The sequence below is a fragment of the Lynx canadensis genome, chromosome A1 (genome assembly GCF_007474595.2).
Source record: "Lynx canadensis isolate LIC74 chromosome A1, mLynCan4.pri.v2, whole genome shotgun sequence".
NCBI classification, from domain to species: Eukaryota; Metazoa; Chordata; class Mammalia; order Carnivora; family Felidae; genus Lynx; species Lynx canadensis.
Window position 1 is genome coordinate 185,503,354 of NC_044303.2, and position 144,179 is coordinate 185,647,532.

The 144,179-nt window shown below is 38.0% G+C and overlaps 4 protein-coding genes, 1 long non-coding RNA gene and 1 pseudogene across 8 annotated transcripts; 2 read left to right on the forward strand and 4 right to left on the reverse strand.

Annotated features, from left to right (window-relative positions):
* Positions 1 to 474: 474 nt before the first annotated feature.
* On the reverse strand, positions 475 to 18,675 carry MAT2B (methionine adenosyltransferase 2B). Of its 3 annotated transcripts, none has more exons than XM_030327949.1 (7): positions 18,520 to 18,675; positions 9,640 to 9,834; positions 7,175 to 7,289; positions 6,834 to 6,986; positions 3,485 to 3,678; positions 2,030 to 2,143; positions 475 to 1,402 (listed from the first exon to the last, which is right to left on the reverse strand). In XM_030327949.1, the coding sequence occupies exons 1-7, from the start codon at positions 18,547 to 18,549 to the stop codon at positions 1,232 to 1,234; spliced, it is 972 nt and encodes a 323-aa protein (XP_030183809.1). In that variant the 5' UTR covers positions 18,550 to 18,675; the 3' UTR covers positions 475 to 1,231. The 3 variants fall into 3 exon arrangements, with proteins under 3 accessions (XP_030183809.1, XP_030183795.1, XP_030183804.1); XM_030327935.2 differs by lacking the exon at positions 18,520 to 18,675 and adding an exon at positions 16,081 to 16,234; XM_030327944.2 differs by lacking the exon at positions 18,520 to 18,675 and adding an exon at positions 11,804 to 11,884.
* On the forward strand, positions 16,319 to 68,755 carry LOC115522265. The gene is made up of 4 exons (XR_003971307.1): positions 16,319 to 17,681; positions 17,902 to 17,973; positions 63,238 to 63,303; positions 68,716 to 68,755. It is a non-coding gene; the product is annotated as an uncharacterized LOC115522265 (long non-coding RNA).
* Positions 33,818 to 75,630, reverse strand: HMMR (hyaluronan mediated motility receptor). 2 transcript variants are annotated; one of them, XM_030327917.2, is made up of 18 exons: positions 75,509 to 75,630; positions 71,115 to 71,213; positions 70,567 to 70,646; positions 66,629 to 66,676; positions 63,100 to 63,288; positions 61,327 to 61,413; positions 61,139 to 61,239; positions 59,543 to 59,617; positions 59,231 to 59,409; positions 58,423 to 58,571; positions 53,532 to 53,746; positions 50,445 to 50,561; positions 43,140 to 43,286; positions 42,718 to 42,870; positions 42,533 to 42,632; positions 41,671 to 41,847; positions 35,909 to 36,071; positions 33,818 to 35,395 (listed from the first exon to the last, which is right to left on the reverse strand). In XM_030327917.2, the coding sequence occupies exons 1-18, from the start codon at positions 75,552 to 75,554 to the stop codon at positions 35,376 to 35,378; spliced, it is 2,145 nt and encodes a 714-aa protein (XP_030183777.1). In that variant the 5' UTR covers positions 75,555 to 75,630; the 3' UTR covers positions 33,818 to 35,375. The 2 variants fall into 2 exon arrangements, with proteins under 2 accessions (XP_030183777.1, XP_030183783.1); XM_030327923.2 differs by having other exon boundaries at positions 34,027 to 35,395; positions 66,629 to 66,673.
* A 361-nt stretch (positions 75,631 to 75,991) lies between these two features.
* Positions 75,992 to 83,825, forward strand: NUDCD2 (NudC domain containing 2). Its single transcript, XM_030327963.2, has 4 exons — positions 75,992 to 76,407; positions 78,592 to 78,640; positions 78,846 to 78,997; positions 81,326 to 83,825. Exons 1-4 carry the CDS (start codon positions 76,219 to 76,221, stop codon positions 81,407 to 81,409), a joined length of 474 nt encoding a protein of 157 aa, XP_030183823.1. The 5' UTR covers positions 75,992 to 76,218; the 3' UTR covers positions 81,410 to 83,825.
* Positions 83,826 to 89,545: 5,720 nt separating this feature from the next.
* On the reverse strand, positions 89,546 to 96,578 carry CCNG1 (cyclin G1). The gene is given in 8 exon segments (XM_030327982.2): positions 89,546 to 90,978; positions 91,773 to 91,967; positions 92,195 to 92,295; positions 92,370 to 92,432; positions 92,435 to 92,445; positions 93,010 to 93,263; positions 94,989 to 95,252; positions 96,357 to 96,578. Coding segments are annotated over 6 exon segments (885 nt in total). The 5' UTR covers positions 96,357 to 96,578; the 3' UTR covers positions 89,546 to 90,978; positions 91,773 to 91,775.
* An 11,692-nt stretch (positions 96,579 to 108,270) lies between these two features.
* Positions 108,271 to 109,540, reverse strand: LOC115521168 (annotated as a pseudogene).
* Between the last annotated feature and the right edge of the window lie 34,639 nt (positions 109,541 to 144,179).

The following is a 144,179-nucleotide window of genomic DNA, read 5'->3' on the forward strand; positions in this document are numbered from 1 at the left end:
GGATATTCTAGAAGCAAAATCAGAAAATTTAAACCAGGGTTTGCACTGACTCTTGAGTTGAAGTCAAGGCATTTACAAGTCAGTCCACCATTCTGAATCCTTATTAAGGACCAAAAATATCCTTGAGGCTAAGGTCACCTGAATACTACTTAGTATAGATAATACATTCAAATACTCTGTATTCCTCAAAAGGAACACTCTATGTAAATATGTAGCAAGATTACATAGTTATGTTTAGTTAAAAAAAACAATCAGTTGGCAAAAGTAGATACAAGATCTGTAACATTCTGCATCTCAAGTGGTGAGTTCACCAGTGTTCATTATTGGTTTATAAACTTCGATAGTAACTATATTTTCTTATCTGCATCAGATTTAACACGAGAACGTAATTTTTAAAAATGCAAGCAACAAAATAACAATGAGGGTAGATGTGCGGTCCTTACATTTAAAAAGTAAATAAAAGAAAACTAAGCATTACCATGCCAGCAGTACATGTTTATTATTATTCGTGAATGGCCCCGAAGACTTACAAGGCCCATGTTTATTAGTATAACCACAGATATGAAATATCACTTAGTGACATGGAGTGAAAAGGACAGTTTTACACATATTAAAAAAATACATACACATTCACACATAGTCTCTCTGTCAAGTGCTCACCATACACTGCTACAAAAGCAGGAGGCATCAAGTTGCAGGAGTTCCAATTACACATAACTTGTTGAAACATCTCAAGCTTAAAAACTGCACTTAGGTTGCAAAAATAAAGTTTCTTTCTTCAAACATTTTGATCAGAGCTCAAGCAATGCAAATAATGAACACCAATGATTTTCATACTACTTAACACACTTTAAAACATAAAAGGGTCGACAGTTGCAAAAGTCCTGAAAATGTAGAGGTTATAGGAATGAACAATGCATTTCATCCAAGAAAAAGTCTACAGTAGATCCGTCTCATCCTGGCTCGTAAATATTTAAGAATCATAATTTACTATACTCAAAGTTAAGCCAGAATAAACAAAATGATAAACAGAAAAATCATTACTTCAAATGAGGCATTATTGCCCTTAGTTTCTTTAGACAATTTCACTAGTGCAAGAGCATCATTTACCTGAAAGATCATGAGTCACAATTAAAGAGCACTCATACAAAACTATTTCCTTTTTTCTTTAAAAAGTGCCACATACTGTAGTTCTCAATTAAAAAAAAAAAAAAAGCAAACTGCACATACACTAATGAAAGACCGTTTGTCTCCATCTCTTGTCAATGAGGAAAGGCCAGAGTGATTCTTTGATTCCAATTCGAAATGGTGTTCGCTGGCCAATGCCCAAGGTCTCTAATTTGGAGCAGTCAAGCTGAGCATTTCTTGGACGTTGTGCTCCTAAGACAGGACTGTCAGTTATCTTTAAAGAAAAATAGAAACAAAAGTATTTGAAATAAGTAAAAAGCCCATGTTGAGGTTTTATATTCTCTATTTGACTCTGTCCTTACTGCAAATCTGTCTGATTCCTGGAAAAATATACAAATAAACAATTAAGACAATACTTTTTTCTATAAACTTCACCAGTACTCATGGGCTTCCTTGTACATGATGATCTAGAGATAAGTAACAATATAAACCACCAGCAAACACGCAAAGTGAACTTTAATTAGTACTAGAAAATAAAGTCCTTCAATATTTTTAAAGCAACAAGAAAAATTGTATCAACAATACATACTATCGTGACAGATCTGGGCTTTCAACAAGTGAGGTTTTAAAATGCCACGTACTGGGTGGCTCAGTCAGTTGAGCGTCCAACTTCGGCTCAGTTCCTGATCTCACCATTAATGGGCTCGAGCCCCGCAACGGGCTCTGTGCTGAGCGCTCAGAGCCTGGAGCCTGCTTTGGATTCTGCGTCCCCCCATCTTTGTCCCTCCCTCCCTCCCATGCTCTCTCAAAAGTGAATAAGCATTAAAAAAACGATTTTTCAAATAAAATAAATAAAATAAAACAAAACAAAACAAAACAAAACAAAATGCCAGGTACTTACAGGTCTTAAGTGACTGCTGGGGAGATTGAAAGCATCTGCGATTGCACATGCCATTTCATACTTAGTCATCTGTTCATTGCCAGACCAGTGAAAGGTTCCTTTAATTGATGGATCCTAATAAAGACACAAGAATTCAAAATAGGATCAACTTTTTCAGCTGAGCGGAATGGTAGGTGTGACAGAAAAGCTAATTTAACAGGTCCAAGCATTGAAACACATCCCTCCTTTCTGGAATGCTCTCCACAAGGTATCTAAAATCAAATTCCTACAAATATACCCAGCTAAACATGAGAAGTAATTTCTTGAATTTAGGCTTAAGAATTTTTTTAAATAAAAATATAAATGACTCCAATTTTATTTAGTGGGAATCCTAAAAATGATTACAGATTTTTATGGAAACAGGCCCATTTAATGAGTATTTCTAATTATTCTAAGAAGCTAAAACCAAAACTGTTAAGAATCATTTTGAGGTAATTAGTCATAACATCATTAAATACTAGTATAGTACATATTTAAAATACAAATTTTTATGTGTTAAAAAACTATAGACAAACTTACTACTATTCTAAAATAAATCAGTCTCATCTTTCCACGAATACTCTATTTAGTTCCGACTTTTTCATGTCTAAAACTAATTCCTATTCTAATATCTAAAAATACTACAAATCATTCTTAAAAAGGCTGAAATTATAAATTCCTATGTAGATTCACTCTTCTTTGGCACTACACAGATCTTAAACAAAATATATTTTTTTTTTTAAAGATTCTATTTTTAAGTAATCTCCACACCTAACATTGGACTCAAACTCACAACCCTGAGATCAAGAGTCACACGCTCTACAGAATGAGCCAGTCAGGTGCCCCAAACAGAGTAACGTCTTAAAGACATTAGATTATTTTGTCATCCAAAGAAAAAATACAAGTTTCTAGTCATCTTGCAATAAAAGAATGACAGACAGGGTCCATAGTATATGAGAAATCAATTCAAACACAAGAGCATAATATTTTTACTATTTATAAATATAGCCTACTACTGCAAACCACTTTTGTTTGGTCTCTTTGTCGTTCTAAAAATTTTAAATAAAAACTTGCAGTTGTTTCTTTATATTATTAATTAAAAACTATTATTTAAGGGGCGCCTGGGTGGCTCAGGCAGTTAAGCATCCAACTTTGGCTCAGGTCATGATCTTGAAGTTCGTGATTTTAAGCTCCACATCCAGCTCTGCACTGGCGGTGCAAAGCCTGCTTGGGATTCTCTCTCTCTCTCTGCCCCTTCACTTGTGCGCATACGATCTCTCTTTCTCCCAAAATAAATATATAAACTTAAAAAAAAAAAAAACCTCAATGATTTTCCATCACTTTAAAAAGAAAGAAATATTAGCAAAGAAAGCAAAAGCACTGTGACTTTCACTCAATGGTGGAAATCAGAAATTTCTTCCTTCCCAAGATTCTCACCAGCATCCTCTTTTCTGCTAACTGGCGACACACAGTGGCTACATCTTTGACGTGTGTGGGGAACCTCTGCTGCCAGTGGTCCATGTTTGCAGACTTGTTACTGAACTGCACTTTATCAAACATAACAGTCACAGCACTTTCGTCAAGCTTTTCGACTTCTCCATACAAAACGGGAATTCTCAAAACAGCAGCTCCTACGAATTAATTAAAAAAAAAATAATCTTTACAAAAATCTTTTAAAGCTGACTGGTTCTTATCTTAAGTCCTGATATAAAATGAAAGTATGCGGATTTAAACTAGATTGTAGGAAACTTGCAATGTACCAAAATGACATATGGCTTCTCTGTAATAAGGCCCATTTAATAAATATGATACTTTCTTTTTAATTTTTTTAAATGTTTATTTGTTTTTGACAGAGAGACAGAGCATGAGGAGGGGAGGGGCAGAGACACAGGGAGACAGAGAAGGGGAAGCAGGCTCCAGGCTCCAGGCTCCGACCTGTCAGCACAGAGCCCGACGCGGGGCTCGAACTCACAGACCATGAGATCACGACCTGAGCCGAAGTCAGACGCTCAACGGACTGAGCCACCCAGGCGCCCCATATGTAATACTGAGTTTTTAAAGGTCTCTGTCATTTGGGGTATTTTTATATGTTATTTTCAACAATCCTAGTAATGAAGAAATTCAACCGATCATGACAACTAAACACAGTAAGTGATCTTTGACTTATTAAAGAATAAAAAAATAAGAAATAAAATGCATTGAAGGCCATTATTAGGACAAGTGGGAAAATTCCTATATAAACAATATGTATAGTATAACATTATATTAATGTTACATTTCCTGAGTGTGATAACTACATTGTAATTATGTAAGAACATTCTTGTTAAAAGATAAATGGCATAGTAAACTATTCTGGGGTAGAATTCAACCAATTCTTGAATTTCAATTCTTGAAACCACTGAGTAAGGAATTATGATATATTTAGATTTTATGTTGGTCCCTAATGAGCTGTCACAACAGACTGGATAATTAACACCTTAACTGAAAATTAACAAACTATTTTTTTTTCAAATATTTTTTATTTCTGAGACAGAGGTCACAAGTGGGGAGGGGCAGAGAGAGAGGGAGACAGAGGATCCAGAGCAGGATCCACACTGACAGCAGAGAGCCCAACACGGGGCTCAAACCCACGAACCAGGAGATCATGACTTGAGCAGAAGTTGGAAGTTTAACCAACTGAGCCATCCAGGCACCCCACAAAGTATTTTTAATTAAATCAACATATTGGATAACTGTGTATAGAAATGCATTCAAGGATGATTCCTGCATGATAATTTAGAATATTAAAAAAATATATATCCTGGAAATCTATATTAGAGGATGCTTCTCAAAGACAGTACAGTCTAGGGCAGTGCAAGGAATCATTACATCAAGTATTATACAGCCATTGATAGGAAAAAGATAACCCAGAGATGATTCACTATGTATTAAAATACAAATATGGCGGGAGAACCAGGTTATAAAACAAAACCCATACATTTTTAAAAATTCACAAAAATTGCTTCCATACCTAACCACATCTGGTGCTTCTCCGAGGCAGCGTTATAAAAGAACTTATGCTCTTGACTTCTTTTTAAAACCCGAAAGGGGCGCCTGCGTGTTGAGCGTCCAACTTCTGATTTCAGCTCAGGTCACAATCTTGGGGTCATGGGATCAACCCTCTGTGCTGAGCTTGGAGCCTGCTTATGATTCATATTCATTCTCCCCCCCCCCCTATATATACACACACACATATATGTAAATATATAAAAATATCCATAAATATATATTTGTAATTTTTAATGTAGTTTTCATTATAAAATATATACAAATATATATAAAATATATAATATTTGTAATATATAAAAATATATATGTAATTTTTAATGTAGTTTTTCTTGCTTCCCTTTTTCAAGTTTCAAACTTCCTTGCCATATATGTAGGCCCTGAAAAGGAAGAGGGTGGTTGGTTAAGCATCCAACTTCAGCTCAGATCATGATCTCATAGTTCCTGGGTTCAAGTCCCACGTCGGGTTCTGTGCTGACAGCTTGGAGCCTGAAGCCTACTTCAAATTCCGTGTCTCTCTCTCTCTCTCTGACCCTCCCCCAACTCATGCTCTGTCTCTCTCAAAAATGAATAAACGTTAAGAAAAAAAAGAGATTCTTTCTCTCTCTTTCTGCCTCTCTCCCCAACTCTAAAATAAAAAAATAAAAATAAAATAATGTCAGCTGTGCTGACAGCTCAGAGCCTGGAGCCTGCTTCGTATCCTGTCTCCCTCTCTCTCTGCCCCTTCCCGTTCATGCTCTCTCCCTCTCAAAAATAAATATTAAAAAAAAAATTTTTTAATAAATAAAATAAATAATAAAAATAAAAACCATACAAAAAAACCCAAATACCTCAATCTAGGAGAAATGATACTGAGCTGTTTTTTCAAAGTAGGTTACAAATATTTATACTATTAAGACTTCTTTTCTTTATACAATAATATATATTTTTTTTTTTTTTTGGGGTGCCTGGGTGGCGCAGTCGGTTAAGCGTCCGACTTCAGCCAGGTCACGATCTCGCGGTCCGGGAGTTCGAGCCCCGCGTCAGGCTCTGGGCTGATGGCTCAGAGCCTGGAGCCTGTTTCCGATTCTGTGTCTCCTTCTCTCTCTGCCCCTCCCCCGTTCATGCTCTGTCTCTCTCTGTCCCAAAAATAAATAAACGTTGAAAAAAAAAAATTTAAAAAAAAAAAATATATATATATATATATATTTTTTAAGTAAGTTCTACGCCTAATGTGGGGCTTGAACTCACAATCCCAAGATCAAGAGTCACATGTTCTATGGACTGAGCCACCAGGTGCCCCTATAAAATGACATTTATGTATATATTGTTACTGGAAAGTCTGGAAAAATTCATAAATTCTTCATGATTTCCAGAATTCTTATTTTTCTTTTTTATTAACTACCTTCTTTCTCCAATGATTTATGCTCAATTTTTTCAAAATTTAAAAAACATTTGTTTTTTTAAATATTTTATTTATTTACTTATTTATTGAACATTTATTCATTTTTGAGAGACAGAGACAGACTGAGTGGGGGAGAGGCAGAGAGAGGGAGACACAAAATCTGAAGCAGGCTCCAGGCTCTGAGTTGTCAGCATAGAGCCCGACGCAGGGCTTGAACCCATGGGCTATGGGATCAGAACCTGAGCTGAAGTCGGCCACCCAACCGACTGAGCCACCTAGGCGCCCTAAAAAACATGTTTGTATAGATGTCATATCATTTCCTCAAAGCAATCAGAGGCTAAAGAAATTGTGTCTTACCTAAATTGTTCTCTAGGACAGCCTTTTCTCCTTCTAATTTTGTTTTGCCATACAGATTTAGGGGACTTGGTACATCTTCCTCTCTGTAAGGTGGATTTGTTCCATCAAATACATAATCTGAGCTAATGTAGATTAGAAATGCTCCAATTAAAGCTAAAAAAGAAAGACATGAAAAAAAATCATCTATTAAATTATTACACAACATTACTCTGTACTGGTATTCATAACAGCTATTCATCATATATAAAACAAACCTCTTATAAGCAATCTACAAAACTTCAATCTTTACAAACTCAGCAATTATTTAATATTTCATGAAGACTTTATAAAGTCATCATTACCTGCTTCCTTTGCTAAATTCCCAGAAGCATCCACATTAAGTTGCGAAGCAGCATCTGGCTGATTTTCGACAACATCTGGCCTTCTCTCTGCTGCACAATGTACTATGACATGGGGCTGGAAGTTAAACATTGATGTATTTTTAAACCGTAAGGAATAAAACAGGGGAGCTACAGCCTTCCAATAGTAACTCAATTCATAAAAAAAAAAAGTTTGTTAAATCAACATTCCTTCAACTAAAGAATCGCTGTAATTTTTATTGTAGTTTTGTCATGCTTTCCTTTTTCAAGTTTCGAACTTCCTTAACATATATATAGGCCCTGAAAAGCAAAGAGCAATTTAGTAATCCCGAGGAAAACCAAAATCAGTGTCAACAACTATGATTTCTCAATCAAAATAAGCTTTGTCCTCTAATGTGGGTTGGAGAAAAGAGCTAACATTAATGTAATTAATATGACCTTAATACTTAATAAATCTACATTAAAGGGAGAATACAAATTTCAAATTAAATTCATAAACTCAAATCTCTTAGACTACTTAACAAATGTCAACTACCCACAAAAACTAAATTCCCAGTTCATCATTTAGTATGTCAGCTATATAAGTAAACACTGTGCAAGGAACAGGGATTTCATAATCTAGTAGAAAACAACAAAAAAAGACAGATATGTAAGGAGACTATTTCAGTACAATTCTATTTCAGATACAATGGGAGGTGCCTGGTTGGCTCAGTGGGTAGAGCATGCAACTTTTGATTTTGTTGGGTTTGTGAGTTCAAGCCCCACATTGGGCCTAGAGCTTACTATTTTTTTTTTTTTTAATGTTTATTTTGGGAGAGGGAGACGGAGAGGGAAAATATGAAGGTGCAAGGGAGGGACAGGGGCAGATAGACAGACGGAGACAGAGAATTCCAAGTAGGCTCCGTGCAGCACAGACACTGACTCGGAGGCTTGAACTCATGAACCCTGAAATCAGGACCTGAGATGAAATCAAGAGTCAGATGCTTAACCAACTGAACCATCTAGGCGCTCTCTAGAACTTATTTAAAAAAAAAAAAAAAAAATTATGTTTTTAATTATAGACTTAATTATAGATTATATTATGTTTTTAATTAAAGATTGAGGAATGCATGGGGCATCTACTTCCCAGAGAAGGTGAACCAAGGTTAAGATTTGGTAAAACCACTGACACACAGGGCTCATGTACAAACATACCAAACGATCTCCTTCCTCAACAACTGTTAGAGGAACCATGACCTTTGGAGTTGTGTTAAAACTTCAATGTGCATAATCCAGGGTGCTTCTTAAGATGTCCTGGTCTCCACCATAGACTTACTGAATTAAAACCTCTGGAAGTGAGACACACCTAAAGAACAAGTTCCCCAAGTGATTCTGATGCGAGTGTCTCTTGGACCATACTTCTGAAAAGAACTTTAACTCTCAATTTGATCAGACGTAGAATAGAACCTAAATTTTTTCATAACTTTTCTATGGCAATGGTTAAGAGTTATTTAACCTCCCTGAGCTTTTTTCACCTCTAAAATGGAAATGATAGTATCGGTTTTGCAGTGCTGTAAGGTTTACAGATAATATTAAAAAAGCATTTGCATAGAAAGTGGTACTTAACAAGAGTACTTCACAAACATAAGCTTTTTATAAAATGCTCATATTTCCAACTTTTGTCAACCTATGTTTCAACCTAATCTTTTCAAGGACTACATATACTTTGCATGCTTATAAAAAAAAAGTGCACTACACAATTGACCTTTGAACATGGATTTGAATTGCATGGATCCACTTATATGCTGATTTTTTTGTTGTTGTTTATAAATACAGTACTGTGTTTTAAATGTATTTTCTCTTCCTTATGATTTACTCAGTAATATTTTCTTCTCCCTAGTTTACTTTATTGTAAGAATACAGTATATAACACATATAATGTACAAAATATGTGTAATCAACTGAGTTATCGGTAAGGCTTCCAGTCAATAGTAGGCTATTAGCAGTTAAGTTTGGGGGAAGTAAAATGTTATATAGATTTTCTTTCTTTTTTTTTTTTTTTTAAACATTTATTTATTATTGAAAGACAGAGAGAGTCAGAGTATGAGCAGGGGAGGAGCAGAGGGAGAGGGAGAAACAGAATGGGAAGCAGGCTCCAGGCTCTGAGCTGTCAGCACAGAGCCCAACAATGGGGCTCGAACTCACGAGCTGTGAGATCATGACCTGAGCCAAAGTTGGACACTTAACCAACTGAGCCACCCAGGTGCCCCTGTTACACAGATTTTCAATTGTGCAGGAGTCAGCATTCCTAAACCCTGCATTGTTCAAGGGTCAACTGTATATTATTGCTGCTTAGTAGGTTACAGCTTAAGTACAGTATTTTCCTTGAGAAAAGAACAATTTCTAAATCATCCAGACAATTCTTAACATAGTTTATATATGTGCTAAAATAACAGACTCAACCATACCTGAAAATCATGAATGATGTGATGAACCGCTTCAGAATCCAAAAGATTAACCTGTTCAAATTTTGGTCTTGCTCTTCTAAAACCACAGCCAAAGGCATGCCAATTATTCTGCTTAAATTCTTTATACACAGCTCTGCCCAGAAGCCCAGTGGCACCAGTAATCAAAACCCGCCTACTGGGGAGGTTAACTTCCTCCTAAAAAAGTGAAGAAGGATAAAGATTATTCACTTTGAAAATATTCTAAGAAATCAGTCATCATCATTGTTCACTACATACTTTGAGTCTAAGAAGTTAGCTTCATGTCCTACATCTATTAGACAACTCTTAAGTTAGAATAAAAATCAAACTGCATCAATAATTATATCACTTATTAAAAGTTTTATTAATCCTATCCATGAAAAAGAACTCAAAATGATACTGTAAGGATATACCTAGTCAATTAAATTCCAACCCCCACCCTCGCCTTTTTGAAAAAAAAAATAAAGATTTTATTTTGGGGGCACCTGGATGGCTCAGTTAACCGCCTGACCCTTGATTTCAGCTCAGGTCATGGTATCTCAGTTTGTGGATTTGAGCCCCGCACTGGGCTCTGCACTTAGGGTAGAGCCTGCTTGGGATTCTTTCTTTCTGTCCCTCCCCTGCTTGCATGAGCACACTCTATCTCTGAAGACAAATAAACTTAAAAAGTATTTTATCTTTAAGTAATCTCTAGACCCAAGGTGAGGCTCGAACTTACAACAACAAGATCCAGATTCACATGTTCTACCTAATGAGCCAGCTAGGTGCCCTGATTTCTTATGTTAATAATGGGAAATCTTATTTTAATGAAGAGTGATGTCAAAATGAACAAACAGCAATTTTAATTACATCCTCCAGTTTATAAAATGCACAATTAGTTTGAAGCTTACTTATTTTTTATGGCCTGATGAACTATTTGGCTGTATTCAACAATATACTCAAAAGTTGACATTTTTTGGTCTTCAGTTTGTAACCTCAACTTTTCTTTCACATTTCATTGATTTATCATATTTTGATAGGTCTGAGTTAAGGAATTCACATGTCACAGGCATTTATGTGGAGGAAAAAAAAATGTGGCCTTAATAGTAATAATATTCTGAGTTTAACCAAACCAAATATTCAATTTTAACCAATGGTTTAAATTAAACCATTTCTAAATTTAATCAGTAAATGTTCCTGAGTTAACTCTAAATTTATCTTCACAGACCTGTTAAAACTAACATAAAAGGACAGGGACACCTGAGTGGCTCAGTTTCAGGTCATGATCTTGTGGCTCCTGAGTTCAAGTCCCACATCTGGCTCTGTGCTGTGGGTGCAGAACCTGCTTCAGATGCTCTGTCCCCCTCTCTGCACCCCTCCCCCACTTGTGTTCACACACTCTCTCCCACTCAAAAATATATAAATATAAAACAAAACAAAAAAACTAACACGGGCGCGCCTGGGTGGCTCAGTCGGTTGAGCATCTGACTTTGGCTCAGGTCATGATCTTGTGGTTTGTGAGTTCGAGCCCCAGGTCGGGCTCTGTGCTGACAGCTCAGAGCCTGGAGCCTGATTTGGATTCTGTGTCCCCCTCTCTCTCTGCCCCTCCCCTGCTCATGCTCTGTCACTGTCTGTCTGAAAAATAAATAAAACATTAAAAAAAAAAAAACTAAAAAAAAAACCTAACAGACAAAAGGACAAAAAAATTAACACAGATGAGAAAAAAAAAATAAACTAAAATATTTTAAATTGATCTGTGTTGCTATTGTGAAAGAAAAAATTCCTTACACAATGAAATTAAAAGGAACTACCTAGAAAATAAGTTGTTTCCAAAGCAGTTTAAAAAACTTCCCTTCTTCCCAAGACGTGTAACATCAAATTTCCCAGACTCTTGAATAAAATCAACATTTACTATTTAAAAAAACAAAAACAGGGGCGCCTGGGTGGCTCAGTTGGATAGGCGTCAGACTTCGGCTCGGGTCATGATCTCATGGTTCGTGGGTTCGAGCCTCACGTAGGGCTCTGTGCTGACAGCTCAGAGCCTGGAGCCAGCTTCTGATTCCGTGCATCTGTCTCTCTTTCTCTGCCCCTCTCCTGCTCGTACTCTCTCTCTCAAAAACAAATAAACATTAAAAAAAATTTTATAAATAAATAAATAAACACACACCAACAAAGTTTTATTAGGGGTACCCAGCTGGCTCGGTTGGTACAGCATGCAACTCTTGATCTCAGGGTTGTGAGTTCAAGCCCATGTTGGACGTTGAGCCTACTTAAAAAAAAATTTCTTACAGTTTTATCAATTTGAGGTCTTTTTATTTCAAGTGCTGTTATAGTCATCTATTCTGAGCTGTCAAAAACTTTAAACAAGCATATAATAACTAAAGATCTTTCTTTTTTAGCCCTTATGTCAGCAGAATAACTTGGCACTATAGTTTAAAAAAAAAAAAGGCCACCAAAATTATCTATTTATACCATAGGAAAAACCTGAAATGAAAGGGCGGACAGAAACAGTACAAAAGGTAAATTCTTGAAGATATTTTTTCCTTAGTGCAACCAACTTCAAAACATTTTAAAAGTTGAAGTGAAATTCATCTAGGCTCTCTAGTGTAAAACTTGGCTCTAAGCCAACTGATCTATGAAAACAAGGATTTCAGCCAACAAAATATTTTCTTTGAATTTTGGCACAAAAACAGCTCTACAAAGACTGAATTGTTAAGATAAAACATGCCAAGTCTAGTAGATACAATCAGAAAACCATTTACACAGAATAAATACCATAAAGATCCCTGGGAAAATATTATAAAGTGGCTATAATTTGGTTTCTTCAGAGTTTCTCACTCTTTAGTACTTCACTTTATAGAAGCAGAGGAATATAGAACAATTCTTAGGTCAGTGGTTTTTAGGCTTTACTATAGATAAGAATCATGAGTGAGGCTTTCAGATCCAGTACATCTGAGGTAAATCCTGATAATTTACATTTCTAACAAGTTCTCAGGAACGTGCTGATGATGGTGATTTGGGAACTGTACTTTGAGAAATGTAATCTTGAACTCCAGGGAAAATCCAAGGTTTTCCTAAAGATAAATTTATCTTATTCAAACAAGCCAAAAATTGTCATCTTTCTAAAAGCAACAACAAACTTCCTTCTCTCGTGAAAAAAGAAAAACAACAAAAAGTCAAAGAACAAGCATCACGCACTCCACAAAGGTTATTAAACAATGAATCCAGATCTCTGCATACTGCATTGATTCTGTGAAACACACTTTTTCCTCATTTTAACATCCCTGTTAAATGAATGAAATAGAAATGCATCTTATTACTGTCCTAGACTTGCAATGTTTTTTGCTTTTTAGTGCATCTTAAAACAAGAACCCAGATGATATTGTAATCAAGTACATCTTGGATTTGATGCAATATAGTAGTATTAAATTACAAGCACAGCAAGGCTCTTTGGGAATTCAATACACTTAACTTCAAAAAAGGGATGAGGTTACGAGGAAAAAATACCACCTTATATCCTTATCCTCTGGGGTAACTTGTATGGTCCCTAGAAGAAAATATGAAAAACAGTCCATGGTACCTAGTGGTCAGATGTCAATGCTCAAGAATTTTCTTTATTAAAATAGCAGAGATATGAAGTGCAAGCATTTCCTAAAACAAAAATGATACTGCACTATCTTGTATTTGAAAACTATTGAGTGTTATGTAAGCCTATATCATACCTTTTGATCATAAGATAACCTTGTTAAACATGTAGGGTAAGTATTTCCAAACTGAGGAATCTGAAGCCTAGAGATGTTAAAGGTTGTATGGAAAACGGGAAAGGTTGGGACCAGAACTTGCTTCTTGCTTCTATGGTCCAAGCCAACTATATACAGAGTTGCGTCTTTATCCTTTGACCTTCTATTTGACTTCATAATGATTAAATTTTAACTGTTCTGCCACAAAATATGGTATTGGGAAGTTACTGAAATCTCTATTGATCGAATTCCTCATTTGGACAAGATGACTAAGGCTCCTCATACAATTTTAACATTTTCCACATTATCCTCAACACAGAGTAGACGGAGTCTGAAAGGAGTGAAAGGAGCTTCATTTACTTAAAGTAATTTTTCCTCTTCACAGAGTTCTTTCTAGAGACTCAATGAGCACCTTCTGTCACCAGTGTAAGAGCCAAGACAAGGTTTTTCATTTGGACTGCAAATTTATTGGTTGTTAGCAAATAAAATATGCCTCACTCTGAAATTAAAAGATGCCTAACAAAAATAGCTCTTCTATTTTTGACTTTCTCTATCAGAAATCTACCTGAAGCTTTTTAAAAGCAGTTTTGATTATTTTATTTTCAAAAGAAAAGAAATATTCCTGTAAAAAGATTATTTTGGACTGTTACGCCATAAAATATTTTAGTCCTGCTAAACACAGAAATGTCCATACACTTCAAGGAACTCAGAATGAAGAATAAAAAGTTTTCTAGTTAACCCAAAACCACAATAAACAGCTCAAAAAAATCATCTGCCTGAAAAATCTACTTTCTTAATTTTTATTATCTTATGTGTAAAGTATCAAACATCACTTTGTTATTCTGAATATACTTGCCACACTCTGCAAGTTCAGAACTTCAAGTGACCAGATTTATAGACATCAAAAAATTCTTTGAAAAGTTAAATACATATAAATAAATGCAGAACTACCACTTTTATTATGCTACCTAATCAAGTGATAACAAACTATAGGTAATGAGATAAATGGATCTTTCCAAATGGCCACAGTACTCTGGGACAATTATTTCTACTTTAGCATACTTGCATTAACTTCCACTAAAAATGTCTTAGCAAAAGACTAACATCTAAATAGAGATCTTCTTAAGTTTTAGTGGTAAACATAATATTTGCTATTTGGAACCTTTTCAATTTGGCAGTTTCCCATTCCCCCCCCCCCCCCCATCCTCATACAACATTCCCCTGGAGGCAGATCTTTTGAGTAGACTGTACCGGACTCAAGACTTAACTCAAGATCCCCTGAGTACCTAGGCAACACTGGTCTAACTCCTACTGTTACCCTATTACTATCCTACAAGACAGTGTAAACAGGTACCAGTACAGTTGTCTTCTCCAACACAATATGCAAGGCAGTCCTCATTCTCACAAATGAATTTTAATTCTGTATGTTTTGAGAAAGCAGCAAATATGTGTCAAGATTTAGCGTGGGGACACCTAGCTGGCTGAGTCTGTACAGCATACAATATGAAATCTGGGGCTGTGAGTTAGAGGGCCCTGATGGATGTACAGATTACATTCAAATAAAAAAACAATTAAAAAAAAAGATTTAGGCTGTATCACTTTTAATGAAGGAAATCATGAAAACCTATTGAAAACCTATTTTCATTAGTCTACAGAACTCCCACTGTGAAAAAAAGATTAACCTTTACATACACCTATGCATATATATGTAAACAATATGTAACGTTATGTGTTCAGTACTTTTAGGAGCACATAGAAACGACACGTAAATTTAACTTAACCTCCCAAATCCCAAAGTGATTAGAAACACTAACTATGCTGCATCTTGAAAGCATAAAAATTCTGCATTATCAAAAACAGCCACCTCCCATACCGTCTCTTATTTTCATAAGACATTGGTCTAGGCATTAACATTTCTTTTTATCCCCACTGCTAGATAAATTCTAGCAGTTCTGTGGATTGAATGTGGGGAGGCCTGTAATGAAATATGAGAGAGAATGGAGGAAGCGCAATACCTGGGATAGCTCTCCCACCGTAAAAACCTTCCTTTATGCAATCTCTGTAGCGGTTCAAAGCCCGAGAAAGTGAAAGAGATTTGTCGGTTCCAAGCCTACTTAATGAACTTGGGCCAAGGACTCACCCTACAAGCCTCAATTTTCTCATCTGTAAAATGGAGCAAAAATCCTCATAGTTATGACGATTAAATAATGCATGTAAAGTGCATAATACAGTGCCTTGCACAAAACTTAAAAGTTCAGTAAGTTGTCATCTCTAAAACTGCGATTTCTGAAAAGCCACTTTCCCCTACTTTCTCAGACATAAGAACTGGTAGGATCGAGGGATACGAACAAAGAATGAAAAAGAAATTCAGAAAGATAAAACCAAAATCGAAACAGCTCAGAAAAACGCCTCTTCGTTGCTGGGAGGGGAGACAGAAGACAAGAAAGTGAAACCAGACCTACTCCTTTCCTGCCGCAGGACTGGAAGAGCAAACACAAACGGGTGTGCGCCGAGGTAAACAAACTCGGTGGTGCCGCCCTCTCCTCCGAGAGCTAGGAAGGAGGTGCTGAGACGACTCAGGGCTGGGGGCTAGGATTGATGCAGGATGCGCAAGGTAAACCACCCAAGCCCTCCCTCCCCCTCGACCTGGCTCGTCCCCCTCTGCACTCCCGGTTGCAAGAGACGCCCAGGTCGACTCCCTCACCTCCACTAGCCGGCAGCTCCCGGGAACAAAGTGGATAGAGAGCTCCTTCTCTCGCCCCACCATGCCCGCCGTATTTGCGCCGCAGCCGCAGCGACCGCCACTTCCTCCAGCCCAGGATCGCCACGGGCCGCAGCTTCCTCGCCCTCGGCCCGCCTCCCTAGGTCCGGGCCGACCCCCTGTTCACTGCTTCCGGCTTCCGCCGCCAAGGCCGCGCCCGATGATTGGCCACATTCCGTGAATGCCTCCGAAAGGGGCCGGGCAGCGTCCTGTACGCAGCCAGCCCACCCCCCAACTCTTAAAGGGATACACAAAACAAAGGCCTTGGCCTTAGGCAATGAATACAAGTTTTGTTTTGGGGAAGATTGTTTATTTTATGTACTATTTTCTCTCTTCGTCTGTCTTCTTGACTAGCGAAGGATTAAATTGGATCGCCTGAGGCTTCAAGTTTGCAGACTGCGCAGTGCCTGGGAATCAACTGAGCATAAAATACGTTTAGTAGGAGAAAACATTTTAAAGCCATGGGGTGTGTTTAGGTAAGAAAGGAAGGAGGGAGCACAGTGGACGTACAGCATTAGGAATGTTTTTTACAGAGATTTAGAAAGACGAAGAATAAAAATACAAGTCCTGGCATCTGAATCATTAACAACCTCAACAACCCATTTGTCGTTCTGGGATGCTAAAATGTAGTATGTGTCAAATTCCAAATAAATCAAACTATTTTTAACTAGTTAAAAAGAGGAGGGTAAGGGGAGGAATAACTTGGGTGCCTCTTCAAAACGCAGATTCTCGGACTTTACCTGTATTTACAGAATGAAAATCTGCGGTAATATAAAACCAGGGACTCTACATTTTAGTGGATTTAACAGGAGTCAAAACCCCACCGACCACCTTTGAGAAGCATCACATTAGGAACTGCCCCGTCAGGCTACGCCAGCCTGGCCTCCGTAACCATCGTAAATTAAGGACGAAACCAAGAGACAGAGTAATGTCTGGACCTTCCACCACCTGTATGACTTCTTAAAAGTAACAAATCAAAAACAACAGCTCTAAGTGTTGAGAACGACCTCTCAGGCAACTGGTTTCCTTCCTAGCTCAAAACAGCAAAATGCCTATCAGTTGGAATGCCTGCGAAATTTACTCAGGAAAAAAACCCGCCATAGACCCTGTAGGGTTCGCCAACATTTCACCGCTCCAATCCGAGTGTTCTTATTCAGACATACACGATACCAAAACTGAAAAGTCGCTCAGAAGTGTGACCGATGCTTGGATTTTTCTTAAAAGGGCTTCTTTTCATAATCCCTTTAGTTTACTTTAGAGCCAAAGACTAAGCAGCCTTTTGAAAAAGTTTTTCTTTGTCTGAGCCCCGTGAATTTCCTTTCTGCCCAACCCCCCAACAAGAACTCATTTCTTTATTCGTGTTAACAGTCTTTTTTTTTTTTTTTTTTTTTTGGAACGGTGGGGGAAGAGAACCTGAGGCCCCTCGTTTTCGGAGTTTTATTTTTATGCAAGCTGCTACCCTTAATCAGTTTAGCATTATTCAGACAGTCCTTGAGAGGACTGTCCCAGCATTAAACATTCATAATCTGCAGACAAAGAGAAAGGTGAGTATAGGTGGGAGGTAGGAGAGGCAAATTTAAGATCCTCCTAATCCTCCTCCTTTAAAAACTGGGAGATTTTTGTTTTTCTTTAATTTCTAGATACAACGTTGCGATGCAACCTAATTTTTCTATTAATAAAAAAAGTAAGTGTTCAATGTGAATAAGATTTCATTGCATATTAATTTTTTTTTTTTTTTTTTTTTTTTTTTTTTTTTTTTTGCAGAGCAGCCTTGTGTAGAGTTAGGAACAAGAGTTTTCTCACCTACTTTTGAGAACCTGGTCTGATAGCTCCCAGGTAAAACTTGCATATAGTTCTAAAGGTATATGTTCATGTATAGTTTTTTATCATTCTCTTTAAAGATGAAAGTTTCTTTGTGAACAAAAATGCCATTGTTGTAGACAATATCCAAGTTCGTGTGGTGGCTAAGTCTATAAATTTAAAGAGAGCAGCCTGGAGCTAAAAGTTATGTTAGCAGATTCAGTTCATGCTAAGACAAAGAAAGGCTGGAGCACACAATTACAGATAAAATCCTTAGTTACATAGAACCTTCACCTACATCATTGCATTTAATGTGGTAAATGAAGCTGCTGTTCTGTTTTGCATTTAATTTTTGTCAGTTAATGAGTCTTAGCTGAGCTCTCCATAACCTGGTTCCCAGGGTCAATAATTAAACTTGGTTTATTCTTCCATGTTCCAAAGTTACATGTTTTAAAGAAATGAATGACACCCCGTTTCTTTTTTCTTCTTTTAACACACCTTTTTGGTTTTTACCATTCACTGGGATGCTTTTAAAAGAAACTAACTCCAGAATGCTTCATTTCTTGAATATCTGGCTCTTACCTGGTCCATGTCCTCCGGCATTTCAGGCATGATTCCAAAATATCTCAGGAAAACAGACTTGGGATGAGTCTCTGCCTCTTCTGCCTGGGTCTTTGTTCTGCCTGAAGAGAGCGCAGGCACGGAAAAACGTGAGCTTCAGCTTCACTCGACCTTTTAAATTAGCATTTTGATTCCAATCCCAGAATCTCATGCAGTTTTCCACATTGCAGTAAACTGGCAGCTGATTCCCCCTGGCAGTCTTGAAAATACCCAATGAGAAGTTTCATGTTTAATTGCCTGCCAAGTTAAGGTCCATTACAAAACCATTAGGAGAACCAGTGTTGTTTTGTTGTTTTTTTTTTTTAAAGAAGAAACAAAGAAGCAAAAAAAAACTTCCTGTGAATACTTGTTGCAATTTTCTCTGGAAGAAGAAAAGCAAGAGCTCACAGATGGAAAGAAGGCAGATCATGCAATTGATTGATTCCTATTCTGAAATATTTTATTCAGTTACACATTATGGTTATTACAACAGAATCTTTGTAAAGTTTTTCAGTGTTTTTCCTCCCGGTGTCTCCTCATTAACTATTTCAAAGGACATTAAAAGGCACTGGTGGTAACAGCTCCCGACAATTAAAATGCAGCAGGTCATTTCTATTAACACTGATCTGCCTTCTGACTGAGAAAATGGTAGATTGAGTAGCTTTAAGTTTGGCCAGGCATTAAGGACTTCTAGATCAGCAATTCCCAAACCTGTCTGTACCCCAGAACCTATGAAACTAAGTCATTCTGTAGGAGTTAAGTCCAATAATCTTATTTTTAACTATTTCAAGGGCAATTAATATGCTCGGTTAAATTTGAACCATTGTTCTGGACTATGGTTCTGTAACAATTTAGAACAATAAAAAAAATTGCCATTTAGATAGAGCTAACTCTATATTAACTCGTTATATTCTACACACTTAGGGCACACAGCACGTAGTAAACTCTATGAGACATGCAGAAGGTCTATAAGTAATGGAGGACTATACAATTTCTTAAAATTGATAAATTAAAATTTATCAAAATAAAAGAACTTGTACCCATCAAAAGACAATATTAACAAATAGGCAAATCACAAACTGAGGGAAAAAAATCTTGGTTCATATATCTGAACAGGATTTCTAGTCAGAATATTTAAAGTACACCTGTTGAAACTGCTTGAAAGCATGGAGTTGAGGGGTACCTGGCTGGCTGAGTTAGAGGGGCATGACTCTAGATCTGGGGTTGTGAGTTCAAGCCCCACATTGGGTGTAGAGATTACTTAAGTAACTTATTTTAAAAACGCATAAAGCTGAACAAAAATCAAAATGGCTGCACGAATGCTTCAGCAAAGCTTGATTTTAAACTGAGTAACCCCTTCCCTCTCTTCCTCCAACCTTCCTTCCCTCCTCCATTCAGTAAACCTTCCCTTCTTAGCCTTTTGTTTCAGGAACCCAGTTCCACCCTGAAAACACATAACACAATTCGTGTCTAAACTGGCTAGATCCTCTATTTCTCTATAAAATCCCCCAGCCTCTTTGTCTGCAGAGGGGGTGGGCAGGAAGGGGGCTTGCGGTTTTTGAAAGCCATGGCCTGCTGCAGCTGCTTTTACCCTGCAAAGCAATAAAGCTATTGTTCCTCTTTATTCCAAACTCTGTCTTCATGTTAGATTTTGGATCCGAAACACAGAGGTTGGTTATTGACAACACTACAACTCAATTGTTTTTTTTTTTTAAATCATTTAAAAAGTGAACACAATTTTGGGACATCTTGGGTGGCTCAGTCGGTTGAGTGTCCAACTCTTGGTTTCGGCTCAGGTCACGATCTCACTCACGGTTCGTGGATTCAGGCCCCACGTGGGGCTCTGCGCTGACAGTGTGGAGCCTGCTTAGAATTCTCCCCCCCCCCCCCCCCCCCAAAATAAATAAACTTAAAAAAAGGACATGCTTTGAACACATACTTAACAAAGACAGAAAATTGGTCAATAATTACATAAAAAGATGCTCAGCATATGGGAAATGCAAACTAAAATCATACTGAAATACTGTCACCGGCTAGACCCCAAGACCTGACCTTTACTACTTACCTGCTTATACCCACCGACCTTTGTCCCACATTTTTCCTTAAGCTCTTCTTTCCAGCTTATCTCTTAACTCAGGCAAAAGACCTGAAGAACAGAGTATCCCGAAACTGCAACTACCCCTCAGGCAGTATCAAATGGTAGGGCAAAGAATCTGCTGGCCCAGACCTCCAGACAAGTTTGAGCTCAACCCCCGACTCATGCCTGTGGAAATGGACCACTGAGTGATTTGTGGGGTGACTGACAGTTACCTTTACCTCATTATAATACTAAAATCTCCACCCGGCGGGGGGGGGGGGGGGGGCGGGGCGGTAGCGGGGAACAAGCCTCATTCACAGAACACATGTATAGGCATGTTTCCTTAAGGCGCATGCACAATCTTATGCCTGCTTCTACATATGCTGATGAGGTTCCCCTTTCTACTTGCATCCTAACCCTGGATAAAAGGAATCCATTCACCCTTGCTCAGGGACTCATGGCTTTGGAAGCTATTCCCTGTGATCTCCTTATTTGCTGCAGATAAAGTTTACTGTGTGTGACAACTCCACCTGGGGTGTAGCTCTTACCTGTGACTTACCAAGGATTGAATTTATGTTAGTTTGGTTACAATACTGTTACATACCTAATGGAATGGTTAAAATTTAAAAGACTGATAATATCGTATGCTAACAAGCATTTTCAGCAACTAGATTGCTCATTTATTGCTAGTGGGAGTATCAAATGATACAACCACTTTAGAAAACTCGTAATTTATTATAAAGTTGAACCCCTAACTCAGTAATTCTGTTTCTAGATGATCACCCAGGAGAAATTAAAGCATATGTACATAAAGACTTGTGCAAGCATATTCATGGCAGCTGAATTCAAAACAACCTAAAATTGGAAACAGCTCAAATATCCATTAATAGATGAATGGATAAGTAGATTATGGTATATTCATAGTACTGGTATCTTACTTAGCTATACAAAGAAACGAACTATATGAATGAAACTCAAAATCATTATGCTGAGTTAAGGCAGCTAGACACAAGAGAGTATGATTCCATATATGTGAAATTCTAAAACCGGTTGAAACTAATCTATGGTAAAAGAAACTAGCTTGGGGGGAAAGGTAGGGATTGATCGTAAAGGCCATAAATGAACTTTCCCAAATAATGGAAATATTTTATATCTTTTTTTTTTTACATTTTATATCTTGATAGCTTAAATTTTTTCTTCATTTATTTATTTTTGAGAGACAGAGATTGAGCACAAGTGGGGGAGGGGCAGAGAGACAGAAGGAGGCACAGAATCTGAAGCAGGCTCCAGGCTCTGAGCTGACAGCACAGAGCCTGATGTGGGGCTCGAACTCACAAACTGTGAGATCATGACCTGAGCCGAAGTCAGATGTTCAACCAACTGAGCCACCCAGGCGCCTCTATCTTGATAGTTTTATATCTTCAATATGCTTATCAAACTATAAGAATTATGATATGGGGGAGGCTGGCTGGCTGGCACAGTTGGTAGAGCATGTGACTCTGATCTTAGGGTCCTGAGTTCAAGCTCTATATTGGCTGTATAGAATATTTTAAAAATTAATAATAAAAATGTTTAAAAATAAGTTGCAATAGAATTTAAAAAAAGAATTAAGAGCTGTTCATTTCACTGTATTACTATATGTAATTTATACCTCAATTTCAAAACAATATCACAGTCATATTTTGGGCATTTGGGTCACAACCTTAGATTCAGTCAACAATATCCAGGATACTAGTTTGAGGTAGTGTTAACCATTGCATTGGTAGTGTTCTCTAGGATGCAAGCTATCAGCAGAAGGGGGGTGGGGGGAGGCACAAAATGTGTTTTGTTTTGCAGGACCAGTAGTTCCTGCCAAGCAGACACCTGGGTAGGTGTTTTGCCTGGTACCCCTTGTATGAGCCATTTTGAACGAATTTGGAACACACAATTCCCCCTGAGCTGTCCTGAAGTTACCTTTAGCTCATTATAATACTAAGATCTTCTCCAATGGGTGGGGTTTTCCACCAGTTTTTGAACATACAATGTATGTTCTAACATGTTGATGTGCTAGGCACGTGCAATTGAACCAGAGTACCTAAGTAATAGAATATGCATATATGTTCCTTAATGCACATGCAAGCTCCCTGCCACTGCCCCCTAATACACTGAATAAAAGCTTCCTGTACTAACCCCATAGGGAGATAATGCTTTGAGAGCTATCCACCCCCAACCCCCTCCTAACTTGTAACAAGTAACAAAAAGTTCTTTGCTTTCAAGGCTTCTTTGGATTGTGTCCCATTTCCACCCCTTGAGTTCTGTTACAGTACAAATGATGAACTAAATGAACAGTATTTAAATTTCTAAACTCATTAGGACCTAAGAAATGTAAGACTTTTTCCTTGATAGGATATGCACACTTTTTTCAAGTTTAAGAAATAGATCTCTAAATTATAATGAATGATACCCCAAGGGCAAGAGCAAGGGTTTTTGTTGCTTCTGTTTTATAACCTCCTCTTACCTCCCCACTCCTCCATTTTAATTTTTATTTATTTTTATTTTTATTTATTTAGAGAGAGAGAGAGAGAGAGAGAGAGAGCAGGGGAGGGGCAGAAAGAGTGGGTGAGAGAGAATCCCAAGCAGGCTCATGCTGTCAGCACAGAGTCCAACCCAGGGATCTATCTCATGACTGTGAGATATGACCTGAGCCAAAATCAAGAGAAGCTTAACTGGCTGAGCCACCCAGGCGCCCCTCCTCTCTACTTTTAAAATACCCTTTGATTCCACTATCTCAGATGTTCCCATCTCTGTGACTCTAATACCTACATGAATGACTCTGTCCTAAGCTATGTTTTCCCATTTCCAGATGCCTAAAAGGTATCTTACCTGTATGTTCCTCTGGTATATCAAACTCACAGGTCCAAGAAACTAAATGTAAATTTAATATTAATTCATCATCTTGTCCTCCAGATCCGATCTTCCTCTTAACCCTGAGGTTTGTGAGAAAGATACTTTTTATACTAATTAACTCATAGACTCAAATATGCATATGGGGATTTATTAGGGAATAAAGATAAATTAGAATTTAATCATTAAAACAACATAGTTGTTTCCTGGTTTCCTACCTCACTTGTACTAAAATAAGTTATTTTTAAGGGTTTCATAAATGTTTATTTATTTATTTTGAGAGAGAATGAGAGTGGGGGAGGGCCAGAGAGAGAGGGAGAGAATCCCAAGCAGGCTCCGTGCCATCAATGCACAGCGTGACAGGGGCTCAATCTCATGAACCGAAATCAAGAGTTGGGTGCTGAGTCTCAACTGACTGAGCCACCTAGGTGCCCCATTAAAATAAATTAAACATATTAAACATATTAACATATTAAAAAAGTTTAAAATGTGGGGAAAAATTACTAGAGGAAAATGTATATAATAATCTTGGTGGGAGGAAGTCTTTTATGAGCATATCATAAAATTCAGAAACCAACAGTGAAAATATCAACAAAGTAGACTATATAGATTTTTGTAAATATCTGCATAACAACAATAGCAACAATAATAGTGATAATTATCCAAGTCAAAAGACAAACTGGGAGAAAATATATATGATGCATGAGAAATCAAGAGCTAATTGCTATGCTATATAAGGAAGCTTGAAAGTCAGGGGGAAAAGAAAAAACCTTAAAAGTCAACCTTTTAAAGTGTAGAATTCAGGGTGCCTGAGTGGCTCAGTGGGTTAAGTGTCTCACTCTTGATTTTGGCTCAGGTCATGACCTCAGGGTTGGTGAGTTTAAGCTCGGAATTGTGTTCTGTGCCTACAGTGAGGAGACTGCTTGGGATTCTTTCTCACTCCCTCTCTCTCTGCCCCTCCCCCGCTCACATTCTCTGTCTCTCTCAAAATAAAATAAACTTAAAAAAAAAAATAAAGTGTAGAATTCAATGGTTTTCAGTATATCCAGAGCTGTGAAACCACCACCACTCTCCAGGGAACATTGCCAAATTCTTGGAAGTGGCCACTGAATTTCACAGGTTAGTGGAGGAGGGGTACAAAAGTTCATCCAAAGGATGAGAGAAAGGAATGGAAAATAAAGATGAGCTCAATATTGTAGAAAACTCTTCCAAACACTGGGAAGGGGTAAAGGCATGGGAGTGGGGGCGGATTTAACATCCAAGAAAGACTGTGAGTTTTGTTTTGCCCTGTTTTTTGCTTAGTTTTAAAAGGTCTACTATTAGAGTATGTTTGTATAACAAGGAGTGTGATCGATTAATTGATAGGAGGTATTATGGGTTAAGTTGTGCCTCCCAGAATGACATGTTGAAGTCCTAATCCACAGCACCTCAGAATGTGACCTTGTTTGAAAATAAGGTTGTTGTCCAATTCATATTTATGGAGACAGGGATGTAGAATTCTCCTGAAGGGAGACACTGCAAGTCTCATGGTTTAGTCTGCCATCAATGGCGTGGAGAAGTATAATCCTGCCCCTGGAATTACCGTATTTTGAACAATAATACAAGGTACTGCAAGGAATAAAGGCAAGAGAATCTGAGGACACATATATTCAGTTGGAAAATTTAAAAGAGGAAAGATGAGGAAGTCCTGCCCATCTGTTTCAGTTTTCAGTTAAGTGTGTGGTAATATCGTCAGCTGGGGGTAATGAGGAAGGAGGGATACATGAGTCAGAACTTTGAGGAGAAGCCTCAAAATGAACGAAAATTGTACATAAGTAAGTTTTTAGCTAATGCAGATTTTTTTGGGGGGGGCGGGTCTTTGTGTCATCTAATGTAGGAGGATTTTAGAAACTTTTTAATTATAAAAATTTTCAAACTTACAGAAAAATTTAGAGAAGAGTTTAATGAACAAACAGCCTTATACTTTCTACCTAAGCTCTACAATTGTTTATTTTGCTATACTTGCTTTCTCTATGTATATTTGAAATTAAATTTGTTTTTCTGAAACACTTCAAAATAAGTTGTAGACATCATGACATTTTACTCTTTCTATGTCATGACATTTTAGTCTTATTAAGAACATCAGCATTCATTTTCTAAAAATAAGGTCAGTCTATCATATGACTACAATACCATTGTCACACTTAGGAAGATTCACAATTCCATATTATCATCCACATTGTAATTTCTCTAATTGTTCCAAGAATGTATTTTATACCTTAAAAAAAAAACAAAAACCAACATACCACCAAGGTCTGCACATTTTCACATTTTGTTTGCTTTATTCATCTCCTTTTTTTTTTTTTTTTTCCTTAAGACTGTTTTTAGAGTGGTTTTAGGTTCATAGGAAAAATGAGCGGAAGATACAGAAATTCCCCTTATGCCCCCTGCCAGCCCCTTGTACCTCATAGTTGCAGTGTCCCTCATTATCCACATCCCCCCCAAGAGTGGTACATTTGTTACAGTGAATGAACCTACACTGACACTTTGCAATCACCCAAAGTCACAGTTTATATTAGTTGACTCTTGGTGTGGTACATTCTGTGGATTTAAACATATCTATCTTTGTGGTACCATACAGGGCATTTTCAATGCCCTAAAAATCCTCCGGGTTCCACCTATTCATCCCTTTCCTCCCCCAGTCGGCTCCTGGCAACCATTGATCTTTTTGTCTCCATAGTTTTGTCTTTTCCAGAATGTCACATAGTTAGAATTGTACAGTAGATAGTCTTTCCAGGTTGGCTTCTGTTACTAATATGGATTTGTTTTCTCCATGGCTTTTTATGGCTATGTGGCTCATTCTTTTTAGCCCTGATTAATATTCCATTGTCTGGATGTACCACAATGTATTTATACCTTCATCTAGGTAGTTTCCAAGTTTTGGCAAATATGAATAAAGCTGCTGCAAACATTTGTGTGCAGGTTTTTGCGTGAACAGTCATACTCCCCACTGTTTCCTTCCCCTTCCCCGCCCCTCTCCCTGCCCATCACATTGGCTTTTTGAAGAGACGATACCCAGTTACCTGATGATTTTCTTCAAGCATTCATATAATACTTCGCTAACCTTGTATTTTCTGTAGAGTGATTTTTTTTCTTTGGAGACTTGATTATAGTGCTGCGTACGCATATTGTATCATATTAGGAGGCACCTGACAAAAAGTCATCCCAATATTAGTGGTGTCTTACCATTTGGTAGAGTGTATATACATTTGGGGTATATATATATATATATATATATATATATATATATATATATATATTTTAGTTTGCTTATTTATTGTTAGTAATCTCCACACCCGATGTGGGGCTCAAACTCATGACCCCAAGATCAAGAGTCACACACTCCACCGACTAAGCCAGCCAGGTGCCCCTAGTGGCACATTCTTTCACCATTTACAATTAATAACTAATCTTTGGGGGTCCCACTTTCAAACCTGTAAGTATCCTGTAACCTAACAACTTTCACCTAATTGCCTCCATTGATGTTACTCAGCTAAGTCAATGAGTATATGGAGGTGGCAAAGTCCATAAGACTTAATGAGATTGTCTAGGGACAGAATGTTGATAAAGAAGAGAAAAGAGTCCAGGTTCAACTCCTTACTCCCTCCAATAATTACAAGTCAGGTACAAGATGGTGCAGTAAAGGAGTGAGAAAAGCAACAGTTAGGTGAAAGGAAAACCAAATACATGGCATTGGCTCTCTGGAAAACAGAGCATTTCAAGAATTCACTGGAGAAATTGCCAGTAGTTTTGCAGAGGACTGGGGACAGAAACGAAACTACAGTGGGTTAGAATGAGAAAGACAAGGCAGAAAGAACTTACTACGTACCTTTTTCACAGGTGGCTTTAAATATCTCTAGCCTGGGGCGCCTGGGTGGCTCAGTCAGTTAAGTGTTCAACTTCCACCCAGGTCAAGATTTCAGGGTTCCTGACTTTGAGCCCTGCATTGGGCTCTGTGCTGACAGCTCAGAGCCTGGAGCCTGCTTCAGAGTCTGCGTCTCCTTCTCTCTCTGCCCCTCCCCTGCTTGCACTCTGTCTCTCTCTCTCAAAAATAAATTTAAAAAATACTCAAAAAAAAAAAAAATCTCTAGCTTGTGCTCGTCAATAAGCACAACTTACTGTTTTTCAAAGATTTTACATTTATTTCTCTTCCTTTGGTCATCTCTCTGAATATGAGCTTTATTTTTTTTTTTTTAATTTTTTTTTTTTCTTCAACGTTTTTATTTATTTTTGGGACAGAGACAGAGCATGAACGGGGGAGGGGCAGAGAGAGAGGGAGACACAGAATCGGAAACAGGCTCCAGGCTCTGAGCCATCAGCCCAGAGCCTGACACGGGGCTGGAACTCACGGACCGCGAGATCGTGACCTGGCTGAAGTCGGACGCTTAACCGACTGCGCCACCCAGGCGCCCCTGAATATGAGCTTTAAAGTATTGTGTAGTAAGATAAGATTTTGAAATCTTAATCTTTGAAATTTTTTTAAAAATTTTATTTCTCGTAGCACTCTCTTAATTTTCTCCTACCCACCTTGCAGCATCCATAGAGCCAGAATTAGGATGGTTTAAGTGAAAATACACAAAATAGCAAATATTTGCCCTGCTGTTGTTATTCTCTTGAATGTACAGCTAATGAGGATTATGAAGTGGATGGGGGTAAGAGAGGCTCAGTCCTTTTTCCTGACTCAGGGAGAAGAGCTAAACATTGTGACTGAGATGGGAAGGGAGGGTATTGGAGCCTCTCTGTCATGATAGTCTCCAGAAAATCTAGTTGACAAAAATTTGGAGATTAAGGCTCAGGTGACTCCTAATTTAAAGGAATATTGGGGACACCTGGGGGGCTAAGACGTTGAGCGTCTGACTTCTGGCTCAGGACCCTGATCTCAGGGTTTGTGAGTTTGAGCTCAGCATTAACTCTGCTGTAAGAACAGAGCCTGCTTTGGATCCGTGTTTCCTTCTCTCTCTGCCCCTCTCCCAAACTCTCTCTCTCAAAAATAAATACATAAATAAAACATTGAAAAAGATAGATGAATATTGAAGGAGTTAGACCCGGAGTCTCAACAAAAACTTTTGTAAAGAGAGTGGATGTCTTCATGTCTCTAGGTTCTGGGGCCTTCTGTTTTACATTGCCATCACTTTTTGGACCCCCACCCTATTTTCAGGGGATATTTCCATAGAAATCACGAATAACAGCAAAAAGAGAGGATCTGGAGGGACGGTTCCAGGGATGTTGAGAAAGGAGGCAGGGCATCCCAAACTGTGGACGATGCTTTCTTGTCAGTAGTATGAGCATGAACTGGTATTTAAGGTTAAGGGCTAATGTGGATATACAGGGCCTGAGCTGAAGTACACATGGTGCTCAATTCCCAAGCCCAGGCTTCTGATCACTCAAATTTTCACCTGTCAGCCTCAGCAGACACAGACCAGATCCTGCATGTTCCTGGGAGGCAGCATGCCAAAACCCTTGAAGCAAAAGCCTAAAGGATTAAAACAGTCCAAAGTTCAGCCCTTTCCTTCTACAGATACCACATCCACACTTTCAGTACATCCTAGCCTGGCACTCCCTCAGAAATGTAATCCCTTCATTTCACAGCTGATTTCGGAAAGGTCTGAACACTCTTTCCTAGATATACTTCTCTTTGGGGAGATCTGGGGCTGGGATGATGATGATGACGATTTTTGGCAACAGTACGGAAAGGTAATGTCACTGGCCTCTCACTCATGTAGTCCTTGATAGAATCCACTGTTAGAGTCATTTATTACCTTCTGTACCTCTATCTTATTATTAAAGCTGTGCTACTTTTTCTTTAGCATAATGAAATCAGTTTGTAACTATATGCGCATAAGTGTGATTCTTTCTCGCTAGACTGAAAGCTCTGTGAAGATAGGAACTGTCTTCATACATTTCTGTAGTCTCTGGCATAGTGATTATTAAAAAAAACCTTGGTGGGTTTTTGTTTTTTGTTATTTTTGAGAGAGAGAGAGAGAGAGAGAGTGAGCACAAGTTGGGGAGGGGCAGAGAGAGAAGGAGACAGAGAATCCAAAGCAGGCTCCAAAGCTGAGCTGTCAGCAGAGCCCAACACAGGGCTTGAACTCACAAACCATGAGATCATGACCTGAGCTGAAGGTGGATGCTTAACCAACTGAGCCACCCAGGCGCCCCAACCTTGGTAGTTGTTACATGACTGGTCAATAAGGATCAGTTACCATCTGCACACTCACCATTCCCAGGTGTGTATGTGTTGTCCAGAGCCTTCTCCTGAGGACCCGTATATACAAGATTCTACCTGATATCTCCACCTCAAACTCAGTATGTTCCAAACCAAATGTGTTTACTTCACTTGGCAAATGGGCTCTTTCACCCAAGTTCTTTATCTCAGGGAATACCAAGGTCACTCATCCATTGTCCAAACCAGGCTATGGGCCATCTTCTGCTTTTATTTAGATTATTATCTTTTTTTCTTCTTTAAAAAAAAAATTTTTTTTTAATGTTTATTTGTTTCTGAGAGAGACAGAGAGAGAGAGACACACACAGAGAGAGAGACAGAGCATGAGCTGAGGAGGGGCAGAGACAGAGGGAGACACAGAATCCAAAGCAGGCTCCAGGCTCCTAGCTGTCAGCTCAGAGCCTGATGTGGGGATTGAACCCATGAACCATGAGATCATGACCGGAGCCGAAGTGGGACACTTAACTGATGAGTCACCCAGGCACCCCTTTTTCTTCTTTTCTTAAAGCAAATAGACAGTATCTAACACATACTAGGTACCAGTAAATATTACTGGATAAATGATCTGACTTCTGGTCTATTCCCATAGAATTAATTTTCCACGCAGCAGAGTGACGTTCAAAAACATATCTGATGCCCTTTAATAGCTCACCATTGTCCATAGGTTAAAGTTCAATGTGGGGCTTGAACTCATGACCCTGAGATCAAGAGTCGGATGCTTTACTGACTGAGCTAACTAGGCACCCCAAAAATCAAATTTCTTATGTGTTTTCTCCTTGTGATTTGCGCAGTCAGATCTACTTATCCTTGCAGTTTAACTTCTTGCCATTTTTCTACTGGTGATATTGAATGTTGTTTCTCAAATGTGCCAAACTCTTGTACTTTCCCATTTGATGTTACATTTCCCGTGAATCCTCATATCTATGATCCTTCTTTATCTGACTCACCCCTACCCATTTCTTCAGGTCCTGGGTCATGCTTACCTCCTGACCTGACTTGGATGGGCTTACAGACTCCACTAGGTCACTAAGTACTTTGCAAAGTAAAATCTTAGTTAACCCCTTAGCTCATCAGGGACTGTATTGCCTTTTGCTACCAAACAATTTTACAGGGAATATTCTTATACTGAAGGCTTTGTATAGATATCTGAAAGACAAAGTCCTGGGAGAAAATTTCTGGGCCAAAGAGCACATGTTTTTTTTTTTTACTTTAACAGATACTGTCCAGTTGATTTTTAGTAATGTATTTATAGTGTATCATCATAGTTTTTTTTAATCAGTTTTTTAAAAAGTTTATTTATTTTTGAGAGAAAGAGAGAGTGCATGAGTGGAGTGGGACAGAGAGGGGGAGAGAATCTCAAGCAGGCTCTCCACTGTCAGCCAGACCCCACCGTGGGGCTTGAACCATAAACCATGAGATCACGACCTGAACTGAAATCAAGAGTCAGATGCTTAACTGACTGAGCCACCCAGGTACCGCTATCATCATATTTTTTGATCATTGTTAATCTGATATGGAAGTATCGGCATTTCATTTTACTTTACATTTCTTGGATAATAAGTAAGATTATCTTTTCAAAATTAAAGAACATTCACATTTCTTCTAGGTTCTGTCTGCATAGATCTTGCCTACTTTTGGACTTTTAGTGTTATCCTTATTCATTTATAGAACTCTCTAATCAAAAGAAATTCTGCTTTGCCTATCATATGTGTTTGTCATTTGATTATGGAGCTTTTCTTCATCCAGATTCTTTTACTTTTTATGAAATCACAGCTGTATTTTGGGGCTTCATAGTCTTTACAAAATTTCCCCATTTTGAAATTATAAAGACACTCACATTGTCTTGTACTATGATTAGATTTTTAAATTTAATCTATATTTTATTTTTGGTTTGAAAGTGAGGTGAAATATACAACTTCTTTCCTCTATATGGAAAGCCAGTCATCCTGAAACTATTTATTGAATAACCTACATTTTGAGGAAATTCCACCATCGATTATTTCTATTTTCTTTAAGTAGAAATAGCTATCAGTGGCTAAGAGGGAGATGCTGAAGTCTGAGGTTTGAGGAAAATTAAAAATGGGAAAGAGGGGTGCCTGGTTGGCTCAGTATGCAGAGCATGTGAATCTTAGTCTCAGGGTCATTAGTTTGAGCCTCATGTTTGGTGTGGAGCCTACCTAAAAAAAAAAAAAAAAAAAGGAAAGAAAAACACAGAATTGTTTGGTGACATCAAGAGCCTACTTAAGGTTGGAAAGCGGGACATGGTCACTATCTTTAATATTAGAGGATTTTATTTAGTACTGTTCAACAGTCTGGGTACAAAAGCATAAGATGCAGATGCATAAGATGAATTTGTGCAGTGTTGAATTTTAACAGGAATGTGGGAGGAAATACACAAAAAGATAGAGTAATGGACCGTTACACCTAACATAAATAGTAAAGTGAATTAAACAGAAGGTGGTCTGGTAAGAATTTTAGGATAAATTATCATCCTAATTGCTGTTATTTATTTTGCCCACAAATCTATAATTTGGGTATTTATTTTGCCCATGAATCTGTAATTTGGGTAGGGATCAGCCCAGGCCATTCATTGCTGTTCCACATCACCTGGGGCAGTTGGCTTGAAGGAAGGGAATCAACAAAAGATGGCTGGATTCCAAGATCAAGTGTCCAAGAACACCTTGGAAATACTGTATCATCTTTGATGACTGTGGTAAACAAAACAATGGTTCTTTCAATGATGTCCACATAGTAATCTCTGGAACCTATGAATATTACTTTATATGACAAAAGGAACTTTCCAGATATTATTAGAGACTTTGAGATGGGAAGATTATACTTGATCAACTCTGTGGGTCCAATATAATCAAAAGGTCCTTAGATGGAAGCAGGAAGGTCAGAGTAAGAAAGATGTGACAACTGAAGCAGGGGTTGGAGTGATGCTTTGAAGATGGAAGAAGGAGATATGGGCCAAGGAATGCAGGCAGCCACTAGAAGTTAGAAAACACACGAAAACAGATTTGTCCCTAGAGCCTTCAGAAGGGACACAGCCCCACCAACATCTATTTTTTGGCTTCATAACACTCATTGTAGATGTCTGACCTCCAGAATTGTTATATAATAAATTTGTGTTCTTTAAAGCCACTAATTTTGTGTTAATTTGTTATAGCAGTAAGGCAGGGTTTCTTTCTTTTTTAAAGGCCAAATAATATCCCATTGTATGTATTTCCTTTATCCATTCGTCAGTGGATGTTTAGGTTGTTTCCATAGCTTGGCTAATGTGAATAATACTGCAATGGACACAGAAGTGCAAATACCTTCTTGTGATTCTCATTTCAATTCTTTTGGATAAATATTCAGAAGTGGGGTTGCTGAATCACATGGTAGTTCTATTTTAAATTTTTTGAGGAACCTCTATACTATTTTCCATAGTGGCTACACTATTTTACCTTCTCACCAACAACTGTACAATTGTTCTAATCACTGGGTTCTACTCCTGAAACCAATACTACACTGTATGTTAACTAACTTGAATTTAAATAAATAAATAAACCACAAAAAACAAGGGTCCTAATGCTTCCATATCCTAATATTTACTTTTTTTTTTGATAATAACCATCCTAACAGGTATGAAATATTGTCTCTTTGTGATGACTAGTGATTCTGAGCATCTCTTCCTATGGCTGTTGAACACTTGTATGTCTTCTTTGGAGAAAAACTATTCAAATTCTTTAGCAATTTTTATATTATTATTTTGCGTTTATTATTGCATATATTATTATATCACGTTGTAATTTCTTACACATCTTGAAAATTAACCCCTTTGATGTACAGTTTGCAAATATTTTCTTGAATTCTATAGGTTCTTTTCACTTTGTTATTTCATTTGTCATGCAGAAAATTTAGTTGGATGTAGTCCCACTTATCCACTTTGCTTTTGTTGCCTGTGACTTTTGGTATGAGAAATCAGCACTAAGACCAATGTCATGAAGATTTCCTATTACATTTCTTCTAGTTGTTTTATTTATTTATTTATTTTTTTAATTTTTTTTTTTTTTCAACGTTTATTTATTTTTGGGACAGAGAGAGACAGAGCATGAACGGGGGAGGGGCAGAGAGAGAGGGAGACACAGAATCGGAAACAGGCTCCAGGCTCTGAGCCATCAGCCCAGAGCCTGACGCGGGGCTCGAACTCACAGACTGCGAGATCGTGACCTGGCTGAAGTCGGACGCTTAACCGACTGCGCCACCCAGGCGCCCCTCTTCTAGTTGTTTTATACTTTAAGGTTTTTGAGATGATTTTTATATATGGTTCGTTCTTTTGCACTTAGATATATTTGTTGAAGATATTATCCTTCCTCTACTTATATTCTTGGCACCCTCAACTAGTTTCTGGATTTCTCACAAGGGGAATTTGTCTATGTATTATTGCTGAATCAGTATGTCTGTGGGGAGAAGGCAGGTCCAAGGGTTCTATTCTGCCATCTTGCTAATGTCATGTCTCAGTATGGTATGTTTTAACATTGCTTTAATTTTCACTTATTTTTGTCTTTATATTTGAAGTGCATTTTTTTTTATAATTTCTATATTTCTTCAGAACTGTGGCTTATAATATCATACCAACTTTGTATATCAGTTATTTTAGATGAAGATTCACCATTTCTACATAATATACTACCAAGTATGATTCTGGGGACAAGATAGAGAGGGGAGAGCAGAGACAATAAATATACCTTAAATAGAAGCATTAATGTAACTTCATATAATACAAGTTGAATAATTGGGTAAATGACTTAATGTGTGATTTTATTTCATATTACAAAAATATTAACCAAGCAGCCAGTAGTCAGATGGCAAGCACTCTATAACAAATTCTGTTGAGGTTATGAGCATAGGTTTTCAGAGTGTTACTGAATCTAAGAATTGACTGCAGAGTTTGTTAAAAATGCATATTTTCAAGCTAAACACCAGATTCTAATTTAGTAGGACTGAGATAGAGTCTAGGAATCCACAAATTGTTGACCAACTTAGTGACCCTGGTAGGAGACAAAGAGATTACTATGGAGTTAGGCATACACGTATTTCTTATTTGAACTGGAAAAATGGATGATGGGTATGACAGAATGAACCTTGTTAGACAATCAACGGAGAGGCAGGAACGGGCCAACGTGTTTTAGCCTAGCTTAAGAGGCTCAGATTAGAAAAGGCCTCCAGTATCACACCAAAAAACCTATGGATTTGAATCTTGAAACCAAATAAGGTTTCAGAGTAGGGGAATAATAATCTGAGTGATTTTTAAAGGAACGTTGATTTGCTGGGATGAGTTGTAAAGATGGAAGGCCAGTGAGGCTTAGAATGAGGTGATAAAGGTAAGCATCAAGGGGAGGTACAGACAATAGAAAAAAAAAGTCGGAAGTCATATTGGTAAAAATGTTGAACTTCCATTTACATACGTAAGGATAGGAAGTTAATATTAAATACATTAAAAATAGTCATCACAAACATAATAGTAACAGCAACAATAGCAATAACAATAATAAAAATACTAAGAATGAAATAATCTTTAACAGGTCTTTCAGATGTTTACTTGCATCATTCTTGAAACTCCACAGGAGCTCAACAGCAGTTTGTATTGCCTGGAAGAATTATTAAAAAGAGGTGTTAGTAATCTACATTAAAACTAATCTATCAGCCATTATAAACTAAAAACAGGCATTTCCACCTTCTGTAAGGCAGGTGAAGCAATATTTTGTACCATAATTATATTTTTTCATTCACCATTAAAAAAAAAAGTTTATTTATTTTTGAGAGAGAGAGAGAGAGAACACAAGCAGGGTGGGGCAGAGAGAGAGAGAGAGAGAGAGAGAGAGAGAGAGAGAGAGACAGAGAGACACAGAATCCGAAGCAGGTTCCACAGCCTCTGAGCTGTCAGGGCCCAATGCAGGGCTCGAACCCATGAACGGTGAGATCATGACCTGAGCTGAAGTCTTAACGCTTAACCGACTGAGCCACCCAGATGCCCCAATATGAATTTTTTATATCAGAAACTGTCAACAAATTTTCACAGTTCATAAAAATGGACAATTTGTGATATGCTGTGAAAGCAAATTCAAAGGAAGATGACACTTATCCATTTATTCATTTCTTACCTTCTTTCAATGGGGTTTTGAGAGCAAAATTTTCTTTACTTTCATGAAGAAAAGCCTTTGAAGGATCAAAGTGTTTGATACCCAGAACTTTATTCAATTCCTCCTGAAGTTTTGTTTCACTTTGTTTTTTCTTAGCAAGCTGAGAGCGGAGTTTTGACACCTCCTATGTAAGAGAAATATAGACAATAAACAATTACTAAACCTCATGTTGGTGAAATGTGTTATCAGTGTTACTGACAAATTTCCCAAGGTGCTCATGTATCAAACCAAAAGGCAAAAAATCACTACTAGATACAGGCTTTAATACTACAAATTATAAAATGACACTGAACAGGTGTGACAAAGGGGATAATGAGACATTTCAGTCTTTTTGCCACTCTACAGATACAAAGCTATGTTTCCGATAAAAGTTCATCTCCAAATTAAATGCTGAGATGAACTTGTGGCATGATAGCAAGAGAAGCTCCAGTAACCTGCTTCCTAATGAAACTAAAAATTGTTAAAAAAAAAAAAAAAAAAAAAAAAAAAGGCAACCATTTAAAGCCTGTAAAAATGGTTTCTAAGGCAAAACAGGCAATGAAGAAACATCTATTCAACCAAATCTACAAAAATATGGTAAAAAAAAAAAAGGTAAGGGTCTGTGGTATTTGACCCAAGTCTGCTCCCTCTCTCGCAACTCCCAGTTTAGCAAGGTGGGATAGACAGCTGCAGGCAAGAACAGGGCCCTCTGTTTCTCCAGCTCCCACTCAGAGGCTTTTCCTGTTGCTGAGGCCACATCCCAAGCAAATGTGGTTGAGAGGTGAAGGATCCTTTCTTCTGTGCAACAGGGGCTCTACCTTAGGTGCTGTGTGCAGAAAATGCTGGGAAAATGCTGTGTGCAGAAAATGCTGATGACCTTTGCTGCCTTGGCTCATAAGGTGATGATTCCATGCCAAGAAAGGCAAGCTGAGAGAACCTGAGAGTGCTCTCCTTGACCCTCTCCCCCACGTCTGTCAAGCACTCAGTTCCCAGGCCAGATGTCTCATTCAGAGAAAAAGCTTGTCATTTTCTCCTACTTCAGCTCCAGAACCCTGTCTCAGAGATTTTACCTGGGGGAGCAGGGGTAGAGAAGTAGACTATAAAACACATAGTTCCTAATTTCTCCCCAAAGGAACTGACTTCACTTGGAACAGCATTTGGAGAAGTTCAAGCTGGAGGGTGCTGTGAATAACAGTCAAGGTGGTGGCGCAAGGGAGCTGGGAGGTGATTCAAAATACAGGCAAAGCTGTAGGTTTACAACTGGTGAATAAGACAGCTGGGAGAAGTCCTTCTGGGGTCAGCACACAATCAATCAATGACCTAAGACATAATTCCAACAAAGGAGCCAGAATTCAACTGGATTAGTTTGAAGAGCAATTTATACTCCAGGGCACTGTTAAGAGCAATAAGTGACTAGTTATCCAGTTTAACGTGTGATGAGGGAAATAGAGGAGACAGCTCTACCAAAATCAGTGTCATCCCAGGGTGACCGTGGGCACACTTCAGACTGAACCTCCCTGAGCAGCAGTATCAGAGGCACTACACTACTGGGGGGGTGGGGGAGGAGGAACAGACTTCACTAGCACAACCCAGCCAATTACTAAACAAATCAACAAGAAAATAACAACACACCTTGAAGGAAAGGGCTGTAACCAAAGGTGCTATAACATATAATCTAAAATATCCACTTTCCAACAAAAAAGGCAGGAAAGCATGACCTATACATTGGAAAAAAGCAGGGAACAAAAACTGCCTGTGAGAGTAACCAGACACTGGATTTATTCAAAAACGGTTTCAAAGTAGCCATTATAAATATGTTCACAGAACTAAGAGAACTAAAAAAAAAAAAAAAAAAGAAAAGTGTGAATAGTCAAATTACTAGACTCAGAAATGAAAGAAGGGACATGGTGACTGACCTTACCAAAATAAAAAGGATTACAAAAAAAATACTATGAAGAGTTGTATATCCATAAGTCAGATAACTTAAATGAAACAGAGAACTTCATAGAAAGACACAAACTACTGAAACTCTCTCAAAAAGAAAGTCAGTATGAATAGACTCATAAGAAGAGACTGGATAATAAAAACTACCCACACACACAAAAAGCTCAGATCCAGATGGCTTCACTACTGAATTCTATTGCACAATGAATAATTAATACCAATTCACAAACTATTTCAAAAAATTGAAAAGACAAAATCTTTCCCAACTAATTTTATGAGGTCAGCATTGATACCAGAACCAAATAATACCAAAAATATTGTATGAAACCTGTAGACCAATATCTGTCGGGAATATGGATGAAAAAAACCTCAGCATATATTAGCAAGAGGAATCCAGCAATACAAAGGGAATTATGCACCATGGCCAAGCAAAATTGATCAGAATGCAAGGTTAATTTAATATCCAAAAATCAATTAATTTAAGAAATAAACAGAATGAAAGTCACATGATCATCTCAACAGACACAGAAAAGGTGCTGGACAAAATTTAATACCCTTTCATGGTAAAAACACTAAAAAAACCAGGAATAGAAGGAAATTTTCTCACCCTAATAAAGAGTATCTGTGACAAGCCTGCAACAAATAGTATACTTAACAGAGAAAGTGTGAATGCTTTCCCCCACCCAAATCAGGACCAAAACAAGGATCTCCACTCACACCACCAGCCAGGGAACTTATTAGGCAAGAAAAAGTAATCAAAGGCATTCAGGTTAAAAGAGAAGTAAAACTATCTCTATTTACAAATGATCATCTATACAGAAAATCCTAAGGAAACCACTAAAAATCTATTACAACAAATAAATGAGTTCAGCAAGATTGAAAGATACAATTTCAGTATACAAAAATCAATTTTATTTCTACACACTTGCCAGGAACCATCTGAAAATGAAATTAAGAAAACAACTTCATTTACAATAACCTCAAAAAGGATAAAATACTTAGGAACAAGTTTAACAAAAGTGTAAAACTTATAATTTCAAAACTCCAAACCATTGTTGAAAGAGATTAAAGATGTAAATAATTGGAAAAACATCCCATGTTCATGGATCAGAAGATGTAACATAGTTAAGATGGCAATTGACCCAAACCTTTCTACAGATTCAACATAATTCCCATGTGAATCTCAGATGACTTCTTTGTAAAAATTGAATAGCTGATTCTGCAATTCATATGGAATTGCAAGGGACCCAGAATAGCCAAAACAATCTTGAAAAAGAAGAAAAGGGGATTCATGCCTCCTGGTTTTAAGCATTCCTTTCCTTTCCCCTTTGCCCTCTCTCCCTCATTTCCTTCCTTCATAGAATCCCAAGTAGGCTCTGTGACATCAGTGCAGAGCCTGACACAGGGCTTGAATCCATAGAACCTGAGTCAAAATCAAGAGTCGGATGTTTGACTGAGTCATCCAGGTGTCCCTACCCTTTTTTAAGGTTATTTATTTATTTATTATTTATGCATGCCTTCTGGTTTTAAAACTTACTACAATCCAACTGTAATTAAGACAGTGTGGAAGCACAAGGATAGCTATATAGATCAGTGGAAAACATTTGAGACTCTAGAAATAAACCATAAGTATGTGGTCAGCTGATTTTCAACAAGGGTGTGCAGATCATTCATTGGAGGAATGAATAGTCTCTTCAACAAATGGCATGAGAACAACTAGATATCCACATGCTAAAGTATAAAGTTGGACACTTACCTCTCACTGTATACAAAATCCTCAAATGTATCAATGAACTCAATGTAAAAGTTAAAACTATAAAAACCCTTAGAAGAAAACATAGGGATAAATCTTCAAGATCTGGGATTTGCAAAAGATTGTTAGAGAATAAAGAACAAGAAACAGAGGAAAAAATAGATACATCGGACTTTGTCAAAATTTTGTGCTTCAACAAACATCAAGAAAGTGAATGTACAGAATGAGAGAAAATATTTTCAAAGACTACATGTGATAAGGAACATATACATAATATATAAAGGACTCTCATAATTTGTTAAAAAAAACAATAATCCAAATAAAAATAGGCAAAGGATATACACAGATATTTCTTCCAGGGAAGATATACAAATGGCCAATAAGGACATGAATAGATGGTCAGCATCAGTCACCAGGGAAATGCAAATTAAAACCACAATTAGGTATCTCTTCATATCCACTAGTATAGTCAGAATGAAAAAGTCACATAACAAATGTTGGTAAAGATATGGAAAAACCGGAACCCTCATACTTTATAGGTGGAATGTAGAAAGATATAACTGCTGTGGAAAACAGTTCCTCAAAAGATTAAACATTAAGTTACCCAATTACCTAGAAATTTCACTTTTAAGTACAACCCAAGAGAAACCAAAACATGTCCACACAAAAACTTGTACATGAATGTTTATGGTAGCATTATTCATAACATTCTGAAGATGGAAACAGGTCATATGTCTATCAACTGACAAATGGATAAAAATGTGACATATCTAAGCAATTAAATATTATTAGGTCATAAAGAAGAATGAAGTACGGACACATGCTATACTACATGGATGAACTTTGAAAACACTGTTAATTAAAACAAGCCAGCCACAAAAGACCACATGTTATTTGAGCGCACAAATAGGAAATATTCAGAATAGGGAAATTTATGGACAAAAAGTAGTTTAGTAGTGGGAGGGGTGAATGAGGAGATAAAGAGATGACAGCTAAAGGGTAAGGAGTTTCAGTCTAAGGTGATGCAAATACCCTAAAATTGTGCAGATGGTTGCATATTTGTGAATGTACTAAGACCTACTGAGTTGTATAAAACTCAACTTTAAATGGGTGAATTGTATGGTATGTGAATTATATCTTAATAAAGCTGTTAAAAACAACTTAAACGATTAACTGCTTTTTTAAAGTAATCTCATGACCCCAACATTAAGAGTCATGTGCTCTACCCACTAAGCCAGCCAGGTATCCCAAATGCTTAACTATTTTTGAATACTGCTTATCTTTATATTTATTTATACCAAGGATTTTGCTATTTTGCAAATAGAAACGGATGTGTAAAGCTCTGTGAATTCTTCCAATTACACTGGTGATAGTTTTTGAAAAAAAATTTTAAAGTTTATTTTTTTGAGAGACACAATGTGAAGTGGGGGGAGGGGGGGAGAGGGGTGGGGAAGGGCAGAGAGAAAGGGAGACACAGAATCTAGAGCAGGCTCCAGGCTCTGAGCTGTCAGCACAGGCCCAACGCGGGGCTCAAACCCACAAACTGTGAGATCATGACCTGAGCCGAAGTCAGATGCTTAACCAACTGAGCCACCCAGATGCCCCTAGTGATTTTAAAAAATGTTTAAAAAATGTTTATTTTTGAAAGAGTGAGAATGTGTGAGAGTGGGGGAGGGCTGGAGAGAGAGAGAGAGAGACAGAGGATCTGAAGGGGGCTCTGTGATGACAGCAGAGGCCCCAGTGTGGGGCTTGAACCCACGAACTATGAAATCATGACTCGAGCTGAAGTTAGGTGCTTAACCGAATCAGCCACCCAGGTGTCCCACTAGTGATTTCTAATATACTAATGAAGTATTTGGAAAACCTGAGAACATAATACCCATCTGGTCAATGGTCTAAAATAAATCCATAATTCTCAGATGGATTTTTCCCTATAAACTTAAGTTTTCCTGATATCAAAGTTCTTTGTTGAACTTAAATGTTACAGTTAGAATAAAAAATACCCCACCCTGATATCTTCAGTAGGACTAAGTGTTATTTTACAAACCGATTTGAGTTGGCTATTTTCATCTTTCAGTTTCACAACATGCTTGATTTTTTGCTTTAGATTTTGATGACCCAGTAATTTAGCATAAGAATCTCTTAGTTTATTAAGCTGTTCCTGAGCTGCTCCATGTTCATTCAACAAAGCCTGTTTCTCTGCTTCAAAAGCATCCAGTTGTAGCTGAAAAAGAGGTTTTTTATAATTAGAAATGTTAAATTTACTTGTCTCATAGAAACTACAGAGGAAAAAAGAAAAAAGAAACTACAAGGAAATTCAAGTACAAGAACATAAAAAACAATGGACGAAAACAGATCATGCTGACATATTCTCAGGTTCTCCATAAGTTCTGGCTCTTTCAAAAAAAACTTTTGTGTATTTCATTTCAAAGGTCATTAAAGTAGGGAGAAACCCATGGAAAGAAGGCCAGGAGCCAGCCTACTCTGTATATCATCTGCATCATCACGTTATAACCAATACTGCCCTCCCACTCTTTTTAAGGGTCAAGATTAGCCTTTATCCCTTTTGAAGATCAGTTTATTAATTTGAGAAACACTGAGCAAGATTGTAACAAAATAAGCATCAAAAATTTACATAGATTCATTACCAAAAATTTCTATCAGGAGAGCCTTCTAAACTATTAACGATAAGTCTCTTATGACAAGGTAGTTCTTAGCCTATAGAAAGCGGCATAAAAAATGTCTGCAGAATAATTTAAAAAAAATGTAAAGTCCCCTTTAATAGGGAGTTAAATCGGCACTGGAAATGCATAGCAAACTGATCTTTCAGTAAAATCATGTCACTGTTGTGACTGTGACAGGGAACAAAGTGCCTAAACCAAACACAAGTGAGTGTGGTCCTGACAAACCTGGAAAGGTTTTGTTTTATTATACAGTTCTTTATAAAGGAGATGCCACTTATTCATTTCCTCAGTTAATTCTGCCACTGTGTTTTCTTTTCCAGCTTTTCTGTAAGGGAAAAAAATGAAATTAAAAAACATAGTGTGCTAGAAGAAATAGGTTATGTGGCAGTCCAGTTCTAAACCTAGATTACCTTGCTTCTTCCTCTTCCAGTTGTTTCCTAAACTCTTCACCTTGTTGCTTGAGTTGGTTCTGCAAATCAGTTATTGTTTTAAGAGAAGAGACTGTGATTTCTTTAATTTCTGCTTCTTTAAGTGCTGATTTGGTCTGCAGATCTAGAAGCATCCTTGGGTTTGAGAGAGGAGAGTCCACTAAACATTTTATAGCCATTTAGTAACTTTCCCCCCCTTTTTTTACTGAAAAAACAAATGAAAAACACAACTCAAGGAACTCTTCAAGAATTTTACCTTCTTAACTGTGCAAATTCTTACTTTGCAATTGAAGATCACCCAAAGCTGTAATTCCCTGGATCACTTCGTAGCTGGCTTTCAACATTAAACTGTCTTAACAGTTCTAAGGCTACAAGTATGGGCAGGTTTTATTTTTCCCACATACCTTGCATATTCTTCATTTGCGCTCTCAGTTGCCAATATCTGATGTTGAACGTCTTCTGCATTTTTCTCCGCACTGGCCACTTTTTCCTGAAGTGCTGAATTCTTCAGCTTAAGATCTTCTATTTCATTAGCTGTTAATGCTTTATAACTAAGTAAAAAGAAAATTAAAACAATATATTATACAATATAAACTTTGCAGTTACACAGATTCAGTGTTCTGAGGTACTAAGGAGCTTATATGGCATAGGCTGTTCATTCAGAAAAAAAAAAAAAGTGCCTACTATGTATATGAAGTATACTTAACATGAAAATTACTCCAAAATGAACAAATATATGATCCCTGCAAATATGGTCACAGAGTTATGGTCTTATGGTAATATACGGAAATTCCTCTCCAGGCCTTGGCAAAAAAATGGGAAATAATATGTATAATTAAATTTGTGGTATATGTTATGAAGAAAACTTTAGAAAACCTTAAACTGCAAAACAGGGGAACGTACTTTCTTTGGTGATTCAGAAAAGGCCTTTCTAGGGAATTTATAGTTAAACTGATGTGATGGACAAAGAAAAGTTATCTAAGGATTTAAGGAAAAGTATTTCAGAAGGAAAAGATGTATATGTGTTCTGAGGCAGGTAGAACACTGCATTAAGACACAAGATTGGAGTCTACCGAATAAGAGCGGCTGGCGCAGATGCTAAAGCCATGGGCCAGTAATCACCGTGGTGCACATCAGCCCTGGTGAGTGAAAAAGAGGGTTAGACTAAGGACTTGGCAGTCGAAAGATGTGAAATCTCTTTTGAAGGCAAAATCTGAATTTCACTAAATACGTTGGATATTGGGAGAAAGGGAGAGAAAGTGATTAAAGATGACTCTAAGATTTACAGAAAGAGAAGATGGGAAGATTAAGATGTCACTGACTGAAATAAAAAAGAAAGAGAGAGAGGTAGAGAGAGATAGAAGAGAAATCACAAGTTGTTTTAGACAGGTTAATATTACACGGTAGTGAGATATCTGCTTGGAGGTGTCAAGTAGGCAGCTGGATATACGAGTATAAAGCTCAAAGGAAAGATCTGGTTTGAAGAAATGAATTTTAATACTATTGGCATACTGATGGTGAGTGAAGTCACAGAGTGGCTAGAAAACTCCTAAGGTACTATTTCTCAAAGTAGCAGGAAGGGAAATCCCTTCACAAGGTTGAAAACAGCACTAAAGCATAATATATGATATATATGTCATAATACATTATATCACTGGCTGTGATATTTGGAATCTTGAGGTTCAGGGAATTCAGAGAATTTGGTAGCACAGTGTTTTGGGAGAAAGGGAAAATTTCTGGGTAATGGACTGGTCACTCTGGCTGACATGTTTCTAGAAGTGAGTGTGTGCATTTGTTTGAACAAGTCCTGGGCTTTCGCAGTGATGGTGGGAGAGGAAGAGTCTCCTTGTGGCTGCACTTCTGTGAATAGTTTTCTCCCCTGAAAGGACAGACTGTGGTAAAGAAATGAAAATAGGGGCGCCTGGGTGGCGCAGTCGGTTAAGCGTCCGACTTCAGCCAGGTCACGGTCTCGCGGTCCGTGAGTTCGAGCCCCGCGTCAGGCTCTGGGCTGATGGCTCGGAGCCTGGAGCCTGTTTCCGATTCTGTGTCTCCCTCTCTCTGCCCCTCCCCCGTTCATGCTCTGTCTCTCTCTCTCTGTCCCAAAAATAAATAAATGTTGAAAAAAAAAATTTTTTTAAAAAAGAAATGAAAATAAATTGAAGCAATAAGTCCAAAGATAGAATTAGAAAATGTTAAATTTCCTTTTTTTAAAAAAAAAAATTTTTTTTTAACGTTTATTTATTTTTGAGACAGAGAGAGACAGAGCATGAATGGGGGAGGGGCAGAGAGAGAGGAGACACAGAATCGGAAGCAGGCTCCAGGCTCTGAGCCATCAGCCCAGAGCCCGATGCGGGGCTCGAACTCACGGACCGCGAGATCGTGACCTGAGCTGAAGTCGACGCTTAACCGACTGAGCCACCCAGGCGCCCGAGAAAATGTTAAATTTCCAAATGCCCATCTATTCAGATGGGTGGCTTTCTCAGTGTCCTTTTCTCCTGTGATCATTTGCTCCCACCTCCTGCTTGCAATAGCAGTTTAATGAACAGTTTGAGAACAAATCATTAAGTACATATGCACGCATATACAACTGTGCTTTGAAGATAAAGCAAGTTTGAATTCATCAAAAAAGGATTAAAAATTTCTGTTTTCTGATAAGAGTTACTTCGTATTTTGCTTTCTATTAAAATGTATTTAGTTTAAAAAAAAAAAGATCATTGGGGAAAGAAAGTACTATTCAATGAATGGGCATTAAGCAATATGTTCTCCATATGGAAAAACAAAAATAAATTTGATCCCAGTTTTAATGCACACACAGAAATTCATTCTAGATGGAAAAATGAAACTTAAAAAAATAAGTTAAGGGGCGCCTGTCCCAAAAATAAATAAACGTTGACAAAAAAATTAAAAAAAAAAAAAGTTAGTACCTTTTGGGATAGAAAGTTTTTTTATAACTTTTTATATATAAGCTTTTTACAGAAAAGGGAAGGCGGATTATCTCCAGGAAAAAAGCCATTTTATACTAAGTACACTGGCAAAATTGAAGAAATCTAACAAGCTGTGGAGAGGAAGTAGATCAACGGTTACTCGTACAATGCTAGTGAGAGTGTAGAGTGTACAAATTGTTTTGTAAAGCAATTTGGCATTAAATTTTAAAGTTGGGCAGTCACAAATGTATGGTTTTAGAGTAATTCTTATTCAAGTATACTAGGAGACTACAAGAATATTAGTAAAAATACTATTAATAGTAACAAAAGAATCTACCAAACATTTAAAGAAGAGTTAATACCTACTCTTTTCAGTAATTAAACTTATAAGAGGACGAAAAACTTCCAAATTCATTCTGTGAGGCCAGTATCACCCTGATACCAAAACCAGATAAAGACACCAAAAAAAAAAAACCCCAAACAGAACAAAAACAAAAACAAAGAGAGAGAAAGAAGGAGAGGGAGAGAGAAGAAGGGAGGGAACTACAGGCCAGTATCTCTTATAAATATGGATGCAAAAATCCTCCAAAAATATTAGCAAACTGAATCCAACAATACATTAAAAAAGTCTTACACTACAATCAAATAAGATTTATTCTCAGGATGCAAGGGTGGTTCAATAGTCACAAAACAATCAATGTGAACATCACATCAGTAAGAAAAAGGATGACAATCATATGATCATTTCAGTGGATGCAGAAAAAATATCTGACAAAGTACAACATCCATTCATGATAAAAACCCTCTGCAAAGTATGTCTAGAGGGAGCATACCTCAACATAATAAAGGCCATCTATGAAAAACCCACAGCTAAGATCACATCATACTCAATAGTGAAAAACTGAGAGTTTTTCCCTTAAGGTCAGGAACAAGACAAGGATATTCACTCTCACCATTTTCATTCAACACAGGACTGGAAAAAGTCCTAGCTACAGCAATTGGACAACAAAAAAGAAGTGAAACGCATCCAAATTGCTAAGGGAGAAGTAAAACTCTATTTGCAGATGACATGACACCATATATAGAAAACCCTAAAGACTCCACCAACAAAACTAGTAGAATTGATAAATGAATAAATAAATTTTTAGTAAAGTTACAGGATACAAGGTCAACGTATAGAAATCTGTTGCATTCCTATATACTAATAATGAAGCAGCAAAAATTAAGAAAACTACCATTTACAACTGCACGAAAAACAATAAAATATCTAGGAATGAACTTAACCAAAGAGGTGAAAGACCTGTACTCTGAAAACTATAAAACACTGATGAAATTCAAGACAATGCGAAGAAATGGAAAGACATTTCATGCTCATAGTTTGGAAGAACAAATATTGTTAAAATGTCTATACTACCTGAAGCAATCTACAGATTTAAAGCAATCCCTATCAAAATACGAACAGCATTTTTCACAGAACTAGCGCAAACAATCCTAAAATTTGTATGTAACCACAAAAGACCTCGAATAGCCAAAGCAATCTTGAAAAAGAAAAAAAAAAAAACTTGAGGTATCACAATTCCAGATTTCAACTTATATCACAAAGTGCCAGTAATTAAAACAGTATATGGTATTGGCATAAAAATATAGACACATAGATTAATGGAACAGAATAGAAAACCCAGAAATAAGCCCACAATTATATGGTCAATTAACCTTTGACAAGGGAAGAATGAATACACAATAGGAGAAAGATAATCTCTTCAACAAATGGTGTTGAGAAAACTGGATAGCTATATGAAAAAGAATGAAAATGGGCCACTTTCTTTCACCATACACAAAAATAAATTCAAAATGGATTAAAGACCTAAATGTGAGACCTGAAACAATAAAAATCCTTGAAGAGAGTACAGCATTAATCTCTGACATTGATTATAGCAACATTTTTCTAGGTATGTCTCCTGAGGCAAGGGAAATAAAAGCAAAAATAATTGATTGGGACTATGTAAGAATGAAAAGTTTTGGCACTTCGAGTGAAGGCAACAGTTAACAAAACTAAAAGGCAGCTTACTGAATGGTAGATGCTATTTGCAAATTACGTATCTGATGAAGGGTTAGTATCCGAAATATATAAAGGACTGATACAACTCAATATCCAAAAACCAAATAGTCTAGTTAAAATGAGCAGAAGACATGAACAGACATTTCCCCAAAGATATCCAGATGGCCAACAGATACATGCTCAACATCACTCATTATCAGAGAAACGCCAAGTCAAAACTACAGTGAGATATCACCTCACACTTGTCAGAATGGCTAATATAAAAATAACACAAGAAACAACAAGTATTGTGAGGATGTGAGAAAAAGGAATCCTTTTGCACTGTTGGTGGAGTTTGCAAACTGGTGTAGCCACTGTGGAAAAAAGTATGGGGGTTCCTCAAAAAATTATAAATAGAACTACCCCATGACCCAGTAATCACACTACTGGGAATTTACCCCCAATATATAAAAATACTCATTCAAAGGGATACAAGCACCCTTATGTTTATTGTAGCTTTATTTACAACAGCCAAATTATGGAAGCGGGCTAACTGTCCACAGATGAATGAATACAGAAGATGTGGTGTGTATATATCTACACACACACACACACACACACACACACACACACACACACACACACAGGAATATTATTCAGCCAGAAAAAAGAATGATATCTTGCTATTTGCAGCAACATGGATAGAACTAGAGAGTGTAACGCTAAGTGTAGTAAGTCAAAACACACGAATACTATACGATCTCACACGTGCAATATAAGAAACAAACAAGCAAAAGTAAATAAATAAATGAATAAATAAACAAGACAAAGCAAGAAACAGATTCTTAACTATAGAGAACAAACTGATGAGTTACTAGAGGGTAAGTTGGTGGGAGGGTATGGGGAAAATAGGGGATGGGGATTATAGAGTACACTTATGATGAAAGAGGCAACAAAAAAAGGAAAACAACTCGAAAGTACAAAGTGAGAATGGGTAAATTGTGATATACTAATAAAATCGAACACGTTACAGCAGCCACTATGAACAAACTATAACCTCAGTCAACAATGTGATTCAATTCTAGAAACCTACATATTGCAGAATAAAAAAGGCAAGTCCCAGGAAATGACATACACCATGACGTCATTTTTTGGCCAAGTTCAAGTTCAGCACAAAAGTAGTATTACATAAAATATTATTTGTATGGCTATACATGTTATAAAATTATATATAGGAAAAAAGTCAGGCAATTATAAATGGAGGCTCTGAGATGGTGTTTCCGTTGGTGGAAAGCATGCAGATGGTGGAGGAACTCCTACATAGATACCAAGTTGTTGAATCTTTTGGCTTACTGGTTTGGTTGTCTTTTATGGGCTCATACATGTTGATTTTATCTTTATGCTTTATAATTTATTTAACTGTTGTTTATATTTCGTATTTCTTAAATATATTAAGATAGACACAAGAAAAAGAGACCTTCTGAAATGGTCTAAAGTAATATAACAAAAATGTTCATATTAATACTCTCTTGGTGTGAGATGCATATACATTTCTTAAACTATCCTCTGCAATGTATAGTTCCCCCACAAATAAACTTTTTTTAAAGGGAAAATAATAAGTAGATGATATAGGAAGTGAGGAAGTGGATACAGTAGGTATAGAGAATCTTCTATTTATTTATTTTTTAAAATTATTATTATTTTTTTTTAATGTTTATTTTTGACACACAGAGAGAGCATGAACGAGGGAGGGTCAGAGAGAGAGGGAGACACAGAATCTGAAGCAGGCTCCAGGCTCTGAGCTGTCGGCACAGAGCCCGACGCGGGGCTCGAACTCACGGACTGTGAGATTATGACCTGAGCCGAAGTTGGCCACTTAACCGACTGAGCCACCCAGCGCCCTGAGAATCTTCTATTTAGATGAGCTATAAAGATGAGTGGAATTTTGGATTAAAAAAGGGTGTTGGGAGTGAGAGGTATTGCTGGATAGCTTCAGGAGGAAGTTGGGGGGAGCTGTCAAAGGAGTTAATAAAATTTATATATTTTAATTTATTATTTTTTTAAAGTTTTTTTTTCTAAATTTATTTTTATATTTTGAGAGAGAGAGATAAAGAACGTGCATGTGTATGCAAGTGAGGGAGGGGCAGAGGGAGAGGGAGGGAGACAATTCCAAGCAGGCTCCATGCTCCACACTAAGCACGGAGCCCCATACCGGGCTTAATCTCAAGACCATGGGGTCATGACCTAAGCCAAAATTGAGTCGGATGCTTAACTGACTGAGCCACCCAGGCACTCTGAATTTATGTATTTCAAAGATAAATGAACATTAACATGTTTTAATACAGATTGGAAAAAATCCAGTAGAAAGGCTGTAAAGGATAAGTGAAATATAAAGTCACTTCTCCTGTAACAGGTGGGAAGATAGGATGAGCATAAAGGCAGGTGTGTTTACAGGCAGGGTAATGAGATAAAAGCTTTAGAATTCTTCATGAGGAAAATAATGGTGTCAGGAGAGTAAGACAGAAGGGCCAAAGGATTGAGAGTTCATGAAATTTGAAGTGGATGGCAGGAAAGGAAATTCCTATACATAAGATTACCAGGTAACCCTGAATGCCCATTTATGGTTGGTCATTATGGAATCTACAGTAATACCAACTATCTGTGTGATTGTTTTTTCAGATTTTTCTAGATAAGCACCCCTCTCTACTCATATCATATTTGAGAGTGTAGGCTCCGAATAAAAATACCTTTGAAATTGAGCAGTAACATCTCCAAGGTTTTGCACTGTACTCTGATACCTTTCCTGTAAAAGCAGGGTGGCTTGAGCGTGAGCAGCGTTACTTTTCTCTAGTTCAGCTTCTTTCCTAAGGAACAATTAAAAGATAAAAGGCTAATTACAAATCATATTCTATGAAAGTGGATAGTATTTACCTTTGGCACTGTGAATCATGTGTCCAATGTCTGTATCTGCATAAACTACTGGACCGTTCAGATATAACTTTATGACCTGCTTCTAATAGCATGTTTATTTATGTACTAACTTCTCTTCTGGCTTCATCTTATCCTTCTTGCCCTTATTTTACTTTCATTTTCATCCTAATTTACTCATTTCTAAATTTATCTTTTGACACTATATGCACGTATGTAGGTAGTTTAAACATTTTTTTTTTTAGAAGAAGGTAGGGTAAAAAGACTCTAAAACACAATCTTAATGGCAGCAGCCAAATTACCAGCTAAAAAGCTGGGTGACTGAATAAAGCGTCTCTGCATTTAAGAAACACTCTTTAACTATACTTGGTATTTCTTTGAAAAAAGAGTTGATAGCACTATGTAGATTTAAATTAAAAAAAATTTCTTTTAATGTTTATTTATTTTTGAGCGAGAGAGATAGAGTGCGAGCAAGGGGAGGGTCAGAGAGAGAGGGAGACACAGAATTTGAAGCAGGCTCAAGGCTCTGAACCATCAACACAGAGCCTGATGTGGGACTCAAACCCATGAACCGTGAGATCATGACCTGAGCCGAAGTTGGACTCTTAACTGACTGAGCCACGCAAGTGCCCTTAGGACTATGTAGATTTATTTTGATTATTTCAGTAATCCATATATGAAATTGTTATTAAAAAAATATTCAATAACTTATTTGGTGGATTACTTACATAGACAAAATAGCTTTTAAGTCATCTTTATTCATATATATTACAAACCTCAGAAAGTTTTTGAAATATTAACATTACATATTACCAAAATAGTGAGAAAAATTTTGAGATATACACATGAGCTTGTAAGAGACCTTTTAAAGAACATATAGAACTAAGAACTATAAATAAGAAGCTTTATTTGCTTATAGGCTAAGTTGGACACAGATAAAATAAATGGAACTAATCAAATTCCTTCTGTAATGAGCATGGGATTAAAAAATACACACACCAACAGCTAAAAGCAATCACATAGTACTAAAGGCTTTATAATAAAAATATTCTCTTCCCTGCCCCACAGAGAAATCATTTCCAATTTTCTTATTTTTTCTCTTATGCCTAAGATTTCAGGTTGGAAGGGACCTTAGAGATCACGTTATTAAAATCCCTTTATTTTATATCTGATGAAATAGTAAATTAAAGAAATTAGAATTGTCTTGCTTAGAATCACACAGCTGGTTAACAGATCCAGCAATAAAATCCTTATCTCCTGACCTTTGCACTGAATTCCTTGAGTTGAATAAATGATTGTCTCAACTTTCTTTCCTCCCTGAAACTGATGTCATCTACTCAGTTTCTTAAAGTGCCTGCTCCCTGAGAATGGTTCCAGTATAGAACAATTCCCTAAGAATACTCTGGTACTTCTCCCCGCAAAAGCAGGCATATAAAAAACCTTTGTGTCCTTTTTATCACTTACCACGACAAGAAAACAAAAAAAAAAAAAAAAAAAGGATTTTAACAAAAGTATCCAACAGGAGACAGATACACAGTTGTGAGATATACTACAGTCCTGTAGACTCATGTACAGTTCTTGGTTCCTTGCTAGAAATATTTTTAGTAATGAAATCTTAAGCAGTCAAATAATGTTAATAATTGTAGATACAGTTTGAACTCAAGAATCCACTTGGTATTTTAACCTAAATCAATGTAGTAGAGAAGGATGCATAATGTGATGAAAGTAATACGGAAATAGCAATAAAAGAAAGGCCTGAGGGGCACCTGGCTGGCTTACTTGGTACAGCGTGCAACTCTTGATGTTGGGGTGGTGAGTTCAAGCCCCATGTTGGGCATAGAGCTTACTTTAAAAAGAAAGAAAGAAAGAAAGAAAGAAAGAAAGAAAGAAAGAAAGAAAGAAAGAAAGAAAGAAAGAAAGAAAGAAAAAAAAGCCCAAGATCTCTTAAATTTCTTATTTTTGAATGTTGCCCAGGTTCGGTTGTTTTTTTTTCTCATTTTGTTTTCATTGCTACTTCTGAGTATTTGTGCTCCCTTAGAAAAGGTAATTAAAGGTATAACTTATGCTTATGCTATGTAAACTGATGTACACACAGGGAAAAAATGGAAATGTTTCTTATTAAAGGGTGAGATTCTTAGCCTTTTTTCTAAATCTGTTATTGCTATAATGCTGATGTCCAACAATTTTAGACAACATAACAGCAGTAAAGAAACCCCAAATTTTGAGTTTGTTTATTAACAGCCTTTTAAATTAAACCTCTTGCCTAAAAAAAAAAAAAAAGAAGGGCAGGGGCGCCTGGGTGGCTCAGTTGGTTAAGCATCCGACTTCAGCTCAGGTCACGATCTCACGGTTTGTGTGTTCGAACCCCGTCGGGCTCCATGCTAACAGCTCAGAGCCTGAGCCTGCTTCAGGTTCTGTGTTTCCCTCTCTCTTTGCCTCTCCCCAACTCATGCTGTTTTTCTCTCTCAAAAGTAAGTGAACATTTAAAAAAAAAAAAAAAAAAGGGCACAGCTTTTGATTTTGGCTGTCATACTTGTTTGTATGCATATTCTATGGGTATACTTTTTTTGAGTTTTATTTATTTATATTTAGAGAGGTGGGGGGAGGGGCAGAGAGAATCCCAAGGAGACTCTGTGATGTCAGTGCAGAGTTCGATGCCAGGCTCAATCTCACAAACCATGAGACTGCGACGTGAGCTGGAATCAAGAGTCAGATGCTTAAACAACTGAGTCACCCAGGTGCCCCTCTATAGGTATACTTTACCTCTCTGTGTCTACTCCTTACTTGTAAAAGAATTCCAACCTTACTTACTTGCATGACTGAAGTGAGATTGCTAAGAGAATGTACTGGAAAGCACATTTTAACATCTGAAGTCATATGAGACATGAGATCTTATTGATACCAACCCTTTCAGCTTTTCTTCTAGGAGTTTCAGTTCCTCAGCTCTAGATTTTGTTTCCTCTTCCAATTGTGTAATCAGCCTTTCAGCTTGTTCCTCCTTTTGCTGTAATTTATCTAGTTCTTCCAGTGTTTGCTTTAATTCTTCCTCAAAGAGATCTCTCTCTTTCATCATTTCCTCTTGAAAAGAACCTAGCTTCTGTTGAAGACTGGAGGACAACTCCTACATCCAAATAGAAACCACCAAAATAATATGAAATGGCATCAAGAGATTTTTACTAATGACAAAAAAAAGAAGTACAGAAAGTAAAGTATGAATACTAAATTCAAGAGACTCAAAAAAACAAAAACCTTTGAAAAATACAGATATCACCTGCATCTTGTCATTGATTATATTCTGCACCTTGTTAACAATGTGGTAAATGTTTTTTCAGTTTTTCTATGCAACACACACTCACGCACTTCTTATAAAACTAAAATTATATTCTACAACTGACTTTTAGCATATTTTTCTCAGAGGATACCACAGAAAAAGTGTACTATGATTTTGACAGTACGTAAATATATTTTAAAGTTATGTAATATACAGGGGCACCTGGGTGGTTCAGTCTGTTAAATGTTCAGCTCAGGTCACGACCTCATAGTTTGTGAGTTCAAGCCCCACAATGGGCTCTGTGCTGACAGCACAGAGCCTGTTTGGGATTCTCTCTCTCCTCCTCCCTCTGTCTCAAAATAAACATTTAAAAAATAAAGTTATACAATGCACAAATATATCAATACTGGGAAAAAGTTCTAACATTAAAATAAAGTGAAGACACAAATAAATGGAGAGATTCTGTGCTCATGAATTGAAAAAATTAATATTGCTAAAATATCCATGCAACCACAGCGATCTATAGATTCAGTGCAATCCCTATCAAAATGGGAATTTTCACAGATATAGAACAATGGAATAAGATAAAATTCATATGGAAGCACAAAATATCCTGAATAGCCAAAGTGCTCTTGAGAAAGAAGAACAAAGTTGGAGGTATCATACTCCCTGATTTCAAACTATGTTACTCAAAATAGTATGGTGATGGCATACTAACAGACACATTGATCACTAGAACAGAATAGAGCATAGAAACAAGCCCACACATATTAATTTATGATAAAGGAGTCAAAAATATATAAAGGGGAAAGAACAGTTTCTTCAATAAATGGTACTGGTAAAACTGGAAAACCACAAACAAAAGAATAAAAGTGCACTACTACCTTAATACCATTCACAAAAATTAAATAAAAATGTATTAAATGTAAGACCTAAAACCATAAAACTCCTAGAAGAAAACATAGGCAGTAAGGTTATTGACATTGTTCTTGGTGATGATCTTTTGGATAGAACACCAAAGCAAAGGAAACAAAAGCAAAAATAAACAAGTGGGACTACATCAAACCAAAAAGTTTCTGGGGGCGCCTGGGTGGCTGAGTCAGTTAAAGCATCCGACTTCTGCTCAGGTCATGATCTCACAGCTCGTGAGTTCAAGCCCCATGTTGGGCTCTGTGCTGATAACTCAGAGCCTAGAGCCTGCTTCAGATTCTGTGTCTCCCTCTCCTGTTTCTGCCTCTCCCCAGTTCACGCTGTCTCTCCCAAAAATAAATAAATGTAAAAAAAAAAAAAAAAAGCTTCTGCACAGGAAAAGAAACCATCAAGAAAATGAAAATGTAACTTACTTACATGGGAGAAAATATTTGCAAATCATATATCAGATAGGGCAGACAGGGGTTATAACCAAAATATATAAAGAACTCTTACAATTCAAAAGCAAAAAACCCAACTCTAATTAAAAACTGGGTAGCAGATCTAAAGAGGCATTTCTCCAAACATCCAGATGGCCAACAGGTACGTGAAAAGATGCTCAACATCACTAATCAACAGGGAAATGTAAATCAAAACCATAATGAGATTCACTTCATACCAGAATGGCTATTATCAATAAGACAAGAAATATGGGTGCCTGGCTGGCTCAGTCAGTGGAGCATGTAACTCTTGATCTTGGGGTCTGAGTTCGAGCCCCATGTTGGGCACAGAGATTACTTGAAAAAAAAAAAAAAGGACAAGAGACAGTAAGTGTTGGCAAGGATGTGGAGAAAAGGGAACGCTTGTGCACTGTTGCTGGGAATGTCAATTGGTGCAGTCACTATGGAAAAGAGCATGAATGGTCCTCAAAAAATTAAATACAGAATTGCCATACAATCTAGTAATTCCAGTTCTAAGTATTTATTTGAAGAAAATGAAAATACACACTTGAAAAGATTACGCACCCAATGTTCATATCAGCATTATTTACCATAGTCAAGATATGGAAAAAACTTAAATGTCTACTGATGGATGGATGAATAAAGAAAATGTGGTATATATACACACAAATTGATTATTATTCAGCTATAAAAAAGAAAATCTTGTTATTTGTGATGCTATGGATGGACTCTGAGGGTATTATATTAAGTGGAATAAATCAGACAAAGAAAGAACAATATTATATGATCTTACTTATATGTGGAATCTGGAAACAAACAAAAACCCAGCCATAGAGAACAGACCGATGGTTGCCAGAAGTGGGGGTGGGTAAAACGGGTGAAAGAGTCAAAAGGTACAAACTTCCAGTTAAAAAATACTTCAGTCATGGAGTGTTATAGCATGGTGACTATAGTTAACAGTACTGTATTGCACTTTGGAAGTTGCTGAGAGAGTCTTAAACACTCCTCAGAAGAAAAAAAATTTATAGTTCTATATAGTGATAGATGCTAACTAGACTTATTGTGGTAGTAAGTTTGCAACATATACAAATGTTAAATTGTTATGTCATATACCTGAAACTTACATAATGTTGTAAGTCAGTTATACCTCAATAAAAAAGCAAAAGCAAAACCCAGTGTAGATGTGCCCAGGAACACTCTATGAAAGAAAACAGGGCCCTTTGCCTTTAAAAAGAACGGTCAACATATGGGGCGCCTGGATGGCTCAGTCTATTAAGTGTCTGGCTTTGGCTCAGGTCATGATCTCCAGATTTGTGAGTTCAAGCCCCACATTGGGCTCTGTCTTGACAGCTCAGAGCCAGGAGCCTGCTTCAGATTGTGTCTGTATGTCTGTCTGTCTGTCTCTCTCTCTCTCAAAAGTAAACATTAAAAAAAAATTTAAAAAGAATGGTCAATGTAAATAAGCATTCTCTCCATCCTGTACACTCCTAACAATGCATTTAGGAGACACATCTCTTAAATACTAAGATACAAGAAAACATTTGAAAGGTCTGCCAACAGTAACTGCAGTTGTGGGACTGGATGGGACAAAAAATAACAAAAAACAAAAAACAAATGAAGTGGAAAAACGCTTCTGACTATACCACACCCCAATCCTAGTTTCCTCATTGTAGAGATAACCACTAGTTTTGGTATATATGCCTTCTAGTCTTTTTTACACATTTATACACTTAAAAAATACATACATATAAATGATATATACTACGTATGTAACGAACATTTAAAAAAATCCTAAAAATAGTTGAGATCTTCAAGCAAGTATATATAGATCTATTTAATTCCTTCAGTTGTTGCAGGTTGCCCAAAATATAATATTTCACATCAGTGCATTTACCTGTTTGCTCCACTCTCACTAATGTGTTCTGTATTATCAAATATTTTAAATGTTTATTTATTTTGAGATAGAAAGCACAGCTGTGTGCCTGTGCACACAAGTGTGCATGAGTGGGGGAGGGGCAGAGAGAGAGAGAGAGAGAGAGAGAGAGAGAGAGAGAGAATCCCAAGCAGGCTCCACACTGTCGGCACAGAGCCTGATGAAGGGCTCAATCTCACCACCTGTGAAATCAGACACTTAAATGAGTAAGCCACCTAGGTGCCCCTATTATCAAATGCTTTAATGTGTGCCAATCTTGTAAGGGGAAAAAATTATTTCCATTTCTTTGATTATTACTAAGGTAGAGTATTCGTGTTTATAGATTATCTGAATTTCTACTGAGAATGATAAATTTACATGCTATGCTCATTTTTTTAATAAACTTTCTTCTCACATAAAATATTTTTTATGTAATCTGGGTTTTAAAAATTTTTCAGTTTTGTTTCACATGCATTTAGACACTATTTTACAACATAACTGTAAATGCCTAAGTAGTAATCTAACACAAGAATGTGCCAGAAAATATTAAAAAAAAAAATTTTTTTTATTATGTTTATTTTTGAGAGGCAGAGAGAGCATGAGTGTGGAGGGGCACAGAGAAAGGGAGACATAGAATCTGAAGCAGGCTCCAGGCTCTGAGCCGTCAGCCCAGAGCCCCGATGCAGGGCTTGAACCCACGAACTGTGAGATCATGACCTGAGCCGAAGTCGGACACTCAACCGACTGAGCCACCCAGGTGACCCTATGCCAGAAAATTTTTTTTTTTTTCCAACGTTTATTTATTTTTGGGACAGAGAGAGACAGAGCATGAACAGGGGAGGGGCAGAGAGAGAGGGAGACACAGAATCGGAAACAGGCTCCAGGCTCTGAGCCATCAGCCCAGAGCCTGATGCGGGGCTCGAACTCACGGACCGTGAGATCGTGACCTGGCTGAAGTTGGACGCTTAACCGACTGCGCCACCCAGGTGCCCCAGAAAATATTTTTAAACTATTTTCTTATTTTGGTTTATTAGTTGCTTATAATTTTTTCACATCATCAATAATGTGATGAATATTTGTGTGGCTTAACAGCATATACATGACTATTTCCTCAAGATAAGACTTTAAAAATACAATTGTTGGATCGAAAGACATATATAATTTAAAGGTTTTCAGATACACAGGGAAATGTATGACATATAACAAGCAAAAGTTTTTGCTTTTTTTTTATTGTAGTGTACTACCTTCTCTTGTTGCAGAAGTGAATCACTTTGCAGTTCTTTTTGTTGTAACTTTTCATGTTCTTCCTTTTCAAGAATAAGTTTCTCCTTTAAGTTATGCATTTCAGAATTCAGAGCTTCATCCCGTTCCCTATCCCTGTTGATGAGGTCTTCTATACAAATGAAAATGCTGTATTTAGATACATGTATTTAGAGAATGTATTGCATTTAGAGAAACTGGATTTCCATATACCCATTTTTTGCTGTTAGCATGTTATACAGATCAAGTATTTCCAAAGAAATAAAGCCAAAACATAATTCTGAAGTTTGTATCATTTACTACACAAAATGTAGTGCATATCCTATGGTATGTAATAAAACCTCCAAACCTGGTTTGATATATATCTTCTCAATTTAAATGGCCACCCAATGAGGAAGTCAAGAAATGCATCACTGTATATTTCAATCAAGACAAGCAATATATTGAAATAAACAGAAAACAAACATTGTAAAAGACAAACATTCTCATATGGGAATAGGATTTTAATGTTATTTCCACAATTTTTTAAAAAACTCTTAAATACAGAGAACAAACTGAGGGTTGATGGAGTCGGGGGTTGAAGGAGGGGTGGGGGAGACGGGTGATGGGCATTAAGGAGGGCACTTGTTGGGACAAGCACTGGGTGTTGTATGTAAGTGATAAATCATGGGAATCTACCCCTGAAGCCAAGACTACACTGTATGTTAGCTAACTTGACAATAAAAAAAAAAAGTTTGTTTTAATACAGCAGTACAGTCCTTACACACTGTACATGTTACTTATGTTACATACCTTTTTCTTTTTCAAGCAGCTGACACTTAGCATTTAGGTTTTCAACTTGTTTAGAAAGCATAGCAACATTTTCCTCAAGAGATTGCTTAAGGCTTAAAACTTCATAATTCTTCTCTTTCAAATTTTCTTCTAACTGGGCAATATCTAGCTTGTATTTTTCCACTTGATCTGATGCACAACTACAGTAAAACAAATTATTTTGAAGAGCACATAATTTAGGCACAGGGAAAATTAAACTAAAAAGGATGAAAATGATGTATTCATCACTATTCAACAAAATAAGGTCCAATTTAAAACTACTATTAATATTACCTAATTTCTTCGATGTATTCTAAGAGTTTTTCTGTTTCGGATTTTTCATCAATCTTGTCCTTCTCTATTGAAACACTGAAAAAAATTACATATATGAATACTCACAGTAGTCACACATGTTTAATCTGTACCAGATACGGCTGTATCAGATAGGCTATCTCTAGACTCCAAATCCTTAATTCTTATTTTCTGTGACCTCTTAAGTTGACAATTTAGTATATGCAAATAGGAAACTGAAGGTTTTTTTTAAAGTGAGAAAGCTTTCCAAATAAATTCTGATAAATTTCATGATGATGAAAATTATCACCTATAACACTCCAAGTGTTAGAAATGATCTTTCTTGTAGCCTTCCCAGTCCCCACCCCACCATCACACATACAAAATAGCCTTTGTTCTAGGTTGATTTTTATGCATTTACTTCGGTGTTTACCTCCTCCAAACAACTCAATTTAAAAAATGAGCAAGAAAGTTAAATAGACACCTTACAAAAGGATATATTATATATATGAATGGTCAGTGAGCACATACAGTGAAGCTCGGCCTTAGACTAACAAAATTACAAATGAGATACTATTTCCTACCTACTAAAAGGTGGAAATCAAACAGACTGACAATATCAAACCTTGGAGACGTGGAACAGTTGCACCTATCATGCATTGCTAAGTGGGACTGTAAAATGGCTCATACAACCACTCTGGGTTTGTTTGTTTGTTTGTTTTAATAATTTACACATATACTACACTACCCTATGACCCATGTATTCCAATCCTAGATGTTCATTCAGGAGAAATAAAAACTTACGTCCACAAAAAGATATACATAGAGGACTTACACTATCAGAAAACTGGAAACACAAATAATGATCAACAGAGGAACAGTAAACAAATGGAGGTATATTCAGATAGTGGAATACTACTCAGAAATAGAGAACAAATTATAATACAACAGTATAGATGAATCTTAAAATACTATGTTAAACAAAAGAAGACACACACACACAGTGATAAACACCTCCCATCCCCACCCTCCAAAGACCAAACTAATTTATATGATGGAAGTCAGAAAGCGGCTTCACGTGTTGGGGGCCTCATAATGGGGAAGAACAGGGGAGCAGGAAGAGGCAGGAATTTTCTGAGAGGATGGTAATGTTCTCTGTCTTGTTTGTAGGGTGATTACAGAGGTGTATACAATTGTCAAAAGTCATCAAACTGAATACTTATGATCTATATATTTTTTGTAGGTAAGTTACAGCTCAATCATAAAAAGGAAGGCTAGGATTATACATTAATCACAGCTTCTTATACCAATATTCCTCAGTTTTGGTCTACCATCTCCATAAGATGATGCTACTACAAAGATGAGGAGGCCTTTCCTCATAATTTGTACAAAAGATGGACAAAAGTAATACATTTATACATCTTTTCAGCATTAAATGGGAGTGATCAGGGCTCAGCTAAAGAAGAGAAATAAGGCAAGCAGGGAGGCAATGAGAGAAGTATGGAGGAAGGTTAAGTCTCAGTAAACAAGAGAGAGGTGAGAGAGGGAAATCAACAATTAGTTACACTTAACAATTTCTCTTTCTTTTTAGGCACTCACAGTTTCCCCTCCAGTTGTGCTATTTTCCCCTGAGACTCCTCAAGATTCTTCTGAGTGACCTGTAGCTTCACCTCCATGCCTTCCTGTTTAGCCATCATACTCTACACAACAAAAATAGGTGTTAGGAAGTGGAAGTTGTTCAGGTCCCCAGATCCAGACACAGCAAACTCACCAAAAGTAACACTCACCCTTATCTTTGTTTCTCTCTTGTTTCTAAGTTTCATTAATTCGAGGCTTAGAATTCTCATAGTCTTCTGGTTACTATCTTCAGAAAACTAAGTACAAGAAACATATAAAAACATTTAGATATATTTTCTGTTAGATCTTATATAAAATCACATAAATATTGATTATTCTATTACTGGGACTATTATTTACCTACAACATATTCTGGTAGAGAAAATGCCTTTGATCACACCAGGATTACTGATTTTATGTAATATTGCTACTGTTCTTGTCCTTCTTTTTGATTAATGTGACTTTCTGGCTTATTTATTTTTATTTTACTTTTTCTAAAGATTCTATTTTATTTAAAAAAATTTCTTTTAACATTTATTATTATTTTTTTTTTAAATTTTTTTTTTTTAACGTTTATTTATTTTTGAGACAGAGAGACAGAGCATGAACGGGGGAGGGGCAGAGAGAGAGGGAGACACAGAATCGGAAACAGGCTCCAGGCTCTGAGCCATCAGCCCAGAGCCTGACGCGGGGCTCGAACTCACGGACCGCGAGATCGTGACCTGGCTGAAGTCGGACGCTTAACTGACTGCGCCACCCAGGCGCCCCAAACATTTATTATTTTTGAGAGACAGAGAGAAAGATGGCACAAGCAGGGGAGAGGCAGAGAGAGACAGATACACAGAATCCAAAGCAGGTTTTAGGCTGTGAGCTGTCAGCACAGAGCCTTATGTGGGGCTTGAACTCACAAACTGTGAGATCATGACCTGAGCAAAGTCAGATGCTTAACCGACTGAGCCATCCAGGCTCAGCTAAAGATTTTATTTTAACTAATCTGTACACACACACACATACACACACACACACACGGGGCTTGTACTCACAACCCTGAGATTAAGAGCTACATGTATCACCAAGTGAACCTTCCAGGCACCCTTTTCTGCTTACATTTTAAAGCTCCTTGGGTAGTTACCTACCTCTACATGCTGGAGAGTCCACTGCAAGCCTCCAAAACAAGCTTCTCAGAGAGGATTTTGTAATATGTGCTTGCTTAACAAAATGCATCTAAACTGCCTAGTCTATTTTGAAATATGTAGACTATACAGTTCATCCCAGGCCAACTAAATCAGAATCTCCCTGGATGGGGCCCAGGAATCTGCTTTTTTCCCTAAGCTTGATTCATACGCATCCTCACTCAAAGAGCTCAACACATTACAGGCTCTGAATAAATGATTGCTATTAAACTGAACAGTGACGTACAGCCTCCTTTTACTTCTGACAAAAGCAAATGACCGTGTTATGTCCTTTAAGATCTATTAGTATAATATTATTAATAATACTAATATTAAATAAAATATTTATAAACAGAATATCTATTAAACACATTTAATCCACAAATTTATTCACTTCCCACTTCAATCCCAAAAGGATTTGAAATGGAAGCCTGCTGTCATGTGATTATTTCAGAGAAAGATCTAGTGAGTTCTAGACATAAATTCTACAAGTTTTATTAATGCCCTTATTTATTAGGAGTGACTTTGAAGGAGGGTGAGAAAATGTCAGACATTAAAACAAAAAGCAACTTGTTTATCATTTCTTATGTGTCAGATACCATAATAAAAAAGACAATGATAATTCTTTTTGGAAGCAGCTTAACATTTAAGGTACATTTGGTAAAGGAAAAAGGCTAAACTAGAGCCTAAAATTCTCAAGATATAAGAAAAAAAACCTACAACATGTTTATAACTTATTCAGTTGTAAATATTACCATGAGATTTAAATACCTTTGATTTTAGTAGCTCATTAGTCCTGGTTAATTCAATAAGCTGTTTTTCTAGTGAAGCATTACTTGCAGAGAGAGATGTTTTCTCCCTGACTGCAGCATTTAGCTTAGCCTCTGTCTTCTCTAACTCGGCTTCCAGATCCTGGATCCGCTTATCCTGAGCACCACGTTCCTGCACGAGAACACGAATCTGGACGGAAACAAGGTGATAAATGAATGATTTACCAATACAATGCCAATGTAACTAGATGCTACTGAAAATAAAACATTCAAATTCTAGAAAAAGCTTTGTGACATGATGTTGTTAAATATTCTGATTTCACTATTTGAACATTCATATTTATATGTTTTAAAAATCTGTAAGAACTTAAATCTGTAAGCATTTTAAGAAGAGAGGATTTTAATTGTTGTAAGCTTCCAGGTATAATTAAACTGTTCACTTTTAAGGTATTTCTACCTATAAGAGTTCTTCTTTTCTCTAGTTCTAGTTATATGAACTCAAATTATAGTTTGAAATGCTAACTATCTTTTTTATTTCAAGAAGGCAGAATGGGGCTTCTGTGTAGGATATAGTAAGCACTACAATAGGAGTGATCAGTAAGCCACCACTCTTGTTGCAATTATGAGATCAAAACCAAAACCAAAATCAAAACCACCTATCTGACAACAGAAAATGTGGAAGTCAGGAGACAATGAAATGACTTGTTTAATACAAGGGGAAAAGTACCAATCTAAAATTCTGTTCCCAAGGAAAATATCCTTTAAATTTGAAGGTGACATGATGATGTCTTACGAGAAAAGAAAAGCTGAGAGGATTTGCCAATAGCCTGCAGAACAAAAGGTACTAAAGGAGTGTGTAGGCTCAACAAAATGATCCCAGATATTTACAAGATTTGCACTTTAAATATAAAGACAGGGGCGCCTGGGTGGCTCAGTCGGTTGAGCATCCGACTTCAGCTCAGGTCACGATCTTGTGGTCTGTGAGTTCGAGCCCCGCGTCAGGCTCTGGGCTGATGGCCCAGAGCCTGGAGCCTGCTTATGATTCTGTGTCTCCCTCTCTCTGTGACCCTCCCCCGTTCATGCTCTGTCTCTCTCTGTCTCAAAAATAAATAAATGTTAAAAAAAAAATAAAAAAAAAAATAAGGACATAGAAAGACATAATAATGGGTCAGGAAAGATCTACCATGTAAATATTAAACAAAAGAAAGATGGGATGCCCTTATTAATATGATACAAAGTAGACATTTAAGGCAGAAAGTATTATTAGCGATAAAGAAGGAATTTTATAATGGAAAGGTCATTTCAAGAGGAAGATACAATCAAATTTGTTGTGCAACTTTAAGTTCAAAATATACAAAGCAAAATGTATATTGTGTACATTACATAGGTGTATGTATGAGGTGGAAATGAGAAAGTACCTCTTTCTCTAGCTAATAGAATAAACAGACAAAAATATCAGTACAAAACTTTTAAACATACTGAACTGACATATATAAACTGTACCAACAAGTACATATACATTCTTTTCTAGTGCACATAAAACATTTACCAAAATAGATTATTTGTTGGGTACAAAAGCATCGAAACAGCACAGTTGTATTAAGTCACATGAAGTATTTCCTACTCTTTCTTAACTGACTTTGTGTTGATACTAATCTCAGTATTTTAGGCCAAAAATGCTTACCTAAAAATGTATCAAACACCATATATATATATATGGCTATGAACTAGATGCTAGCGATTGAATGAGCTTTAAGGTTCCCTAACAGAAGATTCTCTACGCTTATATTATTGGTTTATAAACAACATTTATAGCAAAATATTATAAATTAGAAAAAAGAACACCGAGATTATCTTTACAGGTTTTTGCAGTTAAGGAAGTTTAAGCTTCAAAAAAGGGTTTGTACACTCAAATGCCTATGTGGCCAAGCAGATAATATAAATAAGTAGAGAGAGTCAGGTGAGGACTGAGGAGCAAATGTGGAGTATAAAGGAGGCAGCCCTGCAAAGCCCTAGCATATTGTTGCCCTGTAGTGGAAAGTGGAAACAGTGTCGTCAGATCGTCTGATTTTGCAACATAAGCCAGAAATCTGAATGTTTTACATGAAATGTTACTTTTAAAATTGATAATAATTCAAATTAAATAAACAAACAAACAACAAATACTATGGGCTTAAATAAAAAAGGAGCTGTATTTGTTTAAAAAAAAAAAAAATCTCTATTCTAATGGTGCCTGGGTGGCTTAGTCAGTTAAGCATCTGGCTCTTAATTTCGGCTCAGGTAATGATCTCATGGTTGCAAGATTGAGCCCCACATAGAACTCTTCACTGGCAGTGTGGAGCCTGCTTAGGATTCATTCTCTCTCTCTCTCTCTCTCTCTCTCCCTCTCCCCCTCTCTCTCTCTCTCTGCGCCTCTCAAAAATAAATAAACTTAAAAAAACCTTTCTATTCTAAACGATTAAGAAACTGATGCATATTATCAGTTCTAATCTTGGCACTGCCACTCACTTACCAGTTAATTGAGACTCAGTTATCACCTCTCTAAGTATTAACCCCTACATTGTAGGCATGTATCCTCAGTAAAATGATGGCCAACATAATTAAATACTAAAAGAATCAGAGCAACCAGGGCAGAGATTTGCAAAGCTATCTTGACATATTCTTGGTCCTAAGCTAACATTTAACTGTAATCACTGGAAAGTTTTAATATGTCATAAGAATATGTGCACTAGAAAAAGAGTTGGTCAGCAATGTAAACATGGAAAGAAAACTGCTAGAGAAGCAAAACTGGTAGTGACCATCTTACTCCTGCTTAGGGAAGTAAGTGGACTCTTTAGGTCAGCATTGCTCAGTAGAGACTTCTGCCATGGTGGAAATGGACTGTATAGTATGGGAGCCACTCACTGGAGTGCTTACAGCGCATTTAAAATGTGACTAGTGCAATTGAACTATTGAGTTCTTACTTTTACTTAATTTAAATAAGTCTCAAATGGTCAGTGGCTACCATACTGGACAGGATAGCTCCAGATTTACCCTCCAGCTCCATTTTATCCTTAAATAAGGCATATATAACTTACAGAGCAGAGGATGTGTAAGATTAGCACAACTCTTTCACAATTCAACTAACCTGCTAGGATTTCATGCTAAGAAATTCTCTAGCTAGTCACTGTCTTAACATAAACATTAGCATACAGGAAGAGTGTGCACTGAGTAAATGTAAATATTTGACACACGCATAATTGCAATATAGCAATATATAATTTTTAGTGATCAATTTTCATAGAGTGGGTAATCTTGAATCTGCCCCTAACAAACTTGACACTGTCAGCATACCACACTGACCACCAGGCTCCGAAACTTAGTATCTAATGAAGCTAAGGAATAGTTACCTCGCAGGCACTGGTCTGGACAGATGATCTGCCTTGCTATGCAACTCCCCAAACTGCAACAGAATACCTGTCTCTTAACTCTAAGTCACTCTGCATTTTATAGCACATTAATTTTTCAATTAAGTTGAAAGCATCGCTTACCTCTTTTTCTAGTATCTTCAAATCTTTATCATTCTTTTGAGACTCCTTCTATTTAAAAATCAAAGAACAGAGATAAACAAATTTAAGCACCACAAATATCACAGCCAAATTTGATTTTTAGCTATAAAAAAAGATTAAAGAGTTCAAATTCTCTCTTTTCTTTCTTTCTTTTCTTTTTCTTTCTTTTTCTTTCTTTCTTTCTTCTTTCTTCTTCTTTCTTTCTTTCTCTCTCTCTCTCTCTTTCTTTCTAACTTACCCTCAAAGTGGAGCTCAAACTCATAATCCCAAGATTAACAGTCACATGTTCTGTTGACTGGGCCAGCCAGGCGCCCTTTTCTTCTTTTCTTGAAAATATAATTGACTTTACTAATTGATTCATGCATCAGGCAGCATCCCATCTAGCAAGTAGAGGGGAGCTGCCTCCCAAACAGTTAATTTTTATTTTAAAAATTTCCTGTGTCTATTAAGCATTTTGTAGGAGACTTACCTGGTAAAAGAAGGAATGGATTCTTTAAGTCTTAAAATATTTCAGGTTTAAGTTTTCACCCCCATAGATTATTAGGCTTTTCCTAATAAGTCCAGGGAAAAGAACAGGTGGCGCTTTAAGAATAAAGCTACTGAGCGCTTTCTTTCTAATGTTAAACAGCAATACATTTTGAATATTTAATTATGCTATCCCAGAAAGAAAACAATCTTACAAAGAAAAATCAACTTAAACTCTGATACTCAAAGAGTAAAAAAATGTGTGTGTGTGTGTATATATATATACACACACACACAGAGAAATAAAAATTAAAATGGTATAAGATGATTTAAAAAAAAAATTTAAGTCTATTTATTTATTTTTGAGAGACACAGAGAGCATGAGCCAGGGAGGGGCAGAGAGAGGGAAGAGAGAGAATCCCAAGCAGGCTCAGCACTGTCAGCGTGGAGACCATAGTGGGGCTCGAAATCATGAAACCACGAGATCGTAATCTGAGCTAACACCGAGAATTGGATGCTTAACCGAATGAGCCTCCCAGGTGCACCAGTAAAAACTTTTTTTTTTTTTAATGTTTATTTATTTTTGAGACAGAGAGAGACAGAGCATGAACGGGGGAGGGTCACAGAGAGAGGGAGACACAGAATCTGAAGCAGGCTCCAGGCTCTGAGCTGTCAGCACAGAGCCCGACGCAGGGCTCGAACTCATGGACCGTGAGATCATGACCTGAGCCGAAGTCAGACGCTTAACCAACTGAGCCACCCAGGCACCCCAGTAAAAACTGGTTTTAATCTAATTATTGCCTTCATTCAAAATAAGACATATAATTTTGGTCTATGTCTTTTATCCAACAGCCTTTCTGATACAATGGCCCTAAACTGAGTATCTATCTTTCCCATGTTAAATGGAAGAAAATGGATAAATATATTGAATGCAACCTGTTTTATGTACTTCTAAGTTGGGGAGGGAGGGGGCTACATAACTATCATATTTATTAATTTCCCACCTGATGGAATTTTCTATCAAGGAAGGCCTATTATTTAGGGGTTTTACACAAACTTGTATGTAATTTAGTTTTCTAAAAGTTATATAATTAATTCAAAATATCAGAACTGTTTCTTCAAGAAATTCAAGTCAAGAGATTTAAATCAGTTTCTTTTTAAATATTATTTTATTAAAAAAATTTAATTCCAGTACAGTTAACATACAGTGTTCTATTAGTTTCAGGTGTACAATATAGTGATTCAACACTTCCATACATCACCTGGTGCTAATCAGAACCCGTGCATCCTTATTCCCATCTCCTCTTTCACCCATCCCCACCCCACCCTCCCACTTCCTCTCTGGTAACCATCAGTTTGATCTCTATAATTAAGAGTCTGTTTCTGGGATTGTTTTTTTTTTTTTTCTTTGCTCATTTTCTTTTTTGTTTCTTAAATTCCATGTATGAATGAAATCATATGGTATCTGTCTTTCTCTGACTTATTTAGCTTAGCATTATTCTCTAGCGCCATCTATGTAATTGCAAATGGCAAGATTTTATTCTTTTTTTTTTCTTTTTTTTTTAATTTTTTTTTTTTCCAACGTTTTTTTATTTTTGGGACAGAGAGAGACAGAGCATGAACGGGGGAGGGGCAGAGAGAGAGGGAGACACAGAATCGGAAACAGGCTCCAGGCTCTGAGCCATCAGCCCAGAGCCCCACGCGGGGCTCGAACTCACGGACCGCGAGATCGTGACCTGGCTGAAGTCGGACGCCCAACCGACTGCGCCACCCAGGCGCCCCAAGATTTTATTCTTTTTAAATTTTTTTTTTTTTCAACTTTTATTTATTTTTGGGACAGAGAGAGACAGAGCATGAACGGGGGAGGGGCAGAGAGAGAGGGAGACACAGAATCGGAAATAGGCTCCAGGCTCTGAGCCATCAGCCCAGAGCCTGACGCGGGGCTCGAACTCACGGACCGCGAGATCGTGACCTGGTTGAAGTCGGACGCTTAACCGACTGCGCCACCCAGGCGCCCCAAGATTTTATTCTTTTTTATAGTTGAGTAATATTCCAGTGTGTGTGTGTGTGTGTGTGTGTGTGTGTGTATTTATTTGAATCAATGTGTAAGAAAAGACTGTCTGTATTAGTGCTGCCTAATAAAAATATATCACAAATCACATATGTACTTTTTTAGTAGTTAATTTAAAAAGTAAAAATTTTAGGAGTACCTGGGTGGCTTAGTCAGTTAATCATCTGACTTTGGCTCAGGTCATGATCTCACAGTTCATGAGTTCGAGCCTCACGTTGGGCTCCGTGCTGACAGCTCAGAGCCTGGAGCCTGCTTCAGCTTCTGTGTCTCCCTCTCTCTCTGCCCCTCCCCGACTCTGTCTCTCTCAAAAATAAATATTAAAAAAATATGTACTTTTAAATAAAAAGTAAAAAATTTTAAAATATATTTTACTGTACCATAAATGTAAAAAAGTATTATTTCAACATGTCATTAGTATGAAATTATTAGTGAGATATTTTATATGTTTTGTACTAGGTCTATAAACTTTGGTTTGTATTTTACACTTACAGCGTATCTCAATTCAGATGCTTAAGTTTCATCTTAAATAGCCATCTATATTTAGATTTTGTAAAATGTACAGATGAAAAAGTAGATGCACATTCCAAGTTGTTCCAAAAACATTTAAGTTTTCCAAGAATAGAATCAAGTATCAGTTTTTTATATATTACTTAAAATTAAATAGTATCAAAAATTTAGCTGTTCACTTTGAAGTGCTTGATAGCCACATGTGGCTAATCACTTCCATACTGGATAATGAAGCCCTATAAAACAAGAAGCTTAGATAGTCGCTAAATAAATGAACAAGTCTAAGCCTTGGTTTCCCAACTCTGAATCTTTTCCACATTTAACAAATCATTCTTTGCAACTCCTTAAGAAAGTACAACTTGCTTTATAAACTAATGGAAACAGTGATAATAAATAGGCTGTTGCACAAGCCGCAACATGAAGTTAAGAATTTAATGTCCCACCACTCCTTGGCAGTCTTTGAATAGCAAATAAATCTCTTTTAGGCATTACAATACTTTTTTCCTTTTTCTTCAATATTTACCCTTCTGCACAAGTAAGCAAACAAAACCAAAACAACTCAAGCAATGATAACTAATATATCAAAGCACTGCATACTTTTTAAAGGCTTACTAGGTGTTATAAAATTTATCTAGATAGAGAAATGACTGAGAAGTCGAGACCATTTTGTAATTCTGAACTCCAGACACATTTAAACAATGTATGTAGTAATGATGTAAACATAAATCTTGTTAGAGTCCTAATGATAATATTTTTATTAATTTATAGATTTACTTATAACCTTATACACTTAACCCATTCTAGTCAAATAAAATAACTTTTGGAAGTGTTTTAATGATTTAGGTACTATACCAGCTAGAATATCAGAGTTCCTCACCTTTAATCCCAAAGTCTTAACTTTTCTTGCTGAAGCAGGCAAGGTAATATCTTTGTCAACATTAAGATTTTGTTGAGATTCTAAAATAAAATAAATTGTACAGATTTTAGTTGGCACTTACATGTTTGAAACACAGACAAAACCCAATTTCCAAATTTCTTATTATAATTCTTAGTGAAGTAGTATTAAAGTTATTTTTTTCTGACTGTATATGTCCAAATAATTAGTTGTACAATAGTGTTTACACATCTAATACTTTTCTGATTTTCCTAATATTCCCTGATGGAAAGTTAAGTTGATTACCAAAAGGGAAACTATGTATCTATGTGAGTGTCTTGCTTAACTTTCCTGGTTACACAACAGTGAAATGATTAAAGCATTAGTCTGCAGTTGACTCTTTTGTAAATTCATCAAATAAGAAAATTTAAATATAACTGTAGCTTTGCATTTTTAGAAATACTATAGCATCTTTTAATTTAAATACTGTTACTCATAATTTTACAGCTTATGAGATCATATAACCATTATGTTATTTGGGAATCTGTTACCTTTCTGTTTTTTAAATCTTTGTGATTTCTGAAAAGATACCGGTCCTTTCAATACTTCTGAAGTTGTAACATCATAAGCACCTGGAGATGGTGCACAACCTACAGGAAACATAAAACATTAATTAATGTCTCATCTTATGCTACTTACGATCTTAAGTTAAAAATATGTTATAGTATAATGAGTAATATAAATGTAAAATGCCATTAATAAATTGTTTGTTTTTTCAGGGGTTCCTGGGTGGCTCTGTTGATTGAGCGTCCGACTTGAGCTCAGGTCACATAAAGCCCTGCATCAGACTTGTTGCTGTAAGCACAGTGTCCACCTCAGATCCTCTCTGCCCCTCTCTCTGTGCCCTCCCCCATTCACGTGCTTTCAAAAATTAAAAAAAAAAAAACAAAAAAAAAAACAATAAAACCTAAACATTAAAATAAATAGTTTGTTTTTTCAAATGTAAAAATTTGATATTACAAAACGGGCCTCTTTATGAAGAAAACATCATTATCTTCCCAAATGATCTTTATTTCAATGAGTCAAAGGAACACAGGCAACTGAGCAAAACAGCAAAGACAGTCTTGAAATAAACATCAGGAAAGAACAAGCAACACGGCTTTGTTATTAAGGATTGAATATAAGAAAAAAAGATTTGGAATCAACCCTACCCAAAAGAGTCACAGGTAAACCATCAGATTCTAGAAATGAATAATGATCATTTTATATGTACTCACACAAAGATTCCAATACTGGGAGCTTTTAGATCTAAATGTGGTCAATAAGGGGTTGAGGTAGTAGATTTCCAATCAGGAAAGAGTCTCAAAATGAAGTACAGAATTCAATGGGGCATCTAAGGTAAAGGCAGACTTAGAAACATTAGTCTTGGCTAGCTCAGATCTCTCACACTCCACCAACTGTTTACACCCTGGGGTAAACAGGAGGCTGACAGCGGTTTCCCTAAAATCAGTTTAAGGGTCGCACATCTTAAAGCACCTATGTCACCCATTTGGAATAGGGATCAGCAGAAGCAGCGCAGAACATATCATATTTTATTTTATTTTTTTTTTTTTAATTTTTTTTTTCAACGTTTATTTATTTTTGGGACAGAGAGAGACAGAGCATGAACGGGCGAGGGGCAGAGAGAGAGGGAGACACAGAATCAGAAACAGGCTCCAGGCTCTGAGCCATCAGCCCAGAGCCCGACGCGGGGCTCGAACTCACGGGCCGCGAGATCGTGACCTGGCTGAAGTCGGACGCTCAACCGACTGCGCCACCCAGGCGCCCCGAACATATCATATTTTAAAGTAACAAGAGACTTCAAAGAAAACTGCCAGCACTGTTGCCCTTTTTGGGGAGGTGGGGATGAGTGTATGCAGAACGTGTGGCTATTCTTTGCTCCCTGCTTTTGTTTTTTATCTACAAATGTTTGTTTATTTCTTTATTTATTTAGAGTATGAACAAGTGGGGCAGGGACAGAGAGAGAGGGAGAATCCCAAGCAGCTCTACGTTGTCAGCACTGAGCCTGATGTGGGGCTCAAACTCACCAACTGTGAGATCATGACCCAAGCTGAAACCAGGAGTTTGACGCTTAACCGACTAAGCCACCCAGATGCCCCATAAAAGTTTTTTTTTAAAGCTGTAGGCCCAAGCTGGGGCTTGAACTTACAACCCTGAGATCAAGAGTCACATGCTCTACCAAGTGAGCCAGCAAGATGTCCTGCTCTCTGCTTTTAGGAATGTTTCTGTGGCAAAGTGTGAGAAGCACTGGTCTAGACTTGTCAGAGCAGCCAGAAGATAAAATGCTGTTGAATTCTTGTATTTTGGTTCATCATTAGGTCTACACTCTCAAAAGGGGATATGGGCCAGCGAAAGATCAGATGGTGTACAGTGACTAAGCAGCATCACGCGAGTTGAGAACAATTAAAATCACACTTAACAAAAACTTCCCTAAAGAGCAAAGAAATCCCATTTGATACTTATGGGGATTTGGATTCAAGAACTAGGTTGAAATCCAGGCTTTGTGAGACTGTAGTATGTGCTATTTTCATGCTCTGGGTCTTTTCCTTACTAACGCTTAAATGTACGACATCACAGATACATATGACTTGCTAGAAATGTGGGGAGAGGGGACATTAGACAAACGGGATGGGATATCCTGGGAGATAACACAAGCTTTCTGGCACAACTTCTATTTTGATCAACAATAATCGGAAGCTAACATAGGCAGTCAATACTTGTAAACAAACCAAACATTTTATGTATTACATTAAATAAATACTTCAAACTTCCAGATCTCTTTATTTTCTATTTCTTCCACCTCGAATGGACAGCCCACCTTCCAGTTTGCCTGGCTAACTCTCACTTACCTTTCAGATCTCAGCCTCTTCCAGTTTTCTCTGAATCCCCCAATCAGGTTGGAAACCTCCCTCCATAGCAGCCTGTGAATAGTGTTCTTATCAAAGAACTTGACACTTTTGTAATGGCTTTTAATACACTTATCCATCTCCCAAATCAGATAATGTACTTATTCATCTTGCAAGTTAGATAAAATTGGTTGAAGTTAGAAACTCTCTTGATCATGCCTGTATCCCCAGTATTTGGCTCAGGGTTGAGTTTGGCAGTATGGTGAAGAAAACATAGAAAGTCACTGGGGATGTCAGAATGGGAATAGAGTTTTGTAATTCCTCCAATCAGGCTTCAAATCCAGCCTTGTATGCCAATCAATAGACATTACTATGTGCCAAGTACTTTCAGTCATAGGGGAAAGATGTGAACATCATACTCTCTGATTTTCTAATCTAGCTTTAAGACCCCTGGAAAGTTATTTTTATTCAAGGCTGAATTCCCCAGTTGTGAAACAGGAATAAAAGAGTATCTACCTCATAGTTGCTGGGGTTACTGGAGTAATAAGAGAAATCACTACAGTGCTCACATATGCACAAAGCATCAAATAAATGATAACTATTATTACTCCTGAAACTGTGAATCTGAAATATTGTAACACTGGTAAAGGCAATTTAATCTATTATAAAGAAAATAAAATTCTCCTTAAAAGACACACTGCTGAGAGAATTTAGAGAAGGTTCTTTGAATATCCAGGAAATATACATTCCCTGAATCTCTTAATTTAGAAAATATGCTTGTGCTGATCCATTTGTCACTTGGCTTTTGTTTGTGAACAAAGTGATTCTTATTTCCACTTGCATGTTGGCTGACAAGTTAAAGATGTAACAAATGATCATTAAAAAGTGTATATTATTGGAGAGCTGGGTGGCTCAGATCATGATCTTACAGCTCCGGAGTTCAAGCCCCGCATCAGACTCTGAGCTGACAGCACAGAGCCTGCTTCAGATCCTGTCTCTCTCTCTGCCCTCCCTTGTTTGTGTTTCTCTCAAAAATAAACTAAAAAAACATTAAAAATATGTATTATAATGGGTAACGGATAAATCAGGGGCTTTGATGTTCAGCCCTCCCTCTCACTTGCTGCTCAGTACAGTTACAAAACTCCTCCATTTCCTCAAGTGTACAATGAGGACAATATCAGTACCTTTCTCACCTGGCTGTTGGAAAGAGTAAACCAGACCGAAGAGGGAAGACCTTAGCACAGTCCCTGCATACAGTTTGTGTCTACTGAATGAGTGCCTCACCAACCACATCTGAGTCTTACGGTTATTTTGCTTATGCCCTACAGTGGTTAAGAGCACAGGATGGATTCATGGAGGCCGGGTTTCATGTCCTAGTTCTGCTAGTTTGGTTGTGTAACGCTGAGCAAATCTAAGTCTCAGTATTTTTGTCAATAAAATATTGAATAACAGGATGACCTCTCAGGAATGTTGGACAATTAAAGAAGAATTAACTGTAAATACTTAGCATGGTACTGTTGATATTACCTGTTACTACTTCATTAATGTTCTCAGTAAGCGCAGCTACCATAATTTTACCCAAAAACTGCCGTTCCCAATCAGCATTCTTGTATTCCTGAGTGGAATATCTACAAGAAATCCCTAAGTTCATACGAAAAAGCAGTGGTCAATTTTTTTTTTTTTTAAATAAGTGAGGCCTTCTGGGCTTGACCACCAAATACCTACCAAATAGCTTCCTTATCCTCATCCCCTTCCCTCTGCTTTAGTTTCTCCACAGACGAAATGTTTATTAGCTCTACTGTCCATTTGAATGCAAGCTACTTGGGCAGGGACTTTGCTTCATTCGCTGCTGTATCCTTCTCACTCTGAATAGTGCTAGGCATGTAGTAAATGCTTCGTATAGATCCCAGAAAAACTAGTCAGTTGAAGGAGACCCATCCTAGCCCTAAAATCGCCTATTTGCCTCTGATGAAGGGAACCGAGAGGGGCAAGGTGCGTGACACCATATCCCATCCCCCAGCTCCTTTCCCTGTACGCACCAGAAGGGTCATTGAATCGTTTCAGGGGCGCCTTAGGAAAGGACATGTTGACGACCAGCTCCACAAACCGAAGGTCACTAGCGGTCCTCGGCAACTTCCCGCTGCCTTACAGCCTACTCGCTCCAAATTCAAATCTCCCCGCTTATTCCCCGCCCACCTTCACGTCAGCAGGTTCGAAAACCAAAACCCTGGGCACACCAATCCAGGACGGGAACAGCTGAAGAGCATGCGCACCTGGCCTCGCAGCATGTAATTAGCCGTGCCGTGAGTTCCGGTTACTAGCCAATAGGAGACTATTACTGCCTCCTCCCTTCCCCACCCCAAGCAGTGTCCAATCATTCTTGGCGTTACTCAATTGTAACTTACAGAAGAGCAGCATTTGCGCAAGCGCATTTCATAGCTGAAAAGGTCGGAAGTCCGCCTTTGGCGTCATATAGGTGGCAGCGCAGTGAGTTCTAGTTTCACTGGTTCCAACCTCCTCTCGCCGTTCCTTGGGTGTAAACCCCCCGGGTTTCAGTTCTTTCAAACCGGCTACTGAAAGGGTCCTAAATGGCCATTGAAAAGGAAAAAGGAATACGCTGAGACGTCGCTTACGTCCCTGCGCATGTGCAGTGACCTGAGCGGACTGTCCAGGGCGTGGCCTAAGCGTGGACGCTCCGCGTGTGCGCTCACCTCGCTTCTTGTGGCTGCAGCTGGGAGGCTACTGGAGTATGTCGGCCCCGTTTGAGGAACGCAGTGGGGTGGTTCCTTGCGGGACGCCGTGGGGTCAGTGGTACCAGACCTTGGAGGAGGTGTTCATTGAAGTTCAGGTGCCGCCAGGCACTCGCGCCCAGGATATCCAGTGCGGCCTGCAGAGCCGGCATGTGGCGCTGGCCGTGGGTGGTCGCGAGATCCTTAAGGTAGCGGCAAGTCGGGGCTTGTGCCCAGTTTCTTCCTGGCCTCTAAGTCCCCGAGTCCTAAGGTTCAGGGTTTCCGTGGAAAGACTTGGAAGGCCGAATGGCTCCTTGCCCGAAAGAGCTATAGCATTGGCCTAGTTTTGTGCTGGTCGGAGCCCCCACTCAAGGCTGGTCCAGAGTTGAGTGGAGATTTGAGGAGCCCAATTTTCTGGCTTTCTCAACCAAATGAAACTGCTTCTTTTGTTCCTCTGCGGGTCTTCACCTGGATCTTTAAAGGAACAAATGTTTATCGTACATATATTTTCGTCCAGGCACTGATTTAGGTGCTAAGAGGTCAGAGGTGAATAAGGCATACGTTTCTTGCACACAGATTGTTCTTGTAGGGAGGCATAATAAAACTAAACTAATAAATGTTTAGGAAGTCACGGAAAAGTAAAGAAGAAAATAAGGGATAAGGATATAGGGATGAGGATTCAGAGACGATATCAGGTGATTTATTTTTTCATCAAAATGAGACAAAAACCTGCATGTTTGTGGAGTGGTTAAGCAGATAGTCTAGGGTTGTTTGGAGAGAATAATACTTCTTTTATTCTCATCATGCCCCTTAGATCTGAGAACTGCATTTTCCTGGATAAGCTTTATAGTTAAATTCAATTACGTCGAAGTTGGACTTCTTTCCCAGATTACATACTCAAGATGTTTGACGATAGTGTAGCGAAGGGAGATTCCTTGATGTAGGATACCTGGCTCTGCCATTTCTCTAATTTTGTAACCTTGGGCAAGAGATTATTCTGTGTCCCTATGCCTTCATCCACAAAGTGATAATTATAGTACCTTTCTGATAGGATTGTTTTGAGCAATAGGTGCTATCCATGGGAATTAAGAGTTTGGGCAAGTGCCTGGTATGTAATGAGTTTACATGCTAGCTGTTACTGTTATTTTTAATATGGAAGTGCTTTAAGTGCCTCAGAGAAAAGGAGAGAGTCATGTGGAAGACATTGATTTATGTCAGCTTGGATTTTAATGACCTTTCTGAATAGTTGTGCAGTTCGTGGTTTCCTGAACAGTGGTTTAAGATTACCATTCAAATTTCCCTTAGTAATTTCAGAACTTTAGCAGTGACTTTAACAGTAACTTTATTTACGATTTAGCAGTAACTTCAACCTGAGGATTTTAGATACATGTTTAGGCTAGTAAGATTTTTTTCTCACTGGTGTTGAAATACGAGAAAATGTGTTTGCTTTATGTGGCATTTTAATTTTATTTCCTAAAACTTAAATTTGGCAAGTAGCAACAAATCAAAATGGATTTGAGCAGATGCATTCTCTTTTAAACTTATGTTCTGTTGATTTCTTTCTTAAAACAACAGTTTCATCACAGCTTATCTGAAATCAGAACTACAGTATGTGCTTTAAAAATGTTTAGTGCTACATTGCCCAACAAAGAGATTGATCCAGATTTTTGAAGTTTATTTTAAAAGACATCATTTCTTAATTTCAGCAGGGAAGCTCTTGTAGTTCATTTTAATTGGTAAAGTCAAAGCATTTCAGATATTAATTTCACATTTGGCTGCTAAGTGATCAGTGATATTTATTCATCTCCTGAAAATTAAGGAGTTCTGATCTTTCTTTTGAGAGCCCTGTGTTGTCAGTAAATATTCCAAGCAGTGTAAACTAGGTTGCATTTCACTTGCTACGAGGAAAGATAGGGTTGAACATCTATCAATATGTTGAAATGGTATAAAATTTTATCTCCCTACCATAACCAAGCTAGACAACTAACATCTGGATTAGATAGGAAATTAGCAAAGTTGGGGCACTTGGGTGGTCAGTTAAGCGTCCAATTTTGGCTCAGGTCATGATCTCACAGTTCGTGAGTTTGAGCCCTCGTTGGGCTCTGTGCCAATAGCTTGGAGCCTGGAGCATGGTTTGGATTCTGTGTCTCGCTCTCTGACCCTCTCCCACTTGCACTCTGTCTCTCTCTCTCTCTCTCTCTCTCTCTCAAAAATAGATAAACATTAAAAAAAAAATTTAAACAAAAAGGAAATTGGCAAACTCTTAAATCATGAAAGTCTTATAAAAATTAATGACATTAATGTTTTCAGTACATAGATATTTCATGTACTAAAATAAACATTTTTATTTATTTATTTATTTTTTTACTAAAATAAATATGTTTATTTTTCAGGGCAAACTCTTTGATTCTACAATAGCTGATGAGGGAACATGGACTTTGGGTAAGGATGATCTATAATTGTTGGAATCTTTTTAAAAATTAATCTTGTCTTCAAACTTAGTATGTTTCTTCTGTGGTATCAGGTTCTTTGTCTTTGCAGCTCTGGAAGATAGAGTGATAGAAATGTATTGTAAATAGTTACCTAATGGTTTTTGAAAATATACAATTTTATGATGAACTCTAATTTCTTTGTGTTTTTTGTTTAGAGGACAGAAAAATGGTCCGTATTGTTCTTACAAAGACAAAGAGAGATGCAGCAAATTGTTGGACTTCTCTTCTAGAATCTGAATATGCAGCTGATCCTTGGGTGCAAGATCAAATGCAGAGAAAACTTACATTAGAAAGATTCCAGAAAGAAGTAAGTCAGATGAGTGTATGAATATGTATTGTTAAGCATTTTAAGATCATAGAAAAATTATTTTTTGAAGTTAAAACTCAAATTTGGTTACAGAAAACTCACAAAAGTTCTTTAAAGGAGTTTTTAAAATTAAATGGTTAGAAAAATTACTGGTCTTTTTTTTGTGGATTTTAGTTTTTCAAAATTTCTGGGGAGGGTTTTGTTTGTACTGCCATAGTTTATAAGTTTAAATTTATTTAATGTACACCAGTAATGCACGAGTGAACTCATAAAAATTTAATTAGTATAGACTTACATAGTGTAAAAGAGTTATAGGTTCCTTTCATTAACATCTCTCCATTCCTTCTGTTTCATTTTTATCTCATTGATATATTGGCTTGCTGCTTTGTTTGTAACGTAAATGCAGGATCACACTATATGTATTGTTTGTTTTTTTTCTCCTTCTAAGTGCTTCAGAATGTTTTCTCGTTTGACTGTATCGTTATTTATTTAGCTCTTCCCTTTTGATAAGATTTGGATTTTTCGATTTGTATCTATTTCACAGTTTGTTCTTTCATCTTTTTGAAACTATTCCAGTGTTCCATTAATTTATCTAGGAGAAGAATTACTGGATCAAAGCACTCTTCAAATTTTGATGGATAATTTCTATGTATATAATGGTGATTTCCTAATTTGTATCTCCAGTCTAGACTTTTCTCCCAAGTATTGGACTCACGTTTCTAGTTGCATATTCAGCATCTCCACTTGTCGATCTGACCTATCAGACTCAACATACTCAACATGAACTTCCTAACTTCCTCCCACACTTGGTATACCTCTAGCCTTCTCATCTTGGTTGATAGAAACTGCTTGTTCAGAAATGGGAAATCATCCTCCATTCCTAGCTCTCTCTCACACACTGTATCCAATTTGTTAGGAAACCTTACTGGCACTACCTTCCAAGTATATTCAGGATTTGTCCACTTGTCACCACCAACTTTCCAACCACTCTGATCTGGACCACCTGTAATGTCTTGCCTAGGTTACTCTAATAGCCTTCTAATGGTTTTCGTCTACCCTTGCCAAGCTGCAGTGTTCTCAAAACAGCATAGCAGTCCTTTTAAAAATGCAAGTCAGAACACATCGCTTCTCTTCTCAGAACTCTTTCACTCTAGTAAAAGACAAAGTTTTTTTTCCAGGCCCTATCTGATGTGGTCTTCCATGATCTCCCTGACTTCTTCTCCTGCAACTGTCTGCTTCAGTCATTTTACCTTAGTCATATTGTATTACCTTAGCCTTTTTGTATTTTTGAATATTCCAGGCCATTCCTTTTCTGTCCTTTTGACTACAGTGTTCTCCCAAAGCTTGGGTGACTTCTTCATTGTTTTCAGGTCATTGCTCCGTAAAGCATATTTTGATCTTTGATCATCCTATTTAAATACTATAATCTCATTTCCCTTACTTTGCTTGCCCTTCCTTCCTTCCTTCCTTCCTTCCTTCCTTCCTTCCTTCCTTCCTGGCACTTGCACCAACTGCTAACGCTCTGGATCAGGGGCTGGCAAGCTATGGTCCATGGGTGAAATCTGGCCGACTCCCAGTTTTTGAAGTGAAGTTATACTGCAATACAGCTATGCTTGTTCTTTTGGTATTTTCTTTCATATAGCGATACCAGACTTAAGTAGTTATGGCAGAGACTATGCGGCCTTCATAGCCTAAAATATTTACTACTTGGCTCTTTACAGAAAAGTTGGCCAATCCCTCTACTAGCTAACTTACAGTTTTATTGTTTGTGTTCTCCTATAACAATGGCAGCTCCACCAGTGCAGGGATCTTTGTTTTATTCACTCTTGAATTCCACATGCTTCTAATGGTGTCTTCCAAACAGTTGGAACTCAGTAAATGTTTGTTGAATAAGTGAAATGCCCTCCAAAGAGACTAAAGCATGAGTTAGTACTTACTTCATAGGATTATTATGAGGATTAAATATGTTAATAAATGCATTGCACTTAGAACCCTGCCTGGCATGTAGCAAACTCTCAAATGATGCTAGTTATTAAAATCTATTTTCACACTTTATACTAAGTATTGTGTTTGTCCATACACTTGCCAACCTTTTAATATACGTATTGATCTAAACATTTGTAGATCTGAAAATTCAAATATACCTTCTAATTTTAAGTTCTATTTTGGTGATTACAGTGAAATTTGGTATCTTTTCACATGTTTATTGGTCATTTAGATTTCCTGTTTTGTCAGTGGCTAGTTCATGTCTTTACCATTTCCCTTTTGGGTTACTTATACTTTTCCTTAAAAGTTTTGTTTTATCATAATTTTTTTCATGTCTTTTAGAATCCTGGTTTTGACTTCAGTGGAGCAGAAATCTCAGGAAACTACTCTAAAGGTGGACCAGATTTCTCAAATCTTGAGAAATAACCACTACTTTTTTTTTGCTGCATTCTGTGGATCTCAGCAGATGTTGCCAACTTAATCAAAGGAACAGATTATGTGATGGAAGGAAAATGTGGATACCTGCAGTTAACAAATTGCAAAATATATTTAACTATGGTTCTAAAAATTGTATTCAAATATGAATTACATAGGAAACATCTTAAATACTGTGGAAGCTATTCTACTAATAGAAAGTAACTTTTTTTTTGGACTTGTTTTTTTGCTCAGCATGAAGTTTTATATGCTGCATTTTACTAATTTCATATTTAACCTGTATTTTTAATACAAAAAACATTAGGGTATAGATCATGTGAAATGACCGGGTGCCTTCAGGGACAATTAAATTTTTCTTTCAATAAGTGTAATGCAGGAATAATGATCAATAAACTTTTCTAAATAGGAATTGTGGACCCCTTTGTCTAAGTATACCAGTTCAGACAAGGAATTATATTACTGAAAAAAGTTTTAAGAAAGGAAAAGTCCACAAATATATTCTGAGTAATGTAATTTCAAGAGTTAATGAAAATTTCTGAAGTAGCATATTATTCCTTGGGAGATGACTGTCAAGAAATTTGAAAAATAGTTAGAAACCTAACAATAGGAATGGATTAATACCAAACAGAAGCAGTAAAGTGAATGTGGTTATTGGGTGAGTCCTTTGTCAGTGACAGAAAGCAAATTATGGTTAATGTTTATAAGTAAGTGACATAATTTTGCTCTTCAGTGATCCAGACACATAAGTATGGATTGTCTTAAAACTGTGATTCATTCTTTTTATGTCCTTTGAAATTTAAAAATATTTCTGTCTATATTTTTTAAAGGTTTTATTTTTAAGTAAGCTCTATACCCAGTGTGGGGCTTAAACCCACAACTCCGAGATCAAGAGTCTCATGCTCCATCGACTGAGCCAGCCACCTGCCCCTAAGAAATATTTTAAACAGTCCCAACATTTAGAAAAGTTACGTGTAAAGTACGCAAATTGTTTTCTTCCTGATCTGTTTGTAAGTTTATGATATGATGCTGCATCACCTCTGAGTACCTTAGTGTGTATTTCCTTCAAAGAACATGCTCTTACATCACAACAATACAACCATTAAAATCAGGAAATTAGCATTGATACCTTCTGACCATCTAATCCTCACATCTTCATTGCATTCAAGTTTAATTGATTGTCCCAGTAATGTCCTATATAGCAAAAGGATCCAGTTGGAATCATGCCTTGCCTTTAGATTAGATGTCAGGTGTCTTTGGTCTACTTCAATCTGTACCAAGTCTTCATTTTTTCTTGACTTTTGCAGCCTTGGCACTTTTGAAAATTACAGGCTAGTTTTGTACAATATCCCTCATTCTGAGTTTTGTCTGATACTTCTTGATTAGATTCAGGTTATGCATCTTTGGCAGGAATGTTACAGAAGTGATGTCACGTTCTTATTGCATCCTGTCATGAGTTAGTAACTTTAATTTGTCCTTTTTCTGATGGTCTTTACTTTAGATCACTGAATAAGTACTGTCTGCCAGTCTTATCCACAGTAAAGCTATCCTTTTTTGGTTTATAATTTTGTGGGAAAGTAGTTTCAGAGTACTACCTTGTTTTTCATCAAACTTCCAACTTATATCTATATGGACTCATGATTTGCTACTTTGTTCAGTGGGTTAAAATCTATTGTTACCATTACTGTGATGCTCACAGTTTTTCTTGATTTGGCCAGGGGAAGACCATTCTAGGTGACTTCTGGCCTTTTGACATGTCCTATCATTATTTGAGTAATTTCTTACTCCCTTCCATGAGATATAACAGACTTATGGTTTCCCTGCGCTAGCTCAAGAAAAAGCCTTTTTTTTTTTTTTAACGTGCCCTGTTTTTTTTAAATGGAGGATGGTATTTAGAAGCCAAGATTTGTGTGCTAGTGAGCAATTGCTCTTGGTGTGTGTATGTTGCTTATATATCTGTATTTATTTCTATATGTATATTAAAACCATGAGTTCACACTTACGCTTTGATTTCTGATCCCGTGGGGTTCATTTTTCTTTTCTCCCTTCCTATAAAACAATAACAGTGAGAAGCCTGATTGCTATATTCTTAATGTATTTGGTTCCCTATACTAGGTCATCTTCTCATCTTCTCATGAATTCTTTCTTTACTCTGCTCAGGCTCCCGACACCCTGCTCCAAGCAAGGATATCCTCACCTGCTTGCACCCGAACACCGTATTATGGGCCAATGCAACCCAACCATACCCTTTGTCAAAATGTCTACCTTGTTCACTTTACCCAGTTAGTTTAGGAATTAATTGCTGGGGAAGAGGCTTTTTTCTTCTAATTGGCTTCTCTTCTTGACATTTAGAAAAAAAATACTTTGAATAAACAGTAAATTTAACTCTCCTGTTCATAGTTTTATAAATTAAAAAAAATATATTTATGTATTTTGAGCGCGAGCAAGAACCAGCAGGGGAGGGGCAGAGAGAGAGGGAGACAGAAGCCTGAGCAGGTCCATACTGTTAGCGCAGAACCCAATACAGGGTTTGAATTTACAAACTGTGAGATGATGACCTGCGCTGAAATCAAGAGTTAGATGCTTAACCGACTGAGTGAGCCAGGTGCCCCCATAGTTTTGTGAATTTTTAACATATTGATTCTGTTCATAAGTTTTGTGAATTTTAACATGTAGAGGTATGTGTAAGCACCTTATAAATCAGGAGATTGAACTCTATGCCCCACACTGGGCTCAAATTCATGACGCTGAGATCAAGTAGACCCATGCTTTACTGACTGAGCCAGCCATGCACCCCAAGAGGTTAGTTTAATCATCACAAAAACAATGCTCTTCTTTGTAGTCATACCCCACTCCTAGCCTCAGACCCTGGCAACCACTGATTAAGACTGTCTCTAGTTTTGTCTTTTCAAGAATGTTACAGCAATGGAATCATACATAATACTAAAAAAAAACAACCCAGCTTTATTGAAAAATAATCCACATAGTATACATTTCACCCATTAAAAGTATATAATTCAATGGTCTTTAGTATAGTCATCTATTCAGCCATTACTGTAGTCAGTTTTCATTTCATCACCTCAAAACTCATTCCTTTTAGCTATCAACTCTCTCCCTTGATGGAACCCCCAGCCAAGCAACCACTGAATAATCTGCTTTCTATCTCATAAATTTCTCTTTTTTGGACATTTCATATACATGGAATCATAATATGTGGTCTTTTGTTACTGGCTTCTTCACTTGACATAATGTTTTAGTTGTTTATCCGTGTTCTAGTACGTCAGTATTTCAATCTTTCTATATGGCTGAATAATATATATTATTCAGCTGAATAATCCGTTGTATAACTGCCATACATTTATCCATTTGTCAGTTGATGGACATTTGGGAGGTTTTTACCTTTAGGCTATTATTAGTAATAATAGCCAAAACATTCAAGTTCAAGTTTTTATGGGTGTGTATATTTTCATTTCTTACCTAGAAGTTCTATAGAAATTATGTCTGATCATTTGAGGAATTTCTGGATTGTTTTCCAAAGTTGCTACACCATTTACATTCCTACCAAATATCTCCACATCTTTGCCAACACTTTTTAGGCAAGTTTTGTTTTTTATTTTAGTCATCCTAGTGGATATGAACTGGTATCACACTGTGGTTTTTTGTGTTTCCCTAATGACTAATAATGTTGAGCATCTTTTCTTGTGCTTATTGGCCATTTATATATCTTCCTTGGAGAAATGTTTATTCAGATCCTTTGCCCATTTTTAATTGGATTATCTTAAGAGTTCTTTATATATTCTGTATGCAGTCTCTTATATTATTTGTATGTATTTTGTTCTATTGTGTAGTTTTTTCACTTTCTTGATGGTGTCTTAAAGTGTGAATGTTTTTAATTTTGATGTATTCTAATAGATCATGCTTTTGGCATCGTGTCTAATAACTCTTTGTGCACTCCTAGGTTATGAAGATTCTTTTCCAGTGTTTTCTTCTAAAAGTTTTATTGTATGTTTTACATTTAGATCTGTCACTTATTTTTTTTTGTATAAGCTGTGAAATCTAGTTCATTGCATGTGGATGTCCAGTTATTTCAGAATAATTTATTGAGAAGGCATTTCATTCTTCATTAAATTGTTTTTGCACTTTTGTCAAAAATTAGTTGCTATTTATATGGGTCTGTTTTTGGTCTTCCTATTGTATTCTATTGATCTTTGTGTCTGTCCCTTCACAAATACCACACTACCTTAATAATTGTAATTTTGTGATAAGTCTTAAAATTGGGTAGAAGATTCCTTAAATTTAATTATTTTTTAAAATTGTTTTGGCTGTTTTAACTTCCTTTGCCTTTCTGTATAAAGTTTAGAATCAGCTAGTCTATATCTACAAAAAAGTCCTGCTAGGGTTTTCATTGGAATAGCATAAGTCTTCAATCCATGAATGTGGGACATCTCTCCATTTAGGATCTCTTTGATTTCAATCATGAGCGTTTTGTGATTTTTAGCTTGTAAAGCATTTACATCTTTTGTTAGATTTATTCCTAAGTGTTCATTTTGTGGAGCTGTTTTAAATGATACATTTTTTGAAATTTCAGTTTCCAATTGCATATAAGAAGTGTATAGAAATGTTGATTTTGTTTGTTGACCTTGCATCCTGTGACCTTGCTAACCTTTCTAAACTTATTTCTAGGGTTTTTTTGTTATGAATTCCTGGGATTTTCTTCATAAACCACAAACAGGAGGTTTTATTTAATCAGTACTACTCCATAAGTCTATTTGTTCTTGCCCTATTGCACTTGCTATAAGAATAGAAGTGGTGGAAGTGGCCATCCCTGTCCTGTTTGATTTTCAAATTTTGATTTAATTTTCAAATTTTGAACCTGCTTGTATTTTCCCACATCCCAGACTTGGTCATGGTATTTTACTGCAGTTTATGTATCTGGATTTGTTTCTTGAAGATTTTTGTGTCTGTTCCTCTGGGATACTGGTCAGTAGTTTTGGTTTTTGTATTATATTTATCTTGGTTTGCTACCAGGGTAATGCTAGCTTATAAAATGAGTTGGGAAGTGATTCTTCTACTTCCTAGAAGAGATTTGTTGAATTTGTTTTGCCTTCTTTCAGTGTTTCATGGGATTTTCCAGTAAGATTTTAAACAACAAATTCATTTTTTTTTTTAATTGTTTTAGGTAATCTTTGCGCCCAGCGTGGGGCTCAAACTCATGACCCCAACCAAGATCAAGAGTCACATGCTCTACCAACTGAGCCAGCCAGGCACTTGAATTCATTTTTTGTTTTTAATTTTTAATTTTTTTAACGTTCATTTATTTTTGAGAGAGAGAGGAAGAAAGAGAGAGAGCACGAGTGGGGAGGGAGAGAGAGGGATCCAAAGCAGGCTCCAGGCTCTCTGAGCTGTCTGCACAGAGCCCGATGTAGGGCTCGAACTCAAAACTATGAGATCATGACCTGAGCCAAAGTCAGACACTTAACCAACTGAGCCACCCAAGTTTGAATTCAGTTTTTAAAAACAGAACTTACTCAGGTTATCTAGTTTTAGTTTACATTATTTTAGTTTAGATCTGGTAGTTTGTGTCTTTCAAGGAACCGATTCATATAACTCGATGTGCATAGTTGTTTGTGTTAGGTCCTGAGTGTCCTTTTAACATAGTGGTACCTCTTACAGGCCTGAGATTGGTCATTTATGTCTTTTTTGTCAGTCTTGCTAGAGACTCATCAATTTTATTGCTTTATTCAAAGAACTGGTTTTTGGTTTTGTTGATATTCCTTATTGTTTTCAATTTCATTGATTTTTTTTTTTTAACCCCTCCTTTTTTTATGACCATTTTCCATCTGCTTGCTTTGGGTTTATTCTGCTCTTTTTCTAGTTTCTTTCTGTGGAAGGTTATTGAGACTTTTTTTTTTTTTCTTAATAAAAGTAATTTGAATGTGAATTACTTTAAGCACTAGTATAGCTACATTTCATACATTTTGATATTTTCATTGAGTTCAAAATATTTTACTCCCTTTAGACTTCCCCTTAGAGCCATGAATTATTGAGAAGTCTGTTGGTTTCCAGGTGTTCGTAGATTTTCCTGTTACTGTTCTTAATTCCTAGTTTATGATCAGAGAACATACTTTGTAATTTTAGTTATTTTAAACTTCTTAAGGGTTGTTTTGTGACCCAGGATATGGTCTGTTTTGGTGAATGTTCCATGTCTATTTGAAAAGAATACTTAATCTGCTATTATAGGATAAAGTTTTTTATGTCAGGGATTCAGTTAGTTGTTGGTATTATTCAGTTTTTGTATATTCTTGCTGATTTCCTAGCAGTTCTATAGATTACTGGTAAGTGTTTAAGTCTCCAGATGTAGTTGAAGTTTTGTCCATTTGTCTTTTCAATGCCATTTTGGCTTCTTGTATTTTAAGTTCTAATGTCAGGTGCACACAAAGATTTTATTCCTGATTTTAATTGCTCCGACATCTATTTTGTCAAATTGACACAAAAAATTGGCATATCTGTTTTTATCTTTATTTTTTTTATGGATTCTCTACCCCCAGTGTGGGACTGAGACTCATGACCCCAAGATCAAGAGTTGCATGCTGTACTGAGTGAGCCAGATGCCCTCCTCCTCGCTCTAAATTGACATCTGTAAATCAAGCCTATTTGGCTTATGTTTACTCATTTTCATTTATGAAAATTACAGATTTTAAACTTAGTAAGCAATAACACATCTTATAAAAATCATTTTATTAGTAAAAATAGGAAAAGTAAATTCCATAGTATTATTTTCTGATCATGATGGTGGCACTGAAGTTCATGTGGCCAGAAAATAGTTTCAGTTGTAAAGTACACAATTTCATAAGTCCATGTAATTGTCTATTTTGGGAGGTAATGTGCAGTGGTTAAGAGCATGGCCTTTGCCTGGATTTAAATCCTCATTCCCAAATATCAGATATGTGACCTTGGGCTAATTGCTCACCTTTTGTGTGGCTCCAGTTCATTTGTAAATTGGGATACTCTGATTTGATTTGGAGGATTTGAGATGATTCATATGAAACATGACAGTAGTACCTGACAGTAGAAAACTATCATTGCTAATCACAAATGTTAGATCTAGAAATGTCTGTTTTTATATTTTTTTAAAAAAATTTTTTTTTCAACGTTTATTTATTTTTGGGACAGAGAGAGACAGAGCATGAACGGGGGAGGGTCAGAGAGAGAGGGAGACACAGAATCGGAAACAGGCTCCAGGCTCTGAGCCATCAGCCCAGAGCCCGACGCGGGGCTCGAACTCACAGACCGCGAGATCGTGACCTGGCTGAAGTCGGACGCTTAACCGACTGCGCCACCCAGGCGCCCCTGTTTTTATATTTTTAAGTAAGTACTACGCCCAACATGGGGTTTGAATTTAAGACCCAGAGATTAAGAGTCACATGCTCTATAGACAGAGCCAGCTAGGCACCCCAGAAATGTGTTTTTAGATAGTATGTTACATAATTTGAAATACAGAAGGTTCAGGTGCCCTTTTGAAAACTAACACTGAAAAGAGGGGTTATTAAGTATGTCTAAGCTAAGTGCAAAAGGAACTTTCCTTTATTAACAGTTTTTGTATCAGTAACTCCTTGCAATGTTCACATTGTCTTCTTAGTTTAAATTAACATAATTGCTTCAAAATCCTGTTGTTTCAGTTCAAATTACCAATTGATCCAAGCAGGCTAACACAGCACCTGGTTGTTAATCTGTCATTACCAAGCACATTGCTGGAATGCCCTTTAAAGTAAGACAGTTTGTACAGAACTTCAAGTGGGCTGAATATAAGGGTGAATTTGTACTGAGGATATCCACAGTAGTCATGAATCTACATGAGAGAAGTAACCAATGTTGCATAAACACCACCTTTTTAATGCACATTAAAACATATTTGTCCTAATCTTGTCTTCTAAAAAGCCATTAGCAAGTAAAGCAACAATTAGGTAAAAGCCATACTATTAATTGAGATTTTGTTCCTGCTACTGTGCATCTTACTTTGCTGCTAAATTTAAATTTACTGAGTGGAGATAGCTTTTTATTGTGGTTCTGGCATCACATTGCCAAAATAGTTAAACCAGAAGAGAAACAAACACAAACTACCCAGCAAAGGAATGCATGTCAGTAACTTTATTGAAAGATAAATCCCTTAGTACCAAAACATAATGGTAGTTGGTTAGGCTGCCTTTGCCAACTCAGAATTAATCACTGATGAGGTCAGATTATTGAAATAGATGAGCCTTTTGGGAAAACTGAGGTTATCCACAAAACACAGTTTACAAAACTATAAGATATATTATGGTTCTTTGGTTTATTTTCCAGGCACATTTACCCATAACATGTCAAATTTGGGTAGAGCCATTCTGGATGGACTCAGGCTATTACTCACTGCACTGCGTAACTGTTTACAACACTTTTAATGCCATAGATCTCCTTATAGACTTAATAGAAAATCCTGAATACTACCTTAGCAACTTCATAATTATGAAGACATCTCTTACTTTTTTAATTACTTTCTTTAGGCACAAGAGGGACAATTAGTGAAAGTATATTCTCTTCCTTTTAAAATTCTAAATTAGCAGTTCTTTTTTTAAATGTTTATTTATTTTTGAGAGAGAGTGCGAGCATTGGAGGGGCAGAGAGAGAGGGGGACAGAGGACCCAAAGCAGACTCTGCACTGACAGCAAAGGGCACGATGCAGGGCTCATGAACCGTGAGATCATGACCTAAGCCAAAGTTGGATGCTTAACCGAATGAGCCAACCAGTACCCCCTGGAATAGCAGTTGTTATAAAAACAGCCCTTAGTAGAAGCTTACGGAGTGTTAAATCAAGTTTTTGGAGTGAAGTTAATTTATTTTGAATTACACAAACCAGTTTTTCTTGATGGGATTAGACGGAGGCAGTAGATATTGTGTAAGTTTTGTCATGGATACAAATATTACCTGTTTTTTAGAAAAAATATTAAAGATAACCTAATATGCCAAAATGACTAGGGCTGTAGTTTTGCTTTTACAAAATGCCCTCAAATTTAAATGTGATTTCCAAGTAGCAATAAAGTCCACATCTCTGGATTATCTGTTTGCACTACAGGTACCAAGAAACCATTTTCACTGCCTAAAACAGTAACCCTTATTATGCCTTAAAAGTGCATTTGTGAATTGTTGGTTTTGATGTATACCTCATAATTTAGAATTTAATTAGGTTACCACTTTTAATACCACCTAAATACAATATACTGACCCAATCTACAAAGTTGGATCAATGTTTGAAATGAAGATTCACAGTTAACCTTCCCAGGCCTGTTATTAACATTTCACATTTATACTCTTAGCTTTGATTTGTATGCCTCACAGATGAATTCAAATTTAATTATAATTCCACTACAGCATGTTAATTAGGTAGTTTTCCCAAATCTGAGAACATCAATGCTAATCTCGTCGTGATGTTTTGAGGCTTCACAGCTTAAATCCATTATAACATTATGGAATCCATAGCTCAGGATTGTGGAGAAAGGCTTCAGAGGAGTATTGTCATTGTAACAATCCTATTTAAACAAAAAATCAAGTTATTAGAAGTCTACAAAATATAAATATTAACTATTAAAAATCAACTGTTCAATTGAAGATTTATAATCATATCATATGTAGATGTGTTAATATTTAGTTTGAATAGGAAAAAGTGAAATCACCACTCAGGTAAATTTAGATGGCACCAATGTCCATCGTATCAGTGACAAGGTTTACATTTTTTATGCATATAACTATTTTCCAGTGTTCTAACTGCTATAGCAATGGTATACAACTACAGCACTGAGACACCCTGGCAGTTTGCAGATACCCAGTGTGGAGATCATCTGCCATAACTTACTTTAAGAATAACATCCAATTTCATACTGATTTTGTTTATAAGTCAATAGTCTCAAATTACTTCATTTAAGGTTGAAACTTTTGGTCCTGTTGTCCTACTCAGGCTAGTGTTAACTTTAAATGTGCAAGAACTTGAGTCTACATAAAGCAAAATGAGGTGAAAAATACTGTCTTAGTGCTTCTTTTACAATTCAGCTTATTAAGGTGATTTTCTAAGCTGATAATTTAATGAAGTGGCCAATGTGCATATCAATGATTGGATAAATTCCTTACTCTCAGGGCATTCTATTTTAAATGTAGTACTGCCCTCAAATATTAGCTAACTAGATCAGTGAAGTCATTTTCTCCATTGCTATTTTAATTCCATTGTTTATTTTGAAAATAATTCAGATTTTAATTCCTCAACTCTAGAATAAAACTGTAGCATTAGAAGATTTTCTCTGTATGGAGAGTAACTATGAACCAAATTTACCAATTAAGGGACCATTTCAGGAATTGTTGGAAGGTGGGTTATTCTGTAGTAACTATGTTTCAATTGCCGTGCTGTACGTCCAGAAACAATCCATTTCAACTTTTGAACATTTGGTTTGGAACACTTGTTTGATGAATATTCAGTTAAACACTTGGATACAAGCTCTTGCCAGAAGGTCAAATCTCTGCCACTTATCTGTACATAAAAAAAAAATTATCAGTCAATAAAAAAGTCCTATAGTATTTAACTATAGCAATAATTGTCATCTTCCTAACGTGTCTTTCCTTGTCAAATAAATCTGAGGATAAGCTACTTACGTTTCAAACAGACACATGACATCTCATTTTACTTCAGGAGATAGTACAAGTGGTTTAGTTTCTTTTACAGCTGTTAACACCATTTAGGCTATGACCTTGACATACCTTGGAATGTGTCTGAAGACATTCTATTCCTTCTGTTAACTCTACACACTTCTGTGCTTGGATCTCCAGTGCAATGATAGACAATGCCAACACAGAAGGCTAAAAGATAAAATTTAAAGTATTGAATAGAAAATAGGTATATAAATAGGTTTAATCTTTATATAAAATATTTACCTTTGCTTTAGAAATATGATCCTGCAGTGGCATGCCTTAAGCTGAGCTTCTAGTCTTTCAAATTAAGACTATTCTTCCTTTAAAAAGAAAATGAGATTAATTTTATATAGAAAATTTAAATGTAGTCACAAGAGATTTTTAGAACACTGAAATCATTTTAAAGTAAAGTTTATGCACACTTACCACAGAAAATAATTTGAAGAATTCCTTCAATGGTATTAACTTCTTAAAGATGTCATAAATGAATTTTAAATAATTGGTTCCCCCTTCTTGAAAAATGTATCATGCCACAACTATCCAGTTTTTTAATCTATTTCTACACCTACTAAAGTTCTTTTTCCATAAATCTGTTAGATGCTTACTTACTAGGTTCTATGAGTTAACTAGTCTATAAATGGAAAATGTAATAAAAAATGTAAACATGTCCTTTAATCCTAAGAATTGGCCTTCACAGACTTCAAGAAGCTGTTGACAGCTTCTGCTGGATAGTGAAGTGAAAGTGCTGAAGGTGTCATTTTGTTTACTTTTTTTCCCCTCATTTTACTTATTTTCATTAGAATTATCCCAAGATACTGATTATTTGCAACATCCAGAATACCATTTTGATTTCCAAATCTTTGGGCAAAACAAAGGTCACATACCTTTCAATTGGCAAGTTCTCTTGAATGAGTGAATAGTAGAGTTGCAGAAATTGAAAGGCAGTAGTAGCTTTGACTTTCCAACACACCTTCTCCAATACAATCTTTTCCATTCTCATCAAGTCTGAAACTGTGAACCTATACTGGCTTATTCGGATCAAGTCAGTTGCCAATGGGACATTCCTTTCCTCTTCTATTGATTTTACAGCCAGATAGAAGCAGCTCAGCCCAACACACCCAAGGTGTTTGGGCTGTACCTAAAAAGACAGTAAGCCCATTTCTTTAGCTTATTTCAGTTAAAAAAACCATAAAGGATAATATAGAACTCAGACCCATCATTTATGACAATGTATCCTTGAGGTTTATTTTTCAACTGTGAAGGACCTAACAATATCCAATCATACTTCAACTGCAGCCGGTCAATGCTATGTACCTACTTGGAACCAATTTTGGAGAAAGTGGACTAAGTTTCAGTGTAATGTTTGGCTTCAGCCCATATGAAACTTTTTTTTTCCCCCTTTGTAACTCACTGTAGAACTGTCAGCACTGTGTTCTAGTTGGGCCAAATAATTAACTGGTCAAAGGCTTCTGTGAGGACTGAAACACCTTTACAGTTTATGCACAAAATTTCTTTCTAGGATGATGTGTTTTTCCAGGCTGTTTTCTTTATGTAATGTGTAAAATAGTTTTTAAATACTTTAGCACACACTGTTTATTCTACTTCTAAAGCTTTACCCACTCCCAGTCTTTTATTTATTCTTTCCAGAATACCGACAATGTAACAGTGTCAAGCTTCTATCCACCCTAAATTCCAGCTTAAACTAAACTTTAAGAAGCTTGTACCAGTGTTTGTACCCTTCTTTTCTTGGAACCCCTCTAATATATTTATTCCTCTTTAGATGTTTAATTTTATTATACTTTGCATTGTATAATAGTTATTGGTGCAAACATTCTCCCATAAGATTATAATATTTTTAAGGGACAGATGTGTATTATTAATCTGTGCAACATTTATAGATTCAAAGGTAGTGTCCAAAGAATAGTTTAATTAGTCTGTCTGAGCAAGTTTTTTGAACCATCCAATTCAGCAAATACTGAGTTCTTTCTGTATATGATGTGTTGTGAAGGACTAAAAGATGAGTTTCATTCCAATTGCTGTATCATCTCATTCACTAATGACCATGGGCACAGAGAAGGCAGATATATTTTTAACAGTTAAGCAAGCTCTGAAAGTTACATGGATGTCCACTTATTCAGTATAGGGAAATAATTACATATGTGTTCCTCCTTCAAAAGATACTGTCTTCCCTATTGTATGCAAACTGATGTTGGAAATGGCAATTATAAGCAAGATCTGAATAGGTCTAGGGCTAAAACAATTAGAACTTTATATATGACTAGAAATTAAGATACTCTATTGACCAAGTGGTTCACAGCATCAAAAAACAAAAACAACAAAACAGCAAAAAACCTCTCTCTTAAGTAGGCTTCACGCCCAGCATGGAGCCCAGCTTGGGGCATGAACTCCTGACCCTGAGATCAAGCCCTGAGTTGAGAGCAAGAGTCGGACGCTTAACCTACTGAGGCACCCCAGTGCCCCAAACCTCTAATTCTTAACCACAATCTAGCATTCGGCCTCTAACAAATTTCTTTAAATTTAAAAACAACAGTAAATAAATGAAAATGCCCAACCAAAAATTTTTAAAAAACAACAGCCACCTCTCATACTGGGAGAGTCTGCAATTATTTGTTATTAGGTTGTTTTTCAATGTCAGAAGTTAAATCTAATGATGCATTCCTCTTGATTCTAAGGAAGAGTATTCATCAATGCTGTAGCACACAGAATCATCACAATGTTTTGGCTACTTGATGAATATAAAAAGGTCAAGTTTATGAATACCAGCCGAAAGCTAGCTATTCCATCTCCAAAACACACTGAGCAAAATTAAGAGATACTCTGTGTAATGTAGCTTTAAACATACCTTCATTTTGGACAGGAATCTGTCCAGTAAATTCACAGCTAGAGAAAATGTCTCCGTGTCGAAGCCAAAGAACTGAGTTAGACTAAGAAGATCTTTTACTTCAAAGTCCCTTAGCCTTGCAGTCATTCTGAGGCCATTATCGTGTGCAGATTCGATTAGTCTCAAGCCGCAGACCTTTGGCTGACATCTCGACTCCTGTTCCAACAGGGCATTCAGCTGGTGTAGCAGTTTCTGAGAGTCAGTTGTTGTCAGTACCTCTATCATCTATATATAGAACAAGGCACAGAAAGGAGTGTTAAGAAAAGCCCTTCCTGCCTTCAACAGAAAGCCAAGCAGTTTTTACTCAAGTCTCCCTTCCCCCAAAGCTGCTAGTGAATCTAAGTCCTTGCAAAGTGCCATCTGTTACCCCCAACCCCATCCCACCAGTTGGTCACATCCCAAATTGTGAGTTTTCTACAGGGTGGGAGCTGTGCCTTAAAAAATTTGCAAACCTTCAAGAAATTCTTGTTCAAGCCATTCACTGTCAAGAAATAACTATGAATATCGATGCTGCAAGGGTGAAATTAGATGGTAGTATGTATTCTGCTATATATTAGCAACAAGGAACTGTTAATGTTAATTTTACTTAATCTCTAGTGCCTCATCTGTAAAGTGGGTATGACTATTATTACCTACCTCATAGGCTTGTGTGGAAAAATGAAATCACCTAGGTATAGTGCTTAGCACCTATAGTAAGTACCTAGTAAACACGGGACAATAATAACTTATTTCTACGTCTGTAAAACGAGGTAACAATATTGGTCTCTGAATGGCTATTAAGATGATTCACCTAGAGTTTTGCACAGTGCGTAACACACAGCGCTCAATAACTGATAACTGTTATTGGTGTCAGGAAAGGAAGCTTAAAGCGTGCTATGGGAACACGGAGTGAGGGCAGGAGGCTAATTTAGTTGCAAAATGAATTTAGGAGTTTCATTAATTTAAAAGCCGGTATTCCACAGCTACTATGTCCTGGCCACAACTAAGCCCCGGATACAGGGCTACCTCCCATACACCAACTGAAAGACAGGGAGGCAGGGGGATCTTTAAAGTGGGGCGACGGACGCAGATGAGGAACCACTAACTTTATGGGTCCAGCTCTTTTAGCCCTGGGCTGGTCCCTGGGGCCTGGCCAACCTGGCGTTAATACTTCTCAGGAGGTCGGGTCTGGCCCCGCCCCTCCAAGCTCGAACTAGCCTGGACTTGTTGCTTACAGCAGCGGGAGAGTTAACTGAGAAAAAGGGCGCGGGCCGAACTTACCCCTCACCCTACGCCCCCAACCCTGCTACCTAGCTGCACCACGAAGTCAACCCCGAAGTCCCAGCTCACCTTGACCGCGACTGCGGCTCCTCGGTGGTAACCTCCCTCCCCGGGCCTGCTCTCACCTCACCCCAGGATATCAGATCCGACAAGCCCACGAGGCGAGAGGACTCGCGGGTAAGAGGTGAGTGGCCCGGGGAGGGGGAGCCGTCCTGGGTGGAGGTCTCCGCAGCGCCGCCGAGACGACACTGCCCACCACAGAGTCAGCTCGGAGCCGAAGGGGCCGCGCCTGACTGCCCGAGTAATATATTGGAGGGCGGGGCTTTCCCGAGTCGGGAGGGGGAGGGGGAAATTTTCGCCCCTGATTGGTGTAGTTCCTTTGATGGATGGCCCCAGCGGTCCAAAGAGGGCTGGTCTGTGGAGGAAGAAGTCTAGCCAATCAGCACACACTTCCCATCAGAGTCAAATTCTCCGCCCCTTGAGACCACGCCCTACTTCCTCTAAGCGTCTCTCATTGGAGAATTTTCTAAAGCGTCTTCAATGAAGGGAGGTCGAACTAAATGCTGCACGCCCCCTGTCCCGGGTAAGGTCTCCTCTGGCAACCGGATTGGCCAGGACATCCTTCCAGAGTGTACTGGGAGTTTTTGTTTCCTGTGGTTTAGTAAAGTGGTTCGGCCTTCTCTTTTTAAAATTACAGTGGCTAGTTACAAAACACAAAGTAAAGGCTTGATTTTTCATTACAGATGGAGAGTTGGTGTATTTTCTATGGGGTGGTGTATTAAATTTCATAGGTTTCTTCTTGTGAGCTTTGGATATCAATATTTCTTGCCTTAATTTGCTTTTTGTATAATTTATCAAAGAATGGAGTCGGGGTAGGTACATTCTTGGTCTTTACCAATTTTCTGAATTTTGTTTTTTAACAAATTGAAAGAGAAAAGCTGGTAGCTTTTTAAGGGCTTAAAATGGAAGGTGTGTGGTTGACTCCTAAGAGGAGTACATGGGGAAATAGTTGTAGTAACTATGAATCTAAGTCCACAGATCCGTGTGTGAAGTGAGCCCATGCCATGTTGGTGGGAAAATAATTGGCCTGAAGCCTTCCTGGACTCCCTCTTTCTCTCACTGTCACAGATGAGAAGGGTCTGCGTTAAAAGGACCTGAGGACTGGTGAGCAAGGAGTCAGTTATCAGTTCTCATGGACTGTGCTGGGATGTCTCTGTTCTCATGATCTATTCCTGGTTAGTGGCCATCTGGGCTATTAAAAGTAAAACTCTGAAAGATTTACTGGTATTTCTGCTCTTTACGGTGTATTTTCTTGAGGCAATGCCACAGAACCAAGTCCCGAAATGGGGGCAGAGTTGTGGAGAGAAAGGGGGAGGAGAAACTGGGGAGAAAAGTTAATATTTCAAAATAACACCTCAGCCACAAAATCATGTTAGTTGACAAAGTGCAGCCTTTCAAATGGGGAAGGGGCCTTGGTCCTCCTTGAAAACAAACTTACATAATGAATATAAATGGACAATTTAAAAAATACTACAATAATGTGTGAGTTTACAAATGTACATGTTTCTCTTTTGGCTTTTAGTTACAGCATCATTCACTGATATCTATTGAACACATAATACGTGCCAGTGGAGAACAACATATATTGGTCCCTGTCCTTGTGGAACATGTAAGGCTTGTGGACACTATGAACACATAGACTTTGGAATAAAACTTTTTCAAATCATAGGCTACTAACTAGCTATGTGACTTTTAGCAAGTTATTAAATCACATTGAGTTTCCATTCTTTTTTAAAAATGGGAAGTAAAAGCACCCTCTTCATAGCATTATTGAGAAGATTAAAGCAAAGTACATAAAGAAGTAGGCAATATGCCTGGAACAGAGTAAATACTTGCTAAATAGTAGCCTTTATTATTAAATTACTAACATTTCTTTCGAAATGTCTTGCTTAACCATACATTTGATTGTGTTTTCTCTATTGTCAGATTTAGTGTTCTCAGCCTAGAATCGGACTATTAGAATATTATTTATTTAAAATTAATAAAAGTATCTAAGTTGCATGTATTATTTTCTATACCTATTATACTTGAAATTTTCACATGAGACTCTAGGTAATATATCATTATTTATGTAAACATGTTTCTCTCACATTAGGATCTTATTATTATTATTTTAAAATCTGCAATTCCCTACATGAAAGAAATTGTTTCAATAGCGCTAAAGAAACATTGATTAAATATAACTCAAGTCAAATGGATATTCCTTACCTTTTCTCGTTCCCCTCACCCCGTCATTTTTATTCATAATATTAGAATACAATCATTTAAATAATTGAAAAGACCTAACTAGAAAAATGTGCAAATGTACCACCCAGTTATGTGCTCTTGTGAAAGAAAGAAAATGAGCCATTCATTAGTTATGATTTTATTTTTATTTTTATTTATTTATTTATTTTTAAATGTTTATTTATTTTTGAGACAGAGAAAGACAGAGCATGAATGGGGGAGGGTCAGAGAGAGGGAGACACAGAATCTGAAGCAGGCTCCAGGCTCCGAGCTGTCAGCACAGAGCCCGACGCGGGGTTCGAGCTCACAGACTGTGAGATCATGACCTGAGCTGAAGTCGGATGCTTAACCGACTGAGCCACCCAGGCGCCCCATGATTTTATTTTTAAAGATGTGTAGATTTAATAATGAGTTTCTGTCAGGAATAATTCAAATGACTGGCTTCTAAGGTATTTTCTAGGCTCAATGATATATGCAGCTGCCATCTTCTTACTTTCTTCTCCGTCGACAGTTAAGTGCAGCAAGAACCAAAGCTCAGAATGATAGCCTTGAGGCTGGGCAAGAAGTCACAGGAAGATTTAATCATATTCTCTACATTTTAGACTGCAGAAGTGCCTTTGAGCAACAAAAATTATAACAGGTATAACAGTGGTTGTATGTCAAATGCTGCCATGACTCATAGGGAAATTCCTAATTGGTTCTGTTTCCATCCAGGAGATTGGAGGAGGTTTTGCCTCACCCTCTTTGGGCTCCTTGACAAATGTCCAGAACTTTTGGATGTAGATTTTTCCAGTTGTGATAAGGGACTAAGAAGTGAGGATGAAAAGGATCTCAGCTTAGTACCTTCCCCTCTGTTTCCTGATCCTTCCTGGAACGAGTTATTACAACCCCTACTACCTCCAGCTGTTCGCTAGAACATCTACTCAGTCCTGTTTGTATGAAGACAGCTTGCTTGTCAGTGGCTTTTTTTGAGTCTTTACTAGCGCCTAGGATACCAGAGAAATTGTGTATCGTCTGGGTGGTGGTAGGGAGGCAGGACGAAGGATCCGTGGAAAATAGATTAGTAAGGTCAGGTATATCTTGCCCTTCAGAGATTCTCACTACCTCAGAAAAGGTAACCGCTTTCAACTAATTGGGGTTTCATTATATTCAAAACACCTAAACTTTGTTAAGTAACCACTGCTTCATAAAGGCACTGGGAAACGTTAGAGGGAGATCTCCTGTTCTCTAGTATTTAGTTTAATGGTCATAGATTCTGTTGACTGCAGGGCTAAAAGCCAAGATCAGCCAATAATAAAAGAGTTTTCAGGGCATCTGGGTGGCTCAGTCGATTGAGTGTCAGATTCTTGATTTCAGCTCAGGTCATGATCCCAGGATCATGGGATCGGGCTTTGCATTGGGCTCCTTGTCAGACTCCCTGCTGAGCATGGAGCCTGCTTAAGGGTCTCTCTCTGTTTCTGTCTCTCTCTCTCTCTCTCTCTCTCTGTCTCTCTCTCCCTCTCTTTTCTCCACTGCCCCTTCTCCTGCCCCCCCAACCTCCTGCCTGTGTGTGCCCCCTCTCTCTCTCAAAAAAGTTTGTATTTGTCATATATTTACCATGTTCCAGGTTGTATGCTGAACTTAAACCCACGTGATCTTTCTTAGTTCTCTAAAACTCGGATATTATTATTATCATTATTATTATTCAGAAATGAGGGATATCTTGTATACTTTCTATTTACTAGCTACCATTTACTGTTTACTAAATATACTTTATACATAACTTGAATTTGGATTTTATTACATTAAAAAAAAGTTTTTATTTTGGAACATTTCAAACTCATTACCTACCTTCAGTAGCTATCAACATTTTGTCCATGTTGTCTATTTACTTTCTGTTTGTCCATTCAACAAATATTTACTGAGGACTTTGGAGATGTCAGACCATTGTATTTTGTAGTCCAGAAGTAAAAATGTTATAGTCCTTGGGGCGCCTGGCTGGCTCAGCCATTAGAGCCCGTGACTCTTGATCTTGGGGTTGTGAATTCAAGCTCCACATTGGGCATACAGCTTACTTAAAAAATAAATGAATAAATAAATCAATTTAAAAAATGTAATAGCTTTTGGGCCACAGGGTGTGTTGGTTGTTGCTCTCTGTGAAGATAGGGGATGGAAGGAGAAGCTGGGTCATTGTTTTCCAGGTGCATCTCTTCTTTAGTCTGAAGGCCACACTGAGGGGGTCTCTGTGGTCTTCTGCTTTAGTAGGAGAGGGTGGGAATGGGGAGGGATAACAATTCCTTTCCTTTTAAAATTTTTTTATTTATTTAACATTTATTTTGAGAGAGAGAAAGTAAGCAGGCAAGAGGCAGAGAGAGAAGGAGAGAGAGAGAATCCCAAATAGGCTCTGCACTGTTAGCACAGAGCCTGATGAAGGGCTCAGTCTCATGAACCATGAAATCATGACCTGAGCCAAAATCAAGACTCTGCGGCTTATCTGACTGAGCTACCTGGAAGCCCCAGTAATTCCCTTCCTTATTCAGGTTTCTGCCTAGGCTGCTACCCTGTCTTCCCCAAAGCATGTGCGTATACACATACACATCTAAACAAAAGGTTTTGACAGAGTTGAGGCTTGGCAAATGAAACATTGCATTTGCTAATCTTGCTTTTTTCTTCCTTTGCATTGTACTAGAATAAGGTTATGTTGTAGGTCAGAACTTTTGTTCTCTACATTAGCCTTAAACTGTCCGAGGCCTTCCTTGCTTCATGTCACTACTTTCCTCATTTCTTTGGCCTCTTAACTCTAATTCCTGATCTGAGCTTTGAAAGATTTAGCCAAATGAAGAGGCTGGTGCAAAGGGCATTCCAGACAAAAGTAGCAGTATGTTCAAAAGGCTCCAAGGAAAGAGAGGGTGAGTGGATTTCTACAAATGGGATATAGATTACTCTGGCTAGAGGTTGGAGGGTGTTGAGCGGAGGTGTCTAACAATGAGATGGGGAAAGAAACAGTTGTTCATCCTAAAGGGCCATGTATACCATGTATACCATTCTTGGAATTTTGGAGTTTATTCTATAAGTTTTAGGGAACCAACCATGGAACTTAAAGAGAATACCACAATTGGATTGTGATTTAGAAAGACCACTGGGCAACAGTGTGGAGGCTAGGAAGAAGGAATCAAGAGTGTACTTGCGAAGAGTAGTTGAGAGACCATTGCCTTAATCTAGGGAAAAAGTGACAGGATTGAACTGAGAAGTAAGAAAGTAAAAATGGGAATGGAAAGAAGGAGATAGATTTAAGGGACCTTTCGGGCTAGAGCTGGTGGATGTGGAGACTGGTTAGATTTGATTGGCCAGGGGATCAGGAAGAAGGAAGAGTTCAGTAATAATGTTCAGATTTTTGGTTTAAGTAACAGGTTGAATGGTGATTCTATTTATGTGCTAAGATCAGGGAATACAGGAAAAAGACCAGGTTTGTGGAGGAAATATTTGAGCCAGTGATGCCTGAGGATAGCGATGTCCAAAAGACATGCAGAACAACTCTGGGTGCTCCAGATAGCTGTGGGCTTCATCAGAATATAGGGGATGATTTGAGTTATAGAAATAAATCAGGGAGAAGAGATACAGGAGAGAATGTGTTAAGGAAGCAAGAGAAAAGTTTTCAAGGAGAGAGGGAGCACCAGTACTTGATGTTGTAAAGAGGATAAAATGATGTCTGAACACAAAAGAGAAAATGAAATCAATGAATATACAAACCATTCTTTCAAGGATATTGACTGTGAGGGGTGGAAGCAATGGGCAGAGGGTGCACATGATATTGAGAGAGATGTTTTGCTTTTCAAAGATGAGCTAGATTTGCACATGTTTAAATGATGCCTGGAAAGAGCCAGCAGGGAAAAAGAAGCATCTGACCACTGGAACAATCTAAAGCCTCATGTGACACTAGTCAATTTACATTTGGTCAGCTGTATTGTTATAGAAGCTTCTAGTCAAATACTCACAGATTACAATGGAAGCAAACATCACAGAGGAGCAGAAATTCGATGTATTTAGCGTGCTTGAAATTCTCTAAATAGATGTTAAGAAACAACACTAAAAGCTTCATATATGTTTATGTTTTCTACAATTGTTTTATGTTCATGATTTCCAGTCTGAAATTATTTAAAGGGCTCTTCTTGATTTAAAATATTCTGGCTTGTCAAGTTTAGGAGCATTGTATCAGTGTTGAAGAAAGAGTAATAAATTAAAACATGCATTTTATGTGCCCATGTGTAGTTAAAATATGATGGAACAAAGCTTCAATTTGCTTAAGCCTTCTAAAATATCTAGCTTTTTGTTGGAAGTCGCCCATGCATAGATTTAGCTCAAATAGAATAAAAACTTAAGGCACATTACTGAAGTTTCTATTTTTAATGGAAATATGCATATATTTACATCCTGCAACCATAAATACAGTCTATGTGAGCATGAAAATACTTGGATGTGATAAATAATACTGCCAAATAGCATTGATACAGATTTCTCTATAAGACATTTCCTGCCAATCCTTGCCTGGTAGAAGAACTTTCAATAATTAATTTGGTTGAGACACAAGGGACAGACTACATTTTGGGTCTGTTTCCCTCCTTATTAGTTCACAGCCTCAGTGCTTTCATATTTTAACAGTTCGTCAAAAGTTGTGAGGCTTAATTGAACTAATACATGGAAAGAGAACATGTAAGAGCTCAGTAAGTATTAGATATTATTATGTTATTATTAGCATTTTTTATTCATTTTTGAGAGACAGAGACAGAGCGCTAGCTGGGAGGGGCAGAGAGAGAGGGAGACACAGGATCTGAAGCAGGCTCCAGCCTCTGAGCTGTCAGCACGGAGTCCGACGTGGGGCTTGAACCCATGTACTGTGATGCGAGATCATGACCTGAGGCGAAGTTGGATGCTTAACTGACTGAGCTACCCAGGCATCCCAGTTATTATTATTTTTACGTAGGCTTCAGAACCCAGCACAGAACCCAGCACAGGGCTCGAACTCACGACCCTGAGATCAAGACCTGAGCTAAGATCAGGAGTCTGATGCTTAACCTACTGAGCCACTCAGGCATCCCAGTGTTAGATATTATTATCTGTAGGTTTAAGTAACCTTCTGAGAGATAAATTATAACGCATAGCACTGCTGACATCAGTGATTAAGGGTATTTAAACTGAGTAATGTTATCAAGACATTGCCCTTCATTACTTACAATAATAAGTTAGCCTTCCAGTTGTTTTAACCTTGAAGCGGGAATTCATCTCCTAATATGCCAGATATAAGAGCTCAAAAACCGGGAGGAGTTGGCTTAATATAAATCTAATAAACATAATCCAATATTTTAGGTTTTTCTTTAGACTTCCTTCTGGTAAGCATTTTCCTCAAGAACTTTCCTTAAGAAACTTTTCATTAACGTGAAAGTGTGTAATGGTTCCCATCAAGAGGTAATGGCATCTTCTGTTTTAAGTAAACTTCATCATTGACAAAGGAATTTCACATATATTTTCTTGTCTAAACTTCCTAGAATCCTTCCCAGAGTTTCAGGGCAAAGATTACGTTTTAGTTTGCTAGGTTGCCATGATAAAATATCTCAGACAGAATGAATGGCTTAAATGACAGAAACTTATTTGCATATAGTCCTGGAGGCTGAAATCCAAATTTGAGGTGTCAGTAGGTTTGGACTCTCCTAAGGTCTCCCTTTGGCCTACAGATGGTCAACTTCTTGCTGTGTTCTTACATGGACTTTTCTCTGTGCTCACATCTTGCTGGTGTCACTTCTTCTACTTATAATGACAGCAGTCATATTGGTTTAGAGCCACACCCTTAGGATCTCATTTAATTTTCTCTCATTAAAGGCCCTATTCCTAAAAATAGTCACAGTGGGGTTAGGACTTCAGCACATGAATTTTGAGGGGGACACAGTTTAGTCCATATTTTCTTGGAGAGAACAGTAAGGCCAGAGATTTTTCAGGGTCACTTGGCTTGTGGTTAGCTTTTCATGATCCTATTTTTCCCCATCACACATCTCACATTTCCTGCTGAAATTATTTCTCCAGAAATGCTTTCTTGATGGCATGTATTTATGAAATGATTTAAATTCAGAAACAAAAGAATGGTATTTTATTCCACACCTGAAATCCAATGTTTAGAATTTCTTGATTGTATTTTGCTCTATTCAACTGAACTGACTGTCTTGGACTTCACTATTGTTTATTTTAGATGGTCTTTTACAATGCTTTTAGACTAGCTTGAGAAATTAAGGGTTAGCTTTATTCTAATAGTCCCTAACTCACAAAACCCTTCAACAAAAAACACTTAAAAAAGGGAAAGAAGCTGTTATGAAATTGCTAGCAAGGGATGTCATGTTACAAACTCCTCTTGGGCCATGAATTAACTATTGCTGTTTCAGATTTTCTTTTTTTTTTTTTTAAATAGAGGAATTAATAGAGACATCTTATGAGTATCAAAACAAATTATATGTCCGCTGTGCCCTCCCTTCACCTTTCTGGAGGCTGGGGAAGCCAATAGTAAGGTGCTGGAAATTTGGTTCCTGGTGAGATCCCTCTCTCTGATATACTTATAGCCACCTTTTAGCTCTATCTTCACATAGCAGAGGGGGTTTGGGGTCCCAGGCCCTGGGAGGATGGAAAGGCAAGCTCTCAATGAACTATCGGGACTTCATCAAGATAAGAAGCTTCTTCACAGTGAAGGGAACAATCAACAGAACTAAAAGGCAACCAACAGAATGGGAGAAGATATTTGCAAATGGCATATCTGATAAAGGGTTAGTATCCAAAATCTATAAAGAACTTATCAAACTCAACACCCAAAAACCAAATAATCCATTGAGGAAATGGGCAAAAGACATGAATAGATACTTCTCCAAAGAAGACATCCAGATGGCCAACCGACACATGAAAATATGCTCAACATCATCATCAGGGAAATACAAATAAAAATCACGATGAGATGCCACCTCACACCTGTCAGAATAGCTAAAACTAACAACACAGGAAACAATAGATGTTTGTGAGGATGTGGAGAAAGGGAAACACTCTTGCACTGTTGATGGGAATGCAAAGTGGTGCAACCACCCTGAAAAACAATATGGAAGTTGCTCAAAAAGTGAAAAATAGAGCTACCCTAAGATACAGCAATTGCCCTGCTAGATATTTACCCAAAGGATACAAAATTACAGATTTGAAAGGGACCCGTGCACCCTGATGTTTATAGCAGCACTATCAACAATAGTCAAACTATGGAAAGAGCCCAAATGTCCATCAACTGAGGAATGGATAAAGAAGATGTGGCATATATATGCAATGGGATATTACTCAGCCATCAAAAAGAATGAAATCTTGCCAGTGCAATAAAATGGATGGAGCTAGAGTATATTATGCTAAGTGAAATAAGTCAGGGAAAGAAAGAAAAATACCATATGATTTCACTCATATGTGGAATTTAAGAAACAGAACAGATGAACATATAGTAAAGAAAAAAAAAAAGAGAGGGAAGCAAACCATAACAGACTTTTAAGTATAGAAAACAACTAAGGGTTGATGGAGGGAGGTGGTAAGGGAGGGCTAAATGGGTGATGGGTATTAAGGAGGGCACTTGTTATGATGAACACTGAATGTTGTATATAAGTGATGAATAAGTAAATTCTGCTCCTGAAACTACATGTTAATCAGAATTTAAATAAAATTTGAAATAAAAAAAAAAAAGAAAGAAGAGCTGTCCAATCCCATCAACTGAGTCCCACCTTCCTCACCTCATTCAAACTTAATTATCTCCTACAGACCCCACCTTCAAATCCATCACATTGAGGAGTTAGGGCTTCAACATATGAATTTTTGGAGAGCACATTCACTCCATAACAGAGTTGTTTCTACTTTTTGTTTGCTATGAGTAATTCTGCGTTCATGTACATGTTTTTGTGTGGATATATATTTTTATTTCTGTTGGGTATGTACCTAGCAGTGGAATTGATAGGTCATATGCCAGCTCTATATTGTGAGTAATTCCCAAGCTTTTTTTCTAAGAGCTACTACACCATTGTCCCTCTCACCAACAATGTATAAGGGTTCCAATTTTCCACATTCTTGTCAACACTCATTATTTGGTGTTTGATGATAGTCATCCTAGGGGCTGTGATGTGTTATCTCATAGTTTTGTTTTGCATTTGTCTAATGACTAATAATGTCAAACATCTTTTCATGGCCTTACTGGTCATTTTAATATCTTCTTTGGAAAAAAAAATGTTTTGCTCATTTATTATGGTAAAATATTCATCAGATAAATTACCACTTTTAATGGTAAAGTTCACTGGCATGAAGTATATTCAAATTGTTATGCAACCATCAACCACCATCCATCTCACAACTTTTTCATCTTCCCAAACTGAAACTGAAATTCTGTGCCCATCAAATAAGTCCCCTTACTTTGATCCCCATTCTCCTGGAAACTACAATTCTACTTTTTGTCTATGAATTTGACTATTCTAGGTATTTAATATAAATGTTATCATACAGTATTTGTTATGTTTGTGACTGCTTATTTCACTTAGCATGATGTCCTCAAGGTTCATCCATTGTAGCATTGGCAAGAATTTTATTGCGTTTTTAAGGGTGAATAATATTCCATTGGTATGTATGTACCCTGTTTTGTTCACCCATTTATCATCAAGGATACTTGGGGTTGTTTTCAACCTTTTGGCTATTGGTGTGATGAAACACTGGTGTATAAAGGTCTCTTTGAGACCCTGCTTTCAAATGTTTTGAGTATATTGAAGTGGGATTGCTGGATCATATTATAATTATATCTTTAATGTTTTGAGAACTGCCATAACTGGTTTCTATAAGTGGGTTGTACCATCTTACTTTCCCACCAACATTGCACAATGGTCTAGTTTCTCTACATCTTTGTCACACTTGCTAATTTCTTTTTCTTTTTTTTGATAATAGCGAACCTAATGGGTGTGAAACTGGATTTATGTGGTTTTAATTTCGCATTTCATCCAATGATTAGTGATGTTAGACATCATTTTATGTTCTTTATTTTATTCTCTTTTCTTTGTTCAACTGATGTTTATTAGGTGTCTGGACACACAGAAACAAAATACATGATCCAGGATCTCCAGAAGCTCTTAGCAGACGTGTAGTCTAGTAGTAGTCGTCGTTGTCATCATTGTCTAATGCTTAAATTTCTTGGAAAAAAATTACTAACTTGTCTGAGTACCCACTCTCTCTTCTGAGTAAAAGTAATAACACCCATTCCACAGGAATGGATGTTGTGTCTTTTTGTGTCCTTATTTTGTCATTTGTATATGTTCTTTGGAAAAAATATCTATCAAGTCCTTTCCCCATTAAAAAAAATGTTTATTTATTATGTGAGAGAGAGAGAGAGAAGGAGAAAGAGAGTGAGCACGAGCAAGGAAGGGGGGAAGGAGTGAGAAAGAGAGAGAAAAAGAATCCAAGCAGCCTCCACACTGCCAGTGCTCAGCTCAACGCAGGGCTTGAACTCACAAACCGCAAGATCGTGACCTTAGACTAGATCAAGAGTTGGAGGCTCAACCGCTGAGCCAATCAGACACCCTACCATTATTTTTAATTTTTTAATTTTTTAATTTTTTGTTGACCTCTGAACTTTTTATTGGCCTCCTGCTCTCCATAGGTACCCTGCTTCTGCTGCTTCAGTGCCTCAAACTTTGGTATCATTGGTCTTAGGACCTTGCTATCCACAATCCTGTGGGTGGTGGTCATCTAGATGGTTTACAAGGAATGCTGCTATCCAGGGCATCACCAAGACTGAAGTCCTACCCGGGTTCCAGCAGGCGACAGTAGGTGGTGATCTCAGCCTTCAGCTTAAACTTGACATTGAGCAAGGAAGGCCTCATACTCTTGGCCACTCTCTGCCACTGCCCCTCTGCCTGGGCTGGGACAGCTCTGACTCCAGATGCAGCAGGACCCTGTTGAGTTGCTCCATCTGCATCATGTAGTGGCCCCCACCTCCCAAGCTGTTCCCCAAGCTGGCCTTCAGGTTTCTCATTGAGTGCAGGTTGATTTCCAAGGTCTGGGCTGTACGTCTCAGCTCCATGAGGGTCATCTCAACTGATCCTATCTTAGTGGTCTGTGAGGTAACCACTGTGGTGCTCTCCTCAATCTTCTCAGACCAGTACTTGTCCAGCTTCTCTCGGTTTTTGAGCCAGTTCATCATCCTGGGCCCGGATGTCCGCCATGATCTTGCTGAGGTCCTGAGATTTTGGGGGCATCCAAATCCATGGTCAACCCAGAGTTGACGTTTGGTTTTGTAGACCTTTTACTTCCTCCTCCTGGTTCTTCTTCATGAAGAGCAACTCCTCCTTGAAAGCCTCAATCTCTGTCTCCAGCTGCAGCCAAGTGACATTGGTGTCATCAATTACCTCACAGAGGCCATGGATGTTCACTCTTTCAAAGACTGGCACATGGCCAGCTCCATCTCATACTTGACTTTGAAGTCATCATTAGCAAGATGGGCATTGTCAATCTGCAGAACAATGTGGCATTGTCCACAGAATTTTCAAAGAACTGAGCCTTGATGGTCTTGAAGTATGTCCCCAGTTTCTGACCTGGGGTTCTTTCTTCTCTAGGTGTTTCCAGATTTTGATCTCCAGTCTCTGATTATCAGCCTCCAGGTCCTCACCCTCTCCAGGTAGGAGGCCAGATGGTCATTCAAGTCTTGCATGGTATCCTTCTTGCCCTGGATTTCCCTATGCCCACCAGAACCCCTGGCTATCTTGGTGGCCATGTCCCAGGCCCCCAACCATCCTGAAGCTGGAGTAGCAGGATTTGGAGATCCAGGAGCTTGAACCCTTAGTGCCTGCATAGACCCCGGCTGCACTGCTGACTGGCTGAACCTGGTGGCTGGGCGACTGCACCGAGCCCAGGGACCTGTAGTTGGAGGAAAAGGTAGAGCGGTTGGTGAAGCTCATGCTGTTCCAGGAGTAAGAGGAGAGGCTAGGAATCAGGCTTGGGCCACCACCCATACCATTTTTAAATCAGATTTGTTATTGTTGAATTCTAGGCATTCCTTTTATATTTGGGATATTAACCCGTTATCATATACAGTAGAACCTTGGTTTGTGAGCATAATTCATTCTGGAAACATGTTTGTAATCCCAAGCACTTGAATATCAAAGCGAATTTCAAGAACCAATGGCCCAGTTGTGATCATGTGATGTTTGGCATCATATACTACTCATATTGCAAGACATCACTGGTTTATCAAGTTAAAATTTATTAGAATGTTTGCGCATCTTGCAGAACAAGTTACTCACAATCCAAGGTTTTATTTATATGACTGGCAAATATTTTCTCCCATTCCATAGGCTGCATTTTTACTCTGTTGATAGTGTCCTTTCATGCACCAAGGTTTTTCATTTTGATGCAATCCAGTTTTCTATTTTTTTTCTTTTGTGGCATATGCTTTTGATGTCACATCCAGGAATCATTACCAAATCCAACGTTGTGAAGCTTTTCCCCTGTGTCTTCTTCTAAGAGTTTTATAGTTTCTCTACCCAACATAAACAGAAAAGGTTTTGCTTTAGATAAATCATTTCTCTTCTTCCTTTTTCTTTTCATGTTGTAATCCCTCATGTTCCCTATATTTACCACAAAGTGGCTAGCTAATCTGAGAATTTAACCTGTACCAATATTAATGTGTTTTTCCTATTGGTTATTTATGGCTACATTAAACAACAACAACAAAAACTACCTCAAAGCTAAGTGACTTAAAACAGTGATGCCATTTACTTACTAACAAATCCATACTCAGCCAGAGTAGACTAGAGTGGCTCAGAGACTGATAGCTGTAATTCTCTGAAGGGTCACTCACTCACTCACTCACTCACTCACTCACTCACTCACCTGTGTGGCCTTAATGCTGTCTGGGTGGGACTTCAGCTTTGGTTGTAACAGAATACTTGCATGTGATGTTTCCATATGACTGCTGTGCTTTCTTATAGCCTGGTGGCTGGGTTCCAAGGGTGAGCACATAAAGAAAGAGAGATAGAGATTAGAGAGCAGGCAGGAGCCATATGGTCTGTATGAACTAGTTTCTGAAGTCATGCCACATTCCTTCTGTTGTTCTCTATTTGCCAAGTAGCCTAGTCCACTTCAAGGACAGGGAAAATAGGCTCTGCTTACTGATATATGGCTGCAAGGTTCTGGGAGAGCATTTAAGGCCAGGAATATTGCTGTGGCTATTTTTGGAAATACAATCTTCATACCTCACAATGGCAATATACAAATTCTGAAAAGGCAATATTAAAAATCTAAAGAAATGATTGTCAAAATGGGAGTTTCAGGCAATAAAACACAGTTTTGGCAGAGATAGTTGGACGGCCCTTTCAGTAACATTAGGTAGGCAACCACATATTCTATAATACATGGACCAGTTCAAAAAGGGAACAATGAGCTTTTCTAAGGACTATGTGAGTCAAGCTGTCTACGCAAAGTCTTGCAAAGTAGAATTTATTTTTGAAAACTCACTAATCTTAAGATTTGAAGAGAATGTTCTAGTAAGTTTCCTTATCATTGCTGCTTAAACTTGTGTAGAGATACTGTCATCCAGAATGGTCAGGATGTTATCAGTGTGGGTTCTTTTTTTAAATTCTGAAGCTACCTAATTATAAAATTAGTAAAGATTAGACAGTTTGAAAGATGAATGTTGAAAAAATATTATGTCAAGGAAAGCAGAAAAGGACATGGATTTGAAGGTCATCTAGAATTCTGTGGAGAGTGATTCTGTTGGAACTGAGTGCTGAGAATATCAACAGTGCCTTATTCATGCTGTTTTTTGAACTTAAGGTCTAAGTGATTTACATTTGGTAACCAGATCTTATTATTATTTCTACTATGTACCTGTCGAGAAAGTTACTCGTAACTGGGGGAAAAAGAACTACTCCAAATTTATACTATTTGTCACTTTGCCAATCAGAAAGTTCTACAAATGAATACTTTTGATATTTTTTGCAAACTCTAGTCTAATTACCAGTACCAATGCTGACACTCACTGGAACAGAGCATTAAGTGAATATTGGGTTGTGACAGCTAATTATTCTGATTTAAGAAGGAGTCTGTTTCTTCATGCTCTTAGTCACAGACTGTTATAGTGAGACATTGTTTTTCTTTGTTTACTCCCATGAGTTTTAGGTTAATGGTTAAGTAAACCCTAATACTATCAGTTAACCAGAATGTTTGACTAACTCTCCCTTGTCATTGCCCCAGACAACAGAGCCTTATCTTATATGTAAGCTCAAGACCATTGTGGTAGGTACTGGGAGTTCTTGTTACATAAGTGCTGATGCAAGTTACCCCCAGTTACAATAGTAGACATAATATGAACATATTCACTAATGAACCAAGCACTTATGAAATTAGTCTCATCTCAAAGATTCTTTCACTCATTAACACTTGTGTCTAGCCCACCCATCAGGTCAATGTCTTTGTCAAGCAGAATATATAATGTAAATAGGACACAGATGGATTACAAAATTAAGTTGCAAACCTTGTAAAAAGGATGATGACAGGATAGATAATTCAGAAGGGAATGATTTGAATATCAAAGGATAAGGAGGGGCCCTTGGGAAAATTGATGAAACTCTAGTATATTTTGCAAAAATTTGAAAATTGAATATGAAGGAAATACTGACTTAGGACTCTCATCAACTTTATCAAAGAATCATGCCAGAACTAAAACAAAATCAATCCTTAATTCATTTTTGTTTGTTGTATTAGGACATATTTGTAATTACAAACTAACTTTTAAATGTAAGATAAAATTACAATCTTTGGTTTCTCTTCTCATTATGAATGTCTCTATAAAAATTTTTTTCTCATTATTTAATATGAATTTCTATTCCACTTTTAATAGATGTTGTTTTCCTGTTATTAATTATCCTCAGATAATGAGGACATCCTAAAAATCAATGCTCTTCATGTTGGTAGTTTTCTAAAACCTATATTCAATTATTTATTTATTTAATGTTTATTTATTTTGAGAGAGAGAGAGAGCGAGAGTGAGCGAGCTTGAGCAGGGGAGGGGCAGAGAGAGAGGGAGACAGAGAATCTCAAGCAGGCTCTGTGCTGTCAGTGCAGAGCCCAACACGGGTCTTGAACCCATGAACCATGAGATCATGACCTGAGCTGAAACCAAGAGTTGGATACTTAAGTGACTGAGCCACCCAGGCACCCCTAAAACTTGGATATTGAAACATTAATTCTCTCTCCAAGACTACAATCCTGTAGACACTTCCTAGTCCCAAATACTAGAGTTCACACCCTCCTTTAAAAAAGTTTAGAATTACAGCAGATTTCTAGAATGCTAGAGTCTGACATGACCTAACATGTCACTGTTAAGTGACAATGCACCTCTGCAGCCCTCTGTTTTCTTGTGGAAGAAACTGAATTGTCGTCTTGTTCCCCCGTAACTGCTCCAGTAACATTGATTCTGTTTTCCCTGACTTGCATGTGTGATCTAAACATAAATTCCTCTGCTTGAAATGTCTTCCACCCTTCTTTTTCTACCCTTCTCAATTGTTATGGCCCTTTAAGATAGTTTTCAAACACAGCTTCTTCAGTGAAGAACTCCCTAGTTCCCAAAAGAAAAACAATTTTTTCTAAGTTTTTACATCATTGGTTTTATACATTTGAAAGTTATCATCTTTGTCTTCTTAGCACTTACAGTAACAGCTAATTCCATCTACTTCTGTGACTCAAATCCCCTACCCCACTTTTCATCCCTTGCTTATGTTCATTAGAGACAAAGCACTGAACATTGCAACTGCCTCTTCTTGCATTTACCTTAATATTTTATTTTGTATTTTTAAATGGACTGTGGGCAATCATTCATCTAAGAGCAATTTTGCCCCCCAGGGGACATTTCACAATGTCTGGAATATTTTTTAAAGTTTATTTATTTATTTTTGAGAGAGAGAAAGAGAGAGAGTGAGCGAACGAGCATGCACAGCTGGGGAAGGGCAGAGAAAGAGAGGGAGAGAGAGAATCCTAAGCAGGCTCCATGCTATCAGCACAGAGCCTGATGAGGGGCTCTATCCCACAAACTGTGAGATCATGACCTGAGCTGAGATCAAGAGTTAGATGTTCAGAGCGCCTGGGTGGCTCAGTTGGTTAAGCATCTGACTTTGGCTCGGGTCATGATCTCGTGGTCTGTGAGTTTGAGCCCCGTGTTGGGCTCTGTGCTGACAGCTCAGAGCCTGGACCCTGCTTCTGATTCTTTGTCTCCCTCTCTCTCTGCCCCTGCCCTGCTTGCGCTCTGTCTCTCTCTCTCTCAAAAAATAAATAAACCTTAACAACAACAACAACAAAAAAGAGTTGGATGCTCAACTGACTGAACCACCAAGTTGCTCCTGGAATAATATTTGATTGTCACCACTGGGGAAGAGCTATGTCTTTTAGTGGTAGAGTCCAGGGATGCTGCCAGATATCTTCTAATGCACAGGACAAGCCTCACAACAAAGAATAGTATGGTCCAAAATGTCAGTTATACCAAGGTGATTGCACGTAATGACCTCTGCTGTGTTAGTGATCAGACAACTGGGGATATATCCCCAAACCTTTTTCAAAAATTATTATAGAACTTCTTAGTGAGCATTCATTTTCTCCACCAAGGGATCCTCTAATATTATGCCTGCAGAATAAAAAAAAAAAGTTTAGCTGACAGTGTTTTGGGAGTGAGATAGGGAGGGGGAATTCTCAGTCCCCCTGTTTCCAGTTAGGTGCCCTACCCCTTCTCTCCTCAGTGCCCAGTGTTCCAGAGTCCAGGATCTCTCTGCTTCAGTGTCTTTATAGAATAAGTCCTGCAGTGTCCTGTGGTGGTCTGGGAAAAGTAAATTCCTGGCTGTGGTGTGGTCATGGGGATATGGGGGTTTAATGACTCCTTATACAGATTTTTAAATGATCACCACATCTCACTCTGTTTTCTGAGGTACCTGGAGCCTTCAGTTCCTGTGTGCTTCTCTCTTCTCCTTTTCTCCCTTCCCTACCCTTACATCTGTGTCCTTCCTTCCTTCTTCCTTTCTTTCCTTCCGTCCCTCCTTTCCCTCCCTTCCTTTTGTCTTTCTGTCTTTCTCTGACTGAATAGGTTTCCTTTGGGGGTATAATCTTTTTCCTGAAGTCAGGTTTTAAGCTTTCTCCACTCTGGTGAATCAGTTAGCTTTTCATCTTTCAAAAATGTGTTAACTTCTTCATCAGCTTCCTTCCATTCTCTTTGCATTTCAGAATGATATTGTTTGTATTTATTTTACTATTGATTTACTATTGTATTTATTTTACTATTGTTTACGGAACACCTGTATTCAGTCAGCCACCTTAGAAGAAGTCCAAAGTGTCCTTAGTCTTTTTTTTTTTAAATATTTATTTGTTGAGAGAGAGAGAGAGAGAGAGAGAGAGAGAGAGAGAGAGAGAATTCCAAGCAGGCTCTGTGTGCTGTTAGCGCAGAGCCTGATGTGTGAGATTATGACCTGAGCTAAAATCAAGAGTTGGATGCTTAACCAATTGAGCCACCCAGTTGCCCCCAAAATGCCCTTAGTCATTTTGCATGGCTTTGGAGTATTGGATAATACAAGATTGCCATAAAAGAATGAAGTGATTCTTACTCCAGAGATTCATTTTTTCCCCTTTTTTCTGGCATAGGGGGTGCGATGTACATGCAAAGGCAGATAACCAGAGAGCATACACATCAGATCTGGGACAGCAGTGTTCACTGGAGAAAATTCATAGGGACAGAAGTAGCAGGCAGGTTGTTAACTTTCGTCCACTCATTCTAGGGCAGTACAGAAGTCTAGCAAAATCAGTATTGCCAGGAAGCAGAATTCTGGGGCTACTGAGCTAGGTAGGCAAAGTCCCTTGTGCACCATTTACATGGTAGCAGTGGAACTGCCCACCTCAGGGGGTCCTGCAAAAGCAGACAGTGAGGATAGTGGCAACAGTCACAATGGACTGAAGATTAGATGACTTCTGTTGATTTTTCAGGTGCTGGTAAGCTCCCAAGATTCCCATGTAACTCTGGAAAAGGAAATGATGACAGAGCTGGGTTAAAGGGAAACACATGCGAAATTTCCTACACACTTGGACAATTAAGTGTCACATAGAACATGTATGTTTGAGATGTTGTCCCCCTGTCTCACTATGGCCTGACTTAAAATGAAACTAGGATGTTTTTAAGGCTTGTTGAACCAAAAGAGACTTGGTCTTTTTCGCTGCAGAGAGGGCAGACTATTTATTGCTATGAAAACTTTAGTTTGTTGGCCCTTGACGTTTAGAACTACGGGGGGGGGGTGGTGGGGCATTATAGTGTTCGAGAAGTAGAAGTGAGTTTAAACAGCACAATGGGAAAAGGGGTGAGGGCAGGTTGAGTCTAGATGATATAGACTAGTACGGGGCAGGCAAAGACTAATGGAGCACATGCTCTCTCCTGTGGTCCCTCCTTTCTCCAGGAACCAGGTTATTGTGCAAAACCAAACTCTGCATACTGAGCAAAACAAAGCAGAAAGATGAGTTCATTGCAACAGTTTTGACGTGCAAGCCCAGAAACTCAAGACTATGGAGCAATGAGTTCCAAGTTGCTCATAGACTGAAGGACTTTTATAGGGTAAATGCAGAAGTTATCTGGCTTGTTCAGCTGATTGGTTGCCAGGTGGTCTTTTTCCTTATCTGGAATAGGGTGGCTGAGTCAGGGCAACAAGGAAGTCCAGAGATGCTGTGAAGAGCCTTGGTGTTTGGGGTTTGGCTGGCATCCTCTGCTGATCTCTGAGGAGAGTTGTGAATTCCTGTGAGGTGAGGTTAACTTTTGTTCTTTTTTCTATACCTGCATTGACCATCTCCATTTTTCCCCTGACATAAATGACTCCGTTTGAGTTTGGCTCTACATTGTCATTGCAGGAACTGGCTCAGAGAGGACCTGCTTCCCTTGCCTCTCACGTCTTATGTTGATCAAGGGCTTCCGGCTGTGTTGGCAGGTGTCACAGAGGAAGGAGGATCACGGATGTGTGAGCGCCACATGACTTATTCGGGGAAATGGATCAAATCCAGACTGGTGAGTCCTGTGGCTCGGGGTGTAGTACGAATGACATTTCTGGGGGTAGGATGATGGGGGCATTTGGTTTGGAGGCTGAGAAGGACCACCTTCAGGATAAAATTAAATCTTGGCTAAGATAGATCATGTGTTTCAAAGTAAGTAGACTGAAGAATTCTTTCTTGGGTTAAAAATATCACTGTTTATCTTCTTTTCATTTGAAATAGCTTATTTTGCAGTTATTTATGAAAAGATGCTATGAGCAAACAACATTTCACAATTAAGTACTTTACAGGATCTGTCAAAGAAGATAGAGAGTATCTTACTAACAAGTGAATGTTTTCAAAAGCCTAGAATTCAACCATTTAGATACCATCCTGTGTGCTAGCTATGAAGTAACTGTGATTTTAGCTAAAAAGAAAAGAAAAGAAAAGAACCCTTCAGTGAATAGGAAGTAATAAAGAAATTCTTTAATGCAAATTGTATTTGCTTTATATATATATGTGTACAGATATATGTATACATATATCTGTGTGTACATAGTATGTGTGTAAGTATACATGTGTATTTATATATGTAAAATTTACAACAGGCAACCTGTGGCAAGTTTGAGAGGGCAGTGACATGTACCAGAGTGGGTGTAACTGTTCTTAACCATCTCTTTTTTCCATATTGAAGCCAGTCCCAGAACAATGGCCTAGGTGCCCCAGTGCCAGTAAACACAATCCTTCTGGAACTCTCTGGCTCCATTTTTGGTGATGCCACAGGGTGTGGGCTTGGTTTTGTTAAAGTAATTACACAAGCTGGCCATTAGACTGGGGTACCTCTAATGCTTGATAGCCTGCTGAGCAAACCAAAACCTGAGCCAGGGCCAATGCACTGGAACCCGAGAAAATCAAACTGAAGAACAATCACAAACAGCCAACCAGGCATTCCCAAATAAGGCAAGCACTTAAGCTATCACCAATCAAATAATTTCCTTCTTTGCTTCTAGGTCTCCTCTCTAAAAACCTCTCCCCTAGTGCCTGTCAGTGGAGCAACTCCTAACCACTGACCGTTTGGCACTGCCTGATTCCAATCAATGTCTGCTCAACTTAAGTTTTGAAAATGTTAAGGTGCCTCAGTTTAGATTTTAACAGTTTTCTTTCATTACAACATAGTGGCAAAGAGCATTGGAAGTTGAGGAAGTAAATAGGGAGAACAGGCCTCAGAGTCTGTTTTGGTCTGAGGCTTAGGAGAAAGAAAGCTTCTACCTGGTTCAACTTGATTATTAGATTTCTGCTCTTGAGATTGGGTTCAAGGCCTGGCTGGTATTAAAGTGTTCCTTTCCTCTCCTGTGTCTGGTTAAGAGCAATGATAATAGCTATTATAATTCTCCTATTTCTGAGTTTGCTGCCTGTAATAACATCCAATACCTCTTAATATGATTCCAGTTTCTAACACAGCATAAGATTCACAGCCCTGCACAGGCCAGTGATATCCTACCTTTTGAGTTGATTTATTGGTTCTATCATTAGATTTCTTGGTGTCTTCAGAACACATGATTTTTCTTATGAATGTATTTTATTGTCAATTGGCTTATATACAACACCCAGTGCTCATCCTAACAAGTGCCCTCCTCAATGCCCATCACCCATTTTATCCTCTCTCCTCCCCTATTGACCCCCAGTTTGTTCTCTGTTTTTTTTTTTTTAAACTTTTATTTATTTTTGAGACAGAGAGAGACAGAGCATGAACAGGGGAGGGGCAGAGAGAGAGGGAGACACAGAATCTGAAACAGGCTCCAGGCTCTGAGCTGTCAGCACAGAGCCCAACGCGGGGCTTGAACTCACGGACCGTGAGATCATGACCTGAGCCGAAGTTGGACGCTTAACCGACCGAGCCACCCAGGCGCCCCTGTTCTCTGTTTTTAAGAGTCTTTTGTGGTTTGCCTCCCTCCCTCTCTGTAACTATTTTTTCCCCCATCCCTTTCCCCATGGTCTTCTGTTAAGTTTCTCAAGATCCACATATGAGTGAAAATGATACCTGTCCTTCTCTGACTTATTTCACCCAGCATAATACCTTTCAGTTCCATCCATCTTGTTGCAAATGGCATGATTTCATTCTTTCTCATTGCCAAGTAGTATTCCATTGTATACATAAACCTCATTTTCTATATCCATTCATCAGTTGATGAACACTTAGGCTCTTTCCATTAATTTTGCTACTGTTGAAAGTGCTGCTATAAACATTGGGGTACAAGTGCCCCTATGTATCAGCACTCCTGTATCCCTGGAACCTCCGCACTGTTTTCCAGAGAGGCTGCCTCAGTTTGCATTCCCACCAACAGTGCAAGAGCGTTTCTGTTTCTTCACATCCTCGCCAGCATCTGTTGTTTCCTGTTCATTTTAGCCACTCTCACCGGCGTGAGGTGGTATCTCAGTGTGGCTCTGATTTGTATTTCCCTGATGATGAGTGATGTTGAGCATCTTTTCATGTGTGTGTTGGCCATCTGAATGTCTTCTTTGGAAAAGTGTCTATTCATGTCTTCTGCTCATTTATTCACTGGATTTGTGTGTGTGTGTGGGGGGGAAACACATGATTTAATGAGATTGTACCTTTGTGCTTTCCATTTTCATTGACTAGCAGCTTACTTTCAATTCACCCTTCAAGGCTGTTTTAGTTTCCTGGGGCCACCGTTACAAATTATCACACATTTGGTGACTTAACACAACAGAAATTTATGCTGTCACACAGTTCTGGAGGCCAGAAGTCCAAAATTAAGATGTTGGCAGAATTGGTTCCTTTTGGAGACTTTGAGCCCCTCTCCCAGCTTCTGGTGGGGGCCAGAAATCCTTGGCATTCCTTGCCCTGTCACTCCAGCTTCTTCCTCGATCCTCACGTGACCTTTTCCTCATTTCTCCTCTTCTCAAGTCTCCCTCTTCTTTTAATGTTTATTTATTTTTGAGAGACAGAGGGAGACAGAGCACGAGCAGGGGAGGGGCAGAGAGAGGGAGAGACACAGAATCCGAAGCAGGCTCCAGGCTCTGAGCTGTCAGCACAGAGCCTGATGCAGGGCTCGGACCCACGAACCGTGAGATCATGACCTGAGCTGAAGTCGGATGCTCAACCAACAGAGCCACCCACCCTCCCTCTCCTTTCTTTTAGAAGAATACTACTAGTCATTGAATTTAGGGCCCACTCTAAATCCAGGGTGATCTCATCACAAGATCCTTAATTACATCTGCATAGACCCCTTTTCCAAATGATATCACATTCACAGAAACTGGATGTTAGGACTTAAATATATCTCTTGGGGGGGGGCATTATTCAACCGATTACAATGGCTTAACTCACTTTTCTTGCTGAAGACTTTCCAGAATGGTCCACACTATTTCTACCTCCCCTGTGATCCTGTGGCACTATTCTAATTGTTTGTGGGCTTGTAACGCATGAGAGATTAGGTGCTCCTTAGATTTGGTGTTCCTAGCTCAGTGCCTGACCGAGGTCATAAGACCTCAGTGTGTTGGTTGAACTTAAACAAAGCATTGCTCACGTCACATTGTTATTCTAAGGCTGACTTACAACAGCAATAGGTTATTCAGACCAGAGCTACTCACAATTCACTTTGAAATCAATGAGCTTCTTCCAAGGCCAGATAACGTCTGAGTGAGAAAATATCTTACTCATCACTACTCATCTTTTTTATGTCTTATGTATGGTGCCAAGTGGAGAAGGCAACTGTTCATGTGATACTTATTCATTCAACAAATACTGGACACCTGTTCTGAGCCAGGCCCTGCCCTAGGCATTTGAGATACAATATGCATATGATAAAAAGTAGTCAGCACCTGGACAAGGATGGAGACATGTGAGCACTCAACTTACATTATATTATAGTAATGACTTGGCTGCTGAGGGAGGTGTGGGGTGCTGTGAAATTCCTAACATGAGCCTGGAATCTAGACTGGGGGACAGGGAAATTATCTGGGAAGAAGTGATTAACATAAATAAGGAGCAGTGAGGACTTGTCATGGTAAGGCGGTAGGGCTGAATGCTTCCAGGAGAGGCATGTGCAAAACTGTGGCAGTGAGAGGGAAGGTATGACATGTTTGGCAAATGGTTGAAGATGGCAGGGGCAGTGGTTCTTAAACGTCGGCTGCATCAGAATCTCCTGGAGATTTGTTAAATGTAGACAGCTGCGACTTACCCCAAACGTTCTGTATCAGCAGGCCTAAGAAGGCTGAAGAATTTGCATTTCTAACAAGTTGTCAGGTGATGCTGATCCTGCTCATCTGGGGACCACACTTTGAGAACCACTAGGCTAGAAGGAGCACAATGAGTAACGTGCAGAACTGGGTAGAGTGGGATGGACATAAAGTAGGGGCTAGATTATAAAAGGTCTTGAAGGATATGTTTGAATTGGGTCCTGAGGTCCATTGGAAGCCTTTGATGGGGCTGGATAGTGATACGCTTTTGATGACTTAAGTCTATATATGAAGAATCTGCTAGAGGGGGCAAAACTGAGGGAGACTGTTGCAGGAGTAGAGGAGAGAGGCAGCGGTCACTAGTGCAGAGGTGGTTGTGGGGATGGAGAGAATGGATGGATTTCAGAAGTATAGGAAATAGCATAAGAAAGTCTGTAAAGGAGCTCCTTTAAAAAGTGAAATTCTGTCATTAGAAGTGGGGACTAAACTGTGATCCCCCAGACCGATGGCATTGTATCATCTGGGAACTCGTTAGAAATCCATGTTTCCAAAAGTGTAGCAATGGGGTCCAGTATTCCGTATTTTAAAAAGCCCTCAGGATGATTCTGATACCTACCATAGTTTGATAGCCACTGCCTTGAAGCAATTGTGTCCTTAACTGAATGCAGAATAAAACGAAATGCAAAATAGAAGAAAATCCAAATTAAATAAAAATTAAAGTGCACATATCTCATGGAATGACCTTGCATTAGGAAATTTTAGAAATAACAGTGTAAATTACTCAGTCTTTTCAAGGTGATAGGTGGCTGACCTAGGTTTTGACAGGATGGTGGGGCCAAGACCTTTGGAAATGTGGGGCACAGAGTTGAAGAGAACTCAAGGAAAATGTGTCAGTAGCTTTACTTCTGTGCTCAAGGAAGCTGGCACTTTGCTGCCAATCAAGTCTTGTGTGGAGGAGGTATTTTTTTACATTAGAAGCCCCTTTGGAAGGATTCATAGCTCTGGTTCTTAAATACAAGGGCTTGGTGTTCATTCATTCAACCACTAGATGGCAGCCTCGTGCCACTTTTCAAGCACTCAGAAAAATCTAAATTTAGGAGGAAAAAAAAAAAAAGCCAAGAGTTTGGAAAGGATGCCAGCTCATTCGTTTCTATCTGGCTCGTGGTTTTGACATTCTATTCCTTTGGACTTCTTCCATTAATTATGACACTCAAAGTTTTTTGTTCACTGAGAGGCAGAGAGCCAAAGCTTTAATTAAACCCGTGGGGGCACTGCCTCGGTAACCACCACGCGCCAGGCACTCTACATAAATTGTTTCATTTCATTCTCATAACATCCTTATGAACTAAGTATTATTACCTCTCATTTTACATTGGAGAAAACTGCGGGTCAGAGAAGTTTAGCAATTAGCCCAAGACCACCCAGCCTAAAGGTAGAACTGAGTTTGGAGCCCAGGTTAGCTTAACTGAATGGTAAACCATTCTCACTAAATCCTTGAGAATTAGTAGGTTTTTTGCAATCTCAGTAAATTACAGCTAGATTGAGCTCCAAGTTTTCTAAGATAGGAATCACACATAAGGTTTTAAAATAACTGTTCTCCATATTCCAACATTAGAAGTTTCATTGAAAAGAAGAAAAAAAAAAAGAAGTTTCACTGGTTTTATTTGTGGGATGGCATTTGAGTCTTTTCTAGATTTATTATAGAAAAGAAATCAGTTTAGTTAGGATTTAGAAATAAAAATTTCTGATTCCAACTGGATGTTATAATTCTGACCCTTTTGCTTCAAAAATAATAGAAATTTAGGTATGATTTTCTTATGGCATGCATCCCTTTCTACTATGTACTATATTTGTGTTCACAATAAAATAATCTACTTCCCTGTGAGTCCAGGAAGATAGGATCCATGTCTGAGTCATTTCTTTATATTCTTGCCTTATATTGCTTTTATTGAGTTTGTGTGTAACCAGAATGCATCTAATAAGGGCAGAGAAAAAATAAATGTACAATAAACCATATGAACAAAGTACCAAACTTTTTTGTAAAGACAAGATCTGTTAAATGCCTTGCTAAGCCAACTTGGAGCCTGAGGCAAAAGCAGCTTTTTGGTGCCTCCTTAAATTTTGCAGTCAAGATGGGTGCCTCATTTGCCCTAGTCCCAGCTCTGGAAATCCTCTTAAGTGCTTGTTCAGAAAGGTTTTCTCAACATATAGCCAATAAAAAATTATTGAGGGACTACTATGTGCCAATCATGATGCCCAACTTGCCAAACGAAATAGGGAGTAAAAATGGACCTAACTTTTGCTCTCATGGACCATATGGAATATACTACTCATAGGTGGAAAGCATTATTATGTAGTAATTGACTATTAGTCACTCACTCCTTTGTTATAAACAGGAAAAATAGGTGGCAAACTGAACCAGGTAATGGCAATTTAATGGAGCCCTATTTTTTTTTTCTGAATTTTATAACTTCTGAGTATAATTTATAGATTGAGATCAGACAGCATTCCAAAAGACGGTTATTATCTGTTGAAATAAACTGTTGTCCTTAAGTTTTCTTCTCTCATTAGTATTCTGACCAGGAAGATGAACACATTATCATAATTAAGGACGCCCTACATTGCTTTTCAGTTTCATCATGGTGATGAGCATGAATTTGGGGATGGTCAGACTTGAGTCTGTGAGTTTTTAAGAACAACTGGTATCGTAATGCTGGGGTTTGCCTCCCAGCTCAGCCATCTGCTGGTTGGGTAACTTTGGAGAACTTATTTAACATCTCTGTGCTCCTGATTCCTTATTGGTAGAAGGAAGATAATAAGAGTAAATAAACTAATCCGTGGAAGGTGCTTGGAACAATTCTTGGCTCACAGTAAGTGCTTAATATATATGTGAGCTTCTACTAGTTATAGTGGCAATAATTCATCACCTGGATCTTGTCATTACTTGCCTTATGTAAGCTTCAGTTACCTCAACTGGAAAATGGAAAAAAAAATTATTATCTACATCATGAGGCTCTTGTGATGACTAAGTGAGAGCATAAATGGAAATCACTCTGCTGGACATGTAAGTACTCAAAAAAATTGACCTTTTTTTTCAATGTCTCCTTAAACAAAGACTCTCCAAAATCCAATAGGAACTATAGATTATTCATGTTGTATACTTGATGTTGTTTCATAGCATCTAGGACGTAATAGGAATTCAGTAAATGTTTGATGAAAACATGTGGAAATGTATACATATTAGAATCATAAAAGCCCTTAGGTAGCTGGAGTGCGCATGTAATTGTGAAGTAAATAAAGGTTATTTTGTGTGTGTGTGTGTGTGTGTGTGTGACAGACAGAGAGAGAGAGAGGGAGGAGGGAGTGAGATTATACCTATCTAGGAAAGTACTATGGTCTGATGTTCGTGTCCTCCCACATTCACATGTTGAAATCCCAGTGCCCCATGTGATGGTATCAAGAGATGGGGCCTTTGGGATTAGGTGACAAGGGCTCTGCTCTCAGGAGTGACATCCATGCCCCTATAAAAGAAGGTCTAGAGAGCTAACTCACCCCTTCTACCTTGTGTGGACACAGTGAGAAGCTGGCAGTCTAACCTGGAAGAGGGCCTTCCCCAGAACCTGACCATGGGGGTAACCTATCTTGGACCTTCAGTCTCCAGAACTATGAGAAACTAATTTCTATGATTGATAAGGCACCAGTGTGTGGTGTTTGCGACAGCAGCTTGAATGGGCTAACACCAAGGTAGATGAGGAACTCCGCTGAATCCTAGTGAACCTTTTTGTGCTTCCCTTTCTTGTGTTTACAAAACATGCAAAAAGAAGCTTCAAGAAGATAATGCAGACTTTTGCAAGTTCAAAAGGATATTCCCAGTTCTATGGCTATCAGTTTCCCTGACAAATCACCCAAGTCAAGTGGAGTTATTCAGATAGCTATCAGGATAGAGTAGTTCACTGGAGAAACCAAGTAGCACCCGATAGTGGTATTTTCCCCCCTCTTCTTGATCATGTTCTCAGCTTGGCTCACCCTTTTATTTTCTTTCCATATCTTTTTGAAAAGTTGGAGGAAAAAAGAGGTCAATCAATATTTACGTTGAAGATTAAAAGCTGTAGCTTTCTTAGCATACATCTTTTAAGCTGATGCCGTCGATATGAGGATGCCCGGACACCCCAACCCTTGCCATATCCAGAAAGGTTTTGTCTGCATAACACTGCCAATTAAATCTTATTGAATATCTGACAATGAGAGAGCATCAGTTTAGGTTTGGGGAGTTCAGGCTGTAGTGTTTTTATATCATAATCTCAGGATTATTGGTCCACTGAAAAAAAGAAAAATTCCATTCTCTTAGAATTTTACCTGGGCCTGTTAAATAATCAGTCGGATTAAATTATCCCCTTAAGAGAAGAAGTGACCGTAGTCTGGAAGGTAGGAGTGTGAGCTCTTTGGTTGGCTTCTTGGCTTTTAATGTGGCTTGCACTGTTTGCCAGCTGTCAGATTTTACAGCTTGCTTAGACTTTAAGTGTCAGTTCTCTCATTTATAGGATGGAGAGAGTATCTGCTTCATAGTGCTGCTGTAGAAATTAAATGAAGTAATGTATGTAAAGCACAGTGTTGGCATATTACATGTGCTCGATAAATATTAATTATTGTCATTGCGATTCAGCTGATTGGGCATCAGAGGGCTGCAGCCACTTATGAAGTCACTTCTGAAAGGGGAAAAGTCAGAGCATACATTTTTTCCAAGGTCGCTATTTTGCAAGCTTTAATATTAATACACTCAATTCAAGGGATGAGCTTCTGAAAAATTGGATAGCTGAAGAGGAAAATTACCTAATCACCAATGTGATTTAAAAAGGTTGCTTCAAATGACACCGAATGCTAATACCAAACTGTTTGGAAATGAGAATATGGATATCCCATGCCCTGGCTTATTTTGTCTTCTCATTTACACCCACATACACTTTCTCAGAAAGTATCGATAACTGTGAGCCCTTTCACTGTACGTATATATAAGAAAGTATAGTGTGCAACCTGTTTCTTTGAAACCGGTTATGACAATTTTAACAAAAGATTCTGGGGTATCAGAAGTTTCCAAATTGTTGAAAACAAAAGAAACATAAATGTAAGGTAAAATATTTGAATATAGTCACTTTCACCACCAAATGAAGGTGCATGAATATTTGGTTTAGGTTGAGGAAATAGATACATTTCTGGCTACTGTATATAATATAAACTAAATTGAGGACTAATGATTGTGAGTACCTACTATTTGGTAGATTCTGTCTTTAGGTCTGTCAAAATTATCTCATCTCCATTAAGTCTTTCACCGAATAGGATCAACAGACTATTCATTTCTCTATTCCATAGATCAAACATTATGTATTTTGTTTTTATGCACAGTTGCAGTTTAATCTGCCAGTGGTTTTACTGTAGAGGAATGATTACCTATGGAAAGTGATCAGTTCTAAATCTGACTTTTGAATGGATCAGGCACATGCAGGAGTGATTTATCTACTAAGAGATTAGGGTTTATGGGCTTTTATTAAAGGGCTATGTTTGAGACCTGAAAAAAAAAATTCTTTTAATTGGCTCAAAAATACAATAAAAAGCTAAAAAATCATAATGGAATAAATGTTGAACCAGATATTCACAAAACACAATTATTTTGTCAATTATAATAATTCTGAAATGTATGTCATAGAATTTCACTCAATTTGACAACCTTTTTTAGATTAATTTTCTCACCTCATAGGAATTTGCAATGATTACTGATATAAATTTGCTGTATAAAGCCAGATAGTTTGATGAAATTTATAAAATGCTTAAGAATGTTTTTGTAGCTGGGGTGCCTGGATGTCTCAGTTGGTTAAGTGACCGACTTTGGCTCAGGTCATGATCTTGGGGTTCGTGAGTTCGAGCCCTGCCTTGGGTTCTGTGCTGACAGCTCAGAGCCTGGAGCCTGCTTCAGATTCTGTGTCTCCTTCTCTCTCTGCCCCTCCCCTGCTCATGCTCTGTCTCTGTCTCTGTCTCTTTCTCTCTCAAAAAGATAAAAAAAAGACATTTAAATAAATTTTAAAAAAGGAATGTTTATATAGCAAAAATTACTTTCATTTTTAAGAAAACTTTTTAAAAATATTTATTTATTTTTGAGAGAGAGAGAAACAGAGACAAAGCATGAGCATGGGAGGGGCAGAGAGAGGTTGACACAGAATCTGAAGCAGGCTCCAGCCTCTGAGCTGTCAGCGCAGAGCCTGACATGGGGTTGAAACTCAACGAACTGCGAGATCTTGACCTGAGACGAAGTTGGAACTCAACCGACTCAGCCACCCAGGTGCCCCACAAAAATTACTTTTAATGAGGCATGTGGGGTATATTTTCATTTGATTCATTTATATGATGTGAGGAAGAAAACTCTAGATGTAAGAGTAATACGGCCTTGTGGTAGTTTCAAAATACCTCGGCAGGCTTTTATTTTTAGCTTGCTATCTCTTTCTACATGGCCAATATGGTAGTGGTTAAGCAGTATGACAGGATTACAGACTAAAAGCTAACAGCAAGCTCCATTTGTGCCTGTCCCATCATTAAGTCAACAGAAAATAAGCAAGGTAGTTGCTTTTCAGTCAGTATTGTTAGCTGGGTACTGTACTGCTGTAATGGTCTGTCAGCTCTGATTCACTCACATAGAAAGATTAGAAGAGGGGGAAATGCCTTTTTAATCATTGTCCTGGGAATCGACATGCTTTTTCTCTGTAACCAAACAAGAACGATCTAAAGTGCAAGTGCTCATCTCTTGAATCGCAGATGAGGCTCCATTTTCAAAAGAAACACAAAACTCTCCAGTGCAATCACCAAGCTTGATTTTTAGGAGCCTTAACGTTCACCTGGGATCAAGCTGAAGCCTCAGGGTGGGACTTGAAGCCTTCAAAATCCACCACCGTGCTAAACTTGCACCCTGGAATGCTTTAATTAGTTGATTCATTTTTTAAATAATGAGGAAAGAAAACCAAGTGCACTGAGTTCACAGTTTCTAACTCTGTAACTGAAGACAAATAGGAGTCGGTTCATGAATTCCTGACACTAGATCAGAAATTCACTCTGTGTTCTTGCTTTGCATTCTTTTGCTCACTTTTCCAACGAATATGTGTTAGGCTTTCCTGGCTGCTGGGAACAAGGCTAGGCCCTAGGCATGTAGCAGAGAACAGGTCAGATAAGTAATGTTCTCCTATAGCTCATGTAAACGACACCATCTGGTCATTCTGAGTGGAACGGGAACAATTGAAGAAGTTACAGGGTTGTTGGATAGTAAGTAACTGGCGTTTACAAAGGAAAGTCTGTGATGTTCTCTGGGAGAAAGTGGAGCTTGAACCAAGAACTGAAAGAAGAATGAGCCAACTAATTGACTCGGTGGGGAAGAGTGATGCAGGGAGAGGAACAATAAGTGCGAAGGTTTAGAGGGGGAAAGGGATGCTCTGTCTTTCATGAATGACACAGCAAGGAAGGAGCCAGGGGAAAAACAAAACTAAGGGAGAGCCCCAATTAGATAATTCTCCATGATTTATTTGATGAATACTGATTAGGAGGCATTTTACTAAGTACTTTTCGCTATCTGAAGATTAAGTCATAGTCCTTATCTTCAAGGAGTTTACATAGTAAAGGTCATTGTTTCCCTGGTAGAGATACATTCTATAAATCAGTGAACAAATTCATATGCTGCTAACATATATTTCAAATTGAACTTATCCTAAAAAATGTAGAAACAGACTGACAGACAGGAAAAAATGGTTTGGGATTGGACTGTTAAAGACACAGATTTATGGTGTTCTAGAAAGCTGAGCAGTTGCCCTAAGACCCACAGTTATTTTGATCACATGGCCTTAAAATCTCAGATTTCCTCTGCTATGTGACTCCAGAAGGGGACTTAAACTCTCTAAGCTTTAACTAAAACATCTGAAAAATGGAGGTTTTGGGTGGAATCTGGCTACTGATTCCAACTGATTCTGGATCTGAATGACGTGGCCATATAACTATGGCCAACTAATTGCTGAAAGGAAGGACACAGTCCCCATGTGGGCTGTTTCTTCTTGGTAGCATTTTCTTGGGGAAGTTGGAAGACTACAGTACATGTCACAACATGAAGTGTTAATTGTTCATTTATTGTCTTGTCCAGTTACTGTTGTAATAAGCCCTTTGATACAATTGTTAAAAACATTCCAAAAAATACCCTGTTATAGGTATTTTACCCCCCATTTCACAGATGAAGAAACTGAAGTTTAGAGAATCCAAGGTCATTTTTCAAGTCAATAGCAGAGCCTGATTTTGAACCCGAGTTTGTGCTCTCTCCATTATACCCAAGGAAAGCCCAATCACAGGCAAAGGGATAGATGACGTTTAGATATCTCTTCTGGGACTTTTAGGAAGAACTACCTAAATGGGACATTTGTTATAATCTGGAATGGTTGCCAAGAGGAGCTGTAAGGCCTTTAAAAACAGAATAGCTATTTAGCCAGAAGGGAGAAAAGAGAAATCAGGCAGAACAAGGCACTAGCATTCACTGAGTGCATACTTTGTGCTAGACTCCACACTACACACTTTGAGACATCTCATTTAAGTCTGCCAACAAAACTTTAGAAGGAAGTGTGACTATTCCCTCATAGATTGGGGGTGTCAGTCCTGACAAAGAAAGCAGAGCCTAGCTGCGCTTGGACAGCTAGCTGGTAAGTAGCAGAGCTGACATTCAGACTCCCATTTCTTCAAACCCCAAACCTGGGCTGTTTCCACCAAGAGAAGCCATGTTTTAGACAGGAAGATCGATGATTTCTAGATGTTTCTTTTGTTCCTAGTAATTTGTTATTTTATTTTATTATTTTTGTTTTGCCCTTTGGTCATCTATGTTTTATTTTAATTTTTTATTTCTGTATTCATTATTTTTCACATATACAAAACATAGCTGATATATGTTTTCCTTCCTTTACTTTTTGCTCAGCTCATTTAATATACCCTTTTTTTCCCTTTGGTTTTCCCTTCGCTGTCTATGACCAAAGGCTGATTGATGAAAAGTTAACAGTTCTCTAGTTAACATATTAAATAGACTTTTATCCCTTCTGCCAGTGTTGAGGCAACTAATTATCATCCCTGTTTGGGAGCAAGGAAAGTTGACCTCAGAGAGACCAACAGAGCCCTTCAAAGAGAAAATGAAGAAGTGGGGTCTCCCAACTCCCTCAGCTCCAAGCCAATCTGATATAATTGCCTGAGAACAAGGACTCAAGTACTTGGAGTCTTCACAGATAGAAAGCCTCAGAAATAATGATTACAGCAAATCAGGGCTCATGAATATGCAGCTTATTTCTGCTTAGAGACACTTGAGTTATTGAAATTAAAAATACAAAATTATGGATTGCAAAGAAAGCGGCAGGGATTTTTTTTATTTTAACAATTGGAAAATATCACTGGAAATGAAGTCTTCCTGCCAACATGAAGCACATTATAATCATGCCAGGGAAATGATGCTTTTCTAAATGCTTGTTTTAAATAGATTTTTCCCCAAAATTCTGTTTAAAGATAGACTACGGAAGCTTTAACTCATATGATTTTTCTTTTTGTGGATTTCAATTTCAAGGTTATTCATTTTGGGACAGAGTCTAATACCATCTCATTCACAAGATGTTTCCTATAGTTAGCATCTACCCTCGAAAGCCCTGAACTAACGCAACTTGATTTTGGTGTCTTTTTCTTTCAGAGGTACCTCCCTTTTTTCCAGGATCTCCTTGGGTGATTCTAAACTGGGTGTGGCAAAGACCTTCCATTCTTTAGGCTTGACCTCCCAGACCTTATGCCGTGCTTAGACCATATCTTCTTCCCCTTGTAGTCCATCAAAGTGAGTTGTTTTGTACTGTTTTTATTCCGGATCTTTTGAGGCAATGTGGTTAGTAAACATAAATGTACATGTAAATGTTTTATAATTTGTTACGTTACTCTTGTTTTTTTACAAGTTAATTTCACAAACCCCATTTTCAAATGTCTGGACTTGCAACACCAGGCTGCTACCATGTGGTTAAAATTGTTTTGATTACGTGGGTTGAACTACTAGACGTAAGAACGTAAAACGAAAATCACTCATTTAAAATTATGTGTGTATATGTGTGTGTGCGTGTGTGTGTGTTTGAGGAAATAACTAAAACAAAGCACAGGATTTAGTAATATAGAGGATGTTTGGCAGATATATAGCAGATGTTTTTCCATTTTCCTCTCCATTGACTATGGCAAATATTTCTAACAGCCAAGACATCCTTTTCTGACTAAGTTAGGATGAGACCTCAGAATCCTTCCTAACATAGCACCTGAAGCAGTCTATAGCAATTAATAGGAACTAGCATTTGGGATAAAATCATGTATGTTTCTTAATATAGAACAAGCTCAAAATAGCAGTAACAAACCAAGGCTTTAAGCCGTCAGGCTGGTACGCTGCTGCTGGGATGTAGGAATGAGACAGAGATGACCTTCAGGGGTGAAGTCAAGGTAGGATAACAATGTGGTATGAATAGAGTAATTCAAATGAACCAATTTCAAAACTGAGAGGCAGTGTGAAGGGTGGGATCCTAAGGAAGGTTGGTATTGCAGAGAGGCAATGCCAAGCCTGAAGTGACAGGAGTGTCATCTGGGGGAACTATGTAGGGTTGGGAAGGAGATAGAGCTAAAATTGAAGGGATTCCTTGAGGCTTTGCAGTCTTATTTCTGTTCCTAACCTATTGACCTCAAAACCTTTTCCAAATGCTCACCATCTACTTACATAAGACACCTTGGCATTTGCCATTTTGAATGCCAGTTTAGCATCATAGTTTAGCATCATCTATTATGCTCTTTGCATTCCTAAGTGGGCTTCTGCAATTGGGTAAATAGCCCTGTTTTCTAAAAAAAAGACAACAGAGACAAGAACAGGACCACATGCATCTCCTTGAACCCTCTCGTTTCTTGAAGGATGCAGATAAGATTACTTAACTGCATTTAATATGCCTGCCTGTAACCCCAAATGAGGTTGAAATGACAATAAGTCTCAAACTTTCTAGGCTGCCTTAGGACCAGTTGAGAACTGCTTTCACTGCATGCTGCTTCTTGCTACCTATTTGGGAAACCATTAAATTTCATGTTCAGATTGACCAAAACATAGGAGCTAGGGACCAAATAGTTCTGCCAAAACTAAACATTTGCTTATATAAGAAACTTGTTGGAGTTATGGGGTCAGGGATATCAGCTTTATAATCTCTTTAGTAAAAGTCCGATTCCCTTTCTTGTCTGAGTGGGATTTCAATGTATCTGGAATGGAAAAGTTGAAAAATAGGGGCACCTGGGTGGCTCAGTCGGTCAAACCTCCTACTTCAGCTTAGGCCATGATCTGGCAGTTCGTGGGCTCAAGTCCCACATCAGGCTCTATGCTGACAGCTCAGAGCTTGGAGCCTGCTTCGGATTCTGTGTCTCCCTCTCTCTCTGCCCTTCCCTGGCTCATGTGCTGTCTCTCTCTCCTTCAAAAATAAACATTAAAAAAAAAAAGTTAAAAAGTCTGGATATTCTCCCAGGCAGCTACTGGTCTTGACATTCACCTGACACAGGCACATAGATAGATGGTTTGAATTGCTGTATTTGCTTTTCCAATGTCATCTCTACCCTGCCTCCCCAACCCCCCCCCCCCCCACTACCACTTTCATAAGAAGAAACATGAACCCACATGGAACTGAAAGGGAAAAGTCAGTCACACACTGAAATCCACATTGTGTCCAGATTGTTTCTTAGATAGTCCCAGGTTAGGGGAGGAAAATCCTGCCTTTGTATGGTCTCTTCTCTATGGGCCAATGAACAGAGACTGATGGAGGTGTTAAGCCTTGTTGGTCAAAGTGGATCTAAACTCCTTTACTTGCAATCAGGTTTACTTCACAATGATCAACCAAAGTCTAGGATTGAGACCACTATCTGGATACTTTAGGTACCGTACCAGGAAGGAACCTAATTTTGCTTCCACTAATCTGATTTTACTGAACAAAACATAGGAGAATCTTTGGCCTCTGTTGTAAAGATATTTAAACTTTAATTTCTGGCTTTTACTTGGTCTGGGGAGTATAGACTAAACCATTTTTTTTTATTAAGATGAATGCAATAATTACAGATTAAGTTTCTCAGAGATAAAACATTCCCTCTTTTATTTCTACTCCCATGATGTGAAGTTTCTTGCTTAGCATATTAGTTTTTTACAATTGGTGTAACAAAGTACTTCCAATTAGGTGGCTTAAAAAAAAACAGAGGTTTTGGGGCGCCTGGGTGGCGCAGTCGGTTAAGCGTCCGACTTCAGCCAGGTCACGATCTCACGGTCTGTGAGTTCGAGCCCTGCGTCAGGCTCTGGGCTGATGGCTTGGAGCCTGGAGCCTGTTTCCGATTCTGTGTCTCCCTCTCTCTCTGCCCCTCCCCCGTTCATGCTCTGTCTCTGTCTGTCCCAAAAATAAATAAAGACGTTGAAAAAAAAAATTAAAACAAACAAACAAAAAAGACAAAAACAAAAAAAACCCCCCCAAAACAGAGGTTTATTATTGCACAGTTCTGGGAGTTCGGAGGCCAAGATCAAGTGTCAGCTTGGTTGGTTTCTTCTGAAACCATGAGGGAGAATATGATCCATGCCTCTTTCCCAGTTTCTGTAGTTTTCCAGCAGTCTTTGATATTCCCTGGCTTGTTAGAAGCATCTCCCTGCTCACTACCTTTATCTTCACATAGCATTCTGTGTGTGTGTGTGTGTGTGTGTGTGTGTGTGTGTGTGTTTGACTCCAAATTTCCCCTTTTCATAAGGATACTAGTCATATTAGATTAGAGCCCACGTTAATGACTTTGTTATAAATTAAGTACCTCTTAAAGACCCTATCAATAAATAAGGTTACATTCTCAGGTAAGGGAGGTAAGGACTTAATGTATGAATTTTGGGAGGACACAGTGAAACCTGTGATACTCAATTATATTGTGTGGATTGCTGATATACATGTGCATATATAACTGTAAAACCCTAATCACAATCAAAATGCCATTGCTTTCATTAAGAGGAACTTTTCAAATATATTTTCCTCTTCCTAATTTGAAGTGAGACAGTCAGAATTTATCAATGTCTATCCAGTATTGTGTTGGAACTGTGTAGTAATCCTTTTTCCTCTCTGGGAAATAGAACTGGATGGACAGCTGGCTTCAGAGTTTGCATGAAGAGTACATAATCCTACTTATGTAACCCATCGTGTTTGCAAAATCTGCACTGCAGTTTTTGAGAGGGAATGAGATGTTTGAAAATAAAATCTGCTGTGCAGGAGTGGAAAATGTATCCATTCTTCACATTATTTTTGTTGTCTATATTTTTATTTTGCATTCTCAAGAGGTATGTATCCTTGCTTGAATGCTTTGCCTTTGCTACACATGTAAGGAATTCAGAAAAAGTGAGATGTGGCACTAGGTCTATTCATTGACCTTCTTTGTGATCTGTAAGTTGTTTAGCCCCTCAAGGATTATGATATCTTAAATATTTTTTTTTTTTAAAGAGGGAGAGTGAGTAGGGGAGAAGGGCAGAGGGAGAGAGTGAGAGAATCCCAAGCAGGTTCCACACTCAGCATAGAGCCTGATTGGGGGCTTTATCCCATGACCCTGGATTACAACTTGCACCAAAATCAAGAGTCAGATGCCCAATCAACTGAGCTACCCAGGTGTCCCTATGATTTCTTAAGTCTTGAGTTAACCAGGCTAAATAGAGGTGGGATGAGGAAAGAGTGCATTAGGAATGAATTGAAATTTTGCTGCCCTTAAAAGTCTGAGGGTTCATTGATTAAATTGTAATTCTGCAAAAACCAAAAACACAAAAAATGAGTCATTGTATCCATGTGCTAGGCATCTGTTTTTTCATATCTAGTTAGAATACTTTTACTCTCCTTTTTTAAAAATGTTTATTTTTGAGACAGAGAGAGACAGAGCATGAGTGGAGGAGGATAGAGAGAGAGAGAAGGAGACACAGAATCCAAAATTAAGCTCCAGGCTCAGAGCTGTCAGTGCAGAGCCTGACGTGGGGCTTGAACTCATGAGCTGTGAGATCATGACCTGAGCTGAAGTCAGACGTCCAACCAACTGAGCCACCCAGGTTCCCCTACTCTGCTTTTGATATACAGCACTCATCCCTTCTTTTGTAGGAACTGTCATTCTTTCATTACAAGTGGTTCTTTTGGGTATGACTATGATAATAACTTACTTCTTTGGGCACTGGCCAATCATATTACCCTATCAGCTAGTGAAAATGATTAGACAAAAGGTGGGCATGTGAACAAGTCAACCAATCAGAGACCTTCCTTGGGATTTTAAATACTAGTAAGGAGGTTTTGTGAACAAGAATGTCTCCGTTTTGGGTTTACTAAGCTGGGATGACTTAGTCTTATCTGAAGTCATAGGCTCCTCAACATCTTATGACAGAAGCCTCTGTATGATAGGAAAGGATAACACACACATGACACACAGAAAGAAGGAGAGAGATAATGAAATTTTCATTTGAATTCTCGGAGGTCAGTTTCATGTCTGAACTTTTAAGTTTCTTGAGTCAATAAAGTTGTCTCATTGCTTAAGCTGATTTCAATTGGTGTTCTGTCAGTTGCAACAGAAATGATCTTTTTCTAATACAGTCAATAAAAAGTAAAAGCAGTAATACTTATATTAAAAGTTCAGGGTCGGGGCGCCTGGGTGGCGCAGTCGGTTAAGCGTCCGACTTCAGCCAGGTCACGATCTCGCGGTCCGTGAGTTCGAGCCCCGCGTCGGGCTCTGGGCTGATGGCTCGGAGCCTGGAGCCTGTTTCCGATTCTGTGTCTCCCTCTCTCTCTGCCCCTCCCCTGTTCATGCTCTGTCCTTCTCTGTCCCAAAAATAAATAAAAACGTTGAAAAAAAAATTAAAAAAAAAAAAGTTCAGGGTCTCTGCACTGCTAAGGAAAACTTTCTGCAGATAACAATATTTGAAAGGTATTGGTAAATAATGTATTTTTCATAATTATATATTTTTCGAATTGAAGCTAATATTTTTAATGGAGTTACTTTTCTTTCCTGTTACCGCTTGGGATCTTACTTCTTAGTTTACTCTTGTGTTTCCTCATAATTTGAGGGAACATTCAGACTAGTATCCAGAGCTCTCAAAAGCCATCTGGAAGACAGAAGGTCTTTAAGCTTATACCATACCATCTGAAATGCTTGTTTTCCAGTTATCCTTTAGGACCAGCTGAAATGCTACCTTCCTTGCAAACTCCTCCAATTTGCTTAGTTAGAAATGGGTCTCCACCCATATGTCCCCATAGCATTCTATGTCTTAGTGACACCAGCCCCATTCTGCCTTTTTTGTGTGTTCCAGTGTTATGTAATAAATCACCCCAAATTAATGGCTTAAAATACCCACTATTTTATTATTTCTCATCATTTTGTTGGTCAAGAATTTGAATAGGATTTAGCTGGGGGATTGTTCTCCATCTGTTGTTGACTGAAGTCACTTGATGGTATTAGCTAGTCTGGTTTTGAAGGTGGAAGACAATGTCACTCACCTGTGTGGTGCACTGGAGGGGTTCCTATTGTCTCTTTTCTGCCTTTTTGGGTTCTCTTCTCCGTTACCTCTTGGCTTCATGCCTTAAAAAATACCCTTCCTTTTATTTGAGAAGAGTTTCTGGAGGGAGCATGTATTTAATCTAGTATTTTTACCCGGAAATCCCCCAAACCTAAGTTTACAAAGCACTTTCACATGCAGTTTCTATACTCTCTTTACAAGAACCTTTTGAGTATATTCCTTAATCTTTTAAGGAAGGAAAACTTAAAACAGACAAAGTAAGTGTTTTGGTATTGAAACTTTTTTGGTTTCAAGGAAAAGAAACTCAAGTCAGTGAAAGTAAATATCACGTGTCCATTTTCTTTAAATATCCTCATCAGCCTCCCAGTCTATACTTATGGTTTTGAAGGTTGCTCTAGGTACATCATCTAGATTCATCTGATTTCTGGAGCTGGGGTATTCATTAGAGTTCCCAGATAAAATAGAAGATGCCCAGTTAAATTTGATCTTCAGGTATACAACACATCCTTTTTAAATAAGGACATGTTTCAAATATTTCATGGAATACTCCTACTAAAATTAATTATTATTAATTATTGGGGTGCCTGGGTGGCTCAGTCGGTTAGTCATCTGACTTTGGCTCAGGTCACGATCTTGCAGTTTGTGAGTTTGAGCCCAGCGTCGGTCTCTGTGTTGACAGCTCGGGGCCTGGAGTGTGCTTCAGATTCTGTGTCTCCCTCTCTCTCTGCCCCTACCCTGCTCATTCTCTGTCTCTGTCTCTGTCTCTGTCTCTATCTCTGTCTCTCTCTTTCTCAAAACTAAATTTAAAAACATTAAAAATTTTTTTTAAAATTAATTTATCTAAAATTCAAATGTATCTGGGCATTCAGTATTTTTATTTGCTAAATCTGGCAACTCTAGTCTGCTTAGGTCAGCACAGGGTCTATTCATCTGAAGACTGGTTGGATTTTATAAGAAAAATAAAACACCTCCTGGTACTTGGGTGTTGACTATTTATAAACCTGGAACCATTCTTCAACAAAATCTATTTCCTTTTTAACTTTTTACCATTATCTTGTTCCCTAACCACATGTAAACTGGATTGAGTAATTTGCAAATTATTTTCCAGCAACACTGTCATTGCCATGCATTGCAATAAAAATGATAGCTCTCATAGCTGTCATTTATTGGGTTTTTACTGTATGTTAGGCATATTACTAAATGCTTTATATGTACTTCCTCACTTAATTCTTACACTAACAGTAGATAATATTAATATCACCTTATTTTAGAGGAGTGGGGATGGGGGCTGAGGGTCATAAAGCTTAAATGATTTGCCTGACTAGTTAGTAAGTGATGTAAGGGGCAGTGGAATAGTAGTGCCCCATCTTTTTCCTGAGAGCAGTCTTGAAAAAAAAAAAAGAAAGAAAGAAGGAGAGCCTGTGAATTAGTCTTTTGCATCTTACTGTGAATGTATTGGTAAGTTTTCTTTTCAGGGACTTTGAAATTTTATTTTGTTTTGGCTATGAAAAGAATCCAGATCTCTAAGCTTATGGTCTCTTGTGCCATCACGGCACTATACCAACTCTCCTCTCTTAGTTGCTCATCTTTGCAGACTTGTTGGACAAATTCAAATTCCAAAATGGAAGAGAAGAAGCAAGCCCAGAAGACATTGACTTGTACTTCATTCTCCCACAGAACAATGCTGGGTGGTTCTATTCTGCAGGACTAAGCCTGGAGACTCACTATATTCATTGTTCAAGGCAATTGATTCACCCTTGAGAAAGCAGGCTGGTAACTGAAGTTTGTTTACACAGTGACTCAGCCTCAGCCCAGAGTTAGGTAATAGATCTTTATTAACTTGACTTTCTTAGAAAAGGAACCGACTAAGTTCTAGATGTGGAATGGTTGCAGCATTTGGAGGTCCCTATAAAAACTTCAGATTTTGTCACTCAGCATTTTTAAAGATCCCTAGTATGACTTTTTTTTCCTCATTTTAGTCTTTAATCACTAAAAGAAAAGAGATGCAGCTTTCCTTTTTTACTGAAATTTATCACCAATATCCTCTGGGTCTAGAGTCAGTGTGTGTGTGTGTGTGTGTGTGTGTGTGTGTGTGTGTATGTCCTCTAATAGGGCCTACTATGTGAAAATATTTTGCTAGACACATCCTTTCCCCAGGTTTTTTTTCAATTAAAAAAAAATTTTAACATTTATTTACTTTTGAGAGAGACAGAGAGAGAAAGAGAAAGAGACAGAGCACAAGCAGGGGAGGGGCAGAGAGAGGGAGACACAGAATCTGAAGCAGGCTCCAGGATCTGAGCTGTCAGTACAGAGCCCCACATGGGGCTCAAACTCATGAACTGTGAGATCATGACCTGTGCTGTAGTCGGATGCTTAACCAACTAAGTCACCCAGGTGCACTGAGGTGTTTTTCTTTTTTTTAATTTTTGGGTATGTTTTTATTAATTAATTAATTAATTAATTAATTTATACACTTATTTATTTTTTTGAGAGATGGAAAGAGACAGCATGAGCAGGGGAGGGGCTGAGAGAGAGGGAGACACAGAATCCGAAGCAGGCTCCAGGCTCCGCGCTGTCAGCACAGAGCCCGATGCGGGGCTCAAACCCACGACCCATGAGATCATGACCTGAGCTGAAGTCGGTCGCTTAACTGACTGAGCCACCCAGGCGCCCCTATTCATTTATTTTTAAGTAATCTTTGCACCCAGTGTGGGGCTTGAACTCATGACCCTGAGATCAAGAGTTGCATGCTCTACTGAATGAACCAGCCAAGCATATCTCCTCCACTCTTAACAAACATTTATTCTACAATTTGAGATTGTAATTGAAAATGGAGTAGTAGAAGAGGCTGAGAGGTCTTTAAACAAAAGGACATTTAACTATTTCCAGATGGGTGGGGAACTGGGCCTCTTTATAATGGGCATGCTATATCTCTTTGTGTTGAGTAACCATAGCTAATCTGAATATGTCTCTGCTTTGGGAGACAGGCTGCTGGAAAGACTAAGGATTGTTCAGACCCTGGCACTAGTCAGCTGTGTGACTTTGAGCAATTCATGTAACATCACTGGATTTCAGTTTCTCATTTCCAAAGGAAAAGATTTGGGTTAGTTCACTGTTTCTCAAACTTCAGTTTCCACATGTTCTTTTTCATTTTTTTCATATGTCATTACACCTATACTACTATTGAGCTAACATTTATAAAATGGCTCTTTTTTCTTTTAACTGAGATTAAAATATGAGGGATGAAGATAACATTAAAATATTAAAAAAATATAAAGAGAGAAGTAGGTAGGAGAAAATAGAGGAAAAGAGTTTTCCAGAACAGGTGAGGGGAAGACAGCTGGGCTTTCTGTAAGTTCTTAGGAAAAGAAGTTTGGGCTCAGAGATGAAGGGGATGGAATCTAGGGAATAGGGGGAATATCAAACTAAAGAGTGTTCTAAATTAAAGAGATATCAGTAGGGACTTAAGAAAGAGGAATTTTGGAGAAGGAGGGCTATTGCCCGCCCGCCCATGTTAAAGCATGCTATACTTTCCCTCAGCTACTTTTCGTAAATGCCATCCTGCTGGAACACCGGGCCACAGCCATGCCTCCTTCAGGCTTATTGACCTGTAACCTATCTGATCTGATCTTCCTTTCCTTCTGGAAGATGGTGGCTGATGGAAAGTGCAGCCTGGGAGTTGAGGCCCAGGAGGGAAAGGTTAAGGGGAACTCAGAGGTGAGAGCCAAGGATGCATGAGGTTGAGGAAGAGTCAGAGACATTCCGTATTGCTCAAGAATACATAGTTGGATTTGAACCCAGAGTTTTAGAATAAATCTGGGCTTTAAGGTGTGCTTCCAGTTCTACTGTTCTATTCTACCTCTCTCTGCCTCCAACTTTTGCTACTCACTGAAGGGGAAAAAAAATTCTTAATGAGAAAGTCAATTTGTAGGCTCTATGTTCCATGCCATTCAGTTTATAAACTTCTAAAGCAAAAATTTGCAAATCAAAAGATTGCCTATCTTTATTTTTGGCAGTTTTCCTCATCACAGTTATTTCTTGTAACCTAGTCCTTTTTTCATTATGCTCTTACATTCAAAATACAAGAGAGAAGGCTGGGAGAATTAAAGAATAACTAAAATGGAACTTGACCTTGTGTGGTAGAATGTGCTCAGGTCTTGGAGTTAGAAGGCATGGATTTCAGTTTTAGTACTATCACTTGCTATGCCATGGTTAAGTTATTTAAATTCTCCAAGTCTCAGTTTCTTCCAGTGTGCAATGATACTGATAATAATACCACCTCATGATGTTAAAAAGAAGGAAAAGATAAGATGTCTGTGGGAGCATTTTATTTTTTAATTTTTTTATTAAATTTTTTTTTACATTTTATTATTTATTTTTGAGAGGCAGAGCACGAGCGGGGGAGGGGCAGAGAGAGAAGGAGACAGAGTCTGAATCAGGCTTCAGGTTCTGAGCAAGCATTCAGCACAAAGTCCGATGTGGGGCTCAAATCCACAGACCGTGAGATCATGACTTGAGCCGAAGTCGGACACTTAACCTACTGAGCCACCCAGGCACCCCTGTGGGAGCATTTTGTTAAGAGCAGGGCAATCATAGATAGAAATCCATGTTATATTGGACATTGAAATGACTAATTAGGTCTTTCTCCAAGAGCAAAACAGGTTTTTGGTAATCATTGTATTTGCTTGGTCAATGCTTGCCATCACAATGTTGGTTTGAAATATAGATCTAGTTTGTATATCTCTCCTTAATAAATGAATGCAAAGATTGCCAAATATTTACTCATTTTGCACTGTGTGGATATAGCCCAAGTTAGGAGAGTTTAATATGATAAAAACTGTTTCATAGGTACTTCTTAATCAGTAAAGAAAGTTTTCAGTCTGTGTCTTCTAATATCTCACCAATATTCAACTGAATCTGCTGCTATCGAAACTACTAATTAATTAACAATATTTATGGAGTGTTTACTCTTGGTAGAGCATTTTTATGACATTGAACATGCAGTTGCCAGAGGTGAGGGCAACTGTCCACCGCCATGCAGTACAGCCCAAGGTGCATCATTCCTAGGGGCTTGGGATGGCATAGTCCTGCTCGAAGATATGCAATGTGGTGGCCTTTTGGAATTGAAATATATGTTTTCTGGTTTAGCAATTAAAGTATGAAAAATTTTCAAGTTGTGCCCTACAGGGCTTTTGCAAACAATCATAATTTGTATTTGGAAGTTTACTCAAGGAAAATTCAAACATTTCAGCCCAAAATTATCTAGTTGGGGTTTTGTAGCCTGATATGAAATTCAAGAAGGAATTGAAAGGCAATGCTTTGTTTCACATTCATCAGACCTCTCATTTCATCAATCAGTAGAGAGTTTTACCTTAAAAGGGCTTAGAAAAATGAAACAAAAATGATTGCATAAATTTTCTCAGAATTCTAGATGTAAGTAGGATATGATTACTCTCTTTTCCAGGCAGGGCAAGAAGCCAGACATATTTCTAAAAACTTCAAAACTGCAGCATCAAATTCTGACATCTTTAACATGTAAATTATTGACAGGTTGGTGTATTATTTGCAATTAAGAAAAAAAAGGACTTATATTAAGTAATATAGGCAAATAATTGCAATTTTGTTTTTTTAAGGTAATTAGCCATCACTCAAATATTTCAGATATAAGCCTAATTAGGGTTGCAATTAATTATATCTACCATGTTCTGATACAATATTTAATTATTTTACTGATTTTAAGTTATATTTCTTTCCTTGTTGAAAAACAGTGAGTGACTTGCAGTTTTAAAATCAGCTTAAATAAAGAGGGACAACATTGGATATGAAAAAACCACTGCCTTATAAATAATAGTTTAAGAATTAAATCATGCAGGAGCGTCTGGGTGGCTCAGTTGGTTGACAGCCTGACTATTGATTTTGGCTCAGGTCATGATCTCACGGTCTTGGGATTGAGCCTGGTGTTGGGCTCTGCACTGGGAGCATGGAGCTTGCTTGGGATTCTCTCTACCCTCTCTCTACCTCTGCCCCATTCCTGCTCATGCACATGCGTGCATTCCCTTTCTCAAAAAACAAAAACAAAACAAAACAAAGCAAAAAACAACAACAATAACAACAACAACAAAAACCCCAAAAGAATCAAATCATGCAGTGGCAATTTAGCAATTGAATTAAATTAATCAATGGAAAGACATAGAAATATTTTTGATGAGTGATTTATGATCTTAATTGGAAACTTTTCAAAGAACTGGAAGAGTATAGAAGGGAGTTGTGGAAAAAATAATGACTGAGGATGAAAGAAAAAAAAAAAAGAAACAAAATAAAAAAAAACAAAGCCCACATTGGATTATCCTGCTGGCCTCACTTCATCTCTGTGTGTATGAAAAGTGGGGTTGTAAGGGCAAGGTCAGTTTGGTAATATTTGATTCACCAGGTCAACCACAAGTCATCAGCACAACTGAAGAGTAGGAAACCTCGAAGTTTTCTCTTTTAATCTACACAGTATCAGATTACTGTTTGGAAGAATCTTTGCTGTGTGATGGGGCAACCAGTCTACTTCCTATAGCTTAAGCTGTTATCTGATGATCTGAGCCATATAGACCATTAGAATTGGATTATGATTAGCAGGTAAGAATTTCCCAGGGTGGTGGGTTCACTCTTATAGGAAAAGTACAAATTAACATAGTTTTTTCACAAGATGTTGTTCATAGACTGGTTGCTTTTAAACATTTCTGACCTTGTATAACCACTGTAGTCAAATATTAAATATAGTCATTATAGGTAATGAAGCTATTTTTTGAATTATTTAAGAAAGGATACTTGTATAATAAAGTAATTATTACTGCATTAAAAAACCACTCTCTTATCCTATTATTTTAATAGCACTGGAATAGCACAGGAAAAGGCCTTGGCGGTAAAGTCAACTTCTTATTGACTGATAAGGAAAGCAAAGTGTGTGGAGGCCTGGTTTCCCTAGGTTACCTAGAATGGTAATCAAAACCCACTTCTCCTCTTTTGAAATTGGCTTCAGAAACACAAAGAAAACCACTCATTATGGTAGAAACATAATTTTCAACCAAAATGAAATAACACATATTTTAAAGATTACTTAGACAAGTTTAGGGAAGATGGCGGCGTAGGAGGACGCTGGGCTCACCGCGTGTCCTGCTGATCACTTAGATTCCACCTACACCTGCCTAAATAACCCAGAAAACCGCCAGAGGATTAGCAGAACGGAGTCACCAGACCCAAGCGCAGACGAGAGCCCACGGAAGAGGGTAGGAAGGGCGGCGAGGCGGTGCGCGCTCCACGGACTGGCGGGAGGGAGCCGGGGCTGAGGGGCGGCTCGCCAGCCAAGCAGAGCCCCCGAGTCCGGCTTGCAAAAGCGGAGGGGCCTGACGGACTGTGTTCCGACAGCAAGCGCGACTTAGCGTCTGGGAGGTCATAAGTTAACAGCTCTGCTCGGAAAGCGGGAAGGCTGGAGGACAAAGGGAGGGAGAGCTGCGGAGCCCCCGGACGACAGAGCTCAGTTTGGAGGGGAACAAAGGCGCTCGCCAGTGCCATCTCCCCCGCCCATCCCCCAGCCAAAATCCCAAAGGGAACTGGTTCCGGCCAGGGAAATTGCTCGCTCCGCGCAAACACCCAACTCTGTGCTTCTGCGGAGCCAAACTTCCGGCAGCGGATCTGACTCCCTCCGGCTGCCACAGGGCCCCTCCTGAAGTGGATCACCTAAGGAGAAGCGAGCTAAGCCTGCC

Bases quoted from the DNA above. Each gene is read 5' to 3' on its own strand.
- MAT2B (XM_030327935.2), bottom strand. From the start codon at position 16,143: ATGGTGGGGCGAGAGAAGGAGCTCTCTATCCACTTTGTTCCCGGGAGC. The intron at 6,987-7,174 runs GTAATGATGACT...TTTCTTTTTTAG, and splicing joins GAATTTAGCAAAGGAAGCAG to CTTTAATTGGAGCATTTCTA. The intron at 1,403-2,029 runs GTAAGTACCTGG...TTTTCTTTAAAG, and splicing joins CCAGCAGTCACTTAAGACCT to ATAACTGACAGTCCTGTCTT.
- HMMR (XM_030327917.2), bottom strand. From the start codon at position 75,554: ATGTCCTTTCCTAAGGCGCCCCTGAAACGATTCAATGACCCTTCTG. The intron at 58,572-59,230 runs GTATGTAACATA...TCATTTGTATAG, and splicing joins GCTGCTTGAAAAAGAAAAAG to AAGACCTCATCAACAGGGAT. The intron at 42,871-43,139 runs GTATGTGGGAAA...CTCAAACCCAAG, and splicing joins GCAAATGAAGAATATGCAAG to GATGCTTCTAGATCTGCAGA.
- NUDCD2 (XM_030327963.2), top strand. From the start codon at position 76,219: ATGTCGGCCCCGTTTGAGGAACGCAGTGGGGTGGTTCCTTGCGGGACG. The intron at 76,408-78,591 runs GTAGCGGCAAGT...TTTATTTTTCAG, and splicing joins GTGGTCGCGAGATCCTTAAG to GGCAAACTCTTTGATTCTAC. The intron at 78,641-78,845 runs GTAAGGATGATC...TTTTTTGTTTAG, and splicing joins TGAGGGAACATGGACTTTGG to AGGACAGAAAAATGGTCCGT.